Raw genomic sequence first — 142,044 nt, 5'->3', positions numbered from 1 at the left:
GAGACTAGCTCCGGCAAGCTGCAGGCAGCATCCCATAGACCCGACTCTGATTTCTGAAAGAATGCTGTGCTTTCCCAGAGGGGATGCCCGGGCAGAGAGGCTTTCGCTCTTTTCGGGTATCTCCCAAGGTGCTGAGAATCCTAGGCTAAGGCAAGCAACAAAAGCAGCCCACAGAACCGACTCTGATTTCCCAGTGACTGCTATTCTTTCGCAGAGGTTTTCAGCTTGGTGCAAACCGCACTTCGCTGATGCTTCCTCAAAGGCTTTGGTCGTTCGCTCTGTCGCGGCAGGGAAGAAGAGCTGCAGTAGAGCTGGTGGCTCTTGGGCCTTGCTTTCCCGGGCTCCAAATTCACGACCAGGGTTCACCTTGCTAAGCCAAACTAAGCAGACACAGTCACAACCCTGCAGCAGCGTGCATGGCCTAGCATGGCACTCTATGCCTATTACCATCGTCTGGTGTAGGTAAGGCTTTGCCTTTTGCTCAGGTGCTCAGGCCGACTCGGGGTCTAGGCCAGTGCCTTCACCACAGGAGAGAGGAGGCGACAGGATCCCTGCACATGGCCTGTGTACTGGGATTGGGAACTGTCTCCACTCCTTCCCTGACACAACCCCTGCCCCCCACTACGCTGCCACATCTTGGTGGAAGACGGCATCTGACTGCCCGTTTCTCCATGGGGTTGTTTCTGCGAGTTCCGGGTATGGCACCTGGGGGCAAGCCCTTGGGACAGGTGGCCAAGGAGATGCTGTCCCCTTGGGAACAGAGGCACAGGACAGGCCTGCCTTCTGCCCAGACACCTTCCTCAGAGTGGATCACGGGCCTCTACGGAGTCGTCCCCTCTTGTCTTCTTAGCAGCCAGGCTTCCATCTTGCCGCACACGGAGCGGTGACACTTTTCTTGCCACTGGCCTGCTGTTCGTGCACAGCAAGCTATCCTGCTTCCGGAGCGTTTCCCGACCCCAAAAGCCAAAGGCTCCTTGTCTTCCCCGGGGGCGGTGTGCTGCACCTTCCCCACACTTGCTCCTGGGGAGCGCGGTGACAGACGTGTGCGACCACGTTTCTCTCTCAGGCAGAAGGGATGCTAGGGCAAAGAGTATTTCGCTCCATGCGGGTATCTTCCACCGTGCTTATGAGACTAGCTTAGGCAAGAAGTAGCAGCATCCCCAAACCCAACTCTGATTTTCCAAGGAATGCTGTGCATTCCTAGGGGAAATGCCCAGGCAAAGAGGCTTTCGCTGTATGCGGGTTTCTCCCACCGCGAGACTGGGCTCAGGCAAGCAGCAGCAGCCCGCAGAATATTTCTCAGCGAATGCTGGGCTTTCGCAGAGGCTTTGGCTTGGATCGAACAGCACTTCGCCGCTGCTACCTCAGCAAGCCTTCAGACGCATCAGGGAAGAGGAGCTGCGGGAGAGCTGGTGCCTCTTGGGCCTTGCTTTCCCGGGCTCCATGTTCGAGTCCTGGGTTCACCCTGCCAGGCTGAACTAAGCAGACACAGCCACAACCGTGCAGTAGCGTGCGTAGCCTAGGATGGCACTCTATGCACACTAGCATCTCCCGGTGTAGGCATCGCTTGGCCTTTTACTCTGGCGCTCAGGCGGACTCGCGGACTAGGCCAGTGCTTTCCCCACAGGAAAGGAGAAGTGACAGGATCCCTGCACACGGCCCCGTGCAGTGAATAGGGAGCTTTGCGGGACTGTCCCCACTCCTTCCCCTTAAACCCCGTGCCTCCTCCAAGCTTCCACATCCTGGAGGAAGACGGCATCTGATGGCCAGTTCTTTCTGGGAGTTGTTTCTCGAGTTCAGGGTAGGCGCCTGGTGGCAAGCCCATGTCTCCACCACGGACAGGTGGCCAAGGAGCTGCTGTCTCCTTAGGCCCAAAGCCTCAGGAAGGGCATCCTTTCTCTCCAGACTCCTTTCTCAGAGAGGAGCCCTTTCCCCTGCCCTAATCTTCCCCTCGGGTCTCCTTAGCAGCCAGGCTTCCGTCGTTCTGCAGTGACAGACGTGTCCCTTTCTTAAGGCTCGTTCCACAGGCGCCACAGCGCTTATCTCTCAGGAAGAGGGGATGCCCAGGCCAAGAGGATTTCGCTCCATGCGCGTTTATTACACCGTGCTGTGGAGACTAGCTCTGGCAAGCAGCAGGCAGCATCCCACAGACCCGACACTGATTTCCCAAAGAATGCTGTGCTTTCCCCGAGGGGATGCCCCGGCAAAGAGGATTCCGCTCTAGGCGGGTTTCTCCCCCATTGTGCTGAGAATACTAGGATAAGGAAAGTAAAAAAAGGACCCCGCAGAACCGACTCTGATTTCCCAGCGACTGTTATGCTTTCGCAGAGGTTTTCAGTTGGAGCAAACGGGACTTCGCTGCTGCTTCCTCAGCAAGACTTTGGTCGTTCGCTCTGTCGCGGCAGGGAAGAAGAGCCGCGGGAGAGCAGGTGCCTCTTGGGCCTTGTTTTCCTGGGCTTCAAGTTCGTGCCCGAGGTTCACCTTGCTATGCCGAACTAAGCAGACACAGTCACAAGCCTGCAGCAGCGTGCGTGGCCTAGCATGGCACTCTATGCCTATTACCATCTCCTGGTGTAGGTAAGGCTTTGACTTTTGCTCAGGCGCTCAGGCAGACTCGGTTTCTAGGCCAGTGCCTTCACAACAGAAGAGAGGAGACGACAGGATCCCTTCACGCGGCCTGTGCACTGGGATTGGGAATTGTCTCCACTCCTTCCCCGACACAAACCCTGCCACCCACAACGCTGCCACATCTTGGTGGAAGACGGCATCTGACTGCCCGTTTCTCCATGGGGTTATTTCTGCGAGTTCCGGGTATGGCACCTGGGGGCAAGCCCGTCTGCCCTTGGGCCAGGTGGCCAAGGAGATGCTGTCCCCCTGGGACCAGAGGCACAGGACAGGCCTGCCTTCTGCCCAGACTCCTTCCTCAGAGTGGAGCACTTGCCCCTGCCCTAGTCCTCCCCCTCATGTCTCCTTGGCTTCCAGGCTTCCATCTCTCCGCACAGGGAGCAGGTGACACTTGTCTTGCCAGTTGCTTGCTGTTCGAGCACAGCAGGCTATCCTGCTTCACGAGCGTTTCCCGAACCCAAGGCCAACGGCTCCTTCTCTTCCCCGAGGGCGGCGTTCTGCGCCTTCCCCACACTTGCTCCTGGGGAGCACGGTGACAGACGTGTGCGACCACACTTCTCTCTCAGGCAGAAGGGATGCTAGCGCAAAGAGTATTTCGCTCCATGCGGGTGTATTACAGCGTGCTGTAGAGACTAGCTCCGGCAAGCTGCAGGCAGCATCCCATAGACCCGACTCTGATTTCTGAAAGAATGCTGTGCTTTCCCAGAGGGGATGCCCGGGCAGAGAGGCTTTCGCTCTTTTCGGGTATCTCCCAAGGTGCTGAGAATCCTAGGCTAAGGCAAGCAACAAAAGCAGCCCACAGAACCGACTCTGATTTCCCAGTGACTGCTATTCTTTCGCAGAGGTTTTCAGCTTGGTGCAAACCGCACTTCGCTGATGCTTCCTCAAAGGCTTTGGTCGTTCGCTCTGTCGCGGCAGGGAAGAAGAGCTGCAGTAGAGCTGGTGGCTCTTGGGCCTTGCTTTCCCGGGCTCCAAATTCACGACCAGGGTTCACCTTGCTAAGCCAAACTAAGCAGACACAGTCACAACCCTGCAGCAGCGTGCATGGCCTAGCATGGCACTCTATGCCTATTACCATCGTCTGGTGTAGGTAAGGCTTTGCCTTTTGCTCAGGTGCTCAGGCCGACTCGGGGTCTAGGCCAGTGCCTTCACCACAGGAGAGAGGAGGCGACAGGATCCCTGCACATGGCCTGTGTACTGGGATTGGGAACTGTCTCCACTCCTTCCCTGACACAACCACTGCCCCCCCACTACGCTGCCACATCTTGGTGGAAGACGGCATCTGACTGCCCGTTTCTCCATGGGGTTGTTTCTGCGAGTTCCGGGTATGGCACCTGGGGGCAAGCCCTTGGGACAGGTGGCCAAGGAGATGCTGTCCCCTTGGGAAACAGAGGCACAGGACAGGCCTGCCTTCTGCCCAGACACCTTCCTCAGAGTGGATCACGGGCCTCTACGGAGTCGTCCCCCCCTCTTGTCTTCTTAGCAGCCAGGCTTCCATCTTGCCGCACACGGAGCGGTGACACTTTTCTTGCCACTGGCCTGCTGTTCGTGCACAGCAAGCTATCCTGCTTCCGGAGCGTTTCCCGACCCCAAAGCCAAAGGCTCCTTGTCTTCCCCGGGGGGCGGTGTGCTGCACCTTCCCCACACTTGCTCCTGGGGAGCGCGGTGACAGACGTGTGCGACCACGTTTCTCTCTCAGGCAGAAGGGATGCTAGGGCAAAGAGTATTTCGCTCCATGCGGGTATCTTCCACCGTGCTTATGAGACTAGCTTAGGCAAGAAGTAGCAGCATCCCCAAACCCAACTCTGATTTTCCAAGGAATGCTGTGCATTCCTAGGGGAAATGCCCAGGCAAAGAGGCTTTCGCTGTATGCGGGTTTCTCCCACCGCGAGACTGGGCTCAGGCAAGCAGCAGCAGCCCGCAGAATATTTCTCAGCGAATGCTGGGCTTTCGCAGAGGCTTTGGCTTGGATCGAACAGCACTTCGCCGCTGCTACCTCAGCAAGCCTTCAGACGCATCAGGGAAGAGGAGCTGCGGGAGAGCTGGTGCCTCTTGGGCCTTGCTTTCCCGGGCTCCATGTTCGAGTCCTGGGTTCACCCTGCCAGGCTGAACTAAGCAGACACAGCCCACAACCGTGCAGTAGCGTGCGTAGCCTAGGATGGCACTCTATGCACACTAGCATCTCCCGGTGTAGGCATCGCTTGGCCTTTTACTCTGGCGCTCAGGCGGACTCGCGGACTAGGCCAGTGCTTTCCCCCACAGGAAAGGAGAAGTGACAGGATCCCTGCACACGGCCCCGTGCAGTGAATAGGGAGCTTTGCGGGACTGTCCCCACTCCTTCCCCTTAAACCCCGTGCCTCCTCCAAGCTTCCACATCCTGGAGGAAGACGGCATCTGATGGCCAGTTCTTTCTGGGAGTTGTTTTCTCGAGTTCAGGGTAGGCGCCTGGTGGCAAGCCCATGTCTCCACCACGGACAGGTGGCCAAGGAGCTGCTGTCTCCTTAGGCCCAAAGCCTCAGGAAGGGCATCCTTTCTCTCCAGACTCCTTTCTCAGAGAGGAGCCCTTTCCCCTGCCCTAATCTTCCCCTCGGGTCTCCTTAGCAGCCAGGCTTCCGTCGTTCTGCAGTGACAGACGTGTCCCTTTCTTAAGGCTCGTTCCACAGGCGCCACAGCGCTTATCTCTCAGGAAGAGGGGATGCCCAGGCCAAGAGGATTTCGCTCCATGCGCGTTTATTACACCGTGCTGTGGAGACTAGCTCTGGCAAGCAGCAGGCAGCATCCCACAGACCCGACACTGATTTCCCAAAGAATGCTGTGCTTTCCCCGAGGGGATGCCCCGGCAAAGAGGATTCCGCTCTAGGCGGGTTTCTCCCATTGTGCTGAGAATACTAGGATAAGGAAAGTAAAAAAAGGACCCCGCAGAACCGACTCTGATTTCCCAGCGACTGTTATGCTTTCGCAGAGGTTTTTCAGTTGGAGCAAACGGGACTTCGCTGCTGCTTCCTCAGCAAGACTTTGGTCGTTCGCTCTGTCGCGGCAGGGAAGAAGAGCCGCGGGAGAGCAGGTGCCTCTTGGGCCTTGTTTTCCTGGGCTTCAAGTTCGTGCCCGAGGTTCACCTTGCTATGCCGAACTAAGCAGACACAGTCACAAGCCTGCAGCAGCGTGCGTGGCCTAGCATGGCACTCTATGCCTATTACCATCTCCTGGTGTAGGTAAGGCTTTGACTTTTGCTCAGGCGCTCAGGCAGACTCGGTTTCTAGGCCAGTGCCTTCACAACAGAAGAGAGGAGACGACAGGATCCCTTCACGCGGCCTGTGCACTGGGATTGGGAATTGTCTCCACTCCTTCCCCGACACAAACCCTGCCACCCACAACGCTGCCACATCTTGGTGGAAGACGGCATCTGACTGCCCGTTTCTCCATGGGGTTATTTCTGCGAGTTCCGGGTATGGCACCTGGGGGCAAGCCCGTCTGCCCTTGGGCCAGGTGGCCAAGGAGATGCTGTCCCCCTGGGACCAGAGGCACAGGACAGGCCTGCCTTCTGCCCAGACTCCTTCCTCAGAGTGGAGCACTTGCCCCTGCCCTAGTCCTCCCCTCATGTCTCCTTGGCTTCCAGGCTTCCATCTCTCCGCACAGGGAGCAGGTGACACTTGTCTTGCCAGTTGCTTGCTGTTCGAGCACAGCAGGCTATCCTGCTTCACGAGCGTTTCCCGAACCCAAGGCCAACGGCTCCTTCTCTTCCCCGAGGGCGGCGTTCTGCGCCTTCCCCACACTTGCTCCTGGGGAGCACGGTGACAGACGTGTGCGACCACACTTCTCTCTCAGGCAGAAGGGATGCTAGCGCAAAGAGTATTTCGCTCCATGCGGGTGTATTACAGCGTGCTGTAGAGACTAGCTCCGGCAAGCTGCAGGCAGCATCCCATAGACCCGACTCTGATTTCTGAAAGAATGCTGTGCTTTCCCAGAGGGGATGCCCGGGCAGAGAGGCTTTCGCTCTTTTCGGGTATCTCCCAAGGTGCTGAGAATCCTAGGCTAAGGCAAGCAACAAAAGCAGCCCACAGAACCGACTCTGATTTCCCAGTGACTGCTATTCTTTCGCAGAGGTTTTCAGCTTGGTGCAAACCGCACTTCGCTGATGCTTCCTCAAAGGCTTTGGTCGTTCGCTCTGTCGCGGCAGGGAAGAAGAGCTGCAGTAGAGCTGGTGGCTCTTGGGCCTTGCTTTCCCGGGCTCCAAATTCACGACCAGGGTTCACCTTGCTAAGCCAAACTAAGCAGACACAGTCACAACCCTGCAGCAGCGTGCATGGCCTAGCATGGCACTCTATGCCTATTACCATCGTCTGGTGTAGGTAAGGCTTTGCCTTTTGCTCAGGTGCTCAGGCCGACTCGGGGTCTAGGCCAGTGCCTTCACCACAGGAGAGAGAGAGGCGACAGGATCCCTGCACATGGCCTGTGTACTGGGATTGGGAACTGTCTCCACTCCTTCCCTGACACAACCACTGCCCCCCACTACGCTGCCACATCTTGGTGGAAGACGGCATCTGACTGCCCGTTTCTCCATGGGGTTGTTTCTGCGAGTTCCGGGTATGGCACCTGGGGGCAAGCCCTTGGGACAGGTGGCCAAGGAGATGCTGTCCCCTTGGGAACAGAGGCACAGGACAGCCCTGCCTTCTGCCCAGACACCTTCCTCAGAGTGGATCACGGGCCTCTACGGAGTCGTCCCCTCTTGTCTTCTTAGCAGCCAGGCTTCCATCTTGCCGCACACGGAGCGGTGACACTTTTCTTGCCACTGGCCTGCTGTTCGTGCACAGCAAGCTATCCTGCTTCCGGAGCGTTTCCCGACCCCAAAGCCAAAGGCTCCTTGTCTTCCCCGGGGGCGGTGTGCTGCACCTTCCCCACACTTGCTCCTGGGGAGCGCGGTGACAGACGTGTGCGACCACGTTTCTCTCTCAGGCAGAAGGGATGCTAGGGCAAAGAGTATTTCGCTCCATGCGGGTATCTTCCACCGTGCTTATGAGACTAGCTTAGGCAAGAAGTAGCAGCATCCCCAAACCCAACTCTGATTTTCCAAGGAATGCTGTGCATTCCTAGGGGAAATGCCCAGGCAAAGAGGCTTTCGCTGTATGCGGGTTTCTCCCACCGCGAGACTGGGCTCAGGCAAGCAGCAGCAGCCCGCAGAATATTTCTCAGCGAATGCTGGGCTTTCGCAGAGGCTTTGGCTTGGATCGAACAGCACTTCGCCGCTGCTACCTCAGCAAGCCTTCAGACGCATCAGGGAAGAGGAGCTGCGGGAGAGCTGGTGCCTCTTGGGCCTTGCTTTCCCGGGCTCCATGTTCGAGTCCTGGGTTCACCCTGCCAGGCTGAACTAAGCAGACACAGCCACAACCGTGCAGTAGCGTGCGTAGCCTAGGATGGCACTCTATGCACACTAGCATCTCCCGGTGTAGGCATCGCTTGGCCTTTTACTCTGGCGCTCAGGCGGACTCGCGGACTAGGCCAGTGCTTTCCCCACAGGAAAGGAGAAGTGACAGGATCCCTGCACACGGCCCCGTGCAGTGAATAGGGAGCTTTGCGGGACTGTCCCCACTCCTTCCCCTTAAACCCCGTGCCTCCTCCAAGCTTCCACATCCTGGAGGAAGACGGCATCTGATGGCCAGTTCTTTCTGGGAGTTGTTTCTCGAGTTCAGGGTAGGCGCCTGGTGGCAAGCCCATGTCTCCACCACGGACAGGTGGCCAAGGAGCTGCTGTCTCCTTAGGCCCAAAGCCTCAGGAAGGGCATCCTTTCTCTCCAGACTCCTTTCTCAGAGAGGAGCCCTTTCCCCTGCCCTAATCTTCCCCTCGGGTCTCCTTAGCAGCCAGGCTTCCGTCGTTCTGCAGTGACAGACGTGTCCCTTTCTTAAGGCTCGTTCCACAGGCGCCACAGCGCTTATCTCTCAGGAAGAGGGGATGCCCAGGCCAAGAGGATTTCGCTCCATGCGCGTTTATTACACCGTGCTGTGGAGACTAGCTCTGGCAAGCAGCAGGCAGCATCCCACAGACCCGACACTGATTTCCCAAAGAATGCTGTGCTTTCCCCGAGGGGATGCCCCGGCAAAGAGGATTCCGCTCTAGGCGGGTTTCTCCCATTGTGCTGAGAATACTAGGATAAGGAAAGTAAAAAAAGGACCCCCAGCAGAACCGACTCTGATTTCCCAGCGACTGTTATGCTTTCGCAGAGGTTTTCAGTTGGAGCAAACGGGACTTCGCTGCTGCTTCCTCAGCAAGACTTTGGTCGTTCGCTCTGTCGCGGCAGGGAAGAAGAGCCGCGGGAGAGCAGGTGCCTCTTGGGCCTTGTTTTCCTGGGCTTCAAGTTCGTGCCCGAGGTTCACCTTGCTATGCCGAACTAAGCAGACACAGTCACAAGCCTGCAGCAGCGTGCGTGGCCTAGCATGGCACTCTATGCCTATTACCATCTCCTGGTGTAGGTAAGGCTTTGACTTTTGCTCAGGCGCTCAGGCAGACTCGGTTTCTAGGCCAGTGCCTTCACAACAGAAGAGAGGAGACGACAGGATCCCTTCACGCGGCCTGTGCACTGGGATTGGGAATTGTCTCCACTCCTTCCCCGACACAAAACCCTGCCACCCACAACGCTGCCACATCTTGGTGGAAGACGGCATCTGACTGCCCGTTTCTCCATGGGGTTATTTCTGCGAGTTCCGGGTATGGCACCTGGGGGCAAGCCCGTCTGCCCTTGGGCCAGGTGGCCAAGGAGATGCTGTCCCCCTTGGGACCAGAGGCACAGGACAGGCCTGCCTTCTGCCCAGACTCCTTCCTCAGAGTGGAGCACTTGCCCCCTGCCCTAGTCCTCCCCTCATGTCTCCTTGGCTTCCAGGCTTCCATCTCTCCGCACAGGGAGCAGGTGACACTTGTCTTGCCAGTTGCTTGCTGTTCGAGCACAGCAGGCTATCCTGCTTCACGAGCGTTTCCCGAACCCAAGGCCAACGGCTCCTTCTCTTCCCCGAGGGCGGGCGTTCTGCGCCTTCCCCACACTTGCTCCTGGGGAGCACGGTGACAGACGTGTGCGACCACACTTCTCTCTCAGGCAGAAGGGATGCTAGCGCAAAGAGTATTTCGCTCCATGCGGGTGTATTACAGCGTGCTGTAGAGACTAGCTCCGGCAAGCTGCAGGCAGCATCCCATAGACCCGACTCTGATTTCTGAAAGAATGCTGTGCTTTCCCAGAGGGGATGCCCGGGCAGAGAGGCTTTCGCTCTTTTCGGGTATCTCCCAAGGTGCTGAGAATCCTAGGCTAAGGCAAGCAACAAAAGCAGCCCACAGAACCGACTCTGATTTCCCAGTGACTGCTATTCTTTCGCAGAGGTTTTCAGCTTGGTGCAAACCGCACTTCGCTGATGCTTCCTCAAAGGCTTTGGTCGTTCGCTCTGTCGCGGCAGGGAAGAAGAGCTGCAGTAGAGCTGGTGGCTCTTGGGCCTTGCTTTCCCGGGCTCCAAATTCACGACCAGGGTTCACCTTGCTAAGCCAAACTAAGCAGACACAGTCACAACCCTGCAGCAGCGTGCATGGCCTAGCATGGCACTCTATGCCTATTACCATCGTCTGGTGTAGGTAAGGCTTTGCCTTTTGCTCAGGTGCTCAGGCCGACTCGGGGTCTAGGCCAGTGCCTTCACCACAGGAGAGAGGAGGCGACAGGATCCCTGCACATGGCCTGTGTACTGGGATTGGGAACTGTCTCCACTCCTTCCCTGACACAACCACTGCCCCCCACTACGCTGCCACATCTTGGTGGAAGACGGCATCTGACTGCCCGTTTCTCCATGGGGTTGTTTTCTGCGAGTTCCGGGTATGGCACCTGGGGGGGCAGCCCTTGGGACAGGTGGCCAAGGAGATGCTGTCCCCTTGGGAACAGAGGCACAGGACAGGCCTGCCTTCTGCCCAGACACCTTCCTCAGAGTGGATCACGGGCCTCTACGGAGTCGTCCCCTCTTGTCTTCTTAGCAGCCAGGCTTCCATCTTGCCGCACACGGAGCGGTGACACTTTTCTTGCCACTGGCCTGCTGTTCGTGCACAGCAAGCTATCCTGCTTCCGGAGCGTTTTCCGACCCCAAAGCCAAAGGCTCCTTGTCTTCCCCGGGGGCGGTGTGCTGCACCTTCCCCACACTTGCTCCTGGGGAGCGCGGTGACAGACGTGTGCGACCACGTTTCTCTCTCAGGCAGAAGGGATGCTAGGGCAAAGAGTATTTCGCTCCATGCGGGTATCTTCCACCGTGCTTATGAGACTAGCTTAGGCAAGAAGTAGTAGCAGCATCCCCAAACCCAACTCTGATTTTCCAAGGAATGCTGTGCATTCCTAGGGGAAATGCCCAGGCAAAGAGGCTTTCGCTGTATGCGGGTTTCTCCCACCGCGAGACTGGGCTCAGGCAAGCAGCAGCAGCCCGCAGAATATTTCTCAGCGAATGCTGGGCTTTCGCAGAGGCTTTGGCTTGGATCGAACAGCACTTCGCCGCTGCTACCTCAGCAAGCCTTCAGACGCATCAGGGGAAGAGGAGCTGCGGGAGAGCTGGTGCCTCTTGGGCCTTGCTTTCCCGGGCTCCATGTTCGAGTCCTGGGTTCACCCTGCCAGGCTGAACTAAGCAGACACAGCCACAACCGTGCAGTAGCGTGCGTAGCCTAGGATGGCACTCTATGCACACTAGCATCTCCCGGTGTAGGCATCGCTTGGCCTTTTACTCTGGCGCTCAGGCGGACTCGCGGACTAGGCCAGTGCTTTCCCCACAGGAAAGGAGAAGTGACAGGATCCCTGCACACGGCCCCGTGCAGTGAATAGGGAGCTTTGCGGGACTGTCCCCACTCCTTCCCCTTAAACCCCGTGCCTCCTCCAAGCTTCCACATCCTGGAGGAAGACGGCATCTGATGGCCAGTTCTTTCTGGGAGTTGTTTCTCGAGTTCAGGGTAGGCGCCTGGTGGCAAGCCCATGTCTCCACCACGGACAGGTGGCCAAGGAGCTGCTGTCTCCTTAGGCCCAAAGCCTCAGGAAGGGCATCCTTTCTCTCCAGACTCCTTTCTCAGAGAGGAGCCCTTTCCCCTGCCCTAATCTTCCCCTCGGGTCTCCTTAGCAGCCAGGCTTCCGTCGTTCTGCAGTGACAGACGTGTCCCTTTCTTAAGGCTCGTTCCACAGGCGCCACAGCGCTTATCTCTCAGGAAGAGGGGATGCCCAGGCCAAGAGGATTTCGCTCCATGCGCGTTTATTACACCCGTGCTGTGGAGACTAGCTCTGGCAAGCAGCAGGCAGCATCCCACAGACCCGACACTGATTTCCCAAAGAATGCTGTGCTTTCCCCGAGGGGATGCCCCGGCAAAGAGGATTCCGCTCTAGGCGGGTTTCTCCCATTGTGCTGAGAATACTAGGATAAGGAAAGTAAAAAAAGGACCCCGCAGAACCGACTCTGATTTCCCAGCGACTGTTATGCTTTCGCAGAGGTTTTCAGTTGGAGCAAACGGGACTTCGCTGCTGCTTCCTCAGCAAGACTTTGGTCGTTCGCTCTGTCGCGGGCAGGGAAGAAGAGCCGCGGGAGAGCAGGTGCCTCTTGGGCCTTGTTTTCCTGGGCTTCAAGTTCGTGCCCGAGGTTCACCTTGCTATGCCGAACTAAGCAGACACAGTCACAAGCCTGCAGCAGCGTGCGTGGCCTAGCATGGCACTCTATGCCTATTACCATCTCCTGGTGTAGGTAAGGCTTTGACTTTTGCTCAGGCGCTCAGGCAGACTCGGTTTCTAGGCCAGTGCCTTCACAACAGAAGAGAGGAGACGACAGGATCCCTTCACGCGGCCTGTGCACTGGGATTGGGAATTGTCTCCACTCCTTCCCCGACACAAACCCTGCCACCCACAACGCTGCCACATCTTGGTGGAAGACGGCATCTGACTGCCCGTTTCTCCATGGGGTTATTTCTGCTGCGAGTTCCGGGTATGGCACCTGGGGGCAAGCCCGTCTGCCCTTGGGCCAGGTGGCCAAGGAGATGCTGTCCCCTTGGGACCAGAGGCACAGGACAGGCCTGCCTTCTGCCCAGACTCCTTCCTCAGAGTGGAGCACTTGCCCCTGCCCTAGTCCTCCCCTCATGTCTCCTTGGCTTCCAGGCTTCCATCTCTCCGCACAGGGAGCAGGTGACACTTGTCTTGCCAGTTGCTTGCTGTTCGAGCACAGCAGGCTATCCTGCTTCACGAGCGTTTCCCGAACCCAAGGCCAACGGCTCCTTCTCTTCCCCGAGGGCGGCGTTCTGCGCCTTCCCCACACTTGCTCCTGGGGAGCACGGTGACAGACGTGTGCGACCACACTTCTCTCTCAGGCAGAAGGGATGCTAGCGCAAAGAGTATTTCGCTCCATGCGGGTGTATTACAGCGTGCTGTAGAGACTAGCTCCGGCAAGCTGCAGGCAGCATCCCATAGACCCGACTCTGATTTCTGAAAGAATGCTGTGCTTTCCCAGAGGGGATGCCCGGGCAGAGAGGCTTTCGCTCTTTTCGGGTATCTCCCAAGGTGCTGAGAATCCTAGGCTAAGGCAAGCAACAAAAGCAGCCCACAGAACCGACTCTGATTTCCCAGTGACTGCTATTCTTTCGCAGAGGTTTTCAGCTTGGTGCAAACCGCACTTCGCTGATGCTTCCTCAAAGGCTTTGGTCGTTCGCTCTGTCGCGGCAGGGAAGAAGAGCTGCAGTAGAGCTGGTGGCTCTTGGGCCTTGCTTTCCCGGGCTCCAAATTCACGACCAGGGTTCACCTTGCTAAGCCAAACTAAGCAGACACAGTCACAACCCTGCAGCAGCGTGCATGGCCTAGCATGGCACTCTATGCCTATTACCATCGTCTGGTGTAGGTAAGGCTTTGCCTTTTGCTCAGGTGCTCAGGCCGACTCGGGGTCTAGGCCAGTGCCTTCACCACAGGAGAGAGGAGGCGACAGGATCCCTGCACATGGCCTGTGTACTGGGATTGGGAACTGTCTCCACTCCTTCCCTGACACAACCACTGCCCCCCCCTACTACGCTGCCACATCTTGGTGGAAGACGGCATCTGACTGCCCGTTTCTCCATGGGGTTGTTTCTGCGAGTTCCGGGTATGGCACCTGGGGGCAAGCCCTTGGGACAGGTGGCCAAGGAGATGCTGTCCCCTTGGGAACAGAGGCACAGGACAGGCCTGCCTTCTGCCCAGACACCTTCCTCAGAGTGGATCACGGGCCTCTACGGAGACGTCCCCTCTTGTCTTCTTAGCAGCCAGGCTTCCATCTTGCCGCACACGGAGCGGTGACACTTTTCTTGCCACTGGCCTGCTGTTCGTGCACAGCAAGCTATCCTGCTTCCGGAGCGTTTCCCGACCCCAAAGCCAAAGGCTCCTTGTCTTCCCCGGGGGCGGTGTGCTGCACCTTCCCCACACTTGCTCCTGGGGAGCGCGGTGACAGACGTGTGCGACCACGTTTCTCTCTCTCAGGCAGAAGGGATGCTAGGGCAAAGAGTATTTCGCTCCATGCGGGTATCTTCCACCGTGCTTATGAGACTAGCTTAGGCAAGAAGTAGCAGCATCCCCAAACCCAACTCTGATATCCCAATGAATGCTGTGCTTTCCAAGGGCAGATGCCCAGGCAAGAGGCTTTTGCTGTATGCGGGTTTCTCCCACTGCGAGACTGGGCTCAGGCAAGCAGCATCAGCCCGCAGAACATTTCCCAGAGAATGCTGTGCTTTCACAGAGGCTTTGGCTTGGAGCCAATAGCACTTCGCCCCTGCTTCCTCAGCGGGGCTTCTCTCGCGCGTCAGGGAAGAAGAGCTGCAGGATTGCTGGTGCCTCTTTGGCGTTGGTTCCCAGGCTCCATGTTCGAGTCCTGGGTTCACCCTGCCAGGCTGAACTAAGCAGACACAGCCACAACCGTGCAGTAGCGTGCGTAGCCTAGGATGGCACTCTATGCACACTAGCATCTCCCGGTGTAGGCATCGCTTGGCCTTTTACTCTGGCGCTCAGGCGGACTCGCGGACTAGGCCAGTGCTTTCCCCACAGGAAAGGAGAAGTGACAGGATCCCTGCTCACCGCCTCGTGCAGTGAATAGGGAGCTTTGCGGGACTGTCCCCACTCCTTCCCCTTAACCCCCCGTGCCTCCCCCAAGTTTCCACATCCTGGAGGAAGAGGCCATCTGATGGCCAGTTCTTTCTGGGAGTTGTTTCTCGAGTTCAGGGTAGGCGCCTGGTGGCAAGCCCATGTCTCCACCACGGACAGGTGGCCAAGGAGCTGCTGTCTCCCTGGGCCCATGTTTTCTGCCCAGACTCCTTCCTCAGAGTGGAGACCTTTCCCCTACCCTAATCTTCCGCTCGTGTCTCCTTCGCAGAGAGGCTTCCGTAGCTCTGCAGTGACAGACGTGTCCCTTTCCTTACGGCTCTTTTAACAGGCGCAACAGCGCTTCTCTCTCAGGCAGAGGGGATGCCCAGGCCAAGAGGATTTCGCTCCATGCGGGTTTTATTACACCGTGCTGTGGAGACTAGCTCTGAAAAGCAGCAGGCAGCATCCCACACACCCGACTCTGATTGCCCAAAGAATGCTGTGCTTTCCCAGAGGGGATGCCCGGGCAGAGAGGCTTTCGCTCTATGCGGGTTTCTCCTCTTGTGCTGAGAATCCTAGGCTAAGGCAAGCAACAAAAGCAGTCCACAGAACCGACTCTGATTTCCCAGCAACTGCTATGCTTTCTCAGAGGATTTCAGCTTGGAGCGAACCGCACTTCGCTGCTGCTTCCTCAAAGGCTTTGTCGCTCTGTCGCGGCAGGGAAGAAGAGCTGCAGTGGAGCTGGTGGCTCTTGGGCCTTGCTTTCCCGGGCTCCAAGTTCGTGCCCGGGGTTCACCTTGCTAAGCCAAACTAAGCAGACACAGTCACAACCCTGCAGCAGCGTGCATGGCCTATATGGCACTCTATGCCTATTACCATCGTCTGGTGTAGGTAAGGCTTTGCCTTTTGCTCAGGCGCTCAGGTAGACTCGGGGTCTAGGCCAGTGCCTTCACCACAGGAGAGAGGAGGCGACAGGATCCCTGCACATGGCCTGTGCACTGGGATTGGGAACTGTCTCCACTCCTTCCCCGACACACCCCTTGCCCCCCACTACGCTGCCACATCTTGGTGGAAGACGGCATCTGACTGCCCGTTTCTCCATGGGGTTGTTTCTGCGAGTTCCGGGTATGGCACCTGGGGGCAATCCCGTCTGCCCTTGGGACAGGTGGCCAAGGAGATGCTGTCCCCTTGTGACCAGAGGCACAGGACAGGCCTGCCTTCTGCCCAGACTCCTTTCTCAGAGTGGAGCACGGGCCCCTGCCTAGTCTTCCCCTCATGTCTTCTCAGCAGCCAGGCTTCCATCTCTCCGCACAGGGAGCGGTGACACTTGTCTTGCCACTGGCCTGCTGTTCGTGCACAGCAGGCTATCCTGCTTCCCGAGCGTTTCCCAACTCCAAAGCCAAAGGCTCCTTGCCTTCCACGGGGGTGGCGTGCTTCACCTTCCCCTCACTTGTTCCTGGGGAGCGCGGTCACAGACGTGTGCGACCACGCTTCTCTCTCAGGCAGAAGGGATGCTAGGGCAAAGAGTATTTCGCTCCATGCGGGTATCTTCCAACGTGCTGCTGAGATTAGCTCAGGCAAGCAGCAGCAGCATCCCCAAACCCAACTCTGATTTTCCAAGGAATGCTGTGCATTCCTAGGGGAAATGCCCAGGCAAAGAGGCTTTCGCTGTATGCGGGTTTCTCCCACCGCGAGACTGGGCTCAGGCAAGCAGCAGCAGCCCGCAGAATATTTCTCAGCGAATGCTGGGCTTTCGCAGAGGCTTTGGCTTGGATCGAACAGCACTTCGCCGCTGCTACCTCAGCAAGCCTTCAGACGCATCAGGGAAGAGGAGCTGCGGGAGAGCTGGTGCCTCTTGGGCCTTGCTTTCCCGGGCTCCATGTTCGAGTCCTGGGTTCACCCTGCCAGGCTGAACTAAGCAGACACAGCCACAACCGTGCAGTAGCGTGCGTAGCCTAGGATGGCACTCTATGCACACTAGCATCTCCCGGTGTAGGCATCGCTTGGCCTTTTACTCTGGCGCTCAGGCGGACTCGCGGACTAGGCCAGTGCTTTCCCCACAGGAAAGGAGAAGTGACAGGATCCCTGCACACGGCCCCGTGCAGTGAATAGGGAGCTTTGCGGGACTGTCCCCACTCCTTCCCCTTAAACCCCGTGCCTCCTCCAAGCTTCCACATCCTGGAGGAAGACGGCATCTGATGGCCAGTTCTTTCTGGGAGTTGTTTCTCGAGTTCAGGGTAGGCGCCTGGTGGCAAGCCCATGTCTCCACCACGGACAGGTGGCCAAGGAGCTGCTGTCTCCTTAGGCCCAAAGCCTCAGGAAGGGCATCCTTTCTCTCCAGACTCCTTTCTCAGAGAGGAGCCCTTTCCCCTGCCCTAATCTTCCCCCCGGGTCTCCTTAGCAGCCAGGCTTCCGTCGTTCTGCAGTGACAGACGTGTCCCTTTCTTAAGGCTCGTTCCACAGGCGCCACAGCGCTTATCTCTCAGGAAGAGGGGATGCCCAGGCCAAGAGGATTTCGCTCCATGCGGGTGTATTACAGCGTGTTGTGGAGACTAGCTCCGGCAAGCTGTAGGCAGCATCCCACAGACCCGACTCTGATTTCCCAAAGAATGCTGTGCTTTCCCAGAGGGGATGCCCGGGCAGAGAGGCTTTCGCTCTTTTCGGGTATCTCCCAAGGTGCTGAGAATCTTGGCTAAGGCAAGCAACAAAAGCAGCCCACAGAACCGACTCTGATTTCCCAGTGACTGCTATTCTTTCGCAGAGGTTTTCAGCTTGGTGCAAACCGCACTTCGCTGATGCTTCCTCAAAGGCTTTGGTCGTTCGCTCTGTCGCGGCAGGGAAGAAGAGCTGCAGTAGAGCTGGTGGCTCTTGGGCCTTGCTTTCCCGGGCTCCAAGTTCACGCCCGGGGTTCACCTTGCTAAGCCAAACTAAGCAGATACAGTCACAACCCTGCAGCAGCGTGCATGGCCTAGCATGGCAGTCTATGCGTATTACCATCGTCTGGTGTAGGTAAGGCTTTGCCTTTTGCTCAGGCGCTCAGGCCGACTCGGGGTCTAGGCCAGTGCCTTCACCACAGGAGAGAGGAGGCGACAGGATCCCTGCACATGGCCTGTGTACTGGGATTGGGAACTGTCTCCACTCCTTCCCTGACACAACCCCTACCCCCACTACGCTGCCACATCTTGGTGGAAGACGGCATCTGACTGCCCGTTTCTCCATGGGGTTGTTTCTGCGAGTTCCGGGTATGGCACCTGGGGGCAAGCCCGTCTGCCCTTGAGACAGGTGGCCAAGGAGATGCTGTCCCCTTGGGACCAGAGGCACAGGACAGGCCTGCCTTCTGCCCAGACTCCTTTCTCAGAGTGGAGCACGGGCCCCTGCCTAGTCTTCCCCTCATGTCTTCTCAGCAGCCAGGCTTCCATCTCTCCGCACAGGGAGCGGTGACACTTGTCTTGCCACTGGCCTGCTGTTCGTGCACAGCAGGCTATCCTGCTTCCCGAGCGTTTCCCAACTCCTAAGCCAAAGGCTCCTTGCCTTCCACGGGGGTGGCGTGCTGCACCTTCCCCTCACTTGTTCCTGGGGAGCGCGGTGAGAGACGTGTGCGACCACGCTTCTCTCTCAGGCAGAAGGGATGCTAGGGCAAAGAGTATTTCGCTCCATGCGGGTATCTTCCAACGTGCTGCTGAGATTAGCTCAGGCAAGCAGCAGCAGCATCCCCAAACCCAACTCTGATTTTCCAAGGAATGCTGTGCATTCGTAGGGGAAATGCCCAGGCAAAGAGGCTTTCGCTGTATGCGGGTTTCTCCCACCGCGAGACTGGGCTCAGGCAAGCAGCAGCAGCCCGCAGAATATTTCTCAGCGAATGCTGGGCTTTCGCAGAGGCTTTGGCTTGGATCGAACAGCACTTCGCCGCTGCTACCTCAGCAAGCCTTCAGACGCATCAGGGAAGAGGAGCTGCGGGAGAGTTGGTGCCTCTTGGGCCTTGCTTTCCCGGGCTCCATGTTCGAGTCCTGGGTTCACCCTGCCAGGCTGAACTAAGCAGACACAGCCACAACCGTGCAGTAGCGTGCGTAGCCTAGGATGGCACTCTATGCACACTAGCATCTCCCGGTGTAGGCATCGCTTGGCCTTTTACTCTGGCGCTCAGGCGGACTCGCGGACTAGGCCAGTGCTTTCCCCACAGGAAAGGAGAAGTGACAGGATCCCTGCACACGGCCCCGTGCAGTGAATAGGGAGCTTTGCGGGACTGTCCCCACTCCTTCCCCTTAAACCCCGTGCCTCCTCCAAGCTTCCACATCCTGGAGGAGACGGCATCTGATGGCCAGTTCTTTCTGGGAGTTGTTTCTCGAGTTCAGGGTAGGCGCCTGGTGGCAAGCCCATGTCTCCACCACGGACAGGTGGCCAAGGAGCTGCTGTCTCCTTAGGCCCAAAGCCTCAGGAAGGGCATCCTTTCTCTCCAGACTCCTTTCTCAGAGAGGAGCCCTTTCCCCTGCCCTAATCTTCCCCTCGGGTCTCCTTAGCAGCCAGGCTTCCGTCGTTCTGCAGTGACAGACGTGTCCCTTTCTTAAGGCTCGTTCCACAGGCGCCACAGCGCTTATCTCTCAGGAAGAGGGGATGCCCAGGCCAAGAGGATTTCGCTCCATGCGGGTGTATTACAGCGTGTTGTGGAGACTAGCTCCGGCAAGCTGTAGGCAGCATCCCACACACCCCGACTCTGATTTCCCAAAGAATGCTGTGCTTTCCCAGAGGGGATGCCCGGGCAGAGAGGCTTTCGCTCTTTTCGGGTATCTCCCAAGGTGCTGAGAATCTTGGCTAAGGCAAGCAACAAAAGCAGCCCACAGAACCGACTCTGATTTCCCAGTGACTGCTATTCTTTCGCAGAGGTTTTCAGCTTGGTGCAAACCGCACTTCGCTGATGCTGCTTCCTCAAAGGCTTTGGTCGTTCGCTCTGTCGCGGCAGGGAAGAAGAGCTGCAGTAGAGCTGGTGGCTCTTGGGCCTTGCTTTCCCGGGCTCCAAGTTCACGCCCGGGGTTCACCTTGCTAAGCCAAACTAAGCAGATACAGTCACAACCCTGCAGCAGCGTGCATGGCCTAGCATGGCAGTCTATGCGTATTACCATCGTCGTCTGGTGTAGGTAAGGCTTTGCCTTTTGCTCAGGCGCTCAGGCCGACTCGGGGTCTAGGCCAGTGCCTTCACCACAGGAGAGAGGAGGCGACAGGATCCCTGCACATGGCCTGTGTACTGGGATTGGGAACTGTCTCCACTCCTTCCCTGACACACCCCCTACCCCCACTACGCTGCCACATCTTGGTGGAAGACGGCATCTGACTGCCCGTTTCTCCATGGGGTTGTTTCTGCGAGTTCCGGGTATGGCACCTGGGGGCAAGCCCGTCTGCCCTTGAGACAGGTGGCCAAGGAGATGCTGTCCCCTTGGGACCAGAGGCACAGGACAGGCCTGCCTTCTGCCCAGACTCCTTTCTCAGAGTGGAGCACGGGCCCCTGCCTAGTCTTCCCCTCATGTCTTCTCAGCAGCCAGGCTTCCATCTCTCCGCACAGGGAGCGGTGACACTTGTCTTGCCACTGGCCTGCTGTTCGTGCACAGCAGGCTATCCTGCTTCCCGAGCGTTTCCCAACTCCTAAAGCCAAAGGCTCCTTGCCTTCCACGGGGGTGGCGTGCTGCACCTTCCCCTCACTTGTTCCTGGGAGAGCGCGGTGACAGACGTGTGCGACCACGCTTCTCTCTCAGGCAGAAGGGATGCTAGGGCAAAGAGTATTTCGCTCCATGCGGGTATCTTCCAACGTGCTGCTGAGATTAGCTCAGGCAAGCAGCAGCAGCATCCCCAAACCCAACTCTGATTTTCCAAGGAATGCTGTGCATTCCTAGGGGAAATGCCCAGGCAAAGAGGCTTTCGCTGTATGCGGGTTTCTCCCACCGCGAGACTGGGCTCAGGCAAGCAGCAGCAGCCCGCAGAATATTTCTCTGCGAATGCTGGGCTTTCGCAGAGGCTTTGGCTTGGATCGAACAGCACTTCGCCGCTGCTACCTCAGCAAGCCTTCAGACGCATCAGGGAAGAGGAGCTGCGGGAGAGCTGGTGCCTCTTGGGCCTTGCTTTCCCGGGCTCCATGTTCGAGTCCTGGGTTCACCCTGCCAGGCTGAACTAAGCAGACACAGCCACAACCGTGCAGTAGCGTGCGTAGCCTAGGATGGCACTCTATGCACACTAGCATCTCCCGGTGTAGGCATCGCTTGGCCTTTTACTCTGGGCGCTCAGGCGGACTCGCGGACTAGGCCAGTGCTTTCCCCACAGGAAAGGAGAAGTGACAGGATCCCTGCACACGGCCCCGTGCAGTGAATAGGGAGCTTTGCGGGACTGTCCCCACTCCTTCCCCTTAAACCCCGTGCCTCCTCCAAGCTTCCACATCCTGGAGGAAGACGGCATCTGATGGCCAGTTCTTTCTGGGAGTTGTTTCTCGAGTTCAGGGTAGGCGCCTGGTGGCAAGCCCATGTCTCCACCATGGACAGGTGGCCAAGGAGCTGCTGTCTCCTTAGGCCCAAAGCCTCAGGAAGGGCATCCTTTCTCTCCAGACTCCTTTCTCAGAGAGGAGCCCTTTCCCCTGCCCTAATCTTCCCCTCGGGTCTCCTTAGCAGCCAGGCTTCCTTCGTTCTGCAGTGACAGACGTGTCCCTTTCTTAAGGCTCGTTCCACAGGCGCCACAGCGCTTATCTCTCAGGAAGAGGGGATGCCCAGGCCAAGAGGATTTCGCTCCATGCGGGTGTATTACAGCGTGTTGTGGAGACTAGCTCTGGCAAGCTGTAGGCAGCATCCCACAGACCCGACTCTGATTTCCCAAAGAATGCTGTGCTTTCCCAGAGGGGATGCCCGGGCAGAGAGGCTTTCGCTCTTTTCGGGTATCTCCCAAGGTGCTGAGAATCTTGGCTAAGGCAAGCAACAAAAGCAGCCCACAGAACCGACTCTGATTTCCCAGTGACTGCTATTCTTTCGCAGAGGTTTTCAGCTTGGTGCAAACCGCACTTCGCTGATGCTTCCTCAAAGGCTTTGGTCGTTCGCTCTGTCGCGGCAGGGAAGAAGAGCTGCAGTAGAGCTGGTGGCTCTTGGGCCTTGCTTTCCCGGGCTCCAAGTTCATGCCCGGGGTTCACCTTGCTAAGCCAAACTAAGCAGATACAGTCACAACCCTGCAGCAGCGTGCATGGCCTAGCATGGCAGTCTATGCGTATTACCATCGTCTGGTGTAGGTAAGGCATTGCCTTTTGCTCAGGCGCTCAGGCCGACTCGGGGTCTAGGCCAGTGCCTTCACCACAGGAGAGAGGAGGCGACAGGATCCCTGCACATGGCCTGTGTACTGGGATTGGGAACTGTCTCCACTCCTTCCCTGACACAACCCCCTACCCCCCACTACGCTGCCACATCTTGGTGGAAGACGGCATCTGACTGCCCGTTTCTCCATGGGGTTGTTTCTGCGAGTTCCGGGTATGGGCACCTGGGGGCAAGCCCGTCTGCCCTTGAGACAGGTGGCCAAGGAGATGCTGTCCCCTTGGGACCAGAGGCACAGGACAGGCCTGCCTTCTGCCCAGACTCCTTTCTCAGAGTGGAGCACGGGCCCCTGCCTAGTCTTCCCCTCATGTCTTCTCAGCAGCCAGGCTTCCATCTCTCCGCACAGGGAGCGGTGACACTTGTCTTGCCACTGGCCTGCTGTTCGTGCACAGCAGGCTATTCTGCTTCCCGAGCGTTTCCCAACTCCTAAGCCAAAGGCTCCTTGCCTTACACGGGGGTGGCGTGCTGCACCTTCCCCTCACTTGTTCCTGGGGAGCGCGCGGTGAGAGACGTGTGCGACCACGCTTCTCTCTCAGGCAGAAGGGATGCTAGGGCAAAGAGTATTTCGCTCCATGCGGGTATCTTCCAACGTGCTGCTGAGATTAGCTCAGGCAAGCAGCAGCAGCAGCATCCCCAAACCCAACTCTGATTTTCCAAGGAATGCTGTGCATTCCTAGGGGAAATGCCCAGGCAAAGAGGCTTTCGCTGTATGCGGGTTTCTCCCCACCGCGAGACTGGGCTCAGGCAAGCAGCAGCAGCCCGCAGAATATTTCTCAGCGAATGCTGGGCTTTCGCAGAGGCTTTGGCTTGGATCGAACAGCACTTCGCCGCTGCTACCTCAGCAAGCCTTCAGACGCATCAGGGAAGAGGAGCTGCGGGAGAGCTGGTGCCTCTTGGGCCTTGCTTTCCCGGGCTCCATGTTCGAGTCCTGGGTTCACCCTGCCAGGCTGAACTAAGCAGACACAGCCACAACCGTGCAGTAGCGTGCGTAGCCTAGGATGGCACTCTATGCACACTAGCATCTCCCGGTGTAGGCATCGCTTGGCCTTTTACTCTGGCGCTCAGGCGGACTCGCGGACTAGGCCAGTGCTTTCCCCACAGGAAAGGAGAAGTGACAGGATCCCTGCACACGGCCCCGTGCAGTGAATAGGGAGCTTTGCGGGACTGTCCCCACTCCTTCCCCTTAAACCCCGTGCCTCCTCCAAGCTTCCACATCCTGGAGGAAGACGGCATCTGATGGCCAGTTCTTTCTGGGAGTTGTTTCTCGAGTTCAGGGTAGGCGCCTGGTGGCAAGCCCATGTCTCCACCACGGACAGGTGGCCAAGGAGCTGCTGTCTCCTTAGGCCCAAAGCCTCAGGAAGGGCATCCTTTCTCTCCAGACTCCTTTCTCAGAGAGGAGCCCCCTTTCCCCTGCCCTAATCTTCCCCTCGGGTCTCCTTAGCAGCCAGGCTTCCGTCGTTCTGCAGTGACAGACGTGTCCCTTTCTTAAGGCTCGTTCCACAGGCGCCACAGCGCTTATCTCTCAGGAAGAGGGGATGCCCAGGCCAAGAGGATTTCGCTCCATGCGCGTTTATTACACCGTGCTGTGGAGACTAGCTCTGGCAAGCAGCAGGCAGCATCCCACAGACCCGACACTGATTTCCCAAAGAATGCTGTGCTTTCCCCGAGGGGATGCCCCGGCAAAGAGGATTCCGCTCTAGGCGGGTTTCTCTCCCATTGTGCTGAGAATACTAGGATAAGGAAAGTAAAAAAAGGACCCCGCAGAACCGACTCTGATTTCCCAGCGACTGTTATGCTTTCGCAGAGGTTTTCAGTTGGAGCAAACGGGACTTCGCTGCTGCTTCTTCCTCAGCAAGACTTTGGTCGTTCGCTCTGTGTCGCGGCAGGGAAGAAGAGCCGCGGGAGAGCAGGTGCCTCTTGGGCCTTGTTTTCCTGGGCTTCAAGTTCGTGCCCGAGGTTCACCTTGCTATGCCGAACTAAGCAGACACAGTCACAAGCCTGCAGCAGCGTGCGTGGCCTAGCATGGCACTCTATGCCTATTACCATCTCCTGGTTGTAGGTAAGGCTTTGACTTTTGCTCAGGCGCTCAGGCAGACTCGGTTTCTAGGCCAGTGCCTTCACAACAGAAGAGAGGAGACGACAGGATCCCTTCACGCGGCCTGTGCACTGGGATTGGGAATTGTCTCCACTCCTTCCCCGACACAAACCCTGCCACCCACAACGCTGCCACATCTTGGTGGAAGACGGCATCTGACTGCCCGTTTCTCCATGGGGTTATTTCTGCGAGTTCCGGGTATGGCACCTGGGGGCAAGCCCGTCTGCCCTTGGGCCAGGTGGCCAAGGAGATGCTGTCCCCCTGGGGACCAGAGGCACAGGACAGGCCTGCCTTCTGCCCAGACTCCTTCCTCAGAGTGGAGCACTTGCCCCTGCCCTAGTCCTCCCCTCATGTCTCCTTGGCTTCCAGGCTTCCATCTCTCCGCACAGGGAGCAGGTGACACTTGTCTTGCCAGTTGCTTGCTGTTCGAGCACAGCAGGCTATCCTGCTTCACGAGCGTTTCCCGAACCCAAGGCCAACGGCTCCTTCTCTTCCCCGAGGGCGGCGTTCTGCGCCTTCCCCACACTTGCTCCTGGGGAGCACGGTGACAGACGTGTGCGACCACACTTCTCTCTCAGGCAGAAGGGATGCTAGCGCAAAGAGTATTTCGCTCCATGCGGGTGTATTACAGCGTGCTGTAGAGACTAGCTCCGGCAAGCTGCAGGCAGCATCCCATAGACCCGACTCTGATTTCTGAAAGAATGCTGTGCTTTCCCAGAGGGGATGCCCGGGCAGAGAGGCTTTCGCTCTTTTCGGGTATCTCCCAAGGTGCTGAGAATCCTAGGCTAAGGCAAGCAACAAAAGCAGCCCACAGAACCGACTCTGATTTCCCAGTGACTGCTATTCTTTCGCAGAGGTTTTCAGCTTGGTGCAAACCGCACTTCGCTGATGCTTCCTCAAAGGCTTTGGTCGTTCGCTCTGTCGCGGCAGGGAAGAAGAGCTGCAGTAGAGCTGGTGGCTCTTGGGCCTTGCTTTCCCGGGCTCCAAATTCACGACCAGGGTTCACCTTGCTAAGCCAAACTAAGCAGACACAGTCACACAACCCTGCAGCAGCGTGCATGGCCTAGCATGGCACTCTATGCCTATTACCATCGTCTGGTGTAGGTAAGGCTTTGCCTTTTGCTCAGGTGCTCAGGCCGACTCGGGGTCTAGGCCAGTGCCTTCACCACAGGAGAGAGGAGAGGAGGCGACAGGATCCCTGCACATGGCCTGTGTACTGGGATTGGGAACTGTCTCCACTCCTTCCCTGACACAACCACTGCCCCCCACTACGCTGCCACATCTTGGTGGAAGACGGCATCTGACTGCCCGTTTCTCCATGGGGTTGTTTCTGCGAGTTCCGGGTATGGCACCTGGGGGCAAGCCCTTGGGACAGGTGGCCAAGGAGATGCTGTCCCCTTGGGAACAGAGGCACAGGACAGGCCTGCCTTCTGCCCAGACACCTTCCTCAGAGTGGATCACGGGCCTCTACGGAGTCGTCCCCTCTTGTCTTCTTAGCAGCCAGGCTTCCATCTTGCCGCACACGGAGCGGTGACACTTTTCTTGCCACTGGCCTGCTGTTCGTGCACAGCAAGCTATCCTGCTTCCGGAGCGTTTCCCGACCCCAAAGCCAAAGGCTCCTTGTCTTCCCCGGGGGCGGTGTGCTGCACCTTCCCCACACTTGCTCCTGGGGAGCGCGGTGACAGACGTGTGCGACCACGTTTCTCTCTCAGGCAGAAGGGATGCTAGGGCAAAGAGTATTTCGCTCCATGCGGGTATCTTCCACCGTGCTTATGAGACTAGCTTAGGCAAGAAGTAGCAGCATCCCCAAACCCAACTCTGATTTTCCAAGGAATGCTGTGCATTCCTAGGGGAAATGCCCAGGCAAAGAGGCTTTCGCTGTATGCGGGTTTCTCCCACCGCGAGACTGGGCTCAGGCAAGCAGCAGCAGCCCGCAGAATATTTCTCAGCGAATGCTGGGCTTTCGCAGAGGCTTTGGCTTGGATCGAACAGCACTTCGCCGCTGCTACCTCAGCAAGCCTTCAGACGCATCAGGGAAGAGGAGCTGCGGGAGAGCTGGTGCCTCTTGGGCCTTGCTTTCCCGGGCTCCATGTTCGAGTCCTGGGTTCACCCTGCCAGGCTGAACTAAGCAGACACAGCCACAACCGTGCAGTAGCGTGCGTAGCCTAGGATGGCACTCTATGCACACTAGCATCTCCCGGTGTAGGCATCGCTTGGCCTTTTACTCTGGCGCTCAGGCGGACTCGCGGACTAGGCCAGTGCTTTCCCCACAGGAAAGGAGAAGTGACAGGATCCCTGCACACGGCCCCGTGCAGTGAATAGGGAGCTTTGCGGGACTGTCCCCACTCCTTCCCCTTAAACCCCGTGCCTCCTCCAAGCTTCCACATCCTGGAGGAAGACGGCATCTGATGGCCAGTTCTTTCTGGGAGTTGTTTCTCGAGTTCAGGGTAGGCGCCTGGTGGCAAGCCCATGTCTCCACCACGGACAGGTGGCCAAGGAGCTGCTGTCTCCTTAGGCCCAAAGCCTCAGGAAGGGCATCCTTTCTCTCCAGACTCCTTTCTCAGAGAGGAGCCCTTTCCCCTGCCCTAATCTTCCCCTCGGGTCTCCTTAGCAGCCAGGCTTCCGTCGTTCTGCAGTGACAGACGTGTCCCTTTCTTAAGGCTCGTTCCACAGGCGCCACAGCGCTTATCTCTCAGGAAGAGGGGATGCCCAGGCCAAGAGGATTTCGCTCCATGCGCGTTTATTACACCGTGCTGTGGAGACTAGCTCTGGCAAGCAGCAGGCAGCATCCCACAGACCCGACACTGATTTCCCAAAGAATGCTGTGCTTTCCCCGAGGGGATGCCCCGGCAAAGAGGATTCCGCTCTAGGCGGGTTTCTCCCATTGTGCTGAGAATACTAGGATAAGGAAAGTAAAAAAAGGACCCCGCAGAACCGACTCTGATTTCCCAGCGACTGTTATGCTTTCGCAGAGGTTTTCAGTTGGAGCAAACGGGACTTCGCTGCTGCTTCCTCAGCAAGACTTTGGTCGTTCGCTCTGTCGCGGCAGGGAAGAGCCGCGGGAGAGCAGGTGCCTCTTGGGCCTTGTTTTCCTGGGCTTCAAGTTCGTGCCCGAGGTTCACCTTGCTATGCCGAACTAAGCAGACACAGTCACAAGCCTGCAGCAGCGTGCGTGGCCTAGCATGGCACTCTATGCCTATTACCATCTCCTGGTGTAGGTAAGGCTTTGACTTTTGCTCAGGCGCTCAGGCAGACTCGGTTTCTAGGCCAGTGCCTTCACAACAGAAGAGAGGAGACGACAGGATCCCTTCACGCGGCCTGTGCACTGGGATTGGGAATTGTCTCCACTCCTTCCCCGACACAAACCCTGCCACCCACAACGCTGCCACATCTTGGTGGAAGACGGCATCTGACTGCCCGTTTCTCCATGGGGTTATTTCTGCGAGTTCCGGGTATGGCACCTGGGGGCAAGCCCGTCTGCCCTTGGGCCAGGTGGCCAAGGAGATGCTGTCCCCTTGGGACCAGAGGCACAGGACAGGCCTGCCTTCTGCCCAGACTCCTTCCTCAGAGTGGAGCACTTGCCCCTGCCCTAGTCCTCCCCTCATGTCTCCTTGGCTTCCAGGCTTCCATCTCTCCGCACAGGGAGCAGGTGACACTTGTCTTGCCAGTTGCTTGCTGTTCGAGCACAGCAGGCTATCCTGCTTCACGAGCGTTTCCCGAACCCAAGGCCAACGGCTCCTTCTCTTCCCCGAGGGCGGCGTTCTGCGCCTTCCCCACACTTGCTCCTGGGGAGCACGGTGACAGACGTGTGCGACCACACTTCTCTCTCAGGCAGAAGGGATGCTAGCGCAAAGAGTATTTCGCTCCATGCGGGTGTATTACAGCGTGCTGTAGAGACTAGCTCCGGCAAGCTGCAGGCAGCATCCCATAGACCCGACTCTGATTTCTGAAAGAATGCTGTGCTTTCCCAGAGGGGATGCCCGGGCAGAGAGGCTTTCGCTCTTTTCGGGTATCTCCCAAGGTGCTGAGAATCCTAGGCTAAGGCAAGCAACAAAAAAGCAGCCCACAGAACCGACTCTGATTTCCCAGTGACTGCTATTCTTTCGCAGAGGTTTTCAGCTTGGTGCAAACCGCACTTCGCTGATGCTTCCTCAAAGGCTTTGGTCGTTCGCTCTGTCGCGGCAGGGAAGAAGAGCTGCAGTAGAGCTGGTGGCTCTTGGGCCTTGCTTTCCCGGGCTCCAAATTCACGACCAGGGTTCACCTTGCTAAGCCAAACTAAGCAGACACAGTCACAACCCTGCAGCAGCGTGCATGGCCTAGCATGGCACTCTATGCCTATTACCATCGTCTGGTGTAGGTAAGGGCTTTGCCTTTTGCTCAGGTGCTCAGGCCGACTCGGGGTCTAGGCCAGTGCCTTCACCACAGGAGAGAGGAGGCGACAGGATCCCTGCACATGGCCTGTGTACTGGGATTGGGAACTGTCTCCACTCCTTCCCTGACACAACCACTGCCCCCCACTACGCTGCCACATCTTGGTGGAAGACGGCATCTGACTGCCCGTTTCTCCATGGGGTTGTTTCTGCGAGTTCCGGGTATGGCACCTGGGGGCAAGCCCTTGGGACAGGTGGCCAAGGAGATGCTGTCCCCTTGGGAACAGAGGCACAGGACAGGCCTGCCTTCTGCCCAGACACCTTCCTCAGAGTGGATCACGGGCCTCTACGGAGTCGTCCCCTCTTGTCTTCTTAGCAGCCAGGCTTCCATCTTGCCGCACACGGAGCGGTGACACTTTTCTTGCCACTGGCCTGCTGTTCGTGCACAGCAAGCTATCCTGCTTCCGGAGCGTTTCCCGACCCCAAAGCCAAAGGCTCCTTGTCTTCCCCGGGGGGCGGTGTGCTGCACCTTCCCCACACTTGCTCCTGGGGAGCGCGGTGACAGACGTGTGTGCGACCACGTTTCTCTCTCAGGCAGAAGGGATGCTAGGGCAAAGAGTATTTCGCTCCATGCGGGTATCTTCCACCGTGCTTATGAGACTAGCTTAGGCAAGAAGTAGCAGCATCCCCAAACCCAACTCTGATTTTCCAAGGAATGCTGTGCATTCCTAGGGGAAATGCCCAGGCAAAGAGGCTTTCGCTGTATGCGGGTTTCTCCCACCGCGAGACTGGGCTCAGGCAAGCAGCAGCAGCCCGCAGAATATTTCTCAGCGAATGCTGGGCTTTCGCAGAGGCTTTGGCTTGGATCGAACAGCACTTCGCCGCTGCTACCTCAGCAAGCCTTCAGACGCATCAGGGAAGAGGAGCTGCGGGAGAGAGCTGGTGCCTCTTGGGCCTTGCTTTCCCGGGCTCCATGTTCGAGTCCTGGGTTCACCCTGCCAGGCTGAACTAAGCAGACACAGCCACAACCGTGCAGTAGCGTGCGTAGCCTAGGATGGCACTCTATGCACACTAGCATCTCCCGGTGTGTAGGCATCGCTTGGCCTTTTACTCTGGCGCTCAGGCGGACTCGCGGACTAGGCCAGTGCTTTCCCCACAGGAAAGGAGAAGTGACAGGATCCCTGCACACGGCCCCGTGCAGTGAATAGGGAGCTTTGCGGGACTGTCCCCACTCCTTCCCCTTAAACCCCGTGCCTCCTCCAAGCTTCCACATCCTGGAGGAAGACGGCATCTGATGGCCAGTTCTTTCTGGGAGTTGTTTCTCGAGTTCAGGGTAGGCGCCTGGTGGCAAGCCCATGTCTCCACCACGGACAGGTGGCCAAGGAGCTGCTGTCTCCTTAGGCCCAAAGCCTCAGGAAGGGCATCCTTTCTCTCCAGACTCCTTTCTCAGAGAGGAGCCCTTTCCCCTGCCCTAATCTTCCCCTCGGGTCTCCTTAGCAGCCAGGCTTCCGTCGTTCTGCAGTGACAGACGTGTCCCTTTCTTAAGGCTCGTTCCACAGGCGCCACAGCGCTTATCTCTCAGGAAGAGGGGATGCCCAGGCCAAGAGGATTTCGCTCCATGCGCGTTTATTACACCGTGCTGTGGAGACTAGCTCTGGCAAGCAGCAGGCAGCATCCCACAGACCCGACACTGATTTCCCAAAGAATGCTGTGCTTTCCCCGAGGGGATGCCCCGGCAAAGAGGATTCCGCTCTAGGCGGGTTTCTCCCATTGTGCTGAGAATACTAGGATAAGGAAAGTAAAAAAAGGACCCCGCAGAACCGACTCTGATTTCCCAGCGACTGTTATGCTTTCGCAGAGGTTTTCAGTTGGAGCAAACGGGACTTCGCTGCTGCTTCCTCAGCAAGACTTTGGTCGTTCGCTCTGTCGCGGCAGGGAAGAAGAGCCGCGGGAGAGCAGGTGCCTCTTGGGCCTTGTTTTCCTGGGCTTCAAGTTCGTGCCCGAGGTTCACCTTGCTATGCCGAACTAAGCAGACACAGTCACAAGCCTGCAGCAGCGTGCGTGGCCTAGCATGGCACTCTATGCCTATTACCATCTCCTGGTGTAGGTAAGGCTTTGACTTTTGCTCAGGCGCTCAGGCAGACTCGGTTTCTAGGCCAGTGCCTTCACAACAGAAGAGAGGAGACGACAGGATCCCTTCACGCGGCCTGTGCACTGGGATTGGGAATTGTCTCCACTCCTTCCCCGACACAAACCCTGCCACCCACAACGCTGCCACATCTTGGTGGAAGACGGCATCTGACTGCCCGTTTCTCCATGGGGTTATTTCTGCGAGTTCCGGGTATGGCACCTGGGGGCAAGCCCGTCTGCCCTTGGGCCAGGTGGCCAAGGAGATGCTGTCCCCTTGGGACCAGAGGCACAGGACAGGCCTGCCTTCTGCCCAGACTCCTTCCTCAGAGTGGAGCACTTGCCCCTGCCCTAGTCCTCCCCTCATGTCTCCTTGGCTTCCAGGCTTCCATCTCTCCGCACAGGGAGCAGGTGACACTTGTCTTGCCAGTTGCTTGCTGTTCGAGCACAGCAGGCTATCCTGCTTCACGAGCGTTTCCCGAACCCAAGGCCAACGGCTCCTTCTCTTCCCCGAGGGCGGCGTTCTGCGCCTTCCCCACACTTGCTCCTGGGGAGCACGGTGACAGACGTGTGCGACCACACTTCTCTCTCAGGCAGAAGGGATGCTAGCGCAAAGAGTATTTCGCTCCATGCGGGTGTATTACAGCGTGCAGTAGAGACTAGCTCCGGCAAGCTGAAGGCAGCATCCCATAGACCCGACTCTGATTTCTGAAAGAATGCTGTGCTTTCCCAGAGGGGATGCCCGGGCAGAGAGGCTTTCGCTCTTTTCGGGTATCTCCCAAGGTGCTGAGAATCCTAGGCTAAGGCAAGCAACAAAAGCAGCCCACAGAACCGACTCTGATTTCCCAGTGACTGCTATTCTTTCGCAGAGGTTTTCAGCTTGGTGCAAACCGCACTTCGCTGATGCTTCCTCAAAGGCTTTGGTCGTTCGCTCGGTCGCGGCAGGGAAGAAGAGCTGCAGTAGAGCTGGTGGCTCTTGGGCCTTGCTTTCCCGGGCTCCAAATTCACGACCAGGGTTCACCTTACTAAGCCAAACTAAGCAGACACAGTCACAACCCTGCAGCAGGGTGCATGGCCTAGCATGGCACTCTATGCCTATTACCATCGTCTGGTGTAGGTAAGGCTTTGCCTTTTGCTCAGGTGCTCAGGCCGACTCGGGGTCTAGGCCAGTGCCTTCACCACAGGAGAGAGGAGGCGACAGGATCCCTGCACATGGCCTGTGTACTGGGATTGGGAACTGTCTCCACTCCTTCCCTGACACAACCACTGCCCCCCACTACGCTGCCACATCTTGGTGGAAGACGGCATCTGACTGCCCGTTTCTCCATGGGGTTGTTTCTGCGAGTTCCGGGTATGGCACCTGGGGGCAAGCCCTTGGGACAGGTGGCCAAGGAGATGCTGTCCCCTTGGGAACAGAGGCACAGGACAGGCCTGCCTTCTGCCCAGACACCTTCCTCAGAGTGGATCACGGGCCTCTACGGAGTCGTCCCCTCTTGTCTTCTTAGCAGCCAGGCTTCCATCTTGCCGCACACGGAGCGGTGACACTTTTCTTGCCACTGGCCTGCTGTTCGTGCACAGCAAGCTATCCTGCTTCCGGAGCGTTTCCCGACCCCAAAGCCAAAGGCTCCTTGTCTTCCCCGGGGGCGGTGTGCTGCACCTTCCCCACACTTGCTCCTGGGGAGCGCGATGACAGACGTGTGCGACCACGTTTCTCTCTCAGGCAGAAGGGATGCTAGGGCAAAGAGTATTTCGCTCCATGCGGGTATCTTCCACCGTGCTTATGAGACTAGCTTAGGCAAGAAGTAGCAGCATCCCCAAACCCAACTCTGATATCCCAATGAATGCTGTGCTTTCCAAGGGCAGATGCCCAGGCAAGAGGCTTTTGCTGTATGCGGGTTTCTCCCACTGCGAGACTGGGCTCAGGCAAGCAGCATCAGCCCGCAGAACATTTCCCAGCGAATGCTGTGCTTTCACAGAGGCTTTGGCTTGGAGCCAATAGCACTTCGCCCCTGCTTCCTCAGCGGGGCTTCTCTCTCGCGTCAGGGAAGAAGAGCTGCAGGATTGCTGGTGCCTCTTTGGCGTTGGTTCCCAGGCTCCATGTTCGAGTCCTGGGTTCACCCTGCCAGGCTGAACTAAGCAGACACAGCCACAACCGTGCAGTAGCGTGCGTAGCCTAGGATGGCACTCTATGCACACTAGCATCTCCCGGTGTAGGCATCGCTTGGCCTTTTACTCTGGCGCGCAGGCGGACTCGCGGACTAGGCCAGTGCTTTCCCCACAGGAAAGGAGAAGTGACAGGATCCCTGCTCACCGCCTCGTGCAGTGAATAGGGAGCTTTGCGGGACTGTCCCCACTCCTTCCCCTTAACCCCGTGCCTCCCCCCAGTTTCCACATCCTGGAGGAAGAGGCCATCTGATGGCCAGTTCTTTCTGGGAGTTGTTTCTCGAGTTCAGGGTAGGCGCCTGGTGGCAAGCCCATGTCTCCACCACGGACAGGTGGCCAAGGAGCTGCTGTCTCCCTGGGCCCATGTTTTCTGCCCAGACTCCTTCCTCAGAGTGGAGACCTTTCCCCTACCCTAATCTTCCGCTCGTGTCTCCTTCGCAGGGAGGCTTCCGTAGCTCTGCAGTGACAGACGTGTCCCTTTCCTTACGGCTCTTTTAACAGGCGCAACAGCGCTTCTCTCTCAGGCAGAGGGGATGCCCAGGCCAAGAGGATTTCGCTCCATGCGGGTTTATTACACCGTGCTGTGGAGACTAGCTCTGGCAAGCAGCAGGCAGCATCCCACACACCGACTCTGATTGCCCAAAGAATGCTGTGCTTTCCCAGAGGGGATGCCCGGGCAGAGAGGCTTTCGCTCTATGCGGGTTTCTCCTCTTGTGCTGAGAATCCTAGGCTAAGGCAAGCAACAAAAGCAGTCCACAGAACCGACTCTGATTTCCCAGCAACTGCTATGCTTTCTCAGAGGATTTCAGCTTGGAGCGAACCGCACTTCGCTGCTGCTTCCTCAAAGGCTTTGTCGCTCTGTCGCGGCAGGGAAGAAGAGCTGCGGTGGAGCTGGTGGCTCTTGGGCCTTGCTTTCCCGGGCTCCAAGTTCGCGCCCGGGGTTCACCTTGCTAAGCCAAACTAAGCAGACACAGTCACAACCCTGCAGCAGCGTGCATGGCCTATATGGCACTCTATGCCTATTACCATCGTCTGGTGTAGGTAAGGCTTTGCCTTTTGCTCAGGCGCTCAGGTAGACTCGGGGTCTAGGCCAGTGCCTTCACCACAGGAGAGAGGAGGCGACAGGATCCCTGCACATGGCCTGTGCACTGGGATTGGGAACTGTCTCCACTCCTTCCCCGACACACCCCCTGCCCCCCACTACGCTGCCACATCTTGGTGGAAGACGGCATCTGACTGCCCGTTTCTCCATGGGGTTGTTTCTGCGAGTTCCGGGTATGGCACCTGGGGGCAAGCCCGTCTGCCCTTGGGACAGGTGGCCAAGGAGATGCTGTCCCCTTAAGACCAGAGGCGCAGGACAGGCGTGCCTTCTGCCCAGACACCTTCCTCAGAGTGGATCACGGGCCTCTACGGAGTCGTCCCTTCTTGTCTTCTTAGCAGCCAGGCTTCCATCTTGCCGCACACGGAGCGGTGACACTTGTCTTGCCACTGGCCTTCTGTTCGCGCACAGCAAGCTATCCTGCTTCCCGAGCGTTTCCCGACCCCAAAGCCAAAGGCTCCTTTTCTTCCCCGGGGGCGGCGTGCTGCCCCCTCCCCACACTTGCTCCTGGGGAGCGCGGTGACAGACGTGTGCAACCACGCTTCTCTCTCAGGCAGAAGGGATGCTAGGGCAGAGAGTATTTCGCTCCATGCGGGTATCTTCCACCGTGCTGATGAGACTAGCTCAGGCAAGCAGTAGCCGCATCCCCAAACCCTACTCTGATTTCCCAATGAATGCTGTGCTTTCCATGGGCAGATGCCCAGGCAAGAGGCTTTCGCTGTATGCGGGTTTCTCCCACCGCGAGACTGGGCTCAGGCAAGCAGCATCAGCCCGCAGAACATTTCCCAGAGAATGCTGTGCTTTCGCAGAGGCTTTGGCTTGGAGCCAATAGCACTTCGCCCCTGCTTCCTCAGTGAGGCTTCTCTCACGTCAGGGAAGAAGAGCTGCGGGATTGCTGGTGCCTCTTTGGCGTTGCTTCCCGGGCTCTATGTTCGAGTCCTGGTTTCACCCTGCCAGGCTGAACTAAGCAGACACAGCCACAACCGTGCCGTAGCGTTCGTAGCCTAGGATGGCACTCTATGGACACTAGCATCTCCCGGTGTAGGCATCGCTTGGCCTTTTACTCTGGCGCGCAGGCGGACTCGCGGACTAGACCAGTGCTTTCCCCACAGGAAAGGAGAAGTGACAGGATCCCTTCACATTGCCTCGTGCAGTGAATAGGGAGATTTGCGGGACTGTCTCCACTCCTTCCCCTTAACCCCGTGCCTCCCCCAAGCTTCCACATCCTGGGGGAAGACGGCATCTGATGGCCAGTTCTTTCTGGGAGTTGTTTCTCGAGTTCAGGGTAGGCGCCTGGTGGCAAGCCCATGTCTCCAACTCGGACAGGTGGCCAAGGAGCTGCTGTCTCCTTGGGCCCATGTTTTCTCCCCAGACTCCTTCCTCAGAGTGGAGACCTTTCCCCACCCTAATCTTCCGCTCGTGTCTCCTTAGCAGCCAGGCTTCCGTCGCTCTGCAGTGACAGACGTGTCCCTTTCCTTACGGCTCTTTTAACAGGCTCAACAGCGCTTCTCTCTCACGCAGAGGGGATGCCCAGGCCAAGAGGATTTCGCTCCATGCGGGTTTATTACACTGTGCTGTGGAGACTAGCTCCGGCAAGCAGCAGGCAGCATCCCACACACCGACTCTGATTGCCCAAAGAATGCTGTACTTTCCCAGAGGGGATGCCCGGGCAGAGAGGCTTTCGCTCTATGCGGGTTTCTCCTCTTGTGCTGAGAATCCTAGGCTAAGGCAAGCAACAAAAGCAGTCCACAGAACCGACTCTGATTTCCCAGCAACTGCTATGCTTTCTCAGAGGATTTCAGCTTGGAGCGAACCGCACTTCGCTGCTGCTTCCTCAAAGGCTTTGTCGCTCTGTCGCGGCAGGGAAGAAGAGCTGCGGTGGAGCTGGTGGCTCTTGGGCCTTGCTTTCCCGGGCTCCAAGTTCGCGCCCGGGGTTCACCTTGCTAAGCCAAACTAAGCAGACACAGTCACAACCCTGCAGCAGCGTGCATGGCCTATATGGCACTCTATGCCTATTACCATCGTCTGGTGTAGGTAAGGCTTTGCCTTTTGCTCAGGCGCTCAGGTAGACTCGGGGTCTAGGCCAGTGCCTTCACCACAGGAGAGAGGAGGCGACAGGATCCCTGCACATGGCGTGTGCACTGGGATTGGGAACTGTCTCCACTCCTTCCCCGACACACCCCCTGCCCCCCACTACGCTGCCACATCTTGGTGGAAGACGGCATCTGACTGCCCGTTTCTCCATGGGGTTGTTTCTGCGAGTTCCGGGTATGGCACGTGGGGGCAAGCCCGTCTGCCCTTGGGACAGGTGGCCAAGGAGATGCTGTCCCCTTGGGACCAGAGGCACAGGACAGGCCTGCCTTCTGCCCAGACTCCTTTCTCAGAGTGGAGCACGGGCCCCTGCCTAGTCTTCCCCTCATGTCTTCTCAGCAGCCAGGCTTCCATCTCTCCGCACAGGGAGCGGTGACACTTGTCTTGCCACTGGCCTGCTGTTCGTGCACAGCAGGCTATCCTGCTTCCCGAGCGTTTCCCAACTCCAAAGCCAAAGGCTCCTTGCCTTCCACGGGGGTGGCGTGCTGCACCTTCCCCTCACTTGTTCCTGGGGAGCGCGGTGACAGACGTGTGCGACCACGCTTCTCTCTCAGGCAGAAGGGATGCTAGGGCAAAGAGTATTTCGCTCCATGCGGGTATCTTCCAACGTGCTGCTGAGATTAGCTCAGGCAAGCAGCAGCAGCATCCCCAAACCCAACTCTGATTTTCCAAGGAATGCTGTGCATTCCTAGGGGAAATGCCCAGGCAAAGAGGCTTTCGCTGTATGCGGGTTTCTCCCACCGCGAGACTGGGCTCAGGCAAGCAGCAGCAGCCCGCAGAATATTTCTCAGCGAATGCTGGGCTTTCGCAGAGGCTTTGGCTTGGATCGAACAGCACTTCGCCGCTGCTACCTCAGCAAGCCTTCAGACGCATCAGGGAAGAGGAGCTGCGGGAGAGCTGGTGCCTCTTGGGCCTTGCTTTCCCGGGCTCAATGTTCGAGTCCTGGGTTCAACCTGCCCGGCTGAACTAAGCAGACACAGCCACAACCGTGCAGTAGCGTGCGTAGCCTAGGATGGCACTCTATGCACACTAGCATCTCCCGGTGTAGGCATCGCTTGGCCTTTTACTCTGGCGCGCAGGCGGACTCGCGGACTAGGCCAGTGCTTTCCCCACAGGAAAGGAGAAGTGACAGGATCCCTGCTCACTGCCTCGTGCAGTGAATCGGGAGCTTTGCGTGACTGTCCCCACTCCTTCCCCTTAACCCCGTGCTTTCCCCTAGGTTCCACATCCTGGAGGAAGAGGCCACCTGATGGCCAGTTCTTTCTGGGACTTGTTTCTCGAGTTCAGGGTAGGCGCCTGGTGGCAATCCCATGTCTCCACCACGGACAGGTGGCCAAGGAGCTGCTGTCTCCTTAGGCCCAAAGCCTCAGGAAGGGCATCCTTTCTCTCCAGACTCCTTTCTCAGAGAGGAGCCCTTTCCCCTGCCCTAATCTTCCCCTCGTGTCTCCTTAGCAGCCAGGCTTCCGTCGTTCTGCAGTGACAGACGTGTCCCTTTCTTAAGGCTCGTTCCACAGGCGCCACAGCGCTTATCTCTCAGGCAGAGGGGATGCACAGGCCAAGAGGATTTCGCTCCATGCGCGTTTATTACACCGTGCTGTGGAGACTAGCTCTGGCAAGCAGCAGGCAGCATCCCACAGACCCGACACTGATTTCCCAAAGAATGCTGTGCTTTCCCCGAGGGGATGCCCCGGCAAAGAGGATTCCGCTCTATGCGGGTTTCTCCCATTGTGCTGAGAATACTAGGATAAGGAAAGTAAAAAAAGGACCCCACAGAATCGACTCTGATTTCCCAGCGACTGCTATGCTTTCGCAGAGGTTTTCAGTTGGAGCAAACGGGACTTCGCTGCTGCTTCCTCAGCAAGACTTTGGTCGTTCGCTCTGTCGCGGCAGGGAAGAAGAGCCGCGGGAGAGCAGGTGCCTCTTGGGCCTTGTTTTCCTGGGCTTCAAGTTCGTGCCCGGGGTTCACCTTGCTATGCCGAACTAAGCAGACACAGTCACAAGCCTGCAGCAGCGTGCGTGGCCTAGCATGGCACTCTATGCCTATTACCATCTCGTGGTGTAGGTAAGGCTTTGCCTTTTGCTCAGGCGCTCAGGCAGACTCGGTTTCTAGGCCAGTGCCTTCACAACAGAAGAGAGGAGACGACAGGATCCCTTCACGCGGCCTGTGCACTGGGATTGGGAATTGTCTCCACTCCTTCCCCGACACAAACCCTGCCACCCACAACGCTGCCACATCTTGGTGGAAGACGGCATCTGACTGCCCGTTTCTCCATGGGGTTATTTCTGCGAGTTCCGGGTATGGCACCTGGGGGCAAGCCCGTCTGCCCTTGGGACAGGTGGCCAAGGAGATGCTGTCCCCTTGGGACCAGAGGCACAGGACAGGCCTGCCTTCTGCCCAGACTCCTTCCTCAGAGTGGAGCACTTGCCCCTGCCCTAGTCCTCCCCTCATGTCTCCTTGGCTTCCAGGCTTCCATCTCTCCGCACAGGGAGCAGGTGACACTTGTCTTGCCACTTGCTTGCTGTTCGAGCACAGCAGGCTATCCTGCTTCACGAGCGTTTCCCGAACCCAAGGCCAACGGCTCCTTCTCTTCCCCGAGGGCGGCGTTCTGCGCCTTCCCCACACTTGCTCCTGGGGAGCACGGTAACAGACGTGTGGGACCACACTTCTCTCTCAGGCAGAAGGGATGCTAGCACAAAGAGTATTTCGCTCCATGCCGGTGTATTACAGCGTGCTGTAGACACTAGCTCCGGAAAGCTGCAGGCAGCATCCCACAGACCGGACTCTGATTTCCAAGTGACTGCTATTCTTTCGCAGAGGTTTTCAGCTTGGTACAAACCGCACTTCGCTGATGCTTCCTCAAAGGCTTTGGTCGTTCGCTCTGTCGCGGCAGGGAAGAAGAGCTGCAGTAGAGCTGGTAGCTCTTGGGCCTTGCTTTCCCGGGCTCCAAATTCACGACCGGGGTTCACCTTGCTAAGCCAAACTAAGCAGACACAGTCACAACCCTGCAGCAGCGTGCATGGCCTAGCATGGCACTCTATGCCTATTACCATCGTCTGGTGTAGGTAAGGCTTTGCCTTTTGCTCAGGCGCTCAGGCAGACTCGGGGTCTAGGCCAGTGCCTTCACCACAGGAGAGAGGAGGCGACAGGATCCCTGCACATGGCCTGTGCACTGCGATTGGGAACTGTCTCCACTCCTTCCCTGACACACACCCTGCCCCCCACTACGCTGCCACATCTTGGTGGAAGACGGCATCTGACTGCCCGTTTCTCCATGGGGTTGTTTCTGCGAGTTCCGGATATGCCCCCTGGGGGCAAGCCCGTCTGCCCTTGGGACAGGTGGCCAAGGAGATGCTGTCCGCTTGGGACCAGAGGCACAGGACAGGCCTGCCTTCTGCCCAGACTCCTTTCTCAGAGTGGAGCACGGGCCCCTGCCTAGTCTTCCCCTCATGCCTTCTCAGCAGCCAGGCTTCCATCTCTCCGCACAGGGAGCGGTGACACTTGTCTTGCCACTGGCCTGCTGTTCGTGCACAGCAGGCTATCCTGCTTCCCGAGCGTTTCCCAACTCCAAAGCCAAAGGCTCCTTGCCTTCCACGGGGGTGGCGTGCTGCACCTTCCCCTCACTTGTTCCTGGGGAGCGCGGTGACAGACGTGTGCTACCACGTTTCTCTCTCAGGCAGAAGGGATGCTAGGGCAAAGAGTATTTCGCTCCATGCGGGTATTTTCCACCATGCTTATGAGACTAGCTCAGGCAAGCAGTAGCAGCATCCCCAAACCCAACTCTGATTTCCCAATGAATGCTGTGCTTTCCAAGGGCAGATGCCCAGGCAAGAGGCTTTCACTGTATGCGGGTTTCTCCCACTGCGATACTGGGCTCAGGCAAGCAGCATCAGCCCGCAGAACATTTCCCAGCGAATGCTGTGCTTTCACAGAGGCTTTGGCTTGGAGCCAATAGCACTTCGCCCCTGCTTCCTCAGCGGGGCTTCTCTCGCGTCAGGGAAGAAGAGCTGCAGGATTGCTGGTGCCTCTTTGGCGTTGGTTCCCAGGCTCCATGTTCGAGTCCTGGTTTCACCCTGCCAGGCTGAACTAAGCAGACACAGCCACAACCGTGCAGTAGCGTGCGTAGCCTAGGATGGCACTCTATGCACACTAGCATCTCCCGGTGTAGGCATCGCTTGGCCTTTTACTCTGGCGCGCAGGCGGACTCGCGGACTAGGCCAGTGCTTTCTCCACAGGAAAGGAGAAGTGACAGGATCCCTGCACACCGCCTCGTGCAGTGAATAGGGAGCTTTGCGGGACTGTCCCCACTCCTTCCCCTTAACCCCGTGCCTCCCCCAAGTTTCCACATCCTGGGGGAAGACGGCATCTGATGGCCAGTTCTTTCTGGGAGTTGTTTCTCGAGTTCAGGGTAGGCGCCTGGTGGCAAGCCCATGTCTCCAACTCGGAGAGGTGGCCAACGAGCTGCTGTCACCTTGGGCCCATGTTTTCTCCCCAGACTCCTTCGTCAGAGTGGAGACCTTTCCCCTACCCTAATCTTCCGCTCGTGTCTCCTTAGCAGCCAGGCTTCCGTCGCTCTGCAGTGACAGACGTGTCCCTTTCCTTACGGCTCTTTTAACAGGCGCAAGAGCGCTTCTCTCTCACGCAGAGGGGATGCCCAGGCCAAGAGGATTTCGCTCCATGCGGGTTTATTACACTGTGCTGTTGAGACTAGCTCCGGCAAGCAGCAGGCAGCATCCCACACACCGACTCTGATTGCCCAAAGAATGCTGTTCTTTCCAAGAGGGGATGCCCGGGCAGAGACGATTTCGCTCTAGGCGGGTTTGTCCTATTGTGCTGAGAATACTAGCCTAAGGCAAGCAACAAAAGCAGTCCACAGAACCGACTCTGATGTCCCAGCGACTGCTATGCTTTCTCAGAGGATTTCAGCTTGGCGCGAACCGCACTTCGCTGCTGCTTCCTCAAAGGCTTTGTCGCTCTGTCGCGTCCGGGAAGAAGAGCTGCGTTACAGCTGGTGGCTTGGGCCTTGCTTTCCCGGGCTCCAAGTTCGCGCCCGGGGTTCACCTTGCTAAGCCAAACTAAGCAGACACAGACACAACCCTGCAGCAGCGTGCATGGCCTAGCATGGCACTCTATGCCTATAACCGTCGTCTGGTGTAGGTAAGGCTTTGCCTTTTGCTCAGGCGCTCAGGCAGACTCGGGGTCTAGGCCAGTGCCTTCACCACAGGAGAGAGGAGGCGACAGGATCCCTGCACATGGCCTGTGCACTGGGATTGGGAACTGTCTCCACTCCTTCCCCGACACACCCCCTGCCCCCCACTACGCTGCCACATCTTGGTGGAAGACGGCATGTGACTGCCCGTTTCTCCATGGGGTTGTTTCTGCGAGTTCCGGGTATGGCACCTGGGGGCAAGCCCGTCTGCCCTTGGGACAGGTGGCCAAGGAGATGCTGTCCCCTTAGGACCAGAGGCACAGGACAGGCGTGCCTTCTGCCCAGACACCTTCCTCAGAGTGGATCACGGGCCTCTACGGAGTCGTCCCTTCTTGTCTTCTTAGCAGCCAGGCTTCCATCTCTCTGCACACGGAGCGGTGACACTTGTCTTGCCACTGGCCGGCTGTTCGCGCACAGCAAGCTATCCTGCTTCCCGAGCGTTTCCCGACCCCAAAGCCAAAGGCTCCTTGTCTTCCCCGGGGGCGGCGTGCTGCACCTTCCCCACACTTGCTCCTGGGGAGCGCGGTGACAGACGTGTGCAACCACGCTTCTCTCTCAGGCAGAAGGGATGCTAGGGCAGAGGGTATTTCGCTCCATGCGGGTATCTTCCACCGTGCTGATGACTAGCTCAGGCAAGCAGTAGCCGCATCCCCAAACCCTACTCTGATTTCCCAATGAATGCTGTGCTTTCCATGGGCAGATGCCCAGGCAAGAGGCTTTCGCTGTATGCGGGTTTCTCCCACCGCGAGACTGGGCTCAGGCAAGCAGCATCAGCCCGCAGAACATTTCCCAGAGAATGCTGTGCTTTCGCAGAGGCTTTGGCTTGGAGCCAATAGCGCTTCGCCTCTGCTTCCTCAGTGAGGCTTCTCTCACGTCAGGGAAGAAGAGCTGTGGGATTGCTGGTGCCTCTTTGGCGTTGCTTCCGGGGCTCTATGTTCGAGTCCTGGATTCACCCTGCCAGGCTGAACTAAGCAGACACAGCCACAACCGTGCAGTAGCGTGCGTAGCCTAGGATGGCACTGTATGCACACTAGCATCTCCCGGTGTAGGCATCGCTTGGCCATTTACTCTGGCGCGAAGCTGGATTCGCGGACTAGGCCATTGCTTTCTCCACAGGAAAGGAGAAGTGACAGGATCCCTGCACACCGCCTCGTGGAGTGAATAGGGAGCTTTGCGGGACTGTCCCCACTCCTTCCCCTTAACCCCGTGCCTCCCCCAAGTTTCCACATCCTGGGGGAAGACGGCATCTGATGGCCAGTTCTTTCTGGGAGTTGTTTCTCGAGTTCAGGGTAGGCGCCTGGTGGCAAGCCCATGTCTCCAACTCGGAGAGGTGGCCAACGAGCTGCTGTCACCTTGGGCCCATGTTTTCTCCCCAGACTCCTTCGTCAGAGTGGAGACCTTTCCCCTACCCTAATCTTCCGCTCGTGTCTCCTTAGCAGCCAGGCTTCCGTCGCTCTGCAGTGACAGACGTGTCCCTTTCCTTACGGCTCTTTTAACAGGCGCAAGAGCGCTTCTCTCTCACGCAGAGGGGATGCCCAGGCCAAGAGGATTTCGCTCCATGCGGGTTTATTACACTGTGCTGTGGAGACTAGCTCCGGCAAGCAGCAGACAGCATCCCACACACCGACTCTGATTGCCCAAAGAATGCTGTGCTTTCCAAGAGGGGATGCCTGGGCAGAGACGATTTCGCTCTAGGCGGGTTTGTCCTATTGTGCTGAGAATACTAGCCTAAGGCAAGCAACAAAAGCAGTCCACAGAACCGACTCTGATTTCCCAGCGACTGCTATGCTTTCTCAGAGGATTTCAGCTTGGCGCGAACCGCACTTCGCTGCTGCTTCCTCAAAGGCTTTGTCGCTCTGTCGCGGCAGGGAAGAAGAGCTGCGTTAGAGCTGGTGGCTCTTCGGCCTTGCTTTCCCGGGCTCCAAGTTCGCGCTCGTGGTTCACCTTGCTCAGCCAAACTAAGCAGACACAGACACAACCCTGCAGCAGCGTGCATGGCCTAGCATGGCACTCTATGCCTATAACCGTCGTCTGGTGTAGGTAAGGCTTTGCCTTTTGCTCAGGCGCTCAGGCAGACTCGGGGTCTAGGCCAGTGCCTTCACCACAGGAGAGAGGAGGCGACAGGATCCCTGCACATGGCCTGTGCACTGGGATTGGGAACTGTCTCCACTCCTTCCCCGACACACCCCCTGCCCCCCACTACGCTGCCACATCTTGGTGGAAGACGGCATGTGACTGCCCGTTTCTCCATGGGGTTGTTTCTGCGAGTTCCGGGTATGGCACCTGGGGGCAAGCCCGTCTGCCCTTGGGACAGGTGGCCAAGGAGATGCTGTCCACTTAGGACCAGAGGCACAGGACAGGCGTGCCTTCTGCCCAGACACCTTCCTCAGAGTGGATCACGGGCCTCTACGGAGTCGTCCCTTCTTGTCTTCTTAGCAGCCAGGCTTCCATCTCTCTGCACACGGAGCGGTGACACTTGTCTTGCCACTGGCCTGCTGTTCGCGCACAGCAAGCTATCCTGCTTCCCGAGCGTTTCCCGACCCCAAAGCCAAAGGCTCCTTGTCTTCCCCGGGGGCGGCGTGCTGCACCTTCCCCACACTTGCTCCTGGGGAGCGCGGTGACAGACGTGTGCAACCACGCTTCTCTCTCAGGCAGAAGGGATGCTAGGGCAGAGAGTATTTCGCTCCATGCGGGTATCTTCCACCGTGCTGATGAGACTAGCTCAGGCAAGCAGTAGCCGCATCCCCAAACCCTACTCTGATTTCCCAATGAATGCTGTGTTTTCCATGGGCAGATGCCCAGGCAAGAGGCTTCGCTGTATGCGGGTTTCTCCCACCGCGAGACTGGGCTCAGGCAAGCAGCATCAGCCCGCAGAACATTTCCCAGAGAATGCTGTGCTTTCGCAGAGCCTTGTCTTGGAGCCAATAGCACTTCGCCTCTGCTTCCTCAGTGAGGCTTCTCTCACGTCAGGGAAGAAGAGCTGCGGGATTGCTGGTGCCTCTTTGGCTTTGCGTCCCGGGCTCTATGTTCGATTCCTGGTTTCACCCTGCCAGGCTGAACTAAGCAGACACAGCCACAACCGTGCCGTAGCGTTCGTAGCCTAGGAAGGCACTCTATGGACACTAGCATCTCCCGGTGTAGGTATCGCTTGGCCTTTTACTCTGGCGCGCAGGCGGACTCGCGGACTAGGCCTGTGCTTTCCCCACAGGAAAGGAGAAGTGACAGGATCCCTTCACATTGCCTCGTGCAGTGAATAGGGAGATTTGCGGGACTGTCTCCACTCCTTCCCCTTAACCCCGTGCCTCCCCCAAGCTTCCACATCCTGGGGGAAGACGGCATCTGATGGCCAGTTCTTTCTGGGAGTTGTTTCTCGAGTTCAGGGTAGGCGCCTGGTGGCAAGCCCATGTCTCCAACTCGGACAGGTGGCCAAGGAGCTGCTGTCTCCTTCGGCCCATGTTTTCTGCCCAGACTCCTTCCTCAGAGTGGAGACCTTTCCCCACCCTAATCTTCCGCTCGTGTCTCCTTAGCAGCCAGGCTTCCGTCGCTCTGCAGTGACAGACGTGTCCCTTTCCTTACGGCTCTTTTAACAGGCTCAACAGCGCTTCTCTCTCACGCAGAGGGGATGCCCAGGCCAAGAGGATTTCGCTCCATGCGGGTTTATTACACTGTGCTGTGGAGACTAGCTCCGGCAAGCAGCAGACAGCATCCCACACACCGACTCTGATTGCCCAAAGAATGCTGTGCTTTCCAAGAGGGGATGCCTGGGCAGAGACGATTTCGCTCTAGGCGGGTTTGTCCTATTGTGCTGAGAATACTAGCCTAAGGCAAGCAACAAAAGCAGTCCACAGAACCGACTCTGATTTCCCAGCGACTGCTATGCTTTCTCAGAGGATTTCAGCTTGGCGCGAACCGCACTTCGCTGCTGCTTCCTCAAAGGCTTTGTCGCTCTGTCGCGGCAGGGAAGAAGAGCTGCGTTAGAGCTGGTGGCTCTTCGGCCTTGCTTTCCCGGGCTCCAAGTTCGCGCTCGTGGTTCACCTTGCTCAGCCAAACTAAGCAGACACAGACACAACCCTGCAGCAGCGTGCATGGCCTAGCATGGCACTCTATGCCTATAACCGTCGTCTGGTGTAGGTAAGGCTTTGCCTTTTGCTCAGGCGCTCAGGCAGACTCGGGGTCTAGGCCAGTGCCTTCACCACAGGAGAGAGGAGGCGACAGGATCCCTGCACATGGCCTGTGCACTGGGATTGGGAACTGTCTCCACTCCTTCCCCGACACACCCCCTGCCCCCCCACTACGCTGCCACATCTTGGTGGAAGACGGCATGTGACTGCCCGTTTCTCCATGGGGTTGTTTCTGCGAGTTTCCGGGTATGGCACCTGGGGGCAAGCCCGTCTGCCCTTGGGACAGGTGGCCAAGGAGATGCTGTCCCCTTAGGACCAGAGGCACAGGACAGGCGTGCCTTCTGCCCAGACACCTTCCTCAGAGTGGATCACGGGCCTCTACGGAGTCGTCCCTTCTTGTCTTCTTAGCAGCCAGGCTTCCATCTCTCTGCACACGGAGCGGTGACACTTGTCTTGCCACTGGCCTGCTGTTCGCGCACAGCAAGCTATCCTGCTTCCCGAGCGTTTCCCGACCCCAAAGCCAAAGGCTCCTTGTCTTCCCCGGGGGCGGCGTGCTGCACCTTCCCCACACTTGCTCCTGGGGAGCGCGGTGACAGACGTGTGCAACCACGCTTCTTTCTCAGGCAGAAGGGATGCTAGGGCAGAGAGTATTTCGCTCCATGCGGGTATCTTCCACCGTGCTGATGAGACTAGCTCAGGCAAGCAGTAGCCGCATCCCCAAACCCTACTCTGATTTCCCAATGAATGCTGTGTTTTCCATGGGCAGATGCCCAGGCAAGAGGCTTTCGCTGTATGCGGGTTTCTCCCACCGCGAGACTGGGCTCAGGCAAGCAGCATCAGCCCGCAGAACATTTCCCAGAGAATGCTGTGCTTTCGCAGAGCCTTGTCTTGGAGCCAATAGCACTTCGCCTCTGCTTCCTCAGTGAGGCTTCTCTCACGTCAGGGAAGAAGAGCTGCGGGATTGCTGGTGCCTCTTTGGCTTTGCGTCCCGGGCTCTATGTTCGATTCCTGGTTTCACCCTGCCAGGCTGAACTAAGCAGACACAGCCACAACCGTGCCGTAGCGTTCGTAGCCTAGGAAGGCACTCTATGGACACTAGCATCTCCCGGTGTAGGTATCGCTTGGCCTTTTACTCTGGCGCGCAGGCGGACTCGCGGACTAGGCCTGTGCTTTCCCCACAGGAAAGGAGAAGTGACAGGATCCCTTCACATTGCCTCGTGCAGTGAATAGGGAGATTTGCGGGACTGTCTCCACTCCTTCCCCTTAACCCCGTGCCTCCCCCAAGCTTCCACATCCTGGGGGAAGACGGCATCTGATGGCCAGTTCTTTCTGGGAGTTGTTTCTCGAGTTCAGGGTAGGCGCCTGGTGGCAAGCCCATGTCTCCAACTCGGACAGGTGGCCAAGGAGCTGCTGTCTCCTTCGGCCCATGTTTTCTGCCCAGACTCCTTCCTCAGAGTGGAGACCTTTCCCCACCCTAATCTTCCGCTCGTGTCTCCTTAGCAGCCAGGCTTCCGTCGCTCTGCAGTGACAGACGTGTCCCTTTCCTTACGGCTCTTTTAACAGGCTCAACAGCGCTTCTCTCTCACGCAGAGGGGATGCCCAGGCCAAGAGGATTTCGCTCCATGCGGGTTTATTACACTGTGCTGTGGAGACTAGCTCCGGCAAGCAGCAGGCAGCATCCCACACACCGACTCTGATTGCCCAAAGAATGCTGTGCTTTCCCAGAGGGGATGCCCGGGCAGAGACGCTTTCGCTCTAGGCGGGTTTGTCCTATTGTGCTGAGAATACTAGGCTAAGGCAAGCCACAAAAGCAGTCCACAGAACCGACTCTGATTTCCCAGCGACTGCTATGCTTTCTCAGAGGATTTCAGCTTGGCGCGAACCGCACTTCGCTGCTGCTTCCTCAAAGGCTTTGTCGCTCTGTCGCGGCAGGGAAGAAGAGCTGCGGTGGAGCTGGTGGCTCTTGGGCCTTGCTTTACCGGGCTCCAAATTCACGACCAGGGTTCACCTTGCTAAGCCAAACTAAGCAGACACAGTCACAACCCTGCAGCAGCGTGCATGGCCTAGCATGGCACTCTATGCCTATTACCATCGTCTGGTGTAGGTAAGGCTTTGCCTTTTGCTCAGGTGCTCAGGCCGACTCGGGGTCTAGGCCAATGCCTTCACCACAGGAGAGAGGAGGCGACAGGATCCCTGCACATGGCCTGTGTACTGGGATTGGGAACTGTCTCCACTCCTTCCCTGACACAACCACTGCCCCCCACTACGCTGCAACATCTTGGTGGAAGACGGCATCTGACTGCCCGTTTCTCCATGGGGTTGTTTCTGCGAGTTCCGGGTATGGCACCTGGGGGCAAGCCCTTGGGACAGGTGGCCAAGGAGATGCTGTCCCCTTGGGAACAGAGGCACAGGACAGGCCTGCCTTCTGCCCAGACACCTTCCTCAGAGTGGATCACGGGCCTCTACGGAGTCGTCCCCTCTTGTCTTCTTAGCAGCCAGGCTTCCATCTTGCCGCACACGGAGCGGTGACACTTTTCTTGCCACTGGCCTGCTGTTCGCGCACAGCAAGCTATCCTGCTTCCCGAGCGTTTCCCGACCCCAAAGCCAAAGGCTCCTTGTCTTCCCCGGGGGCGGCGTGCTGCACCTTCCCCACACTTGCTCCTGGGGAGCGCGGTGACAGACGTGTGTAACCACGCTTCTCTCTCAGGCAGAAGGGATGCTAGGGCAGAGGGTATTTCGCTCCATGCGGGTATCTTCCACCGTGCTGATGACTAGCTCAGGCAAGCAGTAGCCGCATCCCCAAACCCAACTCTGATTTCCCAATGAATGCTGTGCTTTCCATGGGCAGATGCCCAGGCAAGAGGCTTTCGCTGTATGCGGGTTTCTCCCACCGCGAGACTGGGCTCAGGCAAGCAGCATCAGCCCGCAGAACATTTCCCAGAGAATGCTGTGCTTTCGCAGAGGCTTTGGCTTGGAGCCAATAGCGCTTCGCCTCTGCTTCCTCAGTGAGGCTTCTCTCACGTCAGGGAAGAAGAGCTGCGGGATTGCTGGTGCCTCTTTGGCGTTGCTTCCGGGGCTCTATGTTCGAGTCCTGGATTCACCCTGCCAGGCTGAACTAAGCAGACACAGCCACAACCGTGCAGTAGCGTGCGTAGCCTAGGATGGCACTGTATGCACACTAGCATCTCCCGGTGTAGGCATCGCTTGGCCATTTACTCTGGCGCGAAGCTGGATTCGCGGACTAGGCCATTGCTTTCTCCACAGGAAAGGAGAAATGACAGGATCCCTGCACACCGCCTCGTGCAGTGAATAGGGAGCTTTGCGGGACTGTCCCCACTCCTTCTCCTTAACCCCGTGCCTCCCCCAAGTTTCCACATCCTGGGGGAAGACGGCATCTGATGGCCAGTTCTTTCTGGGAGTTGTTTCTCGAGTTCAGGGTAGGCGCCTGGTGGCAAGCCCATGTCTCCAACTCGGAGAGGTGGCCAACGAGCTGCTGTCACCTTGGGCCCATGTTTTCTCCCCAGACTCCTTCGTCAGAGTGGAGACCTTTCCCCTACCCTAATCTTCCACTCGTGTCTCCTTAGCAGCCAGGCTTCCGTCGCTCTGCAGTGACAGACGTGTCCCTTTCCTTACGGCTCTTTTAACAGGCGCAAGAGCGCTTCTCTCTCACGCAGAGGGGATGCCCAGGCCAATAGGATTTCGCTCCATGCGGGTTTATTACACTGTGCTGTGGAGACTAGCTCCGGCAAGCAGCAGTCAGCATCCCACACACCGACTCTGATTGCCCAAAGAATGCTGTGCTTTCCAAGAGGGGATGCCTGGGCAGAGACGATTTCGCTCTAGGCGGGTTTGTCCTATTGTGCTGAGAATACTAGCCTAAGGCAAGCAACAAAAGCAGTCCACAGAACCGACTCTGATTTCCCAGCGACTGCTATGCTTTCTCAGAGGATTTCAGCTTGGCGCGAACCGCACTTCGCTGCTGCTTCCTCAAAGGCTTTGTCGCTCTGTCGCGGCAGGGAAGAAGAGCTGCGTTAGAGCTGGTGGCTCTTCGGCCTTGCTTTCCCGGGCTCCAAGTTCGCGCTCGTGGTTCACCTTGCTCAGCCAAACTAAGCAGACACAGACACAACCCTGCAGCAGCGTGCATGGCCTAGCATGGCACTCTATGCCTATAACCGTCGTCTGGTGTAGGTAAGGCTTTGCCTTTTGCTCAGGCGCTCAGGCAGACTCGGGGTCTAGGCCAGTGCCTTCACCACAGGAGAGAGGAGGCGACAGGATCCCTGCACATGGCCTGTGCACTGGGATTGGGAACTGTCTCCACTCCTTCCCCGACACACCCCCCCCTGCCCCCCACTACGCTGCCACATCTTGGTGGAAGACGGCATGTGACTGCCCGTTTCTCCATGGGGTTGTTTCTGCGAGTTCCGGGTATGGCACCTGGGGGCAAGCCCGTCTGCCCTTGGGACAGGTGGCCAAGGAGATGCTGTCCCCTTAGGACCAGAGGCACAGGACAGGCGTGCCTTCTGCCCAGACACCTTCCTCAGAGTGGATCACGGGCCTCTACGGAGTCGTCCCTTCTTGTCTTCTTAGCAGCCAGGCTTCCATCTCTCTGCACACGGAGCGGTGACACTTGTCTTGCCACTGGCCTGCTGTTCGCGCACAGCAAGCTATCCTGCTTCCCGAGCGTTTCCCGACCCCAAAGCCAAAGGCTCCTTGTCTTCCCCGGGGGCGGCGTGCTGCACCTTCCCCACACTTGCTCCTGGGGAGCGCGGTGACAGACGTGTGCAACCACGCTTCTCTCTCAGGCAGAAGGGATGCTAGGGCAAAGAGTATTTCGCTCCATGCGGGTATCTTCCAACGTGCTGCTGAGATTAGCTCAGGCAAGCAGCAGCAGCATCCCCAAACCCAACTCTGATTTTCCAAGGAAAACTGAGCATTCCTAGGGGAAATGCCCAGGCAAAGAGGCTTTCGCTGTATGCGGGTTTCTCCCACCGCAAGACTGGGCTCAGGCAAGCAGCAGCAACCCGCAGAATATTTCTCAGCGAATGCTGGGCTTTCGCAGAGGCTTTGGCTTGGATCGAACAGCACTTCGCCGCTGCTACCTCAGCAAGCCTTCAGACGCATCAGGGAAGAGGAGCTGCGGGAGAGCTGGTGCCTCTTGGGAATCCTCTTTGCCGGGGCATCCCCTCGGGGAAAGCACAGCATTCTTTGGGAAATCAGTGTCGGGTCTGTGGGATGCTGCCTGCTGCTTGCCAGAGCTAGTCTCCACAGCACGGTGTAATAAACGCGCATGGAGCGAAATCCTCTTGGCCTGGGCATCCCCTCTCCCTGAGAGATAAGCGCTGTGGCGCCTGTGGAACGAGCCTTAAGAAAGGGACACGTCTGTCACTGCAGAACGACGGAAGCCTGGCCGCTAAGGAGACACGAGGGGAAGATTAGGGCAGGGGAAAGGGCTCCTCTCTGAGAAAGGAGTCTGGAGAGAAAGGATGCCCTTCCTGAGGCTTTGGGCCTAAGGAGACAGCAGCTCCTTGGCCACCTGTCCGTGGTGGAGACATGGGCTTGCCACCAGGCGCCTACCCTGAACTCGAGAAACAACTCCCAGAAAGAACTGGCCATCAGATGCCGTCTTCCTCCAGGATGTGGAAGCTTGGAGGAGACACGGGGTTTAAGGGGAAGGAGTGGGGACAGTCCCGCAAAGCTCCCTATTCACTGCACGGGGCCGTGTGCAGGGATCCAGTCACTTCTCCTTTCCTGTGGGGAAAGCACTGGCCTTGTCCGCGAGTCCGCCTGAGCGCCAGAGTAAAAGGCCAAGCGATGCCTACACCGGGAGATGCTAGTGTGCATAGAGTGCCATCCTAGGCTACGCACGCTACTGCACGGTTGTGGCTGTGTCTGCTTAGTTCAGCCTGGCAGGTTGAACACAGGACTCGAACATTGAGCCCGGGAAAGCAAGGCCCAAGAGGCACCAGCTCTCCCGCAGCTCTTCTTCCCTGCCGCGACAGAGCGACAAAGCCTTTGAGGAAGCAGCAGCGAAGTGCGGTTCGCGCCAAGCTGAAATCCTCTGAGAAAGCATAGCAGTCGCTGGGAAATCAGAGTCGGTTCTGTGGACTGCTTTTGTGGCTTGCCTTAGCCTAGTATTCTCAGCACAATAGGACAAACCCGCCTAGAGCGAAAGCGTCTCTGCCCGGGCATCCCCTCTGGGAAAGCACAGCATTCTTTGGGCAATCAGAGTCGGTGTGTGGGATGCTGCCTGCTGCTTGCCGGAGCTAGTCTCCACAGCACAGTGTAATAAACCCGCATGGAGCGAAATCCTCTTGGCCTGGACATCCTCTCTGCGTGAGAGAGAAGCGCTGTTGAGCCTGTTAAAAGAGCCGTAAGGAAAGGGACACGTCTGTCACTGCAGAGCGACGGAAGCCTGGCTGCTAAGGAGACACGAGCGGAAGATTAGGGTGGGGAAAGGTCTCCACTCTGAGGAAGGAGTCTGGGGAGAAAACATGGGCCCAAGGAGACAGCAGCTCCTTGGCCACCTGTCCGAGTTGGAGACATGGGCTTGCCACCAGGCGCCTACCCTGAACTCGAGAAACAACTCCCAGAAAGAACTGGCCATCAGATGCCGTCTTCCCCCAGGATGTGGAAGCTTGGGGGAGGCACGGGGTTAAGGGGAAGGAGTGGAGACAGTCCCGCAAATCTCCCTATTCACTGCACGAGGCAATGTGAAGGGATCCTGTCACTTCTCCTTTCCTGTGGGGAAAGCACTGGCCTAGTCCGCGAGTCCGCCTGCGCGCCAGAGTAAAAGGCCAAGCGATGCCTACACCGGGAGATGCTAGTGTCCATAGAGTGCCATCCTAGGCTACGAACGCTACGGCACGGTTGTGGCTGTGTCTGCTTAGTTCAGCCTGGCAGGGTGAACCCAGGACTCGAACATAGAGCCCGGGAAGCAACGCCAAAGAGGCACCAGCAATCCCGCAGCTCTTCTTCCCTGACGTGAGAGAAGCCTCACTGAGAAAGCAGGGGCGAAGTGCTATTGGCTCCAAGCCAAAGCCTCTGCGAAAGCACAGCATTCTCTGGGAAATGTTCTGCGGGCTGATGCTGCTTGCCTGAGCCCAGTCTCGCGGTGGGAGAAACCCGCATACAGCGAAAGCCTCTTGCCTGGGCATCTGCCCATGGAAAGCACAGCATTCATTGGGAAATCAGAGTAGGGTTTGGGGATGCGGCTACTGCTTGCCTGAGCTAGTCTCATCAGCACGGTGGAAGATACCCGCATGGAGCGAAATACTCTCTGCCCTAGCATCCCTTCTGCCTGAGAGAGAAGCGTGGTTGCACACGTCTGTCACCGCGCTCCCCAGGAGCAAGTGTGGGGAGGGGGCAGCACGCCGCCCCCGGGGAAGACAAGGAGCCTTTGGCTTTGGGGTCGGGAAACGCTCGGGAAGCAGGATAGCTTGCTGTGCGCGAACAGCAGGCCAGTGGCAAGACAAGTGTCACCGCTCCGTGTGCAGAGAGATGGAAGCCTGGCTGCTAAGAAGACAAGAAGGGACGACTCCGTAGAGGCCCGTGATCCACTCTGAGGAAGGTGTCTGGGCAGAAGGCACGCCTGTCCTGCGCCTCTGGTCCTAAGGGGACAGCATCTCCTTGGCCACCTGTCCCAAGGGCAGACGGGCTTGCCCCCAGGTGCCATACCCGGAACTCGCAGAAACAACCCCATGGAGAAACGGGCAGTCAGATGCCGTCTTCCACCAAGATGTGGCAGCGTAGTGGGGGGCAGGGGGTGTGTCGGGGAAGGAGTGGAGACAGTTCCCAATCCCAGTGCACAGGCCATGTGCAGGGATCCTGTCGCCTCCTCTCTCCTGTGGTGAAGGCACTGGCCTAGACCCCGAGTCTACCTGAGCGCCTGAGCAAAAGGCAAAGCCTTACCTACACCAGACGGCGCTTATAGGCATAGAGTGCCATGCTAGGCCATGCACGCTGCTGCAGGGTTGTGTCTGTGTCTGCTTAGTTTGGCTGAGCAAGGTTAACCCCGGGCACGAACTTGGAGCCCGGGAAAGCAAGGCCCAAGAGCCACCAGCTCTAACGCAGCTCTTCTTCCCTGCCGCGACAGAGCGACAAAGCCTTTGAGGAAGCAGCAGCGAAGTGCGGTTCGCGCCAAGCTGAAATCCTCTGAGAAAGCATAGCAGTCGCTGGGAAATCAGAGTCGGTTCTGTGGACTGCTTTTGTTGCTTGCCTTAGGCTAGTATTCTCAGCACAATAGGACAAACCCGCCTAGAGCGAAATCGTCTCTGCCCGGGCATCCCCTCTTGGAAAGAACAGCATTCTTTGGGCAATCAGAGTCGGTGTGTGGGATGCTGCCTGCTGCTTGCCGGAGCTAGTCTCAACAGCACAGTGTAATAAACCCGCATGGAGCGAAATCCTCTTGGCCTGGGCATCCCCTCTGCGTGAGAGAGAAGCGCTCTTGCGCCTGTTAAAAGAGCCGTAAGGAAAGGGACACGTCTGTCACTGCAGAGCGACGGAAGCCTGGCTGCTAAGGAGACACGAGGGGAAGATTAGGGTAGGGGAAAGGTCTCCACTCTGACGAAGGAGTCTGGGGAGAAAACATGGGCCCAAGGTGACAGCAGCTCGTTGGCCACCTCTCCGAGTTGGAGACATGGGCTTGCCACCAGGTGCCTACCCTGAACTCGAGAAACAACACCCAGAAAGAACTGGCCATCAGATGCCGTCTTCCCCCAGGATGTGGAAACTTGGGGGAGGCACGGGGTTAAGGGGACGGAGTGGGGACAGTCCCGCAAAGCTCCCTATTCACTGCACGAGGCGGTGTGCAGGGACCCTGTCACTTCTCCTTTCCTGTGGAGAAAGCAATGGCCTAGTCCGCGAATCCAGCTTCGCGCCAGAGTAAATGGCCTAGCGATGCCTACACCGGGAGATGCTAGTGTGCATAGAGTGCCATCCTAGGCTACGCACGCTACTGCACGGTTGTGGCTGTGTCTGCTTAGTTCAGCCTGGCAGGGTGAATCCAGGACTCGAACATAGAGCCCCGGAAGCAACGCCAAAGCGGCACCAGCAATCCCGCAGCTCTTCTTCCCAACGTGAGAGAAGCCTCACTGAGGAAGCAGAGGCGAAGCGCTATTGGCTCCAAGCCAAAGCCTCTGCGAAAGCACAGCATTCTCTGGGAAATGTTCTGCGGGCTGATGCTGCTTGCCTGAGCCCAGTCTCGCGGTGGGAGAAACCCGCATAGAGCGAAAGCCTCTTGCCTGGGCATCTGCCCATGGAAAGCACAGCATTCATTGGGAAATCAGAGTAGGGTTTGGGGATGCGGCTACTGCTTGCCTGAGCTAGTCTCATCAGCACGGTGGAAGATACCCGCATGGAGCGAAATACCCTCTGCCCTAGCATCCCTTCTGCCTGAGAGAGAAGCGTGGTTGCACACGTCTGTACCCGCGCTCCCCAGGAGCAAGTGTGGGGAGGGGGCAGCACGCCGCCCCCGGGGAAGACAAGGAGCCTTTGGCTTTGGGGTCGGGAAACGCTCGGGAGGCAGGATAGCTTGCTGTGCGCGAATAGCAGGCCAGTGGCAAGAGAAGTGTCACCGCTCCGTGTGCAGAGAGATGGAAGCCTGGCTGCTAAGAAGACAAGAAGGGACGACTCCGTAGAGGCCCGAGATCCACTCTGAGGAAGGTGTCTGGGCAGAAGGCAGGCCTGTCCTGTGCCTCTGGTCCTAAGGGGACAGCATCTCCTTGGCCACCTGTCCCAAGGGCTCACGGGCTTGCCCCCAGGTGCCATACCCTGAACTCGCAGAAACAACCCCATGGAGAAACGGGCAGTCAGATGCCGTCTTCCACCAAGATGTGGCAGCGTAGTGGGGGGCAGGGGGTGTGTCGGGGAAGGAGTGGAGACAGTTCCCAATCCCAGTGCACAGGCCATGTGCAGGGATCCTGTCGCCTCCTCTCTCCTGTGGTGAAGGCACTGGCCTAGACCCCGAGTCTGCATGAACGCCTGATCAAAAGGCAAAGCCTTACCTACACCAGACGACGGTTATAGGCACAGAGTGCCATGCTAGGCCATGCACGCTGCTGCAGGGTTGTGTCTGTGTCTGCTTAGTTTGGCTGAGCAAGGTGAACCCCGAGCGCGAACTTGGAGCCCGGGAAAGCAAGGCCGAAGAGCCACCAGCTCTAACGCAGCTCTTTTTCCCTGCCGCGACAGAGCGACAAAGCCTTTGAGGAAGCAGCAGCGAAGTGCGGTTCGCGCCAAGCTGAAATCCTCTGAGAAAGCATAGCAGTCGCTGGGAAATCAGAGTCGGTTCTGTGGACTGCTTTTGTTGCTTGCCTTAGGCTAGTATTCTCAGCACAATAGGACAAACCCGCCTAGAGCGAAATCGTCTCTGCCCAGGCATCCCCTCTTGCAAAGCACAGCATTCTTTGGGCAATCAGAGTCGGTGTGTGGGATGCTGCCTGCTGCTTGCTGGAGCTAGTCTCCACAGCACAGTGTAATAAACCCTCATGGAGCGAAATCCTCTTGGCCTGGGCATCCCCTCTGCGTGAGAGAGAAGCGCTCTTGCGCCTGTTAAAAGAGCCGTAAGGAAAGGGACACGTCTGTCAAGGCAGAGCGATGGAAGCCTGGCTGCTAAGGAGACACGAGCGGAAGATTAGGGTAGGGGAAAGGTCTCCACTCTGACGAAGGAGTCTGGGGAGAAAACATGGGCCCAAGGTGACAGCAGCTGGTTGGACACCTCTCCGAGTTGGAGACATGGGCTTGCCACCAGGCGCCTACCCTGAACTCGAGAAACAACTCCCAGAAAGAACTGGCCATCAGATGCCGTTTCCCCCAGGATGTGGAAACTTGGGGGAGGCACGGGGTTAAGGGGAAGGTGTGGGGACAGTCCCGCAAAGCTCCCGATTCACTGCATGAGGCAGTGAGCAGGGATCCTGTCACTTCTCCTTTCCTGTGGGGAAAGCACTCTCCTAGTCCGCGAGTCCGCCTGCGCGCCAGAGTAAAAGGCCAAGCGATGCCTACACCGGGAGATGCTAGTGTGCATAGAGTGCCATCCTAGGCTACGCACGCTACTGCACGGTTGTGGCTGTGTCTGCTTAGTTCAGCCTGGCAGGGTGAAACCAGGACTCGAACATGGTGCCCGGGAACCAACGCCAAAGAGGCACGAGCAGTCCTGCAGCTCTTCTTCCCTGACGCGAGAGAAGCCTCGCTGAGGAAGCAGGGGCGAAGTGCTATTGGCTCCAAGCCAAAGCCTCTGTGAAAGCACAGCATTCGCTGGGAAATGTTCTGCGGGCTGATGCTGCTTGCCTGAGCCCAGTCTCGCAGTGGGAGAAACCCGCATACAGCGAAAGCCTCTTGCCTGGGCATCTGCCCTTGGAAAGCACAGCATTCATTGGGAAATCAGAGTTGGGTTTGGGGATGCTGCTACTGCTTGCCTGAGCTAGTCTCATAAGCACGGTGGAAGATACCCGCATGGAGCGAAATACTCTTTGCCCTAGCATCCCTTCTGCCTGAGAGAGAAACGTGGTCGCACACGTCTTCACCGCGCTCCCCAGGAGCAAGTGTGGGGAAGGTGCAGCACACCGCCCCCCCCGGGAAGACAAGGAGCCTTTGGCTTTGGGGTCGGGAAACGCTCGGGAAGCAGGATAGCTTGCTGTGCACGAACAGCAGGCCAGTGGCAAGAAAAGTGTCACCGCTCCGTGTGCGGCAAGATGGAAGCCTGGCTGCTAAGAAGACAAGAGGGGACGACTCCGTAGAGGCCCGTGATCCACTCTGAGGAAGGTGTCTGGGCAGAAGGCAGGCCTGTCCTGTGCCACTGGTCCCAAGGGGACAGCATCTCCTTGGCCACCTGTCCCAAGGGCTTGCCCCCAGGTGCCATACCCGGAACTCGCAGAAACAACCCCATGGAGAAACGGGCAGTCAGATGCCGTCTTCCACCAAGATGTGGCAGCGTAGTGGGGGGCAGGGGTTGTGTCAGGGAAGGAGTGGAGACAGTTCCCAATCCCAGTACACAGGCCATGTGCAGGGATCCTGTCGCCTCCTCTCTCCTGTGGTGAAGGCACTGGCCTAGAACCGAGTCTGCCTGAGGGCCTGAGCAAAAGGCAAATCCTTACCTACACCAGACGATGGTAATAGGCATAGAGTGCCATGCTAGGCCATGCACGCTGCTGCAGGGTTGTGACTGTGTCTGCTTAGTTTGGCTTAGCAAGTTGAACCCCGGTCGTGAATTTGGAGCCCGGGAAAGCAAGGCCCAAGAGCTACCAGCTCTACTGCAGCTCTTCTTCCCTGCCGCGACAGAGTGAACGACCAAAGCCTTTGAGGAAGCATCAGCGAAGTGCGGTTTGCACCAAGCTGAAAACCTCTGCGAAAGAATAGCAGTCACTGGGAAATCAGAGTCGGTTCTGTGGGCTGCTTTTGTTGCTTGCCTTAGCCTAGGATTCTCAGCACCTTGGGAGATACCCGAAAAGAGCGAAAGACTCTCTGCCCGGGCATCCCCTCTGGGAAAGCACAGCATTCTCTGGGAAATCAGAGTCGGGTCTATGGGATGCTGCCTGCAGCTTGCCGGAGCTAGTCTCTACAGCACGCTGTAATACACCCGCATGGAGCGAAATACTCTTTGCGCTAGCATCCCTTCTGCCTGAGAGAGAAGTGTGGTCGCACACGTCTGTCACCGTGCTCCCCAGGAGCAAGTGTGGGGAAGGCACAGAACGCCGCCCTCGGGGAAGAGAAGGAGCCGTTGGCCTTGGGTTCGGGAAACGCTCGTGAAGCAGGATAGCCTGCTGTGCTCGAACAGCAAGCAAGTGGCAAGACAAGTGTCACCTGCTCCCTGTGCGGAGAGATGGAAGCCTGGAAGCCAAGGAGACATGAGGGGAGGACTAGGGCAGGGGCACGTGCTCCACTCTGAGGAAGGAGTCTGGGCAGAAGGCAGGCCTGTCCTGTGCCTCTGGTCCCAAGGGGACAGCATCTCCTTGGCCACCTGTCCCAAGGGCAGACGGGCTTGCCCCCAGGTGCCATACCCGGAACTCGCAGAAATAACCCCATGGAGAAACGGGAAGTCAGATGCCGTCTTCCACCAAGATGTGGCAGCGTTGTGGGTGGCAGGGTTTGTGTCGGGGAAGGAGTGGAGACAATTCCCAATCCCAGTGCACAGGCCGCGTGAAGGGATCCTGTCGTCTCCTCTCTTCTGTTGTGAAGGCACTGGCCTAGAAACCGAGTCTGCCTGAGCGCCTGAGCAAAAGGCAAAGCCTTACCTACACCAGGAGATGGTAATAGGCATAGAGTGCCATGCTAGGCCACGCACGCTGCTGCAGGCTTGTGACTGTGTCTGCTTAGTTCGGCATAGCAAGGTGAACCCCGGGCACGAACTTGAAGCCCAGGAAAACAAGGCCCAAGAGGCACCTGCTCTCCCGCGGCTCTTCTTCCCTGCCGCGACAGAGCGAACGACCTAAGTCTTGCTGAGGAAGCAGCAGCGAAGTCCCGTTTGCTCCAACTGAAAACCTCTGCGAAAGCATAACAGTCGCTGGGAAATCAGAGTCGGTTCTGTGGGGTCCTTTTTTTACTTTCCTTATCCTAGTATTCTCAGCACAATGGGAGAAACCCGCATAGAGCGGAATCCTCTTTGCCGGGGCATCCCCTCGGGAAAAGCACAGAATTCTTTGGGAAATCAGTGTCGGGTCTGTGGGATGCTGCCTGCTGCTTGCCAGAGCTAGTCTCCACAGCACGGTGTAATAAACGCGCATGGAGCGAAATCCTCTTGGCCTGGGCATCCCCTCTGCCTGAGAGATAAGCGCTGTGGCGCCTGTGGAACGAGCCTTAAGTAAGGGACACGTCTGTCACTGCAGAACGACGGAAGCCTGGCTGCTAAGGAGACCCGAGGGGAAGATTAGGGCAGGGGAAAGGGCTCCTCTCTGAGAAAGGAGTCTGGAGAGAAAGGATGCCCTTCCTGAGGCTTTGGGCCTAAGGAGACAGCAGCTCCTTGGCCACCTGTCCGTGGTGGAGACATGGGCTTGCCACCAGGCGCTACCCTGAACTCGAGAAACAACTCCCAGAAAGAACTGGCCATCAGATGCCGTCTTCCTCCAGGATGTGGAAGCTTGGAGGAGGCACGGGGTTTAAGGGGAAGGAGTGGGGACAGTCCCGCAAAGCTCCCTGTTCACTGCACGGGGCCGTGTGCAGGGATCCTGTCACTTCTCCTTTCCTGTGGGGAAAGCACTGGCCTAGTCCGCGAGTCCGCCTGCGCGCCAGAGTAAAAGGCCAAGCGATGCCTACACCGGGAGATGGTTGTGTGCATAGAGTGCCATCCTAGGCTACGCACGCTACTGCACGGTTGTGGCTGTGTCTGCTTAGTTCAGCCTGGCAGGGTGAACCCAGGACTCGAACATTGAGCCCGGGAAAGCAAGGCCCAAGAGGCACCAGCTCTCCCGCAGCTCCTCTTCCCTGATGCGTCTGAAGGCTTGCTGAGGTAGCAGCGGCGAAGTGCTGTTCGCTCCAAGCCAAAGCCTCTGCGAAAGCCCAGCATTCGCTGAGAAATATTCTGCGGGCTGCTGCTGCTTGCCTGAGCCCAGTCTCGCGGTGGGAGAAACCCGCATACAGCGAAAGCCTCTTTGCCTGGGCATTTCCCCTAGGAATGCACAGCATTCCTCGCAAAATCAAAGTCGGGTATGGGGATGCTGCTGCTGCTGCTTGCCTGAGCTAATCTCAGCAGCACGTTGGAAGATACCCGCATGGAGCGAAATACTCTTTGCCCTAGCATCCCTTCTGCCTGAGAGAGAAGCGTGGTCGCACACGTCTGTCACCGCGCTCCCCAGGAACAAGTGAGGGGAAGGTGCAGCACGCCACCCCCGTGGAAGGCAAGGAGCCTTTGGCTTTGGAGTTGGGAAACGCTCGGGAAGCAGGATAGCCTGCTGTGCACGAACAGCAGGCCAGTGGCAAGACAAGTGTCACCGCTCCCTGTGCGGAGAGATGGAAGCCTGGCTGCTGAGAAGACATGAGGGGAAGACTAGGCAGGGGCCCGTGCTCCACTCTGAGAAAGGAGTCTGGGCAGAAGGCAGGCCTGTCCTGTGCCTCTGGTCCCAAGGGGACAGCATCTCCTTGGCCACCTGTCCCAAGGGCAGACGGGCTTGCCCCCAGGTGCCATACCTGGAACTCGCAGAAAAAACCCCATGGAGAAACGGGCAGTCAGATGCCGTCTTCCACCAAGATGTGGCAGCGTAGTGGGGGGCAGGGGGTGTGTCGGAAGGAGTGGAGACAGTTCCCAATCCCAGTGCACAGGCCATGTGCAGGGATCCTGTCGCCTCCTCTCTCCTGTGGTGAAGGCACTGGCCTAGACCCCGAGTCTACCTGAGCGCCTGAGCAAAAGGCAAAGCCTTACCTACACCAGACGATGGTACTAGGCATAGAGTGCCATGCTAGGCCATGCACGCTGCTGCAGGGTTGTGACTGTGTCTGCTAGGTTTGGCTTAGCAAGGTGAACCCCGGGCACGATCTTGGAGCCCGGGAAAGCAAGGCCCAAGAGCCACCAGCTCCACCGCAGCTCTTCTTCCCTGCCGCGACAGAGCGACAAAGCCTTTGAGGAAGCAGCAGCGAAGTGCGGTTCGCGCCAAGCTGAAATCCTCTGAGAAAGCATAGCAGTCGCTGGGAAATCAGAGTCGGTTCTGTGGACTGCTTTTGTTGCTTGCCTTAGCCTAGAATTCTCAGCACAAGAGGAGAAACCCGCATAGAGCGAAAGCCTCTCTGCCCGGGCATCCCCTCTGGGAAAGCACAGCATTCTTTGTGCAATCAGAGTCGGTTTGTGGGATGCTGCCTGCTGCTTGCCAGAGCTAGTCTCCACAGCACGGTGAAATAAACCCGCATGGAGCGAAATCCTCTTGGCCTGGGCATCCCCTCTGCGTGAGAGAGAAGAGCTGTTGCGCCTGTTAAAAGAGCCGTAAGGAAAGGGACACGTCTGTCACTGCAGAGCGACGGAAGCCTGGCTGCTAATGAGACACGAGCGGAAGATTAGGGTACGGGAAAGGTCTCCACTCTGAGGAAGGAGTCTGGGCAGAAAACATGGGCCAAGGGAGACAGCAGCTCCTTGGCCACCTGTCCGTGTTGGAGACATGGGCTTGCCACCAGGCGCCTACCCTGAACTCGAGAAACAACTCCCAGAAAGAACTGGCCATCAGATGGCCTCTTCCTCCAGGATGTGGAAACTTGGGGGAGGCACGGGGTTAAGGGGAAGGAGTGGGGACAGTCCCGCAAAGCTCCCTATTCATTGCACGAGGCAGTGAGCAGGGATCCTGTCACTTCTCCTTTCCTGTGGGGAAAGCACTGGCCTAGTCCGCGAGTCCGCCTGCGCGCCAGAGTAAAAGGCCAAGCGATGCCTACACCGGGAGATGCTAGTGTGCATAGAGTGCCATCCTAGGCTACGCACGCTACTGCACGGTTGTGGCTGTGTCTGCTTAGTTCAGCCTGGCAGGGTGAAACCAGGACTCGAACATGGTGCCCGGGAACCAACGCCAAAGAGGCACCAGCAATCCCGCAGCTCTTCTTCCCTGACGCGAGAGAAGCCTCGCTGAGGAAGCAGGGGCGAAGTGCTATTGGCTCCAAGCCAAAGCCTCTGTGAAAGCACAGCATTCGCTGGGAAATGTTCTGCGGGCTGATGCTGCTTGCCTGAGCCCAGTCTCGCAGTGGGAGAAACCCGCATACAGCGAAAGCCTCTTGCCTGGGCATCTGCCCTTGGAAAGCACAGCATTCATTGGGAAATCAGAGTTGGGTTTGGGGATGCTGCTACTGCTTGCCTGAGCTAGTCTCATAAGCACGGTGGAAGATACCCGCATGGAGAGAAATACTCTTTGCCCTAGCATCCCTTCTGCCTGAGAGAGAAACGTGGTCGCACACGTCTTTCACCGCGCTCCCCAGGAGCAAGTGTGGGGAAGGTGCAGCACACCGCCCCCGGGGAAGACAAGGAGCCTTTGGCTTTGGGGTCGGGAAACGCTCCGGAAGCAGGATAGCTTGCTGTGCACGAACAGCAGGCCAGTGGCAAGAAAAGTGTCACCGCTCCGTGTGCGGCAAGATGGAAGCCTGGCTGCTAAGAAGACAAGAGGGGACGACTCCGTAGAGGCCCGTGATCCACTCTGAGGAAGGTGTCTGGGCAGAAGGCAGGCCTGTCCTGTGCCACTGGTCCCAAGGGGACAGCATCTCCTTGGCCACCTGTCCCAAGGGCTTGCCCCCAGGTGCCATACCCGGAACTCGCAGAAACAACCCCATGGAGAAACGGGCAGTCAGATGCCGTCTTCCACCAAGTTGTGGCAGCGTAGTGGGGGGCAGGGGTTGTGTCAGGGAAGGAGTGGAGACATTTCCCAATCCCAGTACACAGGCCAGTGCAGGGATCCTGTCGCCTCCTCTCTCCTGTGGTGAAGGCACTGGCCTAGACCCCGAGTCTGCCTGAGGGCCTGAGCAAAAGGCAAATCCTTACCTACACCAGACGATGGTAATAGGCATAGAGTGCCATGCTAGGCCATGCACGCTGCTGCAGGGTTGTGACTGTGTCTGCTTAGTTTGGCTTAGCAAGTTGAACCCCGGTCGTGAATTTGGAGCCCGGGAAAGCAAGGCCCAAGAGCCACCAGCTCTACTGCAGCTCTTCTTCCCTGCCGCGACAGAGTGAACGACCAAAGCCTTTGAGGAAGCATCAGCGAAGTGCGGTTTGCACCAAGCTGAAAACCTCTGCGAAAGAATAGCAGTCACTGGGAAATCAGAGTCGGTTCTGTGGGCTGCTTTTGTTGCTTGCCTTAGCCTAGGATTCTCAGCACCTTGGGAGATACCCGAAAAGAGCGAAAGACTCTCTGCCCGGGCATCCCCTCTGGGAAAGCACAGCATTCTTTGGGAAATCAGAGTCGGGTCTATGGGATGCTGCCTGCAGCTTGCCGGAGCTAGTCTCTACAGCACGCTGTAATACACCCGCATGCAGCGAAATACTCTTTGCGCTAGCATCCCTTCTGCCTGAGAGAGAAGTGTGGTCGCACACGTCTGTCACCGTGCTCCCCAGGAGCAAGTGTGGGGAAGGCACAGAACGCCGCCCTCGGGGAAGAGAAGGAGCCGTTGGCCTTGGGTTCGGGAAACGCTCGAGAAGCAGGATAGCCTGCTGTGCTCGAACAGTAAGCAAGTGGCAAGAGAAGTGTCACCTGCTCCCTGTGCGGAGAGATGGAAGCCTGGAAGCCAAGGAGACATGAGGGGAGGACTAGGGCAGGGGCACGTGCTCCACTCTGAGGAAGGAGTCTGGGCAGAAGGCAGGCCTGTCCTGTGCCTCTGGTCCCAAGGGGACAGCATCTCCTTGGCCACCTGTCCCAAGGGCAGACGGGCTTGCCCCCAGGTGCCATACCCGGAACTCGCAGAAATAACCCCATGGAGAAACGGGCAGTCAGATGCCGTCTTCCACCAAGATGTGGCAGCGTTGTGGGTGGCAGGGTTTGTGTCGGGGAAGGAGTGGAGACAATTCCCAATCCCAGTGCACAGGCCGCGTGAAGGGATCCTGTCGTCTCCTCTCTTCTGTTGTGAAGGCACTGGCCTAGAAACCGAGTCTGCCTGAGCGCCTGAGCAAAAGGCAAAGCCTTACCTACACCAGGAGATGGTAATAGGCATAGAGTGCCATGCTAGGCCACGCACGCTGCTGCAGGCTTGTGACTGTGTCTGCTTAGTTCGGCATAGCAAGGTGAACCCCGGGCACGAACTTGAAGCCCAGGAAAACAAGGCCCAAGAGGCACCTGCTCTCCCGCGGCTCTTCTTCCCTGCCGCGACAGAGCGAACGACCAAAGTCTTGCTGAGGAAGCAGCAGCGAAGTCCCGTTTGCTCCAACTGAAAACCTCTGCGAAAGCATAACAGTCGCTGGGAAATCAGAGTCGGTTCTGTGGGGTCCTTTTTTTTTTTACTTTCCTTATCCTAGTATTCTCAGCACAATGGGAGAAACCCGCATAGAGCGAAAGCCTCTTTGCCGGGGCATCCCCTCGGGGAAAGCACAGCATTCTTTGGGAAATCAGTGTCGGGTCCGTGGGATGCTGCCTGCTGCTTGCCAGAGCTAGTCTCCACAGCACGGTGTAATAAACGCGCATGGAGCGAAATCCTCTTGGCCTGGGCATCCCCTCTGCCTGAGAGATAAGCGCTGTGGCGCCTGTGGAACGAGCCTTAAGAAAGGGACACGTCTGTCACTGCAGAACGACGGAAGCCTGGCTGCTAAGGAGACACGAGGGGAAGATTAGGGCAGGGGAAAGGGCTCCTCTCTGAGAAAGGAGTCTGGAGAGAAAGCATGCCCTTCCTGAGGCTTTGGGCCTAAGGAGACAGCAGCTCCTTGGCCACCTGTCCGTGGTGGAGACATGGGCTTGCCACCAGGCGCCTACCCTGAACTCGAGAAACAACTCCCAGAAAGAACTGGCCATCAGATGCCGTCTTCCTCCAGGATGTGGAAGCTTGGAGGAGGCACGGGGTTTAAGGGGAAGGAGTGGGGACAGTCCCGCAAAGCTCCCTGTTCACTGCACGGGGCCGTGTGCAGGGATCCTGTCACTTCTCCTTTCCTGTGGGGAAAGCACTGGCCTAGTCCGCGAGTCCGCCTGCGCGCCAGAGTAAAAGGCCAAGCGATGCCTACACCGGGAGATGGTTGTGTGCATAGAGTGCCATCCTAGGCTACGCACGCTACTGCACGGTTGTGGCTGTGTCTGCTTAGTTCAGCCTGGCAGGGTGAACCCAGGACTCGAACATTGAGCCCGGGAAAGCAAGGCCCAAGAGGCACCAGCTCTCCCGCAGCTCCTCTTCCCTGATGCGTCTGAAGGCTTGCTGAGGTAGCAGCGGCGAAGTGCTGTTCGCTCCAAGCCAAAGCCTCTGCGAAAGCCCAGCATTCGCTGAGAAATATTCTGCGGGCTGCTGCTGCTTGCCTGAGCCCAGTCTCGCGGTGGGAGAAACCCGCATACAGCGAAAGCCTCTTTGCCTGGGCATTTCCCCTAGGAATGCACAGCATTCCTCGCAAAATCAAAGTCGGGTATGGGGATGCTGCTGCTGCTGCTTGCCTGAGCTAATCTCAGCAGCACGTTGGAAGATACCCGCATGGAGCGAAATACTCTTTGCCCTAGCATCCCTTCTGCCTGAGAGAGAAGCGTGGTCGCACACGTCTGTCACCGCGCTCCCCAGGAACAAGTGAGGGGAAGGTGCAGCACGCCACCCCCGTGGAAGGCAAGGAGCCTTTGGCTTTGGAGTTGGGAAACGCTCGGGAAGCAGGATAGCCTGCTGTGCACGAACAGCAGGCCAGTGGCAAGACAAGTGTCACCGCTCCCTGTGCGGAGAGATGGAAGCCTGGCTGCTGAGAAGACATGAGGGGAAGACTAGGCAGGGGCCCGTGCTCCACTCTGAGAAAGGAGTCTGGGCAGAAGGCAGGCCTGTCCTGTGCCTCTGGTCCCAAGGGGACAGCATCTCCTTGGCCACCTGTCCCAAGGGCAGACGGGCTTGCCCCCAGGTGCCATACCTGGAACTCGCAGAAAAAACCCCATGGAGAAACGGGCAGTCAGATGCCGTCTTCCACCAAGATGTGGCAGCGTAGTGGGGGGCAGGGGGTGTGTCGGGGAAGGAGTGGAGTGGAGACAGTTCCCAATCCCAGTGCACAGGCCATGTGCAGGGATCCTGTCGCCTCCTCTCTCCTGTGGTGAAGGCACTGGCCTAGACCCCGAGTCTACCTGAGCGCCTGAGCAAAAGGCAAAGCCTTACCTACACCAGACGATGGTACTAGGCATAGAGTGCCATGCTAGGCCATGCACGCTGCTGCAGGGTTGTGACTGTGTCTGCTAGGTTTGGCTTAGCAAGGTGAACCCCGGGCGCGAACTTGGAGCCCGGGAAAGCAAGGCCCAAGAGCCACCAGCTCCACCGCAGCTCTTCTTCCCTGCCGCGACAGAGCGACAAAGCCTTTGAGGAAGCAGCAGCGAAATGCGGTTCACGCCAAGCTGAAATCCTCTGAGAAAGCATAGCAGTCGCTGGGAAATCAGAGTCGGTTCTGTGGACTGCTTTTGTTGCTTGCCTTAGCCTAGGATTCTCAGCACAAGAGGAGAAACCCGCATAGAGCGAAAGCCTCTCTGCCCGGGCATCCCCTCTGGGAAAGCACAGCATTCTTTGGGCAATCAGAGTCGGTGTGTGGGATGCTGCCTGCTGCTTGCCAGAGCTAGTCTCCACAGCACGGTGTAATAAACCCGCATGGAGCGAAATCCTCTTGGCCTGGGCATCCCCTCTGCCTGAGAGAGAAGCGCTGTTGCGCCTGTTAAAAGAGCCGTAAGGAAAGGGACACGTCTGTCACCTCAGAGCGACGGAAGCCTGGCTGCTAAGGAGACACGAGCGGAAGATTAGGGTAGGGGAAAGGTCTCCACTCTGAGGAAGGAGTCTGGGCAGAAAACATGGGCCCAGGGAGACAGCAGATCCTTGGCCACCTGTCCGTGTTGGAGACATGGGCTTGCCACCAGGCGCCTACCCTGAACTCGAGAAACAACTCCCAGAAAGAACTGGCCATCAGATGGCCTCTTCCTCCAGGATGTGGAAACTTGGGGGAGGCACGGGGTTAAGGGGAAGGAGTGGGGACAGTCCCGCAAAGCTCCCTATTCATTGCACGAGGCAGTGAGCAGGGATCCTGTCACTTCTCCTTTCCTGTGGGGAAAGCACTGGCCTAGTCCGCGAGTCCGCCTGCGCGCCAGAGTAAAAGGCCAAGCGATGCCTACACCGGGAGATGCTAGTGTGCATAGAGTGCCATCCTAGGCTACGCACGCTACTGCACGGTTGTGGCTGTGTCTGCTTAGTTCAGGCTGGCAGGGTGAAACCAGGACTCGAACATGGAGCCCGGGAACCAACGCCAAAGAGGCACGAGCAGTCCCGCAGCTCTTCTTCCCTGACGCGAGAGAAGCCTCGCTGAGGAAGCAGGGGCGAAGTGCTATTGGCTCCAAGCCAAAGCCTCTGTGAAAGCACAGCATTCGCTGGGAAATGTTCTGCGGGCTGATGCTGCTTGCCTGAGCCCAGTCTCGCAGTGGGAGAAACCCGCATACAGCGAAAGCCTCTTGCCTGGGCATCTGCCCTTGGAAAGCACAGCATTCATTGGGAAATCAGAGTTGGGTTTGGGGATGCTGCTACTGCTTGCCTGAGCTAGTCTCATAAGCACGGTGGAAGATACCCGCATGGAGAGAAATACTCTTTGCCCTAGCATCCCTTCTGCCTGAGAGAGAAACGTGGTCGCACACGTCTGTCACCGCGCTCCCCAGGAGCAAGTGTGGGGAAGGTGCAGCACACCGCCCCCGGGGAAGACAAGGAGCCTTTGGCTTTGGGGTCGGGAAACGCTCCGGAAGCAGGATAGCTTGCTGTGCACGAACAGCAGGCCAGTGGCAAGAAAAGTGTCACCGCTCCGTGTGCGGCAAGATGGAAGCCTGGCTGCTAAGAAGACAAGAGGGGGGACGACTCCGTAGAGGCCCGTGATCCACTCTGAGGAAGGTGTCTGGGCAGAAGGCAGGCCTGTCCTGTGCCACTGGTCCCAAGGGGACAGCATCTCCTTGGCCACCTGTCCCAAGGGCTTGCCCCCAGGTGCCATACCCGGAACTCGCAGAAACAACCCCATGGAGAAACGGGCAGTCAGATGCCGTCTTCCACCAAGTTGTGGCAGCGTAGTGGGGGGCAGGGGTTGTGTCAGGGAAGGAGTGGAGACATTTCCCAATCCCAGTACACAGGCCAGTGCAGGGATCCTGTCGCCTCCTCTCTCCTGTGGTGAAGGCACTGGCCTAGACCCCGAGTCTGCCTGAGGGCCTGAGCAAAAGGCAAATCCTTACCTACACCAGACGATGGTAATAGGCATAGAGTGCCATGCTAGGCCATGCACGCTGCTGCAGGGTTGTGACTGTGTCTGCTTAGTTTGGCTTAGCAAGTTGAACCCCGGTCGTGAATTTGGAGCCCGGGAAAGCAAGGCCCAAGAGCCACCAGCTCTACTGCAGCTCTTCTTCCCTGCCGCGACAGAGTGAACGACCAAAGCCTTTGAGGAAGCATCAGCGAAGTGCGGTTTGCACCAAGCTGAAAACCTCTGCGAAAGAATAGCAGTCACTGGGAAATCAGAGTCGGTTCTGTGGGCTGCTTTTGTTGCTTGCCTTAGCCTAGGATTCTCAGCACCTTGGGAGATACCCGAAAAGAGCGAAAGACTCTCTGCCCGGGCATCCCCTCTGGGAAAGCACAGCATTCTTTGGGAAATCAGAGTCGGGTCTATGGGATGCTGCCTGCAGCTTGCCGGAGCTAGTCTCTACAGCACGCTGTAATACACCCGCATGCAGCGAAATACTCTTTGCGCTAGCATCCCTTCTGCCTGAGAGAGAAGTGTGGTCGCACACGTCTGTCACCGTGCTCCCCAGGAGCAAGTGTGGGGAAGGCACAGAACGCCGCCCTCGGGGAAGAGAAGGAGCCGTTGGCCTTGGGTTCGGGAAACGCTCGAGAAGCAGGATAGCCTGCTGTGCTCGAACAGTAAGCAAGTGGCAAGAGAAGTGTCACCTGCTCCCTGTGCGGAGAGATGGAAGCCTGGAAGCCAAGGAGACATGAGGGGAGGACTAGGGCAGGGGCACGTGCTCCACTCTGAGGAAGGAGTCTGGGCAGAAGGCAGGCCTGTCCTGTGCCTCTGGTCCCAAGGGGACAGCATCTCCTTGGCCACCTGTCCCAAGGGCAGACGGGCTTGCCCCCAGGTGCCATACCCGGAACTCGCAGAAATAACCCCATGGAGAAACGGGCAGTCAGATGCCGTCTTCCACCAAGATGTGGCAGCGTTGTGGGTGGCAGGGTTTGTGTCGGGGAAGGAGTGGAGACAATTCCCAATCCCAGTGCACAGGCCGCGTGAAGGGATCCTGTCGTCTCCTCTCTTCTGTTGTGAAGGCACTGGCCTAGAAACCGAGTCTGCCTGAGCGCCTGAGCAAAAGGCAAAGCCTTACCTACACCAGGAGATGGTAATAGGCATAGAGTGCCATGCTAGGCCACGCACGCTGCTGCAGGCTTGTGACTGTGTCTGCTTAGTTCGGCATAGCAAGGTGAACCCCGGGCACGAACTTGAAGCCCAGGAAAACAAGGCCCAAGAGGCACCTGCTCTCCCGCGGCTCTTCTTCCCTGCCGCGACAGAGCGAACGACCAAAGTCTTGCTGAGGAAGCAGCAGCGAAGTCCCGTTTGCTCCAACTGAAAACCTCTGCGAAAGCATAACAGTCGCTGGGAAATCAGAGTCGGTTCTGTGGGGTCCTTTTTTTACTTTCCTTATCCTAGTATTCTCAGCACAATGGGAGAAACCCGCATAGAGCGAAAGCCTCTTTGCCGGGGCATCCCCTCGGGGAAAGCACAGCATTCTTTGGGAAATCAGTGTCGGGTCCGTGGGATGCTGCCTGCTGCTTGCCAGAGCTAGTCTCCACAGCACGGTGTAATAAACGCGCATGGAGCGAAATCCTCTTGGCCTGGGCATCCCCTCTGCCTGAGAGATAAGCGCTGTGGCGCCTGTGGAACGAGCCTTAAGAAAGGGACACGTCTGTCACTGCAGAACGACGGAAGCCTGGCTGCTAAGGAGACACGAGGGGAAGATTAGGGCAGGGGAAAGGGCTCCTCTCTGAGAAAGGAGTCTGGAGAGAAAGCATGCCCTTCCTGAGGCTTTGGGCCTAAGGAGACAGCAGCTCCTTGGCCACCTGTCCGTGGTGGAGACATGGGCTTGCCACCAGGCGCCTACCCTGAACTCGAGAAACAACTCCCAGAAAGAACTGGCCATCAGATGCCGTCTTCCTCCAGGATGTGGAAGCTTGGAGGAGGCACGGGGTTTAAGGGGAAGGAGTGGGGACAGTCCCGCAAAGCTCCCTGTTCACTGCACGGGGCCGTGTGCAGGGATCCTGTCACTTCTCCTTTCCTGTGGGGAAAGCACTGGCCTAGTCCGCGAGTCCGCCTGCGCGCCAGAGTAAAAGGCCAAGCGATGCCTACACCGGGAGATGGTTGTGTGCATAGAGTGCCATCCTAGGCTACGCACGCTACTGCACGGTTGTGGCTGTGTCTGCTTAGTTCAGCCTGGCAGGGTGAACCCAGGACTCGAACATTGAGCCCGGGAAAGCAAGGCCCAAGAGGCACCAGCTCTCCCGCAGCTCCTCTTCCCTGATGCGTCTGAAGGCTTGCTGAGGTAGCAGCGGCGAAGTGCTGTTCGCTCCAAGCCAAAGCCTCTGCGAAAGCCCAGCATTCGCTGAGAAATATTCTGCGGGCTGCTGCTGCTTGCCTGAGCCCAGTCTCGCGGTGGGAGAAACCCGCATACAGCGAAAGCCTCTTTGCCTGGGCATTTCCCCTAGGAATGCACAGCATTCCTCGCAAAATCAAAGTCGGGTATGGGGATGCTGCTGCTGCTTGCCTGAGCTAATCTCAGCAGCACGTTGGAAGATACCCGCATGGAGCGAAATACTCTTTGCCCTAGCATCCCTTCTGCCTGAGAGAGAAGCGTGGTCGCACACGTCTGTCACCGCCGCGCTCCCCAGGAACAAGTGAGGGGAAGGTGCAGCACGCCACCCCCGTGGAAGGCAAGGAGCCTTTGGCTTTGGAGTTGGGAAACGCTCGGGAAGCAGGATAGCCTGCTGTGCACGAACAGCAGGCCAGTGGCAAGACAAGTGTCACCGCTCCCTGTGCGGAGAGATGGAAGCCTGGCTGCTGAGAAGACATGAGGGGAAGACTAGGCAGGGGCCCGTGCTCCACTCTGAGAAAGGAGTCTGGGCAGAAGGCAGGCCTGTCCTGTGCCTCTGGTCCCAAGGGGACAGCATCTCCTTGGCCACCTGTCCCAAGGGCAGACGGGCTTGCCCCCAGGTGCCATACCTGGAACTCGCAGAAAAAAAACCCCATGGAGAAACGGGCAGTCAGATGCCGTCTTCCACCAAGATGTGGCAGCGTAGTGGGGGGCAGGGGGTGTGTCGGGGGGAGGAGTGGAGACAGTTCCCAATCCCAGTGCACAGGCCATGTGCAGGGATCCTGTCGCCTCCTCTCTCCTGTGGTGAAGGCACTGGCCTAGACCCCGAGTCTACCTGAGCGCCTGAGCAAAAGGCAAAGCCTTACCTACACCAGACGATGGTACTAGGCATAGAGTGCCATGCTAGGCCATGCACGCTGCTGCAGGGTTGTGACTGTGTCTGCTAGGTTTGGCTTAGCAAGGTGAACCCCGGGCGCGAACTTGGAGCCCGGGAAAGCAAGGCCCAAGAGCCACCAGCTCCACCGCAGCTCTTCTTCCCTGCCGCGACAGAGCGACAAAGCCTTTGAGGAAGCAGCAGCGAAAGCGAAATGCGGTTCACGCCAAGCTGAAATCCTCTGAGAAAGCATAGCAGTCGCTGGGAAATCAGAGTCGGTTCTGTGGACTGCTTTTGTTGCTTGCCTTAGCCTAGGATTCTCAGCACAAGAGGAGAAACCCGCATAGAGCGAAAGCCTCTCTGCCCGGGCATCCCCTCTGGGAAAGCACAGCATTCTTTGGGCAATCAGAGTCGGTGTGTGGGATGCTGCCTGCTGCTTGCCAGAGCTAGTCTCCACAGCACGGTTTAATAAACCCGCATGTAGCGAAATCCTCTTGGCCTGGACATCCCCTCTGCCTGAGAGAGAAGCGCTGTTGCGCCTGTTAAAAGAGCCGTAAGGAAAGGGACACGTCTGTCACCTCAGAGCGACGGAAGCCTGGCTGCTAAGGAGACACGAGCGGAAGATTAGGGTAGGGGAAAGGTCTCCACTCTGAGGAAGGAGTCTGGGCAGAAAACATGGGCCCAGGGAGACAGCAGATCCTTGGCCACCTGTCCGTGTTGGAGACATGGGCTTGCCACCAGGCGCCTACCCTGAACTCGAGAAACAACTCCCAGAAAGAACTGGCCATCAGATGGCCTCTTCCTCCAGGATGTGGAAACTTGGGGGAGGCACGGGGTTAAGGGGAAGGAGTGGGGACAGTCCCGCAAAGCTCCCTATTCATTGCACGAGGCAGTGAGCAGGGATCCTGTCACTTCTCCTTTCCTGTGGGGAAAGCACTGGCCTAGTCCGCGAGTCCGCCTGCGCGCCAGAGTAAAAGGCCAAGCGATGCCTACACCGGGAGATGCTAGTGTGCATAGAGTGCCATCCTAGGCTACGCACGCTACTGCACGGTTGTGGCTGTGTCTGCTTAGTTCAGGCTGGCAGGCAGGGTGAAACCAGGACTCGAACATGGAGCCCGGGAACCAACGCCAAAGAGGCACGAGCAGTCCCGCAGCTCTTCTTCCCTGACGCGAGAGAAGCCTCGCTGAGGAAGCAGGGGCGAAGTGCTATTGGCTCCAAGCCAAAGCCTCTGTGAAAGCACAGCATTCGCTGGGAAATGTTCTGCGGGCTGATGCTGCTTGCCTGAGCCCAGTCTCGCAGTGGGAGAAACCCGCATACAGCGAAAGCCTCTTGCCTGGGCATCTGCCCTTGGAAAGCACAGCATTCATTGGGAAATCAGAGTTGGGTTTGGGGATGCTGCTACTGCTTGCCTGAGCTAGTCTCATAAGCACGGTGGAAGATACCCGCATGGAGAGAAATACTCTTTGCCCTAGCATCCCTTCTGCCTGAGAGAGAAACGTGGTCGCACACGTCTGTCACCGCGCTCCCCAGGAGCAAGTGTGGGGAAGGTGCAGCACACCGCCCCCGGGGAAGACAAGGAGCCTTTGGCTTTGGGGTCGGGAAACGCTCCGGAAGCAGGATAGCTTGCTGTGCACGAACAGCAGGCCAGTGGCAAGAAAAGTGTCACCGCTCCGTGTGCGGCAAGATGGAAGCCTGGCTGCTAAGAAGACAAGAGGGGGACGACTCCGTAGAGGCCCGTGATCCACTCTGAGGAAGGTGTCTGGGCAGAAGGCAGGCCTGTCCTGTGCCACTGGTCCCAAGGGGACAGCATCTCCTTGGCCACCTGTCCCAAGGGCTTGCCCCCAGGTGCCATACCCGGAACTCGCAGAAACAACCCCATGGAGAAACGGGCAGTCAGATGCCGTCTTCCACCAAGTTGTGGCAGCGTAGTGGGGGGCAGGGGTTGTGTCAGGGAAGGAGTGGAGACATTTCCCAATCCCAGTACACAGGCCAGTGCAGGGATCCTGTCGCCTCCTCTCTCCTGTGGTGAAGGCACTGGCCTAGACCCCGAGTCTGCCTGAGGGCCTGAGCAAAAGGCAAATCCTTACCTACACCAGACGATGGTAATAGGCATAGAGTGCCATGCTAGGCCATGCACGCTGCTGCAGGGTTGTGACTGTGTCTGCTTAGTTTGGCTTAGCAAGTTGAACCCCGGTCGTGAATTTGGAGCCCGGGAAAGCAAGGCCCAAGAGCCACCAGCTCTACTGCAGCTCTTCTTCCCTGCCGCGACAGAGTGAACGACCAAAGCCTTTGAGGAAGCATCAGCGAAGTGCGGTTTGCACCAAGCTGAAAACCTCTGCGAAAGAATAGCAGTCACTGGGAAATCAGAGTCGGTTCTGTGGGCTGCTTTTGTTGCTTGCCTTAGCCTAGGATTCTCAGCACCTTGGGAGATACCCGAAAAGAGCGAAAGACTCTCTGCCCGGGCATCCCCTCTGGGAAAGCACAGCATTCTTTGGGAAATCAGAGTCGGGTCTATGGGATGCTGCCTGCAGCTTGCCGGAGCTAGTCTCTACAGCACGCTGTAATACACCCGCATGCAGCGAAATACTCTTTGCGCTAGCATCCCTTCTGCCTGAGAGAGAAGTGTGGTCGCACACGTCTGTCACCGTGCTCCCCAGGAGCAAGTGTGGGGAAGGCACAGAACGCCGCCCTCGGGGAAGAGAAGAAGGAGCCGTTGGCCTTGGGTTCGGGAAACGCTCGAGAAGCAGGATAGCCTGCTGTGCTCGAACAGTAAGCAAGTGGCAAGAGAAGTGTCACCTGCTCCCTGTGCGGAGAGATGGAAGCCTGGAAGCCAAGGAGACATGAGGGGAGGACTAGGGCAGGGGCACGTGCTCCACTCTGAGGAAGGAGTCTGGGCAGAAGGCAGGCCTGTCCTGTGCCTCTGGTCCCAAGGGGACAGCATCTCCTTGGCCACCTGTCCCAAGGGCAGACGGGCTTGCCCCCAGGTGCCATACCCGGAACTCGCAGAAAATAACCCCATGGAGAAACGGGCAGTCAGATGCCGTCTTCCACCAAGATGTGGCAGCGTTGTGGGTGGCAGGGTTTGTGTCGGGGAAGGAGTGGAGACAATTCCCAATCCCAGTGCACAGGCCGCGTGAAGGGATCCTGTCGTCTCCTCTCTTCTGTTGTGAAGGCACTGGCCTAGAAACCGAGTCTGCCTGAGCGCCTGAGCAAAAGGCAAAGCCTTACCTACACCAGGAGATGGTAATAGGCATAGAGTGCCATGCTAGGCCACGCACGCTGCTGCAGGCTTGTGACTGTGTCTGCTTAGTTCGGCATAGCAAGGTGAACCCCGGGCACGAACTTGAAGCCCAGGAAAACAAGGCCCAAGAGGCACCTGCTCTCCCGCGGCTCTTCTTCCCTGCCGCGACAGAGCGAACGACCAAAGTCTTGCTGAGGAAGCAGCAGCAGCGAAGTCCCGTTTGCTCCAACTGAAAACCTCTGCGAAAGCATAACAGTCGCTGGGAAATCAGAGTCGGTTCTGTGGGGTCCTTTTTTTTTACTTTCCTTATCCTAGTATTCTCAGCACAATGGGAGAAACCCGCATAGAGAGCGAAAGCCTCTTTGCCGGGGCATCCCCTCGGGGAAAGCACAGCATTCTTTGGGAAATCAGTGTCGGGTCCGTGGGATGCTGCCTGCTGCTTGCCAGAGCTAGTCTCCACAGCACGGTGTAATAAACGCGCATGGAGCGAAATCCTCTTGGCCTGGGCATCCCCTCTGCCTGAGAGATAAGCGCTGTGGCGCCTGTGGAACGAGCCTTAAGAAAGGGACACGTCTGTCACTGCAGAACGACGGAAGCCTGGCTGCTAAGGAGACACGAGGGGAAGATTAGGGCAGGGGAAAGGGCTCCTCTCTGAGAAAGGAGTCTGGAGAGAAAGCATGCCCTTCCTGAGGCTTTGGGCCTAAGGAGACAGCAGCTCCTTGGCCACCTGTCCGTGGTGGAGACATGGGCTTGCCACCAGGCGCCTACCCTGAACTCGAGAAACAACTCCCAGAAAGAACTGGCCATCAGATGCCGTCTTCCTCCAGGATGTGGAAGCTTGGAGGAGGCAAAACGGGGTTTAAGGGGAAGGAGTGGGGACAGTCCCGCAAAGCTCCCTGTTCACTGCACGGGGCCGTGTGCAGGGATCCTGTCACTTCTCCTTTCCTGTGGGGAAAGCACTGGCCTAGTCCGCGAGTCCGCCTGCGCGCCAGAGTAAAAGGCCAAGCGATGCCTACACCGGGAGATGGTTGTGTGCATAGAGTGCCATCCTAGGCTACGCACGCTACTGCACGGTTGTGGCTGTGTCTGCTTAGTTCAGCCTGGCAGGGTGAACCCAGGACTCGAACATTGAGCCCGGGAAAGCAAGGCCCAAGAGGCACCAGCTCTCCCGCAGCTCCTCTTCCCTGATGCGTCTGAAGGCTTGCTGAGGTAGCAGCGGCGAAGTGCTGTTCGCTCCAAGCCAAAGCCTCTGCGAAAGCCCAGCATTCGCTGAGAAATATTCTGCGGGCTGCTGCTGCTTGCCTGAGCCCAGTCTCGCGGTGGGAGAAAACCCGCATACAGCGAAAGCCTCTTTGCCTGGGCATTTCCCCTAGGAATGCACAGCATTCCTCGCAAAATCAAAGTCGGGTATGGGGATGCTGCTGCTGCTTGCCTGAGCTAATCTCAGCAGCACGTTGGAAGATACCCGCATGGAGCGAAATACTCTTTGCCCTAGCATCCCTTCTGCCTGAGAGAGAAGCGTGGTCGCACACGTCTGTCACCGCGCTCCCCAGGAACAAGTGAGGGGAAGGTGCAGCACGCACGCCACCCCCGTGGAAGGCAAGGAGCCTTTGGCTTTGGAGTTGGGAAACGCTCGGGAAGCAGGATAGCCTGCTGTGCACGAACAGCAGGCCAGTGGCAAGACAAGTGTCACCGCTCCCTGTGCGGAGAGATGGAAGCCTGGCTGCTGAGAAGACATGAGGGGAAGACTAGGCAGGGGCCCGTGCTCCACTCTGAGAAAGGAGTCTGGGCAGAAGGCAGGCCTGTCCTGTGCCTCTGGTCCCAAGGGGACAGCATCTCCTTGGCCACCTGTCCCAAGGGCAGACGGGCTTGCCCCCAGGTGCCATACCTGGAACTCGCAGAAAAAACCCCATGGAGAAACGGGCAGTCAGATGCCGTCTTCCACCAAGATGTGGCAGCGTAGTGGGGGGCAGGGGGTGTGTCGGGGAAGGAGTGGAGACAGTTCCCAATCCCAGTGCACAGGCCATGTGCAGGGATCCTGTCGCCTCCTCTCTCTCCTGTGGTGAAGGCACTGGCCTAGACCCCGAGTCTACCTGAGCGCCTGAGCAAAAGGCAAAGCCTTACCTACACCAGACGATGGTACTAGGCATAGAGTGCCATGCTAGGCCATGCACGCTGCTGCAGGGTTGTGACTGTGTCTGCTAGGTTTGGCTTAGCAAGGTGAACCCCGGGGGCGCGAACTTGGAGCCCGGGAAAGCAAGGCCCAAGAGCCACCAGCTCCACCGCAGCTCTTCTTCCCTGCCGCGACAGAGCGACAAAGCCTTTGAGGAAGCAGCAGCGAAATGCGGTTCACGCCAAGCTGAAATCCTCTGAGAAAGCATAGCAGTCGCTGGGAAATCAGAGTCGGTTCTGTGGACTGCTTTTGTTGCTTGCCTTAGCCTAGGATTCTCAGCACAAGAGGAGAAACCCGCATAGAGCGAAAGCCTCTCTGCCCGGGCATCCCCTCTGGGAAAGCACAGCATTCTTTGGTCAATCAGAGTCGGTGTGTGGGATGCTGCCTGCTGCTTGCCAGAGCTAGTCTCCACAGCACGGTTTAATAAACCCGCATGTAGCGAAATCCTCTTGGCCTGGACATCCCCTCTGCCTGAGAGAGAAGCGCTGTTGCGCCTGTTAAAAGAGCCGTAAGGAAAGGGACACGTCTGTCACCTCAGAGCGACGGAAGCCTGGCTGCTAAGGAGACACGAGCGGAAGATTAGGGTAGGGGAAAGGTCTCCACTCTGAGGAAGGAGTCTGGGCAGAAAACATGGGCCCAGGGAGACAGCAGATCCTTGGCCACCTGTCCGTGTTGGAGACATGGGCTTGCCACCAGGCGCCTACCCTGAACTCGAGAAACAACTCCCAGAAAGAACTGGCCATCAGATGGCCTCTTCCTCCAGGATGTGGAAACTTGGGGGAGGCACGGGGTTAAGGGGAAGGAGTGGGGACAGTCCCGCAAAGCTCCCTATTCATTGCACGAGGCAGTGAGCAGGGATCCTGTCACTTCTCCTTTCCTGTGGGGAAAGCACTGGCCTAGTCCGCGAGTCCGCCTGCGCGCCAGAGTAAAAGGCCAAGCGATGCCTACACCGGGAGATGCTAGTGTGCATAGAGTGCCATCCTAGGCTACGCACGCTACTGCACGGTTGTGGCTGTGTCTGCTTAGTTCAGGCTGGCAGGGTGAAACCAGGACTCGAACATGGAGCCCGGGAACCAACGCCAAAGAGGCACGAGCAGTCCCGCAGCTCTTCTTCCCTGACGCGAGAGAAGCCTCGCTGAGGAAGCAGGGGCGAAGTGCTATTGGCTCCAAGCCAAAGCCTCTGTGAAAGCACAGCATTCGCTGGGAAATGTTCTGCGGGCTGATGCTGCTTGCCTGAGCCCAGTCTCGCAGTGGGAGAAACCCGCATACAGCGAAAGCCTCTTGCCTGGGCATCTGCCCTTGGAAAGCACAGCATTCATTGGGAAATCAGAGTTGGGTTTGGGGATGCTGCTACTGCTTGCCTGAGCTAGTCTCATAAGCACGGTGGAAGATACCCGCATGGAGAGAAATACTCTTTGCCCTAGCATCCCTTCTGCCTGAGAGAGAAACGTGGTCGCACACGTCTGTCACCGCGCTCCCCAGGAGCAAGTGTGGGGAAGGTGCAGCACACCGCCCCCGGGGAAGACAAGGAGCCTTTGGCTTTGGGGTCGGGAAACGCTCCGGAAGCAGGATAGCTTGCTGTGCACGAACAGCAGGCCAGTGGCAAGAAAAGTGTCACCGCTCCGTGTGCGGCAAGATGGAAGCCTGGCTGCTAAGAAGACAAGAGGGGACGACTCCGTAGAGGCCCGTGATCCACTCTGAGGAAGGTGTCTGGGCAGAAGGCAGGCCTGTCCTGTGCCACTGGTCCCAAGGGGACAGCATCTCCTTGGCCACCTGTCCCAAGGGCTTGCCCCCAGGTGCCATACCCGGAACTCGCAGAAACAACCCCCATGGAGAAACGGGCAGTCAGATGCCGTCTTCCACCAAGTTGTGGCAGCGTAGTGGGGGGCAGGGGTTGTGTCAGGGAAGGAGTGGAGACATTTCCCAATCCCAGTACACAGGCCAGTGCAGGGATCCTGTCGCCTCCTCTCTCCTGTGGTGAAGGCACTGGCCTAGACCCCGAGTCTGCCTGAGGGCCTGAGCAAAAGGCAAATCCTTACCTACACCAGACGATGGTAATAGGCATAGAGTGCCATGCTAGGCCATGCACGCTGCTGCAGGGTTGTGACTGTGTCTGCTTAGTTTGGCTTAGCAAGTTGAACCCCGTCGTGAATTTGGAGCCCGGGAAAGCAAAGCCCAAGAGCCACCAGCTCTACTGCAGCTCTTCTTCCCTGCCGCGACAGAGTGAACGACCAAAGCCTTTGAGGAAGCATCAGCGAAGTGCGGTTTGCACCAAGCTGAAAACCTCTGCGAAAGAATAGCAGTCACTGGGAAATCAGAGTCGGTTCTGTGGGCTGCTTTTGTTGCTTGCCTTAGCCTAGGATTCTCAGCACCTTGGGAGATACCCGAAAAGAGCGAAAGACTCTCTGCCCGGGCATCCCCTCTGGGAAAGCACAGCATTCTTTGGGAAATCAGAGTCGGGTCTATGGGATGCTGCCTGCAGCTTGCCGGAGCTAGTCTCTACAGCACGCTGTAATACACCCGCATGCAGCGAAATACTCTTTGCGCTAGCATCCCTTCTGCCTGAGAGAGAAGTGTGGTCGCACACGTCTGTCACCGTGCTCCCCAGGAGCAAGTGTGGGGAAGGCACAGAACGCCGCCCTCGGGGAAGAGAAGGAGCCGTTGGCCTTGGGTTCGGGAAACGCTCGAGAAGCAGGATAGCCTGCTGTGCTCGAACAGTAAGCAAGTGGCAAGAGAAGTGTCACCTGCTCCCTGTGCGGAGAGATGGAAGCCTGGAAGCCAAGGAGACATGAGGGGAGGACTAGGGCAGGGGCACGTGCTCCACTCTGAGGAAGGAGTCTGGGCAGAAGGCAGGCCTGTCCTGTGCCTCTGGTCCCAAGGGGACAGCATCTCCTTGGCCACCTGTCCCAAGGGCAGACGGGCTTGCCCCCAGGTGCCATACCCGGAACTCGCAGAAATAACCCCATGGAGAAACGGGCAGTCAGATGCCGTCTTCCACCAAGATGTGGCAGCGTTGTGGGTGGCAGGGTTTGTGTCGGGGAAGGAGTGGAGACAATTCCCAATCCCAGTGCACAGGCCGCGTGAAGGGATCCTGTCGTCTCCTCTCTTCTGTTGTGAAGGCACTGGCCTAGAAACCGAGTCTGCCTGAGCGCCTGAGCAAAAGGCAAAGCCTTACCTACACCAGGAGATGGTAATAGGCATAGAGTGCCATGCTAGGCCACGCACGCTGCTGCAGGCTTGTGACTGTGTCTGCTTAGTTCGGCATAGCAAGGTGAACCCCGGGCACGAACTTGAAGCCCAGGAAAACAAGGCCCAAGAGGCACCTGCTCTCCCGCGGCTCTTCTTCCCTGCCGCGACAGAGCGAACGACCAAAGTCTTGCTGAGGAAGCAGCAGCGAAGTCCCGTTTGCTCCAACTGAAAACCTCTGCGAAAGCATAACAGTCGCTGGGAAATCAGAGTCGGTTCTGTGGGGTCCTTTTTTTACTTTCCTTATCCTAGTATTCTCAGCACAATGGGAGAAACCCGCATAGAGCGAAAGCCTCTTTGCCGGGGCATCCCCTCGGGGAAAGCACAGCATTCTTTGGGAAATCAGTGTCGGGTCCGTGGGATGCTGCCTGCTGCTTGCCAGAGCTAGTCTCCACAGCACGGTGTAATAAACGCGCATGGAGCGAAATCCTCTTGGCCTGGGCATCCCCTCTGCCTGAGAGATAAGCGCTGTGGCGCCTGTGGAACGAGCCTTAAGAAAGGGACACGTCTGTCACTGCAGAACGACGGAAGCCTGGCTGCTAAGGAGACACGAGGGGAAGATTAGGGCAGGGGAAAGGGCTCCTCTCTGAGAAAGGAGTCTGGAGAGAAAGCATGCCCTTCCTGAGGCTTTGGGCCTAAGGAGACAGCAGCTCCTTGGCCACCTGTCCGTGGTGGAGACATGGGCTTGCCACCAGGCGCCTACCCTGAACTCGAGAAACAACTCCCAGAAAGAACTGGCCATCAGATGCCGTCTTCCTCCAGGATGTGGAAGCTTGGAGGAGGCACGGGGTTTAAGGGGAAGGAGTGGGGACAGTCCCGCAAAGCTCCCTGTTCACTGCACGGGGCCGTGTGCAGGGATCCTGTCACTTCTCCTTTCCTGTGGGGAAAGCACTGGCCTAGTCCGCGAGTCCGCCTGCGCGCCGCCAGAGTAAAAGGCCAAGCGATGCCTACACCGGGAGATGGTTGTGTGCATAGAGTGCCATCCTAGGCTACGCACGCTACTGCACGGTTGTGGCTGTGTCTGCTTAGTTCAGCCTGGCAGGGTGAACCCAGGACTCGAACATTGAGCCCGGGAAAGCAAGGCCCAAGAGGCACCAGCTCTCCCGCAGCTCCTCTTCCCTGATGCGTCTGAAGGCTTGCTGAGGTAGCAGCGGCGAAGTGCTGTTCGCTCCAAGCCAAAGCCTCTGCGAAAGCCCAGCATTCGCTGAGAAATATTCTGCGGGCTGCTGCTGCTTGCCTGAGCCCAGTCTCGCGGTGGGAGAAACCCGCATACAGCGAAAGCCTCTTTGCCTGGGCATTTCCCCTAGGAATGCACAGCATTCCTCGCAAAATCAAAGTCGGGTATGGGGATGCTGCTGCTGCTTGCCTGAGCTAATCTCAGCAGCACGTTGGAAGATACCCGCATGGAGCGAAATACTCTTTGCCCTAGCATCCCTTCTGCCTGAGAGAGAAGCGTGGTCGCACACGTCTGTCACCGCGCTCCCCAGGAACAAGTGAGGGGAAGGTGCAGCACGCCACCCCCGTGGAAGGCAAGGAGCCTTTGGCTTTGGAGTTGGGAAACGCTCGGGAAGCAGGATAGCCTGCTGTGCACGAACAGCAGGCCAGTGGCAAGACAAGTGTCACCGCTCCCTGTGCGGAGAGATGGAAGCCTGGCTGCTGAGAAGACATGAGGGGAAGACTAGGCAGGGGCCCGTGCTCCACTCTGAGAAAGGAGTCTGGGCAGAAGGCAGGCCTGTCCTGTGCCTCTGGTCCCAAGGGGACAGCATCTCCTTGGCCACCTGTCCCAAGGGCAGACGGGCTTGCCCCCAGGTGCCATACCTGGAACTCGCAGAAAAAAAAACCCCATGGAGAAACGGGCAGTCAGATGCCGTCTTCCACCAAGATGTGGCAGCGTAGTGGGGGGCAGGGGGTGTGTCGGGGAAGGAGTGGAGAGACAGTTCCCAATCCCAGTGCACAGGCCATGTGCAGGGATCCTGTCGCCTCCTCTCTCCTGTGGTGAAGGCACTGGCCTAGACCCCGAGTCTACCTGAGCGCCTGAGCAAAAGGCAAAGCCTTACCTACACCAGACGATGGTACTAGGCATAGAGTGCCATGCTAGGCCATGCACGCTGCTGCAGGGTTGTGACTGTGTCTGCTAGGTTTGGCTTAGCAAGGTGAACCCCGGGCGCGAACTTGGAGCCCGGGAAAGCAAGGCCCAAGAGCCACCAGCTCCACCGCAGCTCTTCTTCCCTGCCGCGACAGAGCGACAAAGCCTTTGAGGAAGCAGCAGCGAAGTGCGGTTCGCGCCAAGCTGAAATCCTCTGAGAAAGCATAGCAGTCGCTGGGAAATCAGAGTCGGTTCTGTGGACTGCTTTTGTTGCTTGCCTTAGCCTAGGATTCTCAGCACAAGAGGAGAAACCCGCATAGAGCGAAAGCCTCTCTGCCCGGGCATCCCCTCTGGGAAAGCAGAGCATTCTTTGGGCAATCAGAGTCGGTGTGTGGGATGCTGCCAGCTGCTTCCCAGAGCTAGTCTCCACAGCACGGTGTAATAAACCCGCATGGAGCGAAATCCTCTAGGCCTGGGCATCCCCTCTGCCTGAGAGAGAAGCGCTGTTGCGCCTGTTAAAAGAGCCGTAAGGAAAGGGACACGTCTGTCACTGCAGAGCGACGGAAGCCTGGCTGCTAAGGAGACACGAGCGGAAGATTAGGGTAGGGGAAAGGTCTCCACTCTGAGGAAGGAGTCTGGGCAGAAAACATGGGCCCAGGGAGACAGCAGATCCTTGGCCACCTGTCCGTGTTGGAGACATGGGCTTGCCACCAGGCGCCTACCCTGAACTCGAGAAACAACTCCCAGAAAGAACTGGCCATCAGATGGCCTCTTCCTCCAGGATGTGGAACCTTGGGGGAGGCACGGGGTTAAGGGGAAGGAGTGGGGACAGTCCCGCAAAGCTCCCTATTCATTGCACGAGGCAGTGAGCAGGGATCCTGTCACTTCTCCTTTCCTGTGGGGAAAGCACTGGCCTAGTCCGCGAGTCCGCCTGCGCGCCAGAGTAAAAGGCCAAGCGATGCCTACACCGGGAGATGCTAGTGTGCATAGAGTGCCATCCTAGGCTACGCACGCTACTGCACGGTTGTGGCTGTGTCTGCTTAGTTCAGGCTGGCAGGGTGAAACCAGGACTCGAACATGGAGCCCGGGAACCAACGCCAAAGAGGCACGAGCAGTCCCGCAGCTCTTCTTCCCTGACGCGAGAGAAGCCTCGCTGAGGAAGCAGGGGCGAAGTGCTATTGGCTCCAAGCCAAAGCCTCTGTGAAAGCACAGCATTCGCTGGGAAATGTTCTGCGGGCTGATGCTGCTTGCCTGAGCCCAGTCTCGCAGTGGGAGAAACCCGCATACAGCGAAAGCCTCTTGCCTGGGCATCTGCCCTTGGAAAGCACAGCATTCATTGGGAAATCAGAGTTGGGTTTGGGGATGCTGCTACTGCTTGCCTGAGCTAGTCTCATAAGCACGGTGGAAGATACCCGCATGGAGAGAAATACTCTTTGCCCTAGCATCCCTTCTGCCTGAGAGAGAAAACGTGGTCGCACACGTCTGTCACCGCGCTCCCCAGGAGCAAGTGTGGGGAAGGTGCAGCACACCGCCCCCGGGGAAGACAAGGAGCCTTTGGCTTTGGGGTCGGGAAACGCTCCGGAAGCAGGATAGCTTGCTGTGCACGAACAGCAGGCCAGTGGCAAGAAAAGTGTCACCGCTCCGTGTGCGGCAAGATGGAAGCCTGGCTGCTAAGAAGACAAGAGGGGACGACTCCGTAGAGGCCCGTGATCCACTCTGAGGAAGGTGTCTGGGCAGAAGGCAGGCCTGTCCTGTGCCACTGGTCCCAAGGGGACAGCATCTCCTTGGCCACCTGTCCCAAGGGCTTGCCCCCAGGTGCCATACCCGGAACTCGCAGAAACAACCCCATGGAGAAACGGGCAGTCAGATGCCGTCTTCCACCAAGTTGTGGCAGCGTAGTGGGGGGCAGGGGTTGTGTCAGGGAAGGAGTGGAGACATTTCCCAATCCCAGTACACAGGCCAGTGCAGGGATCCTGTCGCCTCCTCTCTCCTGTGGTGAAGGCACTGGCCTAGACCCCGAGTCTGCCTGAGGGCCTGAGCAAAAGGCAAATCCTTACCTACACCAGACGATGGTAATAGGCATAGAGTGCCATGCTAGGCCATGCACGCTGCTGCAGGGTTGTGACTGTGTCTGCTTAGTTTGGCTTAGCAAGTTGAACCCCGGTCGTGAATTTGGAGCCCGGGAAAGCAAGGCCCAAGAGCCACCAGCTCTACTGCAGCTCTTCTTCCCTGCCGCGACAGAGTGAACGACCAAAGCCTTTGAGGAAGCATCAGCGAAGTGCGGTTTGCACCAAGCTGAAAACCTCTGCGAAAGAATAGCAGTCACTGGGAAATCAGAGTCGGTTCTGTGGGCTGCTTTGTGTTGCTTGCCTTAGCCTAGGATTCTCAGCACCTTGGGAGATACCCGAAAAGAGCGAAAGACTCTCTGCCCGGGCATCCCCTCTGGGAAAGCACAGCATTCTTTGGGAAATCAGAGTCGGGTCTATGGGATGCTGCCTGCAGCTTGCCGGAGCTAGTCTCTACAGCACGCTGTAATACACCCGCATGCAGCGAAATACTCTTTGCGCTAGCATCCCTTCTGCCTGAGAGAGAAGTGTGGTCGCACACGTCTGTCACCGTGCTCCCCAGGAGCAAGTGTGGGGAAGGCACAGAACGCCGCCCTCGGGGAAGAGAAGGAGCCGTTGGCCTTGGGTTCGGGAAACGCTCGAGAAGCAGGATAGCCTGCTGTGCTCGAACAGTAAGCAAGTGGCAAGAGAAGTGTCACCTGCTCCCTGTGCGGAGAGATGGAAGCCTGGAAGCCAAGGAGACATGAGGGGAGGACTAGGGCAGGGGCACGTGCTCCACTCTGAGGAAGGAGTCTGGGCAGAAGGCAGGCCTGTCCTGTGCCTCTGGTCCCAAGGGGACAGCATCTCCTTGGCCACCTGTCCCAAGGGCAGACGGGCTTGCCCCCAGGTGCCATACCCGGAACTCGCAGAAATAACCCCATGGAGAAACGGGCAGTCAGATGCCGTCTTCCACCAAGATGTGGCAGCGTTGTGGGTGGCAGGGTTTGTGTCGGGGAAGGAGTGGAGACAATTCCCAATCCCAGTGCACAGGCCGCGTGAAGGGATCCTGTCGTCTCCTCTCTTCTGTTGTGAAGGCACTGGCCTAGAAACCGAGTCTGCCTGAGCGCCTGAGCAAAAGGCAAAGCCTTACCTACACCAGGAGATGGTAATAGGCATAGAGTGCCATGCTAGGCCACGCACGCTGCTGCAGGCTTGTGACTGTGTCTGCTTAGTTCGGCATAGCAAGGTGAACCCCGGGCACGAACTTGAAGCCCAGGAAAACAAGGCCCAAGAGGCACCTGCTCTCCCGCGGCTCTTCTTCCCTGCCGCGACAGAGCGAACGACCAAAGTCTTGCTGAGGAAGCAGCAGCGAAGTCCCGTTTGCTCCAACTGAAAACCTCTGCGAAAGCATAACAGTCGCTGGGAAATCAGAGTCGGTTCTGTGGGGTCCTTTTTTTACTTTCCTTATCCTAGTATTCTCAGCACAATGGGAGAAACCCGCATAGAGCGAAAGCCTCTTTGCCGGGGCATCCCCTCGGGGAAAGCACAGCATTCTTTGGGAAATCAGTGTCGGGTCCGTGGGATGCTGCCTGCTGCTTGCCAGAGCTAGTCTCCACAGCACGGTGTAATAAACGCGCATGGAGCGAAATCCTCTTGGCCTGGGCATCCCCTCTGCCTGAGAGATAAGCGCTGTGGCGCCTGTGGAACGAGCCTTAAGAAAGGGACACGTCTGTCACTGCAGAACGACGGAAGCCTGGCTGCTAAGGAGACACGAGGGGAAGATTAGGGCAGGGGAAAGGGCTCCTCTCTGAGAAAGGAGTCTGGAGAGAAAGCATGCCCTTCCTGAGGCTTTGGGCCTAAGGAGACAGCAGCTCCTTGGCCACCTGTCCGTGGTGGAGACATGGGCTTGCCACCAGGCGCCTACCCTGAACTCGAGAAACAACTCCCAGAAAGAACTGGCCATCAGATGCCGTCTTCCTCCAGGATGTGGAAGCTTGGAGGAGGCACGGGGTTTAAGGGGAAGGAGTGGGGACAGTCCCGCAAAGCTCCCTGTTCACTGCACGGGGCCGTGTGCAGGGATCCTGTCACTTCTCCTTTCCTGTGGGGAAAGCACTGGCCTAGTCCGCGAGTCCGCCTGCGCGCCAGAGTAAAAGGCCAAGCGATGCCTACACCGGGAGATGGTTGTGTGCATAGAGTGCCATCCTAGGCTACGCACGCTACTGCACGGTTGTGGCTGTGTCTGCTTAGTTCAGCCTGGCAGGGTGAACCCAGGACTCGAACATTGAGCCCCGGAAAGCAAGGCCCAAGAGGCACCAGCTCTCCCGCAGCTCCTCTTCCCTGATGCGTCTGAAGGCTTGCTGAGGTAGCAGCAGCGGCGAAGTGCTGTTCGCTCCAAGCCAAAGCCTCTGCGAAAGCCCAGCATTCGCTGAGAAATATTCTGCGGGCTGCTGCTGCTTGCCTGAGCCCAGTCTCGCGGTGGGAGAAACCCGCATACAGCGAAAGCCTCTTTGCCTGGGCATTTCCCCTAGGAATGCACAGCATTCCTCGCAAAATCAAAGTCGGGTATGGGGATGCTGCTGCTGCTGCTTGCCTGAGCTAATCTCAGCAGCACGTTGGAAGATACCCGCATGGAGCGAAATACTCTTTGCCCTAGCATCCCTTCTGCCTGAGAGAGAAGCGTGGTCGCACACGTCTGTCACCGCGCTCCCCAGGAACAAGTGAGGGGAAGGTGCAGCACGCCACCCCCGTGGAAGGCAAGGAGCCTTTGGCTTTGGAGTTGGGAAACGCTCGGAAGCAGGATAGCCTGCTGTGCACGAACAGCAGGCCAGTGGCAAGACAAGTGTCACCGCTCCCTGTGCGGAGAGATGGAAGCCTGGCTGCTGAGAAGACATGAGGGGAAGACTAGGCAGGGGCCCGTGCTCCACTCTGAGAAAGGAGTCTGGGCAGAAGGCAGGCCTGTCCTGTGCCTCTGGTCCCAAGGGGACAGCATCTCCTTGGCCACCTGTCCCAAGGGCAGACGGGCTTGCCCCCAGGTGCCATACCTGGAACTCGCAGAAAAAACCCCATGGAGAAACGGGCAGTCAGATGCCGTCTTCCACCAAGATGTGGCAGCGTAGTGGGGGGCAGGGGGTGTGTCGGGGAAGGAGTGGAGACAGTTCCCAATCCCAGTGCACAGGCCATGTGCAGGGATCCTGTCGCCTCCTCTCTCCTGTGGTGAAGGCACTGGCCTAGACCCCGAGTCTACCTGAGCGCCTGAGCAAAAGGCAAAGCCTTACCTACACCACACCAGAGACGATGGTACTAGGCATAGAGTGCCATGCTAGGCCATGCACGCTGCTGCAGGGTTGTGACTGTGTCTGCTAGGTTTGGCTTAGCAAGGTGAACCCCGGGCGCGAACTTGGAGCCCGGGAAAGCAAGGCCCAAGAGCCACCAGCTCCACCGCAGCTCTTCTTCCCTGCCGCGACAGAGCGACAAAGCCTTTGAGGAAGCAGCAGCGAAATGCGGTTCACGCCAAGCTGAAATCCTCTGAGAAAGCATAGCAGTCGCTGGGAAATCAGAGTCGGTTCTGTGGACTGCTTTTGTTGCTTGCCTTAGCCTAGGATTCTCAGCACAAGAGGAGAAACCCGCATAGAGCGAAAGCCTCTCTGCCCGGGCATCCCCTCTGGGAAAGCACAGCATTCTTTGGGCAATCAGAGTCGGTGTGTGGGATGCTGCCTGCTGCTTGCCAGAGCTAGTCTCCACAGCACGGTGTAATAAACCCGCATGGAGCGAAATCCTCTTGGCCTGGACATCCCCCTCTGCCTGAGAGAGAAGCGCTGTTGCGCCTGTTAAAAGAGCCGTAAGGAAAGGGACACGTCTGTCACCTCAGAGCGACGGAAGCCTGGCTGCTAAGGAGACACGAGCGGAAGATTAGGGTAGGGGAAAGGTCTCCACTCTGAGGAAGGAGTCTGGGCAGAAAACATGGGCCCAGGGAGACAGCAGATCCTTGGCCACCTGTCCGTGTTGGAGACATGGGCTTGCCACCAGGCGCCTACCCTGAACTCGAGAAACAACTCCCAGAAAGAACTGGCCATCAGATGGCCTCTTCCTCCAGGATGTGGAAACTTGGGGGAGGCACGGGGTTAAGGGGAAGGAGTGGGGACAGTCCCGCAAAGCTCCCTATTCATTGCACGAGGCAGTGAGCAGGGATCCTGTCACTTCTCCTTTCCTGTGGGGAAAGCACTGGCCTAGTCCGCGAGTCCGCCTGCGCGCCAGAGTAAAAGGCCAAGCGATGCCTACACCGGGAGATGCTAGTGTGCATAGAGTGCCATCCTAGGCTACGCACGCTACTGCACGGTTGTGGCTGTGTCTGCTTAGTTCAGGCTGGCAGGGTGAAAAACCAGGACTCGAACATGGAGCCCGGGAACCAACGCCAAAGAGGCACGAGCAGTCCCGCAGCTCTTCTTCCCTGACGCGAGAGAAGCCTCGCTGAGGAAGCAGGGGCGAAGTGCTATTGGCTCCAAGCCAAAGCCTCTGTGAAAGCACAGCATTCGCTGGGAAATGTTCTGCGGGCTGATGCTGCTTGCCTGAGCCCAGTCTCGCAGTGGGAGAAAACCCGCATACAGCGAAAGCCTCTTGCCTGGGCATCTGCCCTTGGAAAGCACAGCATTCATTGGGAAATCAGAGTTGGGTTTGGGGATGCTGCTACTGCTTGCCTGAGCTAGTCTCATAAGCACGGTGGAAGATACCCGCATGGAGAGAAATACTCTTTGCCCTAGCATCCCTTCTGCCTGAGAGAGAAACGTGGTCGCAACACGTCTGTCACCGCGCTCCCCCAGGAGCAAGTGTGGGGAAGGTGCAGCACACCGCCCCCGGGGAAGACAAGGAGCCTTTGGCTTTGGGGTCGGGAAACGCTCCGGAAGCAGGATAGCTTGCTGTGCACGAACAGCAGGCCAGTGGCAAGAAAAGTGTCACCGCTCCGTGTGCGGCAAGATGGAAGCCTGGCTGCTAAGAAGACAAGAGGGGACGACTCCGTAGAGGCCCGTGATCCACTCTGAGGAAGGTGTCTGGGCAGAAGGCAGGCCTGTCCTGTGCCACTGGTCCCAAGGGGACAGCATCTCCTTGGCCACCTGTCCCAAGGGCTTGCCCCCAGGTGCCATACCCGGAACTCGCAGAAAAACAACCCCATGGAGAAACGGGCAGTCAGATGCCGTCTTCCACCAAGTTGTGGCAGCGTAGTGTGGGGGGCAGGGGTTGTGTCAGGGAAGGAGTGGAGACATTTCCCAATCCCAGTACACAGGCCAGTGCAGGGATCCTGTCGCCTCCTCTCTCCTGTGGTGAAGGCACTGGCCTAGACCCCGAGTCTGCCTGAGGGCCTGAGCAAAAGGCAAATCCTTACCTACACCAGACGATGGTAATAGGCATAGAGTGCCATGCTAGGCCATGCACGCTGCTGCAGGGTTGTGACTGTGTCTGCTTAGTTTGGCTTAGCAAGTTGAACCCCGGTCGTGAATTTGGAGCCCGGGAAAGCAAGGCCCAAGAGCCACCAGCTCTACTGCAGCTCTTCTTCCCTGCCGCGACAGAGTGAACGACCAAAGCCTTTGAGGAAGCATCAGCGAAGTGCGGTTTGCACCAAGCTGAAAACCTCTGCGAAAGAATAGCAGTCACTGGGAAATCAGAGTCGGTTCTGTGGGCTGCTTTTGTTGCTTGCCTTAGCCTAGGATTCTCAGCACCTTGGGAGATACCCGAAAAGAGCGAAAGACTCTCTGCCCGGGCATCCCCTCTGGGAAAGCACAGCATTCTTTGGGAAATCAGAGTCGGGTCTATGGGATGCTGCCTGCAGCTTGCCGGAGCTAGTCTCTACAGCACGCTGTAATACACCCGCATGCAGCGAAATACTCTTTGCGCTAGCATCCCTTCTGCCTGAGAGAGAAGTGTGGTCGCACACGTCTGTCACCGTGCTCCCCAGGAGCAAGTGTGGGGAAGGCACAGAACGCCGCCCTCGGGGAAGAGAAGGAGCCGTTGGCCTTGGGTTCGGGAAACGCTCGAGAAGCAGGATAGCCTGCTGTGCTCGAACAGTAAGCAAGTGGCAAGAGAAGTGTCACCTGCTCCCTGTGCGGAGAGATGGAAGCCTGGAAGCCAAGGAGACATGAGGGGAGGACTAGGGCAGGGGCACGTGCTCCACTCTGAGGAAGGAGTCTGGGCAGAAGGCAGGCCTGTCCTGTGCCTCTGGTCCCAAGGGGACAGCATCTCCTTGGCCACCTGTCCCAAGGGCAGACGGGCTTGCCCCCAGGTGCCATACCCGGAACTCGCGCAGAAATAACCCCATGGAGAAACGGGCAGTCAGATGCCGTCTTCCACCAAGATGTGGCAGCGTTGTGGGTGGCAGGGTTTGTGTCGGGGAAGGAGTGGAGACAATTCCCAATCCCAGTGCACAGGCCGCGTGAAGGGATCCTGTCGTCTCCTCTCTTCTGTTGTGAAGGCACTGGCCTAGAAACCGAGTCTGCCTGAGAGCGCCTGAGCAAAAGGCAAAGCCTTACCTACACCAGGAGATGGTAATAGGCATAGAGTGCCATGCTAGGCCACGCACGCTGCTGCAGGCTTGTGACTGTGTCTGCTTAGTTCGGCATAGCAAGGTGAACCCCGGGCACGAACTTGAAGCCCAGGAAAACAAGGCCCAAGAGGCACCTGCTCTCCCGCGGCTCTTCTTCCCTGCCGCGACAGAGCGAACGACCAAAGTCTTGCTGAGGAAGCAGCAGCGAAGTCCCGTTTGCTCCAACTGAAAACCTCTGCGAAAGCATAACAGTCGCTGGGAAATCAGAGTCGGTTCTGTGGGGTCCTTTTTTTACTTTCCTTATCCTAGTATTCTCAGCACAATGGGAGAAACCCGCATAGAGCGAAAGCCTCTTTGCCGGGGCATCCCCTCGGGGAAAGCACAGCATTCTTTGGGAAATCAGTGTCGGGTCCGTGGGATGCTGCCTGCTGCTTGCCAGAGCTAGTCTCCACAGCACGGTGTAATAAACGCGCATGGAGCGAAATCCTCTTGGCCTGGGCATCCCCTCTGCCTGAGAGATAAGCGCTGTGGCGCCTGTGGAACGAGCCTTAAGAAAGGGACACGTCTGTCACTGCAGAACGACGGAAGCCTGGCTGCTAAGGAGACACGAGGGGAAGATTAGGGCAGGGGAAAGGGCTCCTCTCTGAGAAAGGAGTCTGGAGAGAAAGCATGCCCTTCCTGAGGCTTTGGGCCTAAGGAGACAGCAGCTCCTTGGCCACCTGTCCGTGGTGGAGACATGGGCTTGCCACCAGGCGCCTACCCTGAACTCGAGAAACAACTCCCAGAAAGAACTGGCCATCAGATGCCGTCTTCCTCCAGGATGTGGAAGCTTGGAGGAGGCACGGGGTTTAAGGGGAAGGAGTGGGGACAGTCCCGCAAAGCTCCCTGTTCACTGCACGGGGCCGTGTGCAGGGATCCTGTCACTTCTCCTTTCCTGTGGGGAAAGCACTGGCCTAGTCCGCGAGTCCGCCTGCGCGCCAGAGTAAAAGGCCAAGCGATGCCTACACCGGGAGATGGTTGTGTGCATAGAGTGCCATCCTAGGCTACGCACGCTACTGCACGGTTGTGGCTGTGTCTGCTTAGTTCAGCCTGGCAGGGTGAACCCAGGACTCGAACATTGAGCCCGGGAAAGCAAGGCCCAAGAGGCACCAGCTCTCCCGCAGCTCCTCTTCCCTGATGCGTCTGAAGGCTTGCTGAGGTAGCAGCGGCGAAGTGCTGTTCGCTCCAAGCCAAAGCCTCTGCGAAAGCCCAGCATTCGCTGAGAAATATTCTGCGGGCTGCTGCTGCTTGCCTGAGCCCAGTCTCGCGGTGGGAGAAACCCGCATACAGCGAAAGCCTCTTTGCCTGGGCATTTCCCCTAGGAATGCACAGCATTCCTCGCAAAATCAAAGTCGGGTATGGGGATGCTGCTGCTGCTTGCCTGAGCTAATCTCAGCAGCACGTTGGAAGATACCCGCATGGAGCGAAATACTCTTTGCCCTAGCATCCCTTCTGCCTGAGAGAGAAGCGTGGTCGCACACGTCTGTCACCGCGCTCCCCAGGAACAAGTGAGGGGAAGGTGCAGCACGCCACCCCCGTGGAAGGCAAGGAGCCTTTGGCTTTGGAGTTGGGAAACGCTCGGGAAGCAGGATAGCCTGCTGTGCACGAACAGCAGGCCAGTGGCAAGACAAGTGTCACCGCTCCCTGTGCGGAGAGATGGAAGCCTGGCTGCTGAGAAGACATGAGGGGAAGACTAGGCAGGGGCCCGTGCTCCACTCTGAGAAAGGAGTCTGGGCAGAAGGCAGGCCTGTCCTGTGCCTCTGGTCCCAAGGGGACAGCATCTCCTTGGCCACCTGTCCCAAGGGCAGACGGGCTTGCCCCCAGGTGCCATACCTGGAACTCGCAGAAAAAACCCCATGGAGAAACGGGCAGTCAGATGCCGTCTTCCACCAAGATGTGGCAGCGTAGTGGGGGGCAGGGGGTGTGTCGGGGAAGGAGTGGAGACAGTTCCCAATCCCAGTGCACAGGCCATGTGCAGGGATCCTGTCGCCTCCTCTCTCCTGTGGTGAAGGCACTGGCCTAGACCCCGAGTCTACCTGAGCGCCTGAGCAAAAGGCAAAGCCTTACCTACACCAGACGATGGTACTAGGCATAGAGTGCCATGCTAGGCCATGCACGCTGCTGCAGGGTTGTGACTGTGTCTGCTAGGTTTGGCTTAGCAAGGTGAACCCCGGGCGCGAACTTGGAGCCCGGGAAAGCAAGGCCCAAGAGCCACCAGCTCCACCGCAGCTCTTCTTCCCTGCCGCGACAGAGCGACAAAGCCTTTGAGGAAGCAGCAGCGAAATGCGGTTCACGCCAAGCTGAAATCCTCTGAGAAAGCATAGCAGTCGCTGGGAAATCAGAGTCGGTTCTGTGGACTGCTTTTGTTGCTTGCCTTAGCCTAGGATTCTCAGCACAAGAGGAGAAACCCGCATAGAGCGAAAGCCTCTCTGCCCGGGCATCCCCTCTGGGAAAGCACAGCATTCTTTGGGCAATCAGAGTCGGTGTGTGGGATGCTGCCTGCTGCTTGCCAGAGCTAGTCTCCACAGCACGGTTTAATAAACCCGCATGTAGCGAAATCCTCTTGGCCTGGACATCCCCTCTGCCTGAGAGAGAAGCGCTGTTGCGCCTGTTAAAAGAGCCGTAAGGAAAGGGACACGTCTGTCACCTCAGAGCGACGGAAGCCTGGCTGCTAAGGAGACACGAGCGGAAGATTAGGGTAGGGGAAAGGTCTCTCCACTCTGAGGAAGGAGTCTGGGCAGAAAACATGGGCCCAGGGAGACAGCAGCTCCTTGGCCACCTGTCCGTGTTGGAGACATGGGCTTGCCACCAGGCGCCTACCCTGAACTCGAGAAACAACTCCCAGAAAGAACTGGCCATCAGATGGCCTCTTCCTCCAGGATGTGGAAACTTGGGGGAGGCACGGGGTTAAGGGGAAGGAGTGGGGGACAGTCCCGCAAAGCTCCCTATTCATTGCACGAGGCAGTGAGCAGGGATCCTGTCACTTCTCCTTTCCTGTGGGGAAAGCACTGGCCTAGTCCGCGAGTCCGCCTGCGCGCCAGAGTAAAAGGCCAAGCGATGCCTACACCGGGAGATGCTAGTGTGCATAGAGTGCCATCCTAGGCTACGCACGCTACTGCACGGTTGTGGCTGTGTCTGCTTAGTTCAGGCTGGCAGGGTGAAACCAGGACTCGAACATGGAGCCCGGGAACCAACGCCAAAGAGGCACGAGCAGTCCCGCAGCTCTTCTTCCCTGACGCGAGAGAAGCCTCGCTGAGGAAGCAGGGGCGAAGTGCTATTGGCTCCAAGCCAAAGCCTCTGTGAAAGCACAGCATTCGCTGGGAAATGTTCTGCGGGCTGATGCTGCTTGCCTGAGCCCAGTCTCGCAGTGGGAGAAACCCGCATACAGCGAAAGCCTCTTGCCTGGGCATCTGCCCTTGGAAAGCACAGCATTCATTGGGAAATCAGAGTTGGGTTTGGGGATGCTGCTACTGCTTGCCTGAGCTAGTCTCATAAGCACGGTGGAAGATACCCGCATGGAGAGAAATACTCTTTGCCCTAGCATCCCTTCTGCCTGAGAGAGAAACGTGGTCGCACACGTCTGTCACCGCGCTCCCCAGGAGCAAGTGTGGGGAAGGTGCAGCACACCGCCCCCGGGGAAGACAAGGAGCCTTTGGCTTTGGGGTCGGGAAACGCTCCGGAAGCAGGATAGCTTGCTGTGCACGAACAGCAGGCCAGTGGCAAGAAAAGTGTCACCGCTCCGTGTGCGGCAAGATGGAAGCCTGGCTGCTAAGAAGACAAGAGGGGACGACTCCGTAGAGGCCCGTGATCCACTCTGAGGAAGGTGTCTGGGCAGAAGGCAGGCCTGTCCTGTGCCACTGGTCCCAAGGGGACAGCATCTCCTTGGCCACCTGTCCCAAGGGCTTGCCCCCAGGTGCCATACCCGGAACTCGCAGAAACAACCCCATGGAGAAACGGGCAGTCAGATGCCGTCTTCCACCAAGTTGTGGCAGCGTAGTGGGGGGCAGGGGTTGTGTCAGGGAAGGAGTGGAGACATTTCCCAATCCCAGTACACAGGCCAGTGCAGGGATCCTGTCGCCTCCTCTCTCCTGTGGTGAAGGCACTGGCCTAGACCCCGAGTCTGCCTGAGGGCCTGAGCAAAAGGCAAATCCTTACCTACACCAGACGATGGTAATAGGCATAGAGTGCCATGCTAGGCCATGCACGCTGCTGCAGGGTTGTGACTGTGTCTGCTTAGTTTGGCTTAGCAAGTTGAACCCCGGTCGTGAATTTGGAGCCCGGGAAAGCAAGGCCCAAGAGCCACCAGCTCTACTGCAGCTCTTCTTCCCTGCCGCGACAGAGTGAACGACCAAAGCCTTTGAGGAAGCATCAGCGAAGTGCGGTTTGCACCAAGCTGAAAACCTCTGCGAAAGAATAGCAGTCACTGGGAAATCAGAGTCGGTTCTGTGGGCTGCTTTTGTTGCTTGCCTTAGCCTAGGATTCTCAGCACCTTGGGAGATACCCGAAAAGAGCGAAAGACTCTCTGCCCGGGCATCCCCTCTGGGAAAGCACAGCATTCTTTGGGAAATCAGAGTCGGGTCTATGGGATGCTGCCTGCAGCTTGCCGGAGCTAGTCTCTACAGCACGCTGTAATACACCCGCATGCAGCGAAATACTCTTTGCGCTAGCATCCCTTCTGCCTGAGAGAGAAGTGTGGTCGCACACGTCTGTCACCGTGCTCCCCAGGAGCAAGTGTGGGGAAGGCACAGAACGCCGCCCTCGGGGAAGAGAAGGAGCCGTTGGCCTTGGGTTCGGGAAACGCTCGAGAAGCAGGATAGCCTGCTGTGCTCGAACAGTAAGCAAGTGGCAAGAGAAGTGTCACCTGCTCCCTGTGCGGAGAGATGGAAGCCTGGAAGCCAAGGAGACATGAGGGGAGGACTAGGGCAGGGGCACGTGCTCCACTCTGAGGAAGGAGTCTGGGCAGAAGGCAGGCCTGTCCTGTGCCTCTGGTCCCAAGGGGACAGCATCTCCTTGGCCACCTGTCCCAAGGGCAGACGGGCTTGCCCCCAGGTGCCATACCCGGAACTCGCAGAAATAACCCCATGGAGAAACGGGCAGTCAGATGCCGTCTTCCCACCAAGATGTGGCAGCGTTGTGGGTGGCAGGGTTTGTGTCGGGGAAAGGAGTGGAGACAATTCCCAATCCCAGTGCACAGGCCGCGTGAAGGGATCCTGTCGTCTCCTCTCTTCTGTTGTGAAGGCACTGGCCTAGAAACCGAGTCTGCCTGAGCGCCTGAGCAAAAGTCAAAGCCTTACCTACACCAGGAGATGGTAATAGGCATAGAGTGCCATGCTAGGCCACGCACGCTGCTGCAGGCTTGTGACTGTGTCTGCTTAGTTCGGCATAGCAAGGTGAACCCCGGGCACGAACTTGAAGCCCAGGAAAACAAGGCCCAAGAGGCACCTGCTCTCCCGCGGCTCTTCTTCCCTGCCGCGACAGAGCGAACGACCAAAGTCTTGCTGAGGAAGCAGCAGCGAAGTCCCCGTTTGCTCCAACTGAAAACCTCTGCGAAAGCATAACAGTCGCTGGGAAATCAGAGTCGGTTCTGTGGGGTCCTTTTTTTACTTTCCTTATCCTAGTATTCTCAGCACAATGGGAGAAACCCGCATAGAGCGAAAGCCTCTTTGCCGGGGCATCCCCTCGGGGAAAAGCACAGCATTCTTTGGGAAATCAGTGTCGGGTCCGTGGGATGCTGCCTGCTGCTTGCCAGAGCTAGTCTCCACAGCACGGTGTAATAAACGCGCATGGAGCGAAATCCTCTTGGCCTGGGCATCCCCTCTGCCTGAGAGATAAGCGCTGTGGCGCCTGTGGAACGAGCCTTAAGAAAGGGACACGTCTGTCACTGCAGAACGACGGAAGCCTGGCTGCTAAGGAGACACGAGGGGAAGATTAGGGCAGGGGAAAGGGCTCCTCTCTGAGAAAGGAGTCTGGAGAGAAAGCATGCCCTTCCTGAGGCTTTGGGCCTAAGGAGACAGCAGCTCCTTGGCCACCTGTCCGTGGTGGAGACATGGGCTTGCCACCAGGCGCCTACCCTGAACTCGAGAAACAACTCCCAGAAAGAACTGGCCATCAGATGCCGTCTTCCTCCAGGATGTGGAAGCTTGGAGGAGGCACGGGGTTTAAGGGGAAGGAGTGGGGACAGTCCCGCAAAGCTCCCTGTTCACTGCACGGGGCCGTGTGCAGGGATCCTGTCACTTCTCCTTTCCTGTGGGGAAAGCACTGGCCTAGTCCGCGAGTCCGCCTGCGCGCCAGAGTAAAAGGCCAAGCGATGCCTACCTACACCGGGAGATGGTTGTGTGCATAGAGTGCCATCCTAGGCTACGCACGCTACTGCACGGTTGTGGCTGTGTCTGCTTAGTTCAGCCTGGCAGGGTGAACCCAGGACTCGAACATTGAGCCCGGGAAAGCAAGGCCCAAGAGGCACCAGCTCTCCCGCAGCTCCTCTTCCCTGATGCGTCTGAAGGCTTGCTGAGGTAGCAGCGGCGAAGTGCTGTTCGCTCCAAGCCAAAGCCTCTGCGAAAGCCCAGCATTCGCTGAGAAATATTCTGCGGGCTGCTGCTGCTTGCCTGAGCCCAGTCTCGCGGTGGGAGAAACCCGCATACAGCGAAAGCCTCTTTGCCTGGGCATTTCCCCTAGGAATGCACAGCATTCCTCGCAAAATCAAAGTCGGGTATGGGGATGCTGCTGCTGCTTGCCTGAGCTAATCTCAGCAGCACGTTGGAAGATACCCGCATGGAGCGAAATACTCTTTGCCCTAGCATCCCTTCTGCCTGAGAGAGAAGCGTGGTCGCACACGTCTGTCACCGCGCTCCCCAGGAACAAGTGAGGGGAAGGTGCAGCACGCCACCCCCCGTGGAAGGCAAGGAGCCTTTGGCTTTGGAGTTGGGAAACGCTCGGGAAGCAGGATAGCCTGCTGTGCACGAACAGCAGGCCAGTGGCAAGACAAGTGTCACCGCTCCCTGTGCGGAGAGATGGAAGCCTGGCTGCTGAGAAGACATGAGGGGAAGACTAGGCAGGGGCCCGTGCTCCACTCTGAGAAAGGAGTCTGGGCAGAAGGCAGGCCTGTCCTGTGCCTCTGGTCCCAAGGGGACAGCATCTCCTTGGCCACCTGTCCCAAGGGCAGACGGGCTTGCCCCCAGGTGCCATACCTGGAACTCGCAGAAAAAAACCCCATGGAGAAACGGGCAGTCAGATGCCGTCTTCCACCAAGATGTGGCAGCGTAGTGGGGGGGCAGGGGGTGTGTCGGGGAAGGAGTGGAGACAGTTCCCAATCCCAGTGCACAGGCCATGTGCAGGGATCCTGTCGCCTCCTCTCTCCTGTGGTGAAGGCACTGGCCTAGACCCCGAGTCTACCTGAGCGCCTGAGCAAAAGGCAAAGCCTTACCTACACCAGACGATGGTACTAGGCATAGAGTGCCATGCTAGGCCATGCACGCTTCTGCAGGGTTGTGACTGTGTCTGCTAGGTTTGGCTTAGCAAGGTGAACCCCGGGCGCGAACTTGGAGCCCGGGAAAGCAAGGCCCAAGAGCCACCAGCTCCACCGCAGCTCTTCTTCCCTGCCGCGACAGAGCGACAAAGCCTTTGAGGAAGCAGCAGCGAAATGCGGTTCACGCCAAGCTGAAATCCTCTGAGAAAGCATAGCAGTCGCTGGGAAATCAGAGTCGGTTCTGTGGACTGCTTTTGTTGCTTGCCTTAGCCTAGGATTCTCAGCACAAGAGGAGAAACCCGCATAGAGCGAAAGCCTCTCTGCCCGGGCATCCCCTCTGGGAAAGCACAGCATTCTTTGGGCAATCAGAGTCGGTGTGTGGGGATGCTGCCTGCTGCTTGCCAGAGCTAGTCTCCACAGCACGGTGTAATAAACCCGCATGGAGCGAAATCCTCTTGGCCTGGGCATCCCCTCTGCCTGAGAGAGAAGCGCTGTTGCGCCTGTTAAAAGAGCCGTAAGGAAAGGGACACGTCTGTCACCTCAGAGCGACGGAAGCCTGGCTGCTAAGGAGACACGAGCGGAAGATTAGGGTAGGGGAAAGGTCTCCACTCTGAGGAAGGAGTCTGGGCAGAAAACATGGGCCCAGGGAGACAGCAGATCCTTGGCCACCTGTCCGTGTTGGAGACATGGGCTTGCCACCAGGCGCCTACCCTGAACTCGAGAAACAACTCCCAGAAAGAACTGGCCATCAGATGGCCTCTTCCTCCAGGATGTGGAAACTTGGGGGAGGCACGGGGTTAAGGGGAAGGAGTGGGGACAGTCCCGCAAAGCTCCCTATTCATTGCACGAGGCAGTGAGCAGGGATCCTGTCACTTCTCCTTTCCTGTGGGGAAAGCACTGGCCTAGTCCGCGAGTCCGCCTGCGCGCCAGAGTAAAAGGCCAAGCGATGCCTACACCGGGAGATGGTTGTGTGCATAGAGTGCCATCCTAGGCTACGCACGCTACTGCACGGTTGTGGCTGTGTCTGCTTAGTTCAGCCTGGCAGGGTGAACCCAGGACTCGAACATTGAGCCCGGGAAAGCAAGGCCCAAGAGGCACCAGCTCTCCCGCAGCTCCTCTTCCCTGATGCGTCTGAAGGCTTGCTGAGGTAGCAGCGGCGAAGTGCTGTTCGCTCCAAGCCAAAGCCTCTGCGAAAGCCCAGCATTCGCTGAGAAATATTCTGCGGGCTGCTGCTGCTTGCCTGAGCCCAGTCTCGCGCGGTGGGAGAAAACCCGCATACAGCGAAAGCCTCTTTGCCTGGGCATTTCCCCTAGGAATGCACAGCATTCCTCGCAAAATCAAAGTCGGGTATGGGGATGCTGCTGCTGCTTGCCTGAGCTAATCTCAGCAGCACGTTGGAAGATACCCGCATGGAGCGAAATACTCTTTGCCCTAGCATCCCTTCTGCTGCTGAGAGAGAAGCGTGGTCGCACACGTCTGTCACCGCGCTCCCCAGGAAACAAGTGAGGGGAAGGTGCAGCACGCCACCCCCGTGGAAGGCAAGGAGCCTTTGGCTTTGGAGTTGGGAAACGCTCGGGAAGCAGGATAGCCTGCTGTGCACGAACAGCAGGCCAGTGGCAAGACAAGTGTCACCGCTCCCTGTGCGGAGAGATGGAAGCCTGGCTGCTGAGAAGACATGAGGGGAAGACTAGGCAGGGGCCCGTGCTCCACTCTGAGAAAGGAGTCTGGGCAGAAGGCAGGCCTGTCCTGTGCCTCTGGTCCCAAGGGGACAGCATCTCCTTGGCCACCTGTCCCAAGGGCAGACGGGCTTGCCCCCAGGTGCCATACCTGGAACTCGCAGAAAAAACCCCATGGAGAAACGGGCAGTCAGATGCCGTCTTCCACCAAGATGTGGCAGCGTAGTGGGGGGCAGGGGGTGTGTCGGGGAAGGAGTGGAGACAGTTCCCAATCCCAGTGCACAGGCCATGTGCAGGGATCCTGTCGCCTCCTCTCTCCTGTGGTGAAGGCACTGGCCTAGACCCCGAGTCTACCTGAGCGCCTGAGCAAAAGGCAAAGCCTTACCTACACCAGACGATGGTACTAGGCATAGAGTGCCATGCTAGGCCATGCACGCTGCTGCAGGGTTGTGACTGTGTCTGCTAGGTTTGGCTTAGCAAGGTGAACCCCGGGCGCGAACTTGGAGCCCGGGAAAGCAAGGCCCAAGAGCCACCAGCTCCACCGCAGCTCTTCTTCCCTGCCGCGACAGAGCGACAAAGCCTTTGAGGAAGCAGCAGCGAAATGCGGTTCACGCCAAGCTGAAATCCTCTGAGAAAGCATAGCAGTCGCTGGGAAATCAGAGTCGGTTCTGTGGACTGCTTTTGTTGCTTGCCTTAGCCTAGGATTCTCAGCACAAGAGGAGAAACCCGCATAGAGCGAAAGCCTCTCTGCCCGGGCATCCCCTCTGGGAAAGCACAGCATTCTTTGGGCAATCAGAGTCGGTGTGTGGGGATGCTGCCTGCTGCTTGCCAGAGCTAGTCTCCACAGCACGGTGTAATAAACCCGCATGGAGCGAAATCCTCTTGGCCTGGGCATCCCCTCTGCCTGAGAGAGAAGCGCTGTTGCGCCTGTTAAAAGAGCCGTAAGGAAAGGGACACGTCTGTCACCTCAGAGCGACGGAAGCCTGGCTGCTAAGGAGACACGAGCGGAAGATTAGGGTAGGGGAAAGGTCTCCACTCTGAGGAAGGAGTCTGGGCAGAAAACATGGGCCCAGGGAGACAGCAGATCCTTGGCCACCTGTCCGTGTTGGAGACATGGGCTTGCCACCAGGCGCCTACCCTGAACTCGAGAAACAACTCCCAGAAAGAACTGGCCATCAGATGGCCTCTTCCTCCAGGATGTGGAAACTTGGGGGAGGCACGGGGTTAAGGGGAAGGAGTGGGGACAGTCCCGCAAAGCTCCCTATTCATTGCACGAGGCAGTGAGCAGGGATCCTGTCACTTCTCCTTTCCTGTGGGGAAAGCACTGGCCTAGTCCGCGAGTCCGCCTGCGCGCCAGAGTAAAAGGCCAAGCGATGCCTACACCGGGAGATGCTAGTGTGCATAGAGTGCCATCCTAGGCTACGCACGCTACTGCACGGTTGTGGCTGTGTCTGCTTAGTTCAGCCTGGCAGGGTGAAACCAGGACTCGAAAATGGAGCCCGGGAACCAACGCCAAAGAGGCACGAGCAGTCCTGCAGCTCTTCTTCCCTGACGCGAGAGAAGCCTCGCTGAGGAAGCAGGGGTGAAGTGCTATTGGCTCCAAGCCAAAGCCTCTGTGAAAGCACAGCATTCGCTGGGAAATGTTCTGCGGGCTGATGCTGCTTGCCTGAGCCCAGTCTCGCAGTGGGAGAAACCCGCATACAGCGAAAGCCTCTTGCCTGGGCATCTGCCCTTGGAAAGCACAGCATTCATTGGGAAATCAGAGTTGGGTTTGGGGATGCTGCTACTGCTTGCCTGAGCTAGTCTCATAAGCACGGTGGAAGATACCCGCATGGAGCGAAATACTCTTTGCCCCTAGCATCCCTTCTGCCTGAGAGAGAAAACGTGGTCGCACACGTCTGTCACCGCGCTCCCCAGGAGCAAGTGTGGGGAAGGTGCAGCACACCGCCCCCGGGGAAGACAAGGAGCCTTTGGCTTTGGGGTCGGGAAACGCTCCGGAAGCAGGATAGCTTGCTGTGCACGAACAGCAGGCCAGTGGCAAGAAAAGTGTCACCGCTCCGTGTGCGGCAAGATGGAAAGCCTGGCTGCTAAGAAGACAAGAGGGGACGACTCCGTAGAGGCCCGTGATCCACTCTGAGGAAGGTGTCTGGGCAGAAGGCAGGCCTGTCCTGTGCCACTGGTCCCAAGGGGACAGCATCTCCTTGGCCACCTGTCCCAAGGGCTTGCCCCCAGGTGCCATACCCGGAACTCGCAGAAACAACCCCATGGAGAAACGGGCAGTCAGATGCCGTCTTCCACCAAGTTGTGGCAGCGTAGTGGGGGGCAGGGGTTGTGTCAGGGAAGGAGTGGAGACAATTCCCAATCCCAGTACACAGGCCATGTGCAGGGATCCTGTCGCCTCCTCTCTCCTGTGGTGAAGGCACTGGCCTAGACCCCGAGTCTGCCTGAGGGCCTGAGCAAAAGGCAAATCCTTACCTACACCAGACGATGGTAATAGGCATAGAGTGCCATGCTAGGCCATGCACGCTGCTGCAGGGTTGTGACTGTGTCTGCTTAGTTTGGCTTAGCAAGTTGAACCCCGGTCGTGAATTTGGAGCCCGGGAAAGCAAGGCCCAAGAGCCACCAGCTCTACTGCAGCTCTTCTTCCCTGCCGCGACAGAGTGAACGACCAAAGCCTTTGAGGAAGCATCAGCGAAGTGCGGTTTGCACCAAGCTGAAAACCTCTGCGAAAGAATAGCAGTCACTGGGAAATCAGAGTCGGTTCTGTGGGCTGCTTTTGTTGCTTGCCTTAGCCTAGGATTCTCAGCACCTTGGGAGATACCCGAAAAGAGCGAAAGACTCTCTGTCCGGGCATCCCCTCTGGGAAAGCACAGCATTCTTTGGGAAATCAGAGTCGGGTCTATGGGATGCTGCCTGCAGCTTGCCGGAGCTAGTCTCTACAGCACGCTGTAATACACCCGCATGCAGCGAAATACTCTTTGCTCTAGCATCCCTTCTGCCTGAGAGAGAAGTGTGGTCGCACACGTCTGTCACCGTGCTCCCCAGGAGCAAGTGTGGGGAAGGCACAGAACGCCGCCCTCGGGGAAGAGAAGGAGCCGTTGGCCTTGGGTTCGGGAAACGCTCGAGAAGCAGGATAGCCTGCTGTGCTCGAACAGTAAGCAAGTGGCAAGAGAAGTGTCACCTGCTCCCTGTGCGGAGAGATGGAAGCCTGGAAGCCAAGGAGACATGAGGGGAGGACTAGGGCAGGGGCACGTGCTCCACTCTGAGGAAGGAGTCTGGGCAGAAGGCAGGCCTGTCCTGTGCCTCTGGTCCCAAGGGGACAGCATCTCCTTGGCCACCTGTCCCAAGGGCAGACGGGCTTGCCCCCAGGTGCCATACCCGGAACTCGCAGAAATAACCCCATGGAGAAACGGGCAGTCAGATGCCGTCTTCCACCAAGATGTGGCAGCGTTGTGGGTGGCAGGGTTTGTGTCGGGGAAGGAGTGGAGACAAATTCCCAATCCCAGTGCACAGGCCGCGTGAAGGGATCCTGTCGTCTCCTCTCTTTCTGTTGTGAAGGCACTGGCCTAGAAACCGAGTCTGCCTGAGCGCCTGAGCAAAAGGCAAAGCCTTACCTACACCAGGAGATGGTAATAGGCATAGAGTGCCATGCTAGGCCACGCACGCTGCTGCAGGCTTGTGACTGTGTCTGCTTAGTTCGGCATAGCAAGGTGAACCCCGGGCACGAACTTGAAGCCCAGGAAAACAAGGCCCAAGAGGCACCTGCTCTCCCGCGGCTCTTCTTCCCTGCCGCGACAGAGCGAACGACCAAAGTCTTGCTGAGGAAGCAGCAGCGAAGTCCCGTTTGCTCCAACTGAAAACCTCTGCGAAAGCATAACAGTCGCTGGGAAATCAGAGTCGGTTCTGTGGGGTCCTTTTTTTACTTTCCTTATCCTAGTATTCTCAGCACAATGGGAGAAACCCGCATAGAGCGAAAGCCTCTTTGCCGGGGCATCCCCTCGGGGAAAGCACAGCATTCTTTGGGAAATCAGTGTCGGGTCCGTGGGATGCTGCCTGCTGCTTGCCAGAGCTAGTCTCCACAGCACGGTGTAATAAACGCGCATGGAGCGAAATCCTCTTGGCCTGGGCATCCCCTCTGCCTGAGAGATAAGCGCTGTGGCGCCTGTGGAACGAGCCTTAAGAAAGGGACACGTCTGTCACTGCAGAACGACGGAAGCCTGGCTGCTAAGGAGACACGAGGGGAAGATTAGGGCAGGGGAAAGGGCTCCTCTCTGAGAAAGGAGTCTGGAGAGAAAGCATGCCCTTCCTGAGGCTTTGGGCCTAAGGAGACAGCAGCTCCTTGGCCACCTGTCCGTGGTGGAGACATGGGCTTGCCACCAGGCGCCTACCCTGAACTCGAGAAAACAACTCCCAGAAAGAACTGGCCATCAGATGCCGTCTTCCTCCAGGATGTGGAAGCTTGGAGGAGGCACGGGGTTTAAGGGGAAGGAGTGGGGACAGTCCCGCAAAGCTCCCTGTTCACTGCACGGGGCCGTGTGCAGGGATCCTGTCACTTCTCCTTTCCTGTGGGGAAAGCACTGGCCTAGTCCGCGAGTCCGCCTGCGCGCCAGAGTAAAAGGCCAAGCGATGCCTACACCGGGAGATGGTTGTGTGCATAGAGTGCCATCCTAGGCTACGCACGCTACTGCACGGTTGTGGCTGTGTCTGCTTAGTTCAGCCTGGCAGGGTGAACCCAGGACTCGAACATTGAGCCCGGGAAAGCAAGGCCCAAGAGGCACCAGCTCTCCCGCAGCTCCTCTTCCCTGATGCGTCTGAAGGCTTGCTGAGGTAGCAGCGGCGAAGTGCTGTTCGCTCCAAGCCAAAGCCTCTGCGAAAGCCCAGCATTCGCTGAGAAATATTCTGCGGGCTGCTGCTGCTTGCCTGAGCCCAGTCTCGCGGTGGGAGAAACCCGCATACAGCGAAAGCCTCTTTGCCTGGGCATTTCCCCTAGGAATGCACAGCATTCCTCGCAAAATCAAAGTCGGGTATGGGGATGCTGCTGCTGCTGCTTGCCTGAACTAATCTCAGCAGCACGTTGGAAGATACCCGCATGGAGCGAAATACTCTTTGCCCTAGCATCCCTTCTGCCTGAGAGAGAAGCGTGGTCGCACACGTCTGTCACCGCGCTCCCCAGGAACAAGTGAGGGGAAGGTGCAGCACGCCACCCCCGTGGAAGGCAAGGAGCCTTTGGCTTTGGAGTTGGGAAACGCTCGGGAAGCAGGATAGCCTGCTGTGCACGAACAGCAGGCCAGTGGCAAGACAAGTGTCACCGCTCCCTGTGCGGAGAGATGGAAGCCTGGCTGCTGAGAAGACATGAGGGGAAGACTAGGCAGGGGCCCGTGCTCCACTCTGAGAAAGGAGTCTGGGCAGAAGGCAGGCCTGTCCTGTGCCTCTGGTCCCAAGGGGACAGCATCTCCTTGGCCACCTGTCCCAAGGGCAGACGGGCTTGCCCCCAGGTGCCATACCTGGAACTCGCAGAAAAAACCCCATGGAGAAACGGGCAGTCAGATGCCGTCTTCCACCAAGATGTGGCAGCGTAGTGGGGGGCAGGGGGTGTGTCGGGGAAGGAGTGGAGACAGTTCCCAATCCCAGTGCACAGGCCATGTGCAGGGATCCTGTCGCCTCCTCTCTCCTGTGGTGAAGGCACTGGCCTAGACCCCGAGTCTACCTGAGCGCCTGAGCAAAAGGCAAAGCCTTACCTACACCAGACGATGGTACTAGGCATAGAGTGCCATGCTAGGCCATGCACGCTGCTGCAGGGTTGTGACTGTGTCTGCTAGGTTTGGCTTAGCAAGGTGAACCCCGGGCGCGAACTTGGAGCCCGGGAAAGCAAGGCCCAAGAGCCACCAGCTCCACCGCAGCTCTTCTTCCCTGCCGCGACAGAGCGACAAAGCCTTTGAGGAAGCAGCAGCGAAATGCGGTTCACGCCAAGCTGAAATCCTCTGAGAAAGCATAGCAGTCGCTGGGAAATCAGAGTCGGTTCTGTGGACTGCTTTTGTTGCTTGCCTTAGCCTAGGATTCTCAGCACAAGAGGAGAAAACCCGCATAGAGCGAAAGCCTCTCTGCCCGGGCATCCCCTCTGGGAAAGCACAGCATTCTTTGGGCAATCAGAGTCGGTGTGTGGGATGCTGCCTGCTGCTTGCCAGAGCTAGTCTCCACAGCACGGTGTAATAAACCCGCATGGAGCGAAATCCTCTTGGCCTGGGCATCCCCTCTGCCTGAGAGAGAAGCGCTGTTGCGCCTGTTAAAAGAGCCGTAAGGAAAGGGACACGTCTGTCACCTCAGAGCGACGGAAGCCTGGCTGCTAAGGAGACACGAGCGGAAGATTAGGGTAGGGGAAAGGTCTCCACTCTGAGGAAGGAGTCTGGGCAGAAAACATGGGCCCAGGGAGACAGCAGCTCCTTGGCCACCTGTCCGTGTTGGAGACATGGGCTTGCCACCAGGCGCCTACCCTGAACTCGAGAAACAACTCCCAGAAAGAACTGGCCATCAGATGGCCTCTTCCTCCAGGATGTGGAAACTTGGGGGAGGCACGGGGTTAAGGGGAAGGAGTGGGGACAGTCCCGCAAAGCTCCCTATTCATTGCACGAGGCAGTGAGCAGGGATCCTGTCACTTCTCCTTTCCTGTGGGGAAAGCACTGGCCTAGTCCGCGAGTCCGCCTGCGCGCCAGAGTAAAAGGCCAAGCGATGCCTACACCGGGAGATGCTAGTGTGCATAGAGTGCCCATCCTAGGCTACGCACGCTACTGCACGGTTGTGGCTGTGTCTGCTTAGTTCAGCCTGGCAGGGTGAAACCAGGACTCGAAAATGGAGCCCGGGAACCAACGCCAAAGAGGCACGAGCAGTCCTGCAGCTCTTCTTCCCTGACGCGAGAGAAGCCTCGCTGAGGAAGCAGGGGCGAAGTGCTATTGGCTCCAAGCCAAAGCCTCTGTGAAAGCACAGCATTCGCTGGGAAATGTTCTGCGGGCTGATGCTGCTTGCCTGAGCCCAGTCTCGCAGTGGGAGAAACCCGCATACAGCGAAAGCCTCTTGCCTGGGCATCTGCCCTTGGAAAGCACAGCATTCATTGGGAAATCAGAGTTGGGTTTGGGGATGCTGCTACTGCTTGCCTGAGCTAGTCTCATAAGCACGGTGGAAGATACCCGCATGGAGCGAAATACTCTTTGCCCTAGCATCCCTTCTGCCTGAGAGAGAAACGTGGTCGCACACGTCTGTCACCGCGCTCCCCAGGAGCAAGTGTGGGGAAGGTGCAGCACACCGCCCCCGGGGAAGACAAGGAGCCTTTGGCTTTGGGGTCGGGAAACGCTCCGGAAGCAGGATAGCTTGCTGTGCACGAACAGCAGGCCAGTGGCAAGAAAAGTGTCACCGCTCCGTGTGCGGCAAGATGGAAGCCTGGCTGCTAAGAAGACAAGAGGGGACGACTCCGTAGAGGCCCGTGATCCACTCTGAGGAAGGTGTCTGGGCAGAAGGCAGGCCTGTCCTGTGCCACTGGTCCCAAGGGGACAGCATCTCCTTGGCCACCTGTCCCAAGGGCTTGCCCCCAGGTGCCATACCCGGAACTCGCAGAAACAACCCCATGGAGAAACGGGCAGTCAGATGCCGTCTTCCACCAAGTTGTGGCAGCGTAGTGGGGGGCAGGGGTTGTGTCAGGGAAGGAGTGGAGACAATTCCCAATCCCAGTACACAGGCCATGTGCAGGGATCCTGTCGCCTCCTCTCTCCTGTGGTGAAGGCACTGGCCTAGACCCCGAGTCGGCCTGAGCGCCTGAGCAAAAGGCAAAGCCTTACCTACACCAGACGATGGTAATAGGCATAGAGTGCCATGCTAGGCCATGCACGCTGCTGCAGGGTTGTGACTGTGTCTGCTTAGTTTGGCTTAGCAAGGTGGCTAATCGTCATACCTGATGCAATAGTTACCATCTTTCAGACATACTGATCAGGAACAAGCAAATAAACAAGAGCACCGTAGTTTAAGTTATACCTGCATAAATATAGGACTACTTCAGACAATCTCTTCACCACAACATAGCAATGAATAGAAATCATACATGCTCTGTAATGGACATACAGATGAGATAGAAGGGGATGGGTGTTAATATATGCAGAATCTTTATTAATTACATTGTAAAACATAATATGGAAAAACAGAATACAATTTTAGAAATACCCAGGTCACCATCATTGTTTTATTTTTATATTTGTATATAAGGAGTTTAATAAAGAATCCATGACTATTTAACTTTTTATATTTTGAAAATTTTAGCAAAAGTAACATACCTAGCAACTAGAAAATTGTATCTATCTGTAAAATACAGCTTTGCCAGCATGGTAGAGGAAAAGCAAAACAAAATAAATAAGAAAAGTTTAACATTTCAGAATTGTTTTGCTTTTATCTTTTATTTATTATTTTTTATTTTTCATTTATTATTTACTTCTATTTTCTACTTTATTTTAATGAAAATGTCATGAGCATAACATAAGAGCAGAATTAAACCAACATAGAAATTATTTTTTCATAAGTTATAATAAACTAGCTTGGTGATTTATTCAAAAATAATATTACAAATTTCAGTGTTCTTGCAGTAAGTATCACTGCATAAACAAATGAGTCAGGAGTCATAAACTAATGATGATTCTAAATGTTATTTAGAGAGACATTCTGTTATTAATATATTTCAAATATTCTACACAAGGCAAAGTGGATCCCAGTAATCTGTAGGCAAAATAAGATTTTAGAGAAGTATATACTTCCAACAGTATTTATAAAACATTACCTTTATGTAAGGCATCATCCTGGACTTTGTGGAGAACACACAAAGGAGTAAGAAGTGGCCCTTCAAGAAACATATACAATATCAAGGTTTAACATGAAGCAGCATGTCTTCTCTAAGTAAAAAACATTGTACCAACTGACTTTACTGAAACTTTATATTTATTGCTCTCGTTTTAGGTCATAGTGTCCTTCTGCATGCAGGCTGCTATAACGGACATGATATAGACTGAATAGCTTATAAAGAACAGGAATTTATTTCTCACAGTTCTAGAACTGAGAAGTTCAAGATTAAGGAATGGGCAGATCCAGGGAGAGCCCACTTCCTCATAGATGGCTATCTTCTCACTGTAAACGTACATGATGAATGAATCAAGAGAACTCTCTGGGGTCTCCTTTAAAAGGACTGTAATTCCACTTATGACCTAATCACCTCCCAAAGGCCCCTATGTTTTAATACTATCACTTCCAGAGTTAGATTTCATAATATGACTTGGGGAGACATAAACATTCACACCATAGTATATATAAACAAAAAAAGACACCAAAAAACAAACAACAAAAATTATTTTAACTACCTATTATTTTCAACTACATAAAATTTTAATTTGTTTCTATATAATATTTAATAACTCATTTGAGTGATTCACTTATATCCAATGCATCTGAGTGCAATTAAATTTGCTTACCCAACATATCCAGCAGCATATTTCTTCAGACTATCCCATTCTCCATCTTACAGGATTTACCACAATTAGAAGACAGGGGATAGAGGATAGATAGATAGATGTATACGTAAACACACTTGTACATACACATATGCATATTTTTTCCTGTTAAGGATACTCATGCAAATAAAATTTAAGCTCAAGGAAACCTGTGTTGTGTGTTACTTAATATCCAGTTTTTAGTCAACATCCAAAAACAAATAATCCAATAAAAAAAATGGATAGAAGACATGAACAAGTGTTTCCCCAAAGAACACATTCAAATATTCAGTAGATACATGAAAAGATGTCCATCATCATGTATCATCAGGAAATTGCAAATCCAAACTAGAAAGAGATACCACCTCACACCTGTCAAAATGACTAAAATCAACACTACAAGAAACAAAAGGTGTTGGAGAGGATGTGAAAAAGTAACACTTGTGGGGGCTGCCTGGGTGGCTCAGTGGGTTATGCCTCTGTCTTCAGCTCAGGTCATGATCTCAGGGTCCTGGGATCAAGTCCCACATTGGGCTCTCTGCCAGGCATGGAGCCTGCTCCCTCCTCTCTCTCTCTACTTGTGATCTCTCTCTGTCAAATGAATAAAATCGTAAAAAAAAAAGAAAAAGTAACAATTGTGAACTGTTGGTGGTGATGCAAACTGATACAGTCATATTTGAAAAGTATGGAATCTCCATAAAATTTAAAAATAGAAGTCCTTTGTGATCCAACAATCCTGTTGGTGTGTATTTACCCAATGAATATAAGAAAACTTATTCAAAGGGATGCTGGCACCCCTATGTTTATAGCAGCATTATTTGTAAAGCTAAGATATGGAAAGAGCCCAAGTATCCATCAATTGATGAATAAATAAAGAATACGTGGTATGTATATACAATGGAATATTATTCTGCCATAAAAAAGACTGCAATCTTGCCATTTGCAATAACATGAATGGAACTAGACAGTATAATGCTAAAAGTGAAATAAGTCAGTCAGAGAAAGACAAATACCTTTACTCATATATGGAATAAAAGAAACAAAACAAACAAGCAAAGGGGAAAATAATAAGACATAGAGAGAGAAACAAAGCAAGAAACAGACATTTCATTACGGAGAGCAAACTGATGGTTACTTGAGGGGATCTGAAAGGAGTGATGGATTAAATAAGTGATGGGGGTTAATTAGAGCACTTGTCATGATGAGCACCGAGTGCTATATGTTATATTGTACACATGAAACTAATACAACCATATATGTTAACTAACTGGATTTCAAATGAAAACTTTTTTGAAATCCCAGTTTTTAGCTCACATTCTGGCTTACAAAAGGGATTTAGTCAGGAATTTGGAGATTAGTTAATGAACAAATAAGGGGTGAACAGGCAGTTGTTAGATAAAATTACTATCCTTTCTGGCATGATCTTATACCTTTTATCTATTATTATTTTTAGCACTTTAGACTCTTCCTATTTTATTTTGAGTCATTAAGCAAAAATTTCCTCAAAGGACCTTAGAGTCCATCCAATTTGAGCAACAGTGTGAGAGAGGAAATGGTGTCCAGGAGGAAAAAAAAAAAAAGATGAAACTACTTTTGTTTACTAGTGAATGCATAGTTCTTCCACAGAAGAAGCTCTAAATGGTCATGGCTCCAGCTTTATATGTGTTCAGTCATATGTTCAGAAGTAGGTAACACTATCAAAAAATATAAAGCATCTGAGATTATTTTCCCTTATTTGAAAGCTGGTGTATGAGTCTGCCGTGGTTTCTTGGGTGTTGATAGAAGATGCAGACTCATGGTTCAGAAATAATATAGTTTATTATTCACAGCAATAGAGGTAGCCAGAATATTAACAGTATTTGTGTGTGTGTGTGTTTGTGTGTTTGTGTGTGTGTGTAGGGGTGGGAGTTATATATCAGTTCTGAGCCTCAGTTCCCACAAGAAGAATCAAAACAGAGGCAGATAATATTTGCAAACACAACAGGTTAAGTTAAAAAAAAAGATACTATTTCTGTCTTCCAAGTCTATTCAATACAACCATCTTCAAAGGATGGTCTAGAACAAATAATAAATGCAGAAATGTAAGCAACTAATTGAAAAGTGTCTCCCAAGAAACACACCTGAGAGTCTTCATTTGACAAAAATACTATAGGATATTACATGGATCAGGTGCATTGAATACTGGAAGGTTAAAATTACAAGGGACCAACTATTTTTAAGCAGTTCTGGCATCCAGTAGAGTTCAAATTGGTTTTATAAGATTGAGGAAAGAAGCCATCAAACCTGGGCTCAGGGGCGCCTGGGTAGCTCAGTGGGTTAAGCCTCTGCCTTCGGCTCAGGCCATGATCTCAGGGTCCTGGGATCGAGCTCTGCATCAGGCTCTCTGTTCAGCAGGGAGCCTGCTTCCCCCCCTCTCTCTCTGCCTTTCTGCCTACTTGTGGTCTCTGTCTGTCAAATAAATAAATAAAATCTTAAAACAAAACAAAAAACCTGGGCCCAATTTTCCCAAAAGTATGATTCTGATTCTAGTCTCTATGACGTTATCCCTTGAAGACAATGCCTCTAATTGAGTTGAATTAGTTTACTAAAGAGCATACCCCCATTTGTTGTAGGAGATGAACAATATGCAAGAGGCAAAATGCCACATGGAAGCCACCTGGTCTTCAGTGGAATATAGAATCAGTTCCTTTGGGATGAATTTGTTCCACATTTGAATTCCCACTTAAGGTAAAATAAGAGTGCCTTCTAATAGATTTTAAATAAGAAATGACAACGGAAGCTTATACAAGATTATTAAATGGGAAATTTCATTTAGATGAGCAATAATTTCAAAGTCATCTTCTTAATATTACAGACTCTTCACATAATCATAATTTTATTTTGGTATTATATGGTAATTTCAAATATAGTAAATATAAAGAATTTACCTCTGTAATTATAGCGAGTCTGGTCGTAGTTTAATGGCAACAAAACTTCAATTTAGAAGTATGGTTTACCAATTGTTAATACATTTGGAAATGGTGTGTCACCTTCACTCCACTTGTCTCACTAAAACAGTGAGCCAAAAAAAGTAGGTCCAAGCTGTTTACTAAGGTCAAAATGGGTTGCCTTTGCACTTGGTAAAGAAGCAGTCATATTTTGGAAGAAGAAATTAAGGCTATTAATATTTTCAACTTATTTTCAGAAAAGGAAAGAAAGGATAATCTAAGCTAAAGCCAAAATCTTACACAAGGTGGCAGGAGAATGATCTTTTCCCAGATAAAGGGTTTTTCAACTTAGCCATGTTAGGAGGAAGAAGAGATGAGACATTGTGGACTTGACTAACGTTTGTACACTGTTCAAAAAGTTTTCAAAATAATGTGTATTATTTTTCTTCTTTTAGTTGAGACAGAAAAAACACACAAACAAACATAAAACCACTAATGAGCTTACTCTTAAAAGGAGGTAAACAAGAAACTAGCAAAGATTGAGTGTTAGGTATTGTCCCCCTCCTTTTTTTTAAAATTATGTTATGTTAGTTACCGTACAATACATCATTAGTTTTTGAAGTAGTGTTCCATGATTCATTGTTTGTGTAAAAGTCCCAGTGCCCCATGCAATATGTGCCCTCCTTAATACCCATCACCAGGCTCACCCATACCCACATCCTTCTCATCTTTAAAACCCTCAGTTTGTTTCTTGGAGTCCATAGTTTTTCATGTTTCATTTCCCCCTCCAATCCCCCCACTTCATTTTTCCTTTCCTTCTCCTAATGTCCTCCATGCTATTCCTTAGGTTCCACAAATAAGTGAAACCATATGATGATTGACTTTCTCTGCTTGACTTATTTCACTTAACATAACATCTCCTCCAGTCCCATCCATGTTGATGCAAAAGTTGGGTATTCATCCTTTCTGATGGCTGAGTGATATTCCATTGTATCCATAGATCACATCTTCTTTATCCGTTTTTCTGCATATGGCCCTTCTTTCCAGTAAAATAGAGCTAGCCTATGACCCAGCGATTGCACTACTGAGTATTGACCTCAAAGATACAGATGTAGTGAAAAGAATTAGGTATTGTTAAATCACAAATGCAGGGGATAGAAGTTATGGTACAGAAGAGGGAAGGGCAACCATATGGCAGAGTAGAATAAAGTAGCTCAGGAAGAAATTAGTCATATCCAGATATTGTAAGGCATGTGGGGTTGGCAGGGAGAGCATGAGAAATCATGAGAGAAGAGAGAGAAAATGGACCAGGCAGGAGAGGTTTATAACATTTTAACATCTAAGGTAAGCATATGCAAAGCAGAATAAGGAAAGAAATAAAAGTTTTTATAAGACTCAATACATAAGGAATAACGTGAAGGACATTGGGAGATGGAGAGAAGTGTGCTGGGGGAAATTGGAGGGAGAGACAAACCATGAGAGACTGTGGACTCTGAGAAACAAACTGAGGGTTTTGAAGAGGAGGGTGGCAGGTGGTTGGGTGAGCCCAGTGGTGGGTATTAAGGAGGGAATTTATTACATGAAGCACTGGGTGTGGTGCATAAACAATGAATTTTGGATCACTGAAATAAATTAAAAGAAAAAAAAAGACTGACTACAGACATGGACCTCCGTGTAACACAGATATGGAACTCACTGGAATACCAGCCACTTCCCACCGACACACACAGACTATGATAATAATAAATAATAATGCAATTAAGAAAATTACTTGCCAAATAATTTTTCCTCTTTTTTATTTTTATGATTATTATTTTTATTTTATTTTTAAAGTTTTTATTTAAATTCCAGTTGGTTAAAATAAGGTGAATATTAGTTTCAGGTGTACAATATAGTGATCAACACTGCCATACAATGGCTTAAATAAAAAAATGAAAAAAAATTTTTTAAAGATTTTATTTTTAAAAACCTGTACACCCAAGGTGGATTTCAAACATACAACCCCAAGATCAAGAGTTACATATTTTATTGACTGATCCAGCCAGGCACCCCAACAAATAAAAATTTTATAAAATTGTTGAGTTTCGGGCGCCTGGGTGGCTCAGTGGGTTAAGCCGCTGCCTTCAGCTCAGGTCATGATATCAGGGTCCTGGGATCGAGTCCCGCATTGGGCTCTCTGCTTGGCAGGGAGCCTGGTTCCTCCTCTCTCTCTCTCTGCCTGCCTCTCCATCTACTTGTGAGTTCTCTCTGTCAAATAAATAAATTAAATCTTTAAAAAAAAATTGTTGAGTTTGTGGGAGTCTCATTTGCTCAGTCAGTTAAGTGTCTGCCTTTGGCTCAGATCATGATCTCAAGAGTCCTGGGATCGAGCCCCATATTGCTCATGCTCTCTCTCTCTCTCTCTCTGGCTTTTGCTCTTAAATAAATAAATAAAATATTTAAAAAAAATGTTGAGTTTGTTTAACTAGTTTTAAACTAGTAGACAGAGATGAAGATAAATAATGATGTCATGGCAGGGAAAAATACAACTTACACGTTTTAAAAATAAAATGCGCAATGCAAGTTACATCACTTCTTTTATCACCACACTGCGACTTTCCCTACTGAGTTGTTGTAATGTAAGGACCTATTTTATATTTTTATATTTTAGCAAGAGGCTTTCATTGAGGTTAACCCTTAAACTGTCCTTGCTCCCCTTCCCCCAGGGGATTCACTTAAAAACAAGTCCTGGAAATCAGCTCCAGGTAACAAAGCCCATATACAAGGGTGGGTCAGGCCAGGTGGAGACATCAATCAGCGGGAGGGGGGCGGTGTTTGCATATTGTCTCCATAGATACTAAGGAGTATGCCCCACTCCTCCACCCTTTGGGAACCGTTTTGGCACCAATCCTAATCAAGGTGTAATAGGCTGTGTCAAATGTCTATACTAGGGTAAATTGAACCTCAATTGGTCACCTAGCCTCACTGTGGAGTTTCCTGTGTGTGTTAAAATCTCATTGGTCACCTCTGCGTGGCCAGGCCTGACTGCATGGCCTTTGCCCTTAAAAGCTAGACTGTGAAACAGTGAAGGGTTGCCTTCTCTCATAAGAGGTGTGGCCCCGAACGTTCGGTTATATTCTTGATGCTTGGCATGAAATAAAGCTTTGCTTGACCTTCGCTTTACATCAGTCTTGCTCCTTTAATCATAGACCCATTATTGGGGCATAACAGTATTAATCTTATAGTTATAAGTCCACAATGCATCCATCATCCATTCTACCTCTTAACATTCCCCTTTGGACAGACCCATGATCTAGAACAAGCCTTATTTTATAGTGCCTTGTAGGAGATTTTTGCTGCTGCCTAAATTGCCTACTTTCCTCTCACCATTACCACGGAAATTGGGTCCACTGAAACAAAGGGGTAGTGTAAGAAATTAACAACTTCCATAAATCTCTTTAAATAATAAAGTATAAGATAGTGATACCTTTTTTCTGCCACATAACCAATTCTTGCAAGAATAAGGTCATATAAGAGAATTTACAACACATGCTAGCATTATCCTACTGGTCCCAGATCATTTGTATGTTTCTCTGTCTCTGAGAAATGTAGTTATTTACATGACTGAAACCTACAAATTGTTTGATATGACTACTAATATCACCTACATTATTTGAAAGCCTGTTTAAGGCTTCTGAAATACATAGGTTTTGTAAACACTTATGAAGCATCTTGTATATATCAAACACTTTAAAAATCTCTGCTTTAAAAACAAAACAAAAAAACTCTACCTCAATGGAACTTTGAGTCTGAAAAAGATACAGGCAATATACATGGCAACAGATAGAATAATTACATATTGGATTATATACTCCGAGGATGTCACATTAAATTGATATGAAAATGATGAGAAGGAACTGGATTTCTTGTCAAAATTTTTTGCCTTAAAAAGAAATTGATATTTAGGGAAAGTTGTTACTGAAAGAGGTCCTGTGTCAACCAAAAATGTTAAACCATGATCTGACTAAATTTTCCAGTTGTGATCATTGCTTTGTTTAGCTGTCTTATATTAAGACTGAATTTAGTAATTCAGTCTCAGATTTCAGTAAGTCTTTTTTTAATGATTTTATTTATTTATTAGAGAGAGAGAGGGAGGGGCAGAGGGAGAGGAAGAACCAGACTCCTTGCTGAGCAGGCAGCTGATCCAGGACTGGATCCTAGTACCCTGGCATCATGGCCTAAGCTGAAGGAAGACACTTAACCAACTGAGCCACCCAGGCACTCTAGACTGTATACTTCTTAAAGGTAAAAACGTTTATTCTTTTAGTAGTTCCACAGACATTTCTAACATCCATAAGAAAGCATGTACTGATGTAAAATGCCAGCAAATCAAATTATTAAAAAAGAAAGAAAGAAAAGATATATCTGGATAAAGAGAAAAACAGAAAATCTAATAATACATTGAATTATTAGAGCAAAGAGTGGAGGAAGAGAAAATAAATATGAAATAGAGATTTCTACTAAAAGAAAAAAATTGAATAACGCAGGAGATTTAGAAAATTATTATGACAGACTTGAGAAAAATGTAAAATAGGAATTTTTAGAAAATAGCAATGAATGAAAAGGTAAATTGTTCCTACCTCTATAATATTAGCTGTTTGTTGTTGTTGTTAATTTACCTATTAAAGCTAATAAACAAAGAAAGCTTTCATTTAGGGATAAGGTTTCTATATATATATATTTTTTTCCATTTAGGGATAAGGTATATATATATATATATATATATATATATATATATATATATTTTCATTGTTAGAAAATGTGTCACAGAAAGTGTTTAAACTTTAAGATACAGATGCCACATGTAACGAACTACATTGTTTGAACGTCTAATTTGTAAATGCTGTTAGAGGAAACTTGGTGGAAATGTCCTTATGTGGTTGTGTTTCTGGAACTAAGTATATTTATTAATAAGGAATAGTTTAAAATTATGAAATGACCAGGAGTGGACAATTTTCCTAATCCTATCAGCTCTTTGCAGCTCTTTTATTAGCCCCCTTCAGGAATATCAGCTTTATTTATCTAATTAAATTTTATATTAATGTGCTTTTGACTTTTGGCCTTTCTCTTACTTCTGTTCTTTTTTTCCCCCTAAATTACATGTTTCTGTTTAACAGCTACTATCAATTCTTTGATATGAATTCTCAGCATCAATTTACTAACTCCAGAGATGAAGCAGCATCAATATTTAGAAGCGAAGAATACAAAGCGTTGGGCGTCTGGATGGCTCAGTCATTTAAGCATCTGCCTTCGACTCAGGTGGTGATCCCAGGGTTGTGGGATGGAACCCCAGGTTGAACTTTCTGCTCAGCTGGGAGCCTACTTCTCCCTCTCCCTCTGCCTGCAGCTCCCTTTGCTTGCGTTCTCCCTCCCTTTGTCAACTAAATAAAATAAAGTAAAACAAAAAAATGTAAATAATACATTTATTTATTTATTAAAATGCAATTATTACACAATACATAATGTATTGCATAATTATAATAATGATTAAATAATTGATTAAATATTTATATTAAATATATCGATTTAATTAAATAAATATTTTTTAGAATTTAAAATATTTCAAATTTAGATTGTTAAATAGTAAATCATTAATTTAACGAATAAATATCTAAACATAAATAAAATAATTTATTTATTAAAATGAATAAAATAATGTTGTCATTATCTGAGCATGTATTTTTAAATAGTCTAAAAAAACCATCTAATACAGTCTAAATACATTGAGTTCAGATATTTATACAAGTTAACCCAGACACTCAACCCACAGACAGTTTCAAAACATTTGTTTTTATCTACTACTCAAAATATGATTGTAATGTATTTATTTATAACTTTGACATAGCAAGGAAACTTGGAGGAAAAGGAGACATTTGCTTTTAATATTTGAAAATTATTTTGTTGATTTAAAAAAAATAAAAACCTTAACACATGAGCATTTCTTCTTAAATAACACTGTGAAGTTTCTGAGTCGCATTCTATTAAAAGTGCTGATAAAATGGCCTCAGTTACTCATTTAAATTATCAGCTGAATGGGTAACAAATGAAGTAGAGAGCTTTTTAATTATTTATGAATATATTGCTTGTGGATGGAGTGCCACATAGAGTTACCTCTCTTTTTGGCTTTGTTTTGTGAGCAGCAGTGGAATCTATGAATGAGATTAATCATAAGGACATTCACAGAAATTCTTAATGAACTTCTGGGGAAGGGCAATAAGTGCAAGGAAAAACTGCAGCAAGACTAATTACAAATTTCAAGTGGTCATCGCTTAATTATAGAAGCTTTTAAGTTCAAGTAATATATCTTTTTTATGAGCCTATCATATTGTATTAATTACCACAAACTGCACTCTTGAACACTTATCTTTTCACATATTTCTTATTCTTAGTACTTAAAATTACCCTTATGATTGATCAGTAAATGGATTTTACTGGCAATGCATTTATTTACATAAATAAATAATGCTGGTTATATATATATAAAACAATTGAATATGTGTATGTGTTCAATGAATTTTTTTTCAAATTAACATCTTAATTCTACCACATTGGTTACAAATAGATATAGACTTTATAGATTCATCAAATATTTTATTCTCAAATTTATATCTCCTCTGTGAAGTAAATGAAACTGTATATATTAAATATAATCCTATCACATGTAACAGTTACTAGTGCATCCCAGGACATACATAGGTCAGGTCCTACTCAAGGCATCATGGATAACTGGATTTAACTTTCTATCCTAGGAGTCTTCTGTATATTTCTGTGGGTTTTATACTACAATCAGGAGGAAGAATTCTTTTGCTAAAAGCTTCCAAATCACTATGTGAGTAGATTATTTGTAGACTAGTGATATAATATTATAGTTTAACATGTAAAGCATGATAAAATAAAATGCTATTGCCATATTTAATTTGTTCAGTAAAGCATTCATTTAGTTATCAAGCATTCATTTGCTTTTTTTAAAGATTTTATTTATTTATTTGACAGACAGAGAGCACAAGTAGACAGAGAGGCAGGCAGAGAGAAAAGAAGGGAAGCAGGGTCCCTGCTGAGCAGAGAGCCTGATGTGCGGCTCTATCCCAGGACTCTGGGATCATGACCTGAGCAGAAGGCAGAGGCTTTAATGCACTGAGCCACCCAAGAGCCCCAAGCATTCATTTTCTTTATACAGAAGAGATAGAACAATATTATATAGTAGAAAATACAGTAAATAATCTAGAAACCTTGATCATTTTGTTTTGGCAATTTTAGAACATAAAATTAGCTAAAGCTCAAGTGCAAGTTATATTTGTATCATAGGAGGAAAAGTTAATTAAAAGTTTGTTTATTACCATAGTTTAACACTTCAACAAAATGATAACGAGTCAAAAATTAATGCATATATGAAGTATACAATAAAAACAATAATCTTGAGTGTATGTGACTCACTGTAGGTATTGATAGGCTAGAAATCAAAGGGAAAGTATCTATAGGGTTTGTTCAGTTCCATGCTCATCAGATTAATAGGCTTTCTCATATTGCTTCCTTCACCACATTAATTTGTCTAATGAAGTTTTCAAGAGTTAAAGACAGTGATAGGTTCATGGCTGGAGAGAAGGTACAGAATCTAAGATAGTTCAGCAGTGCTTATTATTTAAGAGAAAGACAGCATGGGAGGTGAGGGGTGGAAGGAAAGGGATAAGAAGAGAGAATCTTAAGCAACCTCCTTGCCCAGCACAGAGCCTATAGGGGCTTCATCTCATCGCCCTGAGATAACAACCTGAGCTGAAATCAAGAGTCAGATGCTTATCTAATTGAGTCACCCAAGTGCACCATTTTTTTCCCTGTATCTTTATTTTCATCTCTTTCTGTAACTGAGTTTCCCTTCAAAATCAGGACTTGCATACACAACCTAAATAATTATTTTGGGATTTGATCACGTGGAAGAGGAGAGAATGAGAAGAGCTAAGTGGTCCAGGAGAAACATATATGAGTTCAGACTGAGTGGATTATGATTGTGGACAACTGAGCATCAATCCTAATGCACACAGAATACATCTCAGAATTATTTTCCTGAAACAAGAAAGAATCTGTTTAACCCACTGGCTTCTGCATCCTATCCACAGTGGTTAAAATTCATCCCAGAAGTAATTAATGTCCCTGAATTTTCTATTACTGGGCATGAGAGAGGAGCTGAGTGGGCTTGGTCAGTGACCCACCTAATGAAAGGCAGAGCAGATTCAGGCAAAAAAAATTATTAGTTCTTTCCAAATTAGATTTAATGGGATTCTATTTTTCATTCATGAATTCATTTTACATATTATATTTTATCGATTTTTCTAAGCTTTGGCCAATATTCACTGCATTTTTGAATAGCTTTTATCTATTATTGTAAATCATTTTTCTGTAACATTTGTTTAGACATGGTTATCCATTTCTTCTTCCAAGTTTTTCAGATATGTGATATCAATTTCCAAATAAATTATTTAAAATGTTTATTTTTTATACTAAACTTCTATGAAAAACATTGATATATGTATTATGGCATATTGTTCCCCTTTCAACTTATTTTTTAAAATGTGACTGTGCCTTGGCAAATATATATTATTTCTTTTAATGTTTATGTAGATTCTTCATAATTTTCCCAAGTTCATTGGCTTATGGTTTCTATTTTTTTCAATAATTTTCCTACTGCCAATTAATAGATTTTTTTCCATTACATTGTCTAAGTTGCTATTGCCATTATAAGTAAAAAGCATCTGGAAATCGATATCCCTGTCCAGTTTCCTCAAATCACTCATTATTTTCAGGATCTAGTTGGATTTTCTTACAGGTTCCTGGTGGACAAGCTTTTGAACTGGTGCTAATTATTATTTCTGTTTCTGGCTTCCTGCATTTACCAGCTTAGGGATCATTTTTAACAATTATGATGAAATGAGGCATCATATTCTTATTCTCAACTTCATTAATAATGATATTAGTGTAACATGTCCTACAAGATAATAATAGATACATGTAAAATAATTTCACTGACCAAAATAGTGGTGGAAAATGTAAATAAAACACCGTGGCAACCAACTAGTCATTTCAAGTTGAGCTATTTTTCCCCCCTTTATTTCCCTGTCTCTTTAATTTCCTGTAGCACATTTCTACAAAGTATTTTAAGGTGTTTTATATGCACATACATAGAGATCATCATGGAGTCTAACTCTAATAATTCCTTGTCAGTTTTAAATATTTTAAGTATTGTTCATTCCTATGTCAGTTGTCTATTAACTTTTTCTCCACACTGTACTTAATTGCAAGGAAATATTTAATTTTAATATAAATTAATTAATCACTTTAATAAATATTTTTACCTTATGGATTAATCTTTGATGCTTATTCCTTAATTTTTTTAACTTTTAAAATTTTATTTATTGAGAGAGAGAGAGAGAGAACAAGCGCAAGCAGGGGGAGCTGCAGAGGGAGAGGGAAAAGAAGAAGCAGGTTCCCCACCAAGCAGGGAGTCAAGCTCAGTCTCAGGGCCTTGGGATCATGATCTGAGGTGAAGGCAGAGGCTTAGCTGACTGAGCCACTGAGTCTAATTGTTATCTTTGATATTTAAGGAAATACTTTATCATCTCTAATTGATCCCCTATGTCACAAATACAGTTTTCTCTATGGTGCTATTAATTTTATTGTCTTAAAATTAGACTCTTTTTCTAGAAGCATTTTTAATCAGTCTCTTAGGTCTATAATTTAGTTTTTATACATTTCATTTAGTATTTTATTTTATCTTCATCATCTCGGAGTATTCCTGACCAGTACTCATTGGTCAAATCTTTCTTATTAATCTATTCCAAAAATTTGTTTGTTTCTATAATATTTTGTTATTACTGCTGTCGTTCTTAGGTTTTGTCTTTATATTCTTTTTGTTTTGTTTTGTTGTTTTATGCTTTGGTGTTTTTGTTGTATTGTTTTGTTTTTCTTTTGAATTAATACAATTAAACCTTTAGATTTCCTTCATACCTTTAATTATTGTCACTTATTTTCACAAAAATGATATTACCATAGTACAGTAATTCTAAATATTTCTGAATTAGCTGTATTATTTCTTTTTAGGTATAAAGTTAACTTCCAGTTACATGGACTTAATATTTTGGTCATTCTATTCTAGTTTTATTGCCTTATCATTGGAAAATATAGCCTGATACTTAACTCTAGGGAATGATGTGGGAGAGCTAGGTTCTTGTCTCTTGGAGTCAAAGAAGGAATCTCGTGGGCAATGGAGAGTGAGTAAGTGACAGAAGTTTATCAAGTGAATATACAGAAAAAGCTCTCACAACTAAGAGGAGTCCCCACACAGTCAACGATGAGTGCCTTCAGGGTTTATTTTTTATAAAAAGGTAACCAGGCAACTTTAATCCTTTTAACATCTCTATCAATAACTGCTGCAATGGCTTACCTCCTTTTTAGGGTCTGATTATTCTTTTTTGGTTACAGGTGTTTATCATAGAGATACCCACCCCACATGACCCACCCCATACACCTAGGGCAGGGTGGTCCTCCATCTCACATGCCTAGATCAGGGTGCTCTTCCCTGGGGTAGGGTGGTCCAATTTATCTCTTTACTCTGGTTTTCCCACACCACATTTTGGGGATTTCTGAGAGCCTGTTCACAAAGTTCCCTATGGATCTCTTCCTCCCTAGCCCCACCTGTCCGTTACTCATTTTGAGAGTTGATCTTACCAAAGTACTGTAATTCTAAAAATTTCTGAATTAGCTGTATTATTTCTTTTTAGGTATGAAGTTAACTTCCAATTATATGAATTTAATATTTTGGTCATTGTTTTCTAATTTTATTGCCTTATTCTTGGAAAATATAGCCTGATATTTAACTCTAGGAATTTATTGGTATATAATTCTGGCCTAAATAATGGCCTGTTTGTGTAAATGTTCAACTTATGCTTATATACTTAATGAAGACTATTGTTTTGGGGTCAGGATGGCTACATGTATTAATAGATCAGGATTATTAGATTCTCTAAATTTTGATGTCTCTTAATTTAATCTAATTAAATTATCAGTTAATGAAAGAAGTTAAATTTTTTATGTACTACTGCATCTAAACTTATCAAAGTCTTTTGCTATAATTAGACAAGTATGTCATCCTGTTTTATACCAAGTCTTACATTAAAAAAATCATACTATCTGAAATATTATTTATTATTATTATTATTATTATTATTATTATTATTATTTTTTTAATGATTGTATTCATTGGGGTACCTGAGTGGCTCAGTCAGTTAAGTGTCTACCTATAGCTCAGGTCATAATACCTGGGTCCTGGGATAGAGCCCCACAGGGGGTTCCCTGCTCAGTGGGGTGCTTCTCCCTCTCCCTCTGTTATTCCCCCTGCTGTGTGCATGTTTTTCTTTTCTCACTCTCTCTCAAATAAATAAGTAAAATTTAAAGATTATCTCTCTCAAATAAATAAGTCAAATTATTTTTCTCAATGGGAGGGAGAAGCAGAACTTCCACTGAGCAGGAAGCCTGATGCAGGCAGGGCTCAATACCAGGACCCTGGGATCATCACCTGAGCTGAAGGCAGACACTTGAACCGACTAAGTCAAACAGGCACTCCAGTTGTTTATTTATTTATTTATTTTTATTATGCATATGTTTTATCTCTCTTTTCTTCAAGTCTTTTTTTCGATCTTTTTACTTTTTTTCATAAAACTGAATTATTTCAAGATGACTTGGTCATCCTCTTTTCCCCCACCCCATAGGTCATAGAGTACATTTTAACTGTTAAAATAATTTTAGTATTTAAGTTCCGCCTACACAAATTAAGGCAAATTATCTGTGGTCTGTATTCCTGAAAATATTTTTTTTTATTATGCCTTCCTATTCCAATGACATTTTATAAGGATCTAAATGTTTACATTTGTGATTATTTTTTTCAAGATAATAAAGCTATTACTTCATTCTTTTTTATATCTGATGTTATTTAAAAAATTTCTATCAGTCTGATTCTTGTTTCTTTATTAATGAATTATTTTTTTCTCTCTAACACTTATGATTTTTTTTTTTTTGTCTTTGGTATGTATACCCTAGTTTGGGATTCATAGAGTCAACTATAGTTATGAATATTTTCTTTCTTTTCTTGTATGTAAGTTTTAATCCAGTGTCTTGACTATTTTATGCTTGAGAAATAGATTTACATTAATATTCAAATATTTCTTTCCTTTTTCTTCTTTCATTTAAAAAAAGTCATTGATTTTATTTTATTTAAAAAATATTTATTTATTTATTTGGAGTAGAGAGAGAGGGTCATGAAGAGTGGCTGATTATATACTTTCAATTTGGGAGGAGGTTAGGGATAGCACAAGCCTCCAAGGTATTTTATAAACAAGGTTTCCGGGACCTTGAGGGGGCTAGCTATTGTTAGGAAAAGGTCATTTATTAGTATTTAGTAAAAACTCAGGGAAGAGACTCTTCTGATGTGTATCAGTGGGTATATGCTTGGGAGATGATTGCCAATGTATATCTTGAGGGCAGGGGTGCAGAGTAGAGATAAAGAAGTTTCCAAAGTAAGTTTTACATGTGAAAGTAGATTTTCAGTATCCTGGGGGGTGGACTAAGAAGGCTTTTTGCCCTGAGTGGATGTGTCCACATGGAAGCAGCTGAGTCCCCAGAGGAACTTCAAGGATTTGTCAACAGGCTATGAGTAATAAGGAAATCTAATTTTTTCTCTAGCTTTTGTTCCACACACATCACCTACATCTTACACCTCTTTTATATTGATAATTTTAATGCTTTGCTGGTATCCAGATGACTATATCCTTAAGTGACTTCTTATCTCTATTGAATCCCTTACGTATTCTATCCATTGTATTCTTATTTCAACTAGATTACATATATTTAATCTATTAGTACCACTAGGTTCTTATTCTTGTTTTTATTTCAAAATCTGTCCTTATTTCCTTACATTATTTATTGGGTATATTTTAAATCCCTGATATACTCACTTATTATATATTAGCTGTCAACCTTATTCTTATTTTGAGGTAGCTATATCTTTTTGGGTTTTAGGACATCATACCAACAATGCCAAATAATTTTCAGACAACAGCAGGATCTCCAAGAATTCAACTAAATTCTGACACTATCTACCTGAACATAGCGTAAGATTTCATCAGTTAAGGGATCAGTCCTCCAAGACTATCTCCAACCCCACCTCAGATGCCAGTCTCACTGTAGGCCCCAGTGACTGAGCAACTACAGGTTGGAGGTCCCAGTGGCCTATTTCTTATGTTCTTTTAATTTGCTACAGGGACTCACAAAACTCAGAAAAATACTTACTTTATGTTTGCCAGCTTATTAAAAGATATAATAGAAGATTTAAATCAATCGATACATAAAGAAGTGCACAGGGCAAGGTATGGAGAATGGGCACAGAGCTTCTATTACGTTCTGGAAGACTGCCACTCTTCCTGCCTTTTCATACATTTAACAAACTAAAAGCTTTCTGAACCCAGTCCTTTCAGGTTTTCTGTGGAGGCTTCATGACATAGTCATGACTGACTAAATCATTGTCATTTGCTGATCTAATCTCCAGCTCCTCTTCCCTCCCCAGATAATCCTGAATTGGGAGGAAGGGGAGGCATGTTGGGCAACAAGTTATGAAGGCTTTCACCAAGTGGTTGGTCCTTCAGGCAAACAGCCCTTGCCTTGAGTGAGGTCTGAAGGTCACTTCATTAACATAACAAAACACACCTCTCTCACCCTTATCACAGGAAATTCCAAGAGTTTTAGGAGCTGTGAGTCAGTAGCTATGGTTGAAAACCAAATATTCAGATGACCAAAATATATTTCTTGTAAACCACTATATTACACTACATGCTTAAGTATTTAATTATGTGATCTTTTAAACTCATATATTTCTAAGAGTATAAACTGTTCTGTCAGTAATCTGGATTGGGGAGTGATGTATTGCCAAATTTCTGTTGTTTTAGTCCAGGAAGTCAAAGAGAAACAACAGGAGAGCCCCTTAGGGCAGGAAGTTCAAAGTAACAATGTTGACTACTACTCCCTTTTCTTGATTTTTTTTTAAACAAGCAAATCATCTCTTCAGAGTTGCAGTTTAAAGCCAAGAACATGTGGAATTGGGAGAAACAAATAGTTAAATTTGGAGACTTGCAGAGGTAGAATCAGAGTAGTGAAAGCCATTACAGTAACTGAACTAACTGAGGTCAGTCTTTGGTGAATCACAGAAACAGGTGGAGTTGTCAAACAAAGGAATCTTTGTTTACAACATACATGGAGATCACAGGGAATAAGTTCCAAAGCCTTGACTGTTTGAACAGGAGAGAGATTTTTATTTAGTATTTAAGATGAATACTCAGAAGGGAGAGTTTTATTATCCCGTGTATGGTTGGTCATAAGGTTGTGGATGCATGCACATCCACATATGTATTTGTGCAATATGTATTGCATGTTCACCTGAATGAAGCTTGTATTCCACCGAGGGCAGAAACTTCAATGTTAAAATAAAGCAGAGGTAACTGTTGGACAAGGGAAAGGGACTCTGCAGGCTTCAAGAGCAGATATAAACTAGATGGGGTCTTGGGCTCATTTTCTGGGACAAGGAACGCAAGGCCTTGATTACTTTTGAAATAGCACTAGGAGTTTTACCACTGATTTATTGTCTCAATAGCTTAGGCTATTTGCTAGTCTGGTGGTGACTGTTAGCTTTCCCATTGCCTTGTTCCCTCAAAATCCTTAACTAATGAGGTTTTTGCATTTCTTTGTAAGAACCTCCCAGGAAGTTTTGGAAGAAGTGTGCTTGGGCAAGTACACAGGTGGGGTATAGATCATTGAAGTAGCTGGGGACAAAAAATGACTTTTCTTATGTCAGGAAAACTATATCTCATCTTTAATTTTCTGGGAACCTCTAACTCTTTCTGCTGATGTTACCAGCAGGCATCTGAGATATTACTGATGGTTTCTTGAAGCTAAGGAAAAGGAAATGTAGAAATCAAAAGACAAAACTTTACAATCTATCCTGAAACTCATCAATTCACTGCAACCACCTCTCTGTCTTTCCCTTTCTCTTTTTCTCTCTTTCTCTTTCTCTCTCACTTTCTCTCTCAAATACACACAACTCATGCAAATCAACTTAAAACAATTTTTAATTTTCCCTATTCCATTTTAATATACTTGAGGCATGATCATTTTCTTAGTAAATACAAGAAAAAAAAATCTAGGATTCCATCATTCTGTGTGATTAAAGTACTTAGGAATTTACTTCCAATAGCACTGATAAAAACAAATTTTATTTAAGTAATATTATATAATCAGGTGCCTGCATTTTTCTTATTCTCCAACTAGTGTTATTTGGCAATTAAAATTTTGTCAATCAATATTCCCCTATATCTGAATGTGTGGGCAGTGAGAGATGAGTTAGAGGCAAGGGTGGTGAACACTCCCAACAACCGCAGACTACATATATCTTAAGCCATGATTTTCTTTGCAAAGGTCTAAACTGATAATGTTCTAGTCATACCTCCATGTACCAGGAAAGAAGTAGCATATTTCTTGAAAGACACAGCTATCAAAGCTCCATTGAGAAACCGTAAAGATGGAGAAGGGATTTGCAAATTATATATCTGATAATGGACAACTACTCTGATTATTAAAAAATGAATAAAAATAAAAAACCTTATTAATAACCAAACAGAGTATCCAATTTTACATGTGAAGGAAATAATGGAAGGGACATGTCACCAAAAGTATATGAATGGCTTATAAGCACATGACAAATTTCTCAACATTTAGACATTAAAGAAATACAAATTAAAATCATAATGAGACATGCTTACATATCTATTAGAATGGCTAAAATTATAAAGGCTAATTGTACTTGGTCTGAGCTAGATTGAGAAGCAACAAAAAATCTAAACTGTTGTTGGCATATATCATGATACAACCACTTTGAAAAATAGTTTGAAAACTTTTTTAAATGCGAAATATGTTGCAGTTACACAAATAGCCATTTAACTTCTAGGCATTTAACCAAGAGAAACAAACCCTATGTTCATACAAGGACTTGTATATGAATTTCATATCAGGTTTATTTTTAAGAATTCAAAACAGTGGAAATGTTCATCAATGTCCATCAATAGAGCAAAGACAAATTATGATCTATTCATTAAAGAGATTACTATTCCACATCAAAATGAACTATTTACAATTGGAGATTCTCAAAGTAATGATGCTGAGAAAAGAAAAGTCAGGCAATGAATAGTATATACTGTGTGATTCCATGACTATAAAAAATCTAGAAAATACAAATTTATATATACTCACAGTCATCAAATATATTGGTGAGATTTTAGTGCCTTCTTCTGTGCTCCCATAGCTTCCTACACTTGGATCTCCGAGCATTTGTTACACCATGTGAAAATATGAACTCTTCTTCTTTATTCTGTCTTACTAGAATAAGAATCCTTGAAATTTTATGGACATTTGAACTCTCAGTTATTAGCAGAAATTCTATCACACAGTAAATTTCCAAATATAAAAGCCAGAGTTTTACAATGACTTCTAAGCTTTTACATGATCTAGCCACTCATTTAAACTCTGTGACCTCTTTCCCTGCTACTCTTCAGTCACTCACAGTGGCCTCCTTGCTATTCCTCAGATATGCCAGGCACGATCCAAACTTATGGCCTTCAAGATAGCCAATTCCTTTGTCTTGAGTGACCTTATTGCTGATAGTCCTGGGCAAATTCAACACCTTTCCATACCTTTGTTCAATTGTCAGCTTCATTGTAATTATCCTGATCTTCCTATTAAAAATTTTAACTCCCCATCCCCTGCCTAGCAACCTTGATTTTTCTCACCCTGATCTAATTTTTCTTTTTCCCCATTGTACTCATCATTTTTGAATGCACCATGCAATTTTTATTAAGGTTTATAGCTTTTAATTGTCTCACCGATTGAAATAAAAGTTCTACAAAGCCAAGTATTTCATTTACCAGTATAGTCTGAAGTAATATCTGCTATATAATAGGTTCAATAGAAAATTGGTAAATTTCAGAATAAATTAATGTTGAGAGTATACTGAATTTCATAAGTCATTTCAATAATTTTTTCCAAAAAATAAACTATGTAACACATACTTTAAATTTATTTTCAAAATATTTTATAGCATTTAATGGACAATATACATAAGCCTTAAAGAAACAATCATATAAATAACCATTTCAGACCTACTTAAAAACTGCATAATATCACACTCCTAGATCCTTTCTGAACGCTCTAAAATAACCCTTCAATGGAAACACATTTTTAAAAATAACAGATTTTTTGGCTAATAATTTAATAAAATAAATGTTTCCTTCGTCTATGTAGATCATAATAAATGTTTTTAATAAGCATGAAATTATAACTCTGAAGTGTGCTAAAATGAAACCACCTGCTAAGGGTGAGAGAACAAAAATAAACATCATTTTTCCAAATAAGAGGAATTGATTACCTTTGAATCAAAGCATGTGGATTTGTTCAAACTAGCAATAAAGGAATATGGAAACACAAACCATCGAAAGTCATATTTTAGATTTCTAAAAGACTTCAAAGTGAAGAGTATACATTTTTTAAATGCTACATAATGCTACATAATGACAAGATGACAGGTTGTGACAAATAGCATTTTAAAAGCTCTACTCATAATGGAACGGAAGGTGTCATTTCCCTATAATTTTATATATGTCATTAATTTACTATATCTGGATACAACATATTACCAAACAGATGTTCATCAAAGACTAAATCATTTTTAATGGAACATAATAATTTGAACCTACATCTATTAATCATTTTTTTCGATCTAACATTTATAGTCTCACTAAATATTTTATCAGTTGTTGACAAAATTTAAAAAAATAGGATAAAAAGTCGTGTTCGGAAAAGTAGATTTTTTTCAAATTTGCATTTAAATGAAAATATTTGCTGATATTTTTAAAACTTTAAATGTAATTTTATATATATCTGACCTATCAGATGATATAAAATTTTTGGAGAAAATATGACATATTTTTTGATCTTGGTTGAAGGTATTAATAAAGAGCAACTGTTTGTATTATTTGTATTGTGATATCTTAGTTAATAAACATGAATAACTGGTATAAAATATGTTTTTTTTAAATTTTATTTATTTACCTGACAGAGATCATAGGAAGGCAGAGAGGCAGCCAGAGAGAGAGGAATGGAAGCAGGCTCCCTGCTGAGAAGAGAGCCCACTGTGGGACTCAATCCCAGGAACCTGGTATCATGACCTGAGCCGAAGGCAAAGATTTTAACCCACTGAGCCACCCAGGCGCCCTAAAATACGTTTTTTTATATATAGAATTATAGATCTTGCCAAAATATGGAACTAGCTGGAACTGAATGCCTCCTTCAATGTCAGCTCTGGGGAAATTATGCAAGTGTAATATGGAACTATTTCAGATATTAACCAAAAACAAAGAAATGATGATAAATTCCTTAAAAGACTCAAAGTTGCTCTTGACTGGTATGTTTCAAGCTCTATTCCTGGTTTGAAGACAAGTTTTAACAGCCCTGTCACTGTAGAAATTGGCTGGATGTTTAGAGGCTATCAGAACTGTACAAAAACCTTGAAGGGGTAAAGACTTGAAAATTCTTTAGAGAGATTAGCTCCCTAAGGCATTATTCCTCCACACATTTTCCTCCAATCAATTAAGACTGATGGATGAGGGGCACCTGAGTGGCTCTCTCATCACGTGGGTGGTGGGTTAAGCCTCTGCCTTCATCTCAAGTCATGGTCTCTGGGTCCTGGGATACAGCCTCACATCAGGCTCTGCTCAAAAGGAAGCCTGCTTCCCTCCCTGCTTGCCTGCCTCTCTGCTTACTTGTGATCACTCTCTCTCTCTCTCTTTCTCTCTCTCTGTGTCCAATTAATAAATAAAATCTTAAAAAAAAAGGCTGATGGATGATAAATTATGAAAACTGCTCCCTCCAAATGATGCTTCTTCATAAGGATTTAAGAATTTAAAATTGTAAGAATTTAAAATTGAAACTTGATCGTAGGATTTATCTTATAGAATAACATCAAGTGAAGGCAGTTATTATTAGTTCTGAAGTATTTGTGATTCTGAATTCTTGGCCTCATTAGTAAAGTTATTTTTAAATTCTCCCATGGAGTGGTGATTGGCCTTCAGTCTTTCATTGATGTACATCATTGGGTCAAATGAGATGTGTGTGCCCACACTGGAGATCGCATTTCTGAGTTTTGTTTAATTGAATTTGGACATATGTTTTAATAGTCACTTCTAGACTTGGCCCTGGAGAATATCTTCCTTTTTTTCTGTTCCCGATTCTCTGAAAAACCCTAATTCACATTATCACAGTGATATCACAATTCAAGTTTTTCCAAACACTATAGCTGCAAAGTAGAAGGAAGTTACTCAGAATGTAATACTATTGTGAATGTTTGAGAAAGAAAACATTATTATAATTAAGCTACCAGGTTTCAATGTATTTTATTGATGCTTAGAAAATCCTAGCATACCCAGACTTTACAGAGATTTGATGATCCTAAGAGGAAATGAACTCATGGACCAAAATAACTATGCACATAAAAAGTACAATTATTTACCTAAAAAAGATGATGAGGTTAACTTTATATGGCAATCCAAGGGTTATTGGAAAAGGAATTTAAAAAATAGCTTAGGGGCGCCTAGTTGGCGCAGTGGATGAAGCCACTGCCTTCAGCTCAGGTCATGATCTCAGGGTCCTGGGATCAAGTCCTGCATCAGGCTCTCTGCTCAGCAGGGAGTCTGCTTCCCTCTCTCTCTCTCTTTCTTTCTGCCCTCCGTCTACTTGTGATCACTCTCTGTCAAATAAATAAATAAAGAGAATCTTAAAAAAAAAAAAGAAAGACTGTACTTTTTAAAAATAGCTTAAAAGGGGCGCCTGGGTGGCTCAGTGGGTTAAGCCGCTGCCTTAGGTTCAGGTCATGATCTCAGGGTCCTGGGATCAAGCCCCACATCGGGCTTTCTGCTCAGTAGATAGCCTGCTTCCCTTCCTCTCTCTCTGCCCGCCTCTCTGCTTACTTGTGATCTCTCACTGTCAAATAAATAATCAAAATATTTTTAAAAATAGCTTAAAAGTATATGATAAAATAATGATATACATATACAAAGAAAAAAAAGATACTATACTGTGAATATAAATTAAGTGAAAATTGTTGAAATAAAGAATACAATAAATGGAGACTAAGATGAATATAGCTGTAAAATGAATAAATGAGTTGGGAAAAACACACAAACAAACAAACAAATTAATGACTTCTGCCCAAATGCAGCAGAAGAGAAAAAGAAATAAAGAAAATATTTAAATAAGTACTGAGATAAATTTTGGAGAATTAAAGAAAGATAAAAGATACCAGACTTAAAATGATGCCAAACATGAGAAATCAGAAACAAAACAAAACAAAATACACACACACAAAAAGCCACTCATGTACATTATGGTGAGTTTTAAGAATATCAAAAGCAGAGAAGAGGATAAATGATGCACAAGAGAAGAACAGATCACCTAAAATGTACAAGAATAATACTGACAGCAGAATTCTCAATAGTAATACCATATAAAGGAGGACAGCTGGGTGTTTGTATAGATGGAAAAGATATTTGAAACTAGATATTATACATCAAGCCAAATTATTGATTAAATTTCAGAGAACAGTAAAAATACAATGAAGCATGTTAGGTCTTCGAACATTTATCACACAGAGACACACATTTTAGAAAACTTCCTTGGAGGACAGCTCAATTTAGATAGAGAAAACAGAATTATGTACTCAAAGGCACATTTTGAAGGAAGGATTGAATATAGTCTGCACTGCAAATATTCTTTAATCGTATGTTCTGAATTTCCTAAATTTAAGAAGTATTTGTTCAAATATTTATCTTTAAATAAACCCTAGGGGACTTTTTCTTGGATTCTGGAAAATCATTCCATTTGGATACAAATCTTTTTGCCACTGATGGAAATTTTGATAGCCCTTAACTGTGGAATGCCTAATGTATTGCTACAGCAATTGTGATTTGCCAATACATGGGTGATGTGTGTGTGTTGTGTGTGTTTATTTTTATTTTTGATGGTTTTACTCTTCTGTGAGATTTTTAAGTAGACATAATTTTAATAAATTATGATTTGTTGAAATTTATCTGAGGTTATATATAATAAAATGAAATTTGTGTGAACTAAAGAAGTGCGTCTCCACTTTTTTGTTTCAAGAGTAGACTGGTCTTTAAAAATTGTCCAAAGAAGTACATTATATTCATTATTAAATTTGATACTATACAATAAAGTATTTGTGGTCATATGGAACCATATCAAATTCTACTATTAATTCATATTAATAATTACCATAAGAGGAAAAAGGGATATTTTTCAAAATGAAAATTAGGGTATTTTTCAGAATATGATATAGTGTTATTCACTGAACAGAGGGAACAAAGGTCAAAGTTTAACACAGTTTACAGAATGTTTTAACATAAATTGAAATTCAAATCTGACCCAATTTCACAGTTTTAAGTAAAATGATAGCACTTTATATCCTTGAAAAGTGGTAAGTGACCCAAAACATTGCTTAGAAAAACAAATTTAACACTACACTTGTCTGAGATGGTTAAGTTATGGTACAACTTGCCATTGTGTATCATCAAATGGTATATTTTTTTCTTTTGGTCTTGTCATTATATTTTATTTTAGCCATTCTGGTAAGTGTGTAGTGATATCTCAGTGTCATTTTAATTGCATTTCCTTGATGTCTAATTATGTCAAAATATGTTATTTGGATGTTTAATGTTCTGAGCTTTCTCAGTTCAAGACCATGAAGCCACTTAGGAAAAATACAGTTGCAGATGCACTCATAGACCAACTCTTATTTCGAAATAAGAAGAAAGATTACTACCCATTCCAACAAAAAATAGATTTGTTATGCAGTAGGGATTTTATAAATTACCTGACACAACCTATATAGTAAGATGAAATGGGACAGGCGGCTTCTTGCAGCTATATACAACATCATTTTAATTTCAATTTTCAGTATAATTTTTCCAAGGTATACACAGAATATATATTTAATGTAAATTGTGAACACTTTAAACTCTGTATATGGAAATTAATCAATTGTAAGTTTATAACAATCAACATTAACGGAAGTTTATTTTAAATTAGTTAGCTTTCTCTGCATTGCAAGACAGAATAATCAAGAATTGGTAAGAAAAAAATAATCTCTGTAAAATTACCAGGGGTGCATTATAAAGTGTTCGGTAACCGATCAAACTCACAATTTGGATTGAATGGCAAGTGAGTTTTTAAATCTGGAACTCATTGTCAATTTTTTTTTCTTCATTGTGTCTTAATAAATTACTGTGTCCATTTGCATGGAAGTGAAGAAAAATGCATGACATTTCATCTCAACACTAACACTTTTTTTTTTAACTTTTTTTTTTTTAATTTTTTATTTTTTATAAACATATATTTTTATCCCCAGGGGTACAGGTCTGTGAATCACCAGGTTTACACACTTCACAGCACTCACCAAAGCACATACCCTCCCCAATGTCCATAATCCCACCCCCTTCTCCCAAACCCCCTCCCCCCGGCAACCCTCAGTTTGTTTTGTGAGATTAAGAGTCACTTACGGTTTGTCTCCCTCCCAATCCCATCTTGTTTCATTTATTCTTCTTCTACCCACTTAAGCCCCCATGTTGCATCACCACTTCCTCATATCAGGGAGATCATATGATAGTTGTCTTTCTCTGCTTGACTTATTTCGCTAAGCATGATACGCTCTAGTTCCATCCATGTTGTTGCAAATGGCAAGATTTCATTTCTTTTGATGGCTGCATAGTATTCCATTGTGTATATATACCACATCTTCTTGATCCATTCATCTGTTGATGGACATCTAGGTTCTTTCCATAGTTTGGCTATTGTGGACATTGCTGCTATAAACATTCGGGTGCATGTGTCCCTTTGGATCACTACATTTGTATCTTTAGGGTAAATACCCAATAGTGCAATTGCTGGGTCATAGGGCAGTTCTATTTTCAACATTTTGAGGAACCTCCATGCTGTTTTCCAGAGTGGCTGCACCAGCTTGCATTCCCACCAACAGTGTAGGAGGGTTCCCCTTTCTCCGCATCCTCGCCAGCATCTGTCATTTCCTGACTTGTTGATTTTAGCCATTCTGACTGGTGTGAGGTGATATCTCATTGTGGTTTTGATTTGTATTTCCCTGATGCCGAGTGATATGGAGCACTTTTTCATGTGTCTGTTGGCCATCTGGATGTCTTCTTTGCAGAAATGTCTGTTCATGTCTTCTGCCCATTTCTTGATTGGATTATTTGTTCTTTGGGTGTTGAGTTTGCTAAGTTCTTTATAGATTCTGGACACTAGTCCTTTATCTGATATGTCGTTTGCAAATATCTTCTCCCATTCTGTCAGTTGTCTTTTGATTTTGTTAACTGTTTCCTTTGCTGTGCAAAAGCTTTTGATCTTGATGAAATCCCAGTAGTTCATTTTTTCCCTTGCTTCCCTTGCCTATTGCGTTGTTCCTAGGAAGATGTTGCTGCGGCAGAGGTCGAAGAGGTTGCTGCCCGTGTTCTCCTCAAGGATTTTGATGGATTCCTTTCGTACATTGAGGTCCTTCATCCATTTTGAGTCTATTTTTGTGTGTGGTGTAAGGAAATGGTCCAATTTCATTTTTCTGCATGTGGCTGTCCAATTTTCCCAGCACCATTTATTGAAAAGGCTGTCTTTTTTCCATTGGACATTCTTTCCTGCTTTGTCGAAGATTAGTTGACCATAGATTTGAGGGTCTATTTCTGGGCTCTCTATTCTGTTCCATTGATCTATGTGTCTGTTTTTGTGCCAGTACCATGCTGTCTTGATGATGACAGCTTTGTAATAGAGCTTGAAGTCCGGAATTGTGATGCCACCGACGTTGGCTTTCTTTTTCAATATCCCTTTGGCTATTCGAGGTCTTTTCTGGTTCCATATAAATTTTAGAATTATTTGTTCCATTTCTTTGAAAAAGATGGATGGTACTTTGATAGGAATTGCATTAAATGTGTAGATTGCTTTAGGTAGCATAGACATTTTCACAATATTTATTCTTCCAATCCAGGAGCATGGAACATTTTTCCATTTCTTTGTGTCTTCCTCAATTTCTTTCATGAGTACTTTATAGTTTTCTGAGTATAGATTCTGTGTCTCTTTGGTTAGGTTTATTCCTAGGTATCTTATGGTTTTGGATGCAATTGTAAATGGGATTGACTCCTTAATATCTCTTTCTTCTGTCTTGCTGTTGGTGTAGAGAAATGCAACTGATTTCTGTGCATTGATTTTATATCCTGACACTTTACTGAATTCCTGTATAAGTTCTAGCAGTTTTGGAGTGGAGTCTTTTGGGTTTTCCACATATAGTATCATATCATCTGCGAAGAGTGATAATTTGACTTCTTCTTTGCCGATTTGGATGCCTTTAATTTCCTTTTGTTGTCTGATTGCTGAGGCTAGGACCTCTAGTACTATGTTGAATAGCAGTGGTGATAATGGACATCCCTGCCGTGTTCCTGACCTTAGCGGAAAAGCTTTCAGTTTTTCTCCATTGAGAATGATATTTGCAGTGGGTTTTTCATAGATGGCTTTGATGATATTGAGGTATGTGCCCTCTATCCCTACACTTTGAAGCATTTTGATCAGGAAGGGATGTTGTACTTTGTCAAATGCTTTTTCAGCATCTATTGAGAGTATCATATGGTTCTTGTTCTTTCTTTTATTGATGTGTTGTATCACATTGACTGATTTGCGGATGTTGAACCAACCTTGCAGCCCTGGAATAAATCCCACTTGGTCGTGGTGAATAATCTTTTTAATGTACTGTTGAATCCTATTGGCTAGTATTTTGTTGAGTATTTTCGCATCTGTGTTCATCAAGGATATCGGTCTATAGCTCTCTTTTTTGGTGGGATCCTTGTCTGGTTTTGGGATCAAGGTGATGCTGGCCTCATAAAATGAGTTTGGAAGTTTTCCTTCCATTTCTATTTTTTGGAACAGTTTCAGGAGAATAGGAATTAGTTCTTCTTTAAATGTTTGGTAGAATTCCCCCGGGAAGCCGTCTGGCCCTGGGCTTTTGTTTGTTTGGAGATTTTTAATGACTGTTTCAATCTCCTTACTGGTTATGGGTCTGTTCAGGCTTTCTATTTCTTCCTGGTTCAGTTGTGGTAGTTTATATGTTTCTAGGAATGCATCCATTTCTTCCAGATTGTCAAATTTATTGCCGTAGAGTTGCTCATAGTATGTTCTTATAATAGTTTGTATTTCTTTGGTGTTAGTTGTGATCTCTCCTCTTTCATTCATGATTTTATTTATTTGGGTCCTTTCTCTTTTCTTTTTGATAAGTCGGGCCAGGGGTTTATCAATTTTATTAATTCTTTCAAAGAACCAGCTCCTAGTTTCGTTGATTTGTTCTATTGTTTTTTTGGTTTCTATTTCATTGATTTCTGCTCTGATCTTTATGATTTCTCTTCTCCTGCTGGGCTTAGGGTTTCTTTCTTGTTCTTTCTCCAGCTCCTTTAGGTGTAGGGTTAGGTTGTGTACCTGAGACCTTTCTTGTTTCTTGAGAAAGGCTTGTACCGCTATATATTTTCCTCTCAGGACTGCCTTTGTTGTGTCCCACAGATTTTGAACCGTTGTATTTTCATTATCATTTGTTTCCATGATTTTTTTCAATTCTTCTTTAATTTCCCGGTTGACCCATTCATTCTTTAGAAGGATACTGTTAAGTCTCCATGTATTTGGGTTCTTTCCAAACTTCCTTTTGTGGTTGAGTTCTAGCTTTAGAGCATTGTGGTCTGAAAATATGCAGGGAATGATCCCAATCTTTTGATACCGGTTGAGTCCTGATTTAGGACCAAGGATGTGATCTATTCTGGAGAATGTTCCATGTGCACTAGAGAAGAATGTGTGTTCTGTTGCTTTGGGATGAAATATTCTGAATATATCTGTGATGTCCATCTGGTCCAGTGTGTCATTTAAGGCCTTTATTTCCTTGCTGATCTTTTGCTTGGATGACCTGTCCATTTCAGTGAGGGGAGTGTTAAAGTCCCCTACTATTATTGTATTATTGTTGATGTGTTTCTTTGATTTTGTTATTAATTGGTTTATATAGTTGGCTGCTCCCACATTGGGGGCATAGATATTTATAATTGTTAAATCTTCTTGTTGGACAGACCCTTTGAGTATGATATAGTGTCCTTCCTCATCTCTTATTATAGTCTTTGGCTTAAAATCTAATTGATCTGATATAAGGATTGCCACTCCTGCTTTCTTCTGATGTCCATTAGCATGGTAAATTCTTTTCCACCCCCTCACTTTAAATCTGGAGGTGTCTTCGGGCTTAAAATGAGTTTCTTGGAGGCAACATATAGATGGGTTTTGTTTTTTTATCCATTCTGATACCCTGTGTCTTTTGACAGGGGCATTTAGCCCATTCACATTCAGGGTAACTATTGAGAGATATGAATTTAGTGCCATTGTATTGCCTGTAAGGTGACTGTTACTGTATATGGTCTCTGTTCCTTTCTGATCTACCACTTGTAGGCTCTCTCTTTGCTTAGAGGACCCCTTTCAATATTTCCTGTAGAGCTGGTTTGGTATTTGCAAATTCTTTCAGTTGTTGTTTGTCCTGGAAGCTTTTAAATCTCTCCTTCTATTTTCAATGATAGCCTAGCTGGATATAGTATTCTTGGCTGCATGTTTTTTTCTCGTTTAGTGCTCTGAAAATATCATGCCAGCTCTTTCTGGCCTGCCAGGTCTCTGTGGATAAGTCAGCTGCCAATCTAATATTTTTACCATTGTATGTTACAGACTTCTTTTCCCGGGCTGCTTTCAGGATTTTCTCTTTGTCATTGAGACTTGTAAATTTTACTATTAGGTGACGGGGTGTGGGGCTATTCTTATTGATTTTGAGGGGCATTCTCTGAACCTCCTGAATTTTGATGCTCGTTCCCTTTGCCATATTGGGGAAATTCTCCCCAATAATTCTCTCTCCAGTATACCTTCTGCTCCCCTCTCACTTTCTTCTTTCTTCTGGAATCCCAATTATTCTAATGTTGTTTCGTCTTATGGTGTCACTTATCTCTCGAATTCTCCCCTCGTGGTCCAGTAGCTGTTTGTCCCTCTTTTGCTCAGCTTCTTTATTCTCTGTCATTTGGTCTTCTATATCACTAATTCTTTCTTCTGCCTCATTTATCCTAGCAGTTAGAGCCTCCATTTTTGATTGCACCTCATTAATAGCTTTTTTGATTTCACCTTGGTTAGATTTTAGTTCTTTTATTTCTCCAGAAAGGGCTTTTATATCTCTCGAGAGGGTTTCTCTAATATCTTCCATGCCTTTTTCGAGCCCGGCTAGAACCTTGAGAATTGTCATTCTGAACTCTAGATCTGACATATTACCGATGTCTGTATTGATTAGGTCCCTAGCCTTCGGTACTGCCTCTTGTTCTTTTTTTTGTGTTGAATTTTTACGTCTTGTCATTTTGTCCAGATAAGAGTAAATGAAGGGGCAATTAAAATACTAAAAGGGTGGCAACAACCCCAGGAAAATATGCTTTAACCAAATTAGAAGAGATCCAAAATCGTTAGTGGGGAGAAAGGGGATAAAAAGAGGTTCAAAAAGGAAGAAAGGAAAAAAAAAAAAAAAAAAAGAAAAGAAAAAGAAAGAAAAAAAAAGAAAAGAAAAGAAAAGAATTTTTTAAAAAAGAAAACACCTAAGAAAAATGTAAATATATATATATATATATATATTAGATAAACTAGTAAAAAATCGTTAAAAAAGAAAAAGGTAACAGTTAAAAAAAATTTTACCCGAAGGCGAGAAAAAAAAAATGAAAAAGAAAAAATTAAATTAACTGCAAGACTAAAAAAAATCACAGGAAAAAAGCCATGAGTTCCGTGCTTGGTTTTCTCCTCCTCTGGAATTCTGCTGCTCTCCTTGGTATTGAAACCGCACTCCTTGGTATAGGTGAACTTGGTCTCGGCTGGATTTCTTGTTGATCTTCTGGGGGAGGGGCCTGTTGTAGTGATTCTCAAGTGTCTTTGCCCCAGGCGGAATTACACCGCCCTTACCCGGGGCCGGGGTGAATAATCCGCTCGGGTTTGCTTTCAGGAGCTTTTGTTCCCTGAGCGCTTTCCGTAGAGTTCCAGAGGACGGGAATACAAATGGCGGCCTCCTGGTCTCCGGCCCGGAGGAGCCGAGAGCCCAGGGCCCCACTCCTCAGTGCGCCCTCAGAGAACAGCGCCCAGTTACTCCCGTCTGCCTGACCTCCGGCCGCGCTCCGAGCTCACCGAGCCTGCGACCGGTTCAAGGTAACACCGAGCTGCGAGCTTACTGTCAGCTCTGTCTCTGTAGCCGGCTTTCCCGTTCCAATACCCGCAAGCTCTGCGACACTCAGACACCCCCGATCCTTATGTGACCCTGCGGGACCTGAGGCCACGCTGACCCCGCGTGGGCTTCGCCCCGGTTTAGCCTCTGGAGCGATGTCCCTCAGCGGAACAGACTTTTAAAAGTCCTGATTTTGTGCGCGGTTGCTCCGCCGCTTGCCGGGAGCCGGCCCCTCCCCCCGGGGTCTATCTTCCCGTCGCTTTGGATTCACTTCTCCGCCGGTCCTACCTTTCAGAAAGTGGTTGTTTTTCTGTTTCCAGAATTGCTGTTCTTCTTCTCTTCGATCGGCCGATGGATTTTCAGGTGTTTGCAATCTTTAGATAAGCTATCTAGCTGATCTCCGGCTAGCTGAAGCAGTCTCAGCTTGCTACTTCTCCGCCATCTTGACTCCTCCCTCTCAACACTAACACTTTTAACTGGCAACTCTGAATGTACATTAAGCAGTGTAACAAAGTAATGATCAATGATGTTTCATGAAATATTTGTTATAATTCTCAAGGAGATAGGGATTTTGTGCAAAAATGCAAATCACTTTGCAACTAAACACATTGTTTATTTCAGCTCATTTTAAGAAAATATGCTAAGACTCTCTCAAAAAACGAAGCAATGATTTAGGTTTTCCTTCAAACTCCTTATCTAATCCTGAACCAACAGCACATAGTTCAAAGAGCAACTAATTTGAGCAGCTCCAATTTACACATTTCCTTACATTGCTTAATTTAGTGAAATTTCTGTCCAATATGTTAATTTGATGTAGTGAAAGACAAACATTCAAAAAGATCATCCTTAATTTTTATAGATTGCCAAACTCTGCATTTTCTGAATGACGCCCAGGAATGTATTTTCAAAAACAAACAAACAATGCCAGAACCACTATTAGGTCATCTCTAGGCAGAAAGGGACTCAGAGCCTACATTACTCTCTCCCTGAAAGTATACTGTGGGCACTGAATCTACTACCCTGAGTCTGTGCTACCAAATTCCTTAAGTTCGAATGTTTTAAAACCCGTCTGTGTGGGACTATTTCATTTACAGATAGAGATTTGGTTGTTTATACATTTCCATACATGATTTTTAGGGTGTAATAACTATGTTTTAAAATTCATGGTGGTTTTGAATACTGTTGGATAATTGTGCTAAAATGGTATATCCATTCCTCCTAGGAAACAGAAATTATAGAAAGGTAGTGC

This window comes from Mustela putorius, unplaced genomic scaffold (genome assembly GCF_011764305.1).
Source record: "Mustela putorius furo isolate JIRA1106 unplaced genomic scaffold, ASM1176430v1.1 tig00000440_pilon_pilon_pilon, whole genome shotgun sequence".
In the NCBI taxonomy this organism is placed as follows: Eukaryota; Metazoa; Chordata; class Mammalia; order Carnivora; family Mustelidae; genus Mustela; species Mustela putorius.
The sequence above is the reverse complement of the archived record's forward strand: the minus strand, read 5'-3'. Positions refer to the sequence as shown.